The 144,179-nt window shown below is 43.6% G+C and overlaps 1 protein-coding gene across 1 annotated transcript; it reads right to left on the bottom strand.

Annotated features, from left to right (window-relative positions):
* Positions 1-86,419: 86,419 nt before the first annotated feature.
* PCSK1 (proprotein convertase subtilisin/kexin type 1) lies at positions 86,420-119,068 on the bottom strand. The gene is made up of 14 exons (XM_030005576.1): positions 118,633-119,068; positions 115,302-115,406; positions 111,758-111,868; positions 109,379-109,525; positions 108,842-108,918; positions 106,661-106,749; positions 102,514-102,686; positions 100,010-100,222; positions 98,725-98,825; positions 97,499-97,732; positions 95,834-95,991; positions 93,116-93,249; positions 91,119-91,280; positions 86,420-89,598 (listed from the first exon to the last, which is right to left on the bottom strand). The coding sequence occupies exons 1-14, from the start codon at positions 118,810-118,812 to the stop codon at positions 89,236-89,238; spliced, it is 2,247 nt and encodes a 748-aa protein (XP_029861436.1). The 5' UTR covers positions 118,813-119,068; the 3' UTR covers positions 86,420-89,235.
* Between the last annotated feature and the right edge of the window lie 25,111 nt (positions 119,069-144,179).

Below are 144,179 nucleotides of genomic sequence, written 5' to 3'. Positions count from 1 at the left end.
AAAGTTAAAGAAGGAATAAAAGGGAAGAAAAAGCTAAGGCAGAATTAATAAAAAAAAAGTAAACAGTTTTGGAGGGATGACAAGGCATTCTCTATTCAGGTATTACCTGTTCACGTGCAGCTTTGAACCTCTTCTGATGTACACATTTCAGAAACAATCATGCAATTATTTGGACAGCTCTTTATGGCAGCAGAAACCTCTCCTGCTGTCCTTTAATTAGTGTTTTTCCTTACACTGCTTCAGTTTCTCCTGGACTGCCTTCACAATAGACCTAACTTGGTGATAATAACATGTTCTTCTTATCCCAAAACAGTACTTACAACCTCAAGTGTTTTCCTTTACAAATATGCCATAGTTGGAGCGCCAGCTGCACCTTCACACCAGCTAAACCGCAGATGCGAGGCAGAGTGCAGAGCCCTTGGTCACCACTTGGTACGTTCCCTTAATTACCTGTAATCCTGGAGCCAGCAAGGCTTTTGTGCAGCAGGGCTACCGAAATGCAAGTGGGATAACGCGGTGCTGGTGACCAGCTCCTGTCTCTCTGCTTGGTTCCCATCAGGGCTGCCGCCCCTCTGTCTATTAAACACAAGATGGTCCATCAAATCCCCTCTCTTACACTGAGCTGCTGTACTAGCTACCGTGAGAGACACCTCTTTTATACCTTCCTTTTCCTGCTCGTTGCCGTGGTTAGAAAAGAAATGCCTATTTTCTTCTCTGTTCCTCTGCACCTGGCAGAGGGGAGAAATGCAATGTTTGCTAGGACAGCTGTTTCTTTCTGAAAATGTGAATGCCGCACGAGGATGGCAGGTTCTTGCTGGCTACTCTCGCAGGCACTTCCATTCTTTCAGTTTCCTTTAACTGAGCATAAGAATTAAGAGGAGAGCAGCTGAGCGGTATGTTTGTTCCTTGTCTTCCTCCAGAAATTCAGCTGTTGGCTTAGGGTTTTCTCCAAAAATGTATCTCAGCTTCTCGGTAACTCTGTGCCACACTGTGCATTTTTTTTCAGTGAGATTCCTGGATCATGTGTTTATCTGCTATTGCTCTCAGCCACTTTTCATCTCTGGACTGTTAAAAAAACCAAGAAAATCAAACAATTCCCATAAAAATGCCATTAAGATGGGAAGTACATGCATACATAAAATGTTGCAGAGAGGGCAGTGTGTGTTTTAATATTTTGCAACTGGCCATGAACACTTGACAAAGGCTGAACTGGCAGATTATGTGATTTGGTGGCACCAAACAAAACTCCACTTTGGGCTGACTTCCACAGGGCAGAATAAAGGAGCGTGCAAAAAAATTAGTAACATTCCACAAAATCTCACTTGCTTCTAGATGTTACTGATATGAATAAATAGCCTCCAAACAATATCACTTGTGAAATAATTATTCCAAACTTAATTATGGCGCATGCATCTCCTCGGTTGGTCCTTGCTCGGGACGCAAGTGGATCCAGCAAAGAAATGTCCCCCAGATTAAACCCTTTACTCTGCTGACCTGTCAAATTTAGTAAGAGCAGTCAACAAGTACCAGCACTTTCTCTGGCATTTCTTTAAATTTTTGAGGCTGGTAGCCTGCTTATAATGTGGGCACACTCTCCAAAACATTACTGAGAATAGTCCAAAGTTTGTGGCATTTTGCCACTTTTTTTTTTAAGAGAATGCGTTACTCCATGGCTCTTGACATTTCCCCCATAAAAATTGTTTGCCCACCGCCAGAGTGAAGCTGTGTGTGTCCAGATCTTGTCCTTTCATTAAATTTTCAATAGGAAAACCCTTATTCCTGACTTCTTGTGAAATGCTGCATCTGATTTAAAGCAGTGTGATCAGGAAACATGTCCTCCAGAAAGCTGCAGTGCAAGAAGCTGGGTCCTGCGTTTGTGCTGGGACCGTGAACTAACGTGCATCTTGAGTCTGAAAATGATGTCTTTCCCTGTAAAGTAACTGCATATCCTGGGCGCTCTGGATCTTCTGGAGAAGGTGGAGGACAGGTCACCTCTACGTCCCGTCCAGGGAACTCCCAGAAAGGAGGTGAGCCTCCATTACCACTCAGGGGATGTGCTTGTGGATGCTCTGACGGGAACACTGGAGCAAGCAGCCATCTGCAGGGGCAGGGGAAGGTGGCCTGCGCAACAGATGTGGTGGCTTTTCTGAACTTCATAGCCTTTTCTTCTTGGTTTCTGCTCAGGAGCAGGTATTTCCCCCTAAAAGCTCCCCACAGGCTTTGAAGGTGTCCCAAAGACTGGCCAACTTGGTTGTTTTCCTCAACACAGTTATTTTTCAATCTATTTTTTTAATACATTAAAAATGAGCTTATTTGAAAGTCTAAAGACTTGCAAGGAGATAGCAGTGATCATAATTTCAAATACAGGTTATCTAGTTAGTACATGTCAAAATATAGCTGACATCTAAACCTCACCAAATCTGGGGCTATTAATAGCTGATTCTGATAAAGCCTGGAGCTGGCGGAATGGCTCTACCTCTGTCTTGTACAGCAGTGGTAGTTTCCTCTGCCTAGCAAGTAATAAAATAAAATCTCTGGCAACTTTATACAAAGGGATACAAGCACAGTCAACCATCTTGCTGTAGTCTAGCAGCATTTTCTAGAAGTACCCACTTTAGGGTGCTTGCTAGGAGACAAAATACTGTTGTATCAGTTGAATATCATACATCACAAACACATGAAGAACAGGAACCAGGGAAGATTTAGCCTAGATGCACAGCTTTAACAAGAGCTAGCAGAAGAGAGTATCCTCACGAGTGGGGTTTTAGCTGGACACATAGCAGAACAAAAACCAACATAGTGTTTGGCACAAGGTCCGTCTTTTCTCAATTGTTTCTGGCAAGTTAATATTTGCATACGGCTGCCACCTCTGCGAGAGCGGCTGCTGAAGCATAAAGGAAAAAAAAAAAAAAAAAAAAAAATTCGAACTTGTTGGCGCCACGCTTCATGCTCTGCTTAACAGCCGTGAAATGCTGGTGAGCTGGAAATGACACACAGGGCAATCAAAGAGCTCTGCGGTTTTACAGCTGCTCGGAAAGGGTGAGGCGCGAGGTGCAGGTGTGCGAGCACGACACGTCTGCAGGTGCTCTTGGCCGCTCCGGGTTCGGGATCGCAGCCAGCGCTGCAGGAGCCCTCTGGAAAGTACGGGGCTTGCAAGGTGAACACCAAAACCGTCCTGCTGTTGGGGTGCCCGGGGCAGGAGACCCTGCGAGGAGCCGGGTCCCATCCGTCTTGCTGCTTCTGCAGGGCCACCTCCACCCTCAAGGGAGCATGTTCAAGCGTGTAGCACCAACCTTCCTCGCCCTTAGGAGATGCGAGGAATAGGTAGATGCTGGCTGTTGTAATAGCAGTCCTATGTTTGAGCTGCCGCAGATACACTGTTATTGCTGTGGCTCTCTGGGAAGCATCACTGACTTACGCATAAAGCAGCACTTCTTCAAGAAACGTGTCCTTGAACCCTCATGTTCGCTCCAGGGCTTTCCTTGGGTTTTTTTTTTGGCGTCCTGAGCAAAAAAGCCATTGGGAGAGCAAGGGCTGACTAGCTGGTGATGCATCTGTATGCAGTAGTAACACTTACGGGAAACAGAATGTACTTGCTAAATTGGGGAAAATGCTCAGGTAAAAAATAAACCTAAACAAGACGGGCTAAGCTGCATATTAGTATTCACCTGGCAAGAGCAAACTGCTCAGAAATCATCCCACAGTCTGCCTTGTCCTTTGTTTACTTATCACTACAGTTATGCTGATTGTTGCATTTGTTGTTGTTGCTGCGAAATAATGATCTGCGACTCTTAGATAATACCATTTCTTCCATTCTCAGAGAGCTTAAACCAGGGTTTAAATGGTGGTCTCCTAACTCTTGCATGAATATCGACTTGGCATCTGGCAAGGACTGCAGTTGCACCCAAAATCCTGGAGGCACTTTTTATCCAATAATACAAATATAGGCAATGAGTCTTCCCGGGAAAGACAGATATCACCGACTGCTCCTACTTTTCTTCGGTAAGTATTCTGCTCAAAATATTTATTAATTAACTTTATGGCCTGTTTTTTGAAGTCATATCTGTGTTAGTATTATGGCTGACACAATGTCTTGACTACAGCACCAGTTTTTTAAGCTGAGATGAATGTCCAAATAGACTGCTAATGCAGATTGATGTCCTGGAAGTGTTACAATGCTTAAAATAAAAATCCTTGCATTCACTTTCTAATTTCTTCTGTTGTCTTTTCCATTGTGTCCGCACAGGCTGATAGCAGAAGAACAAGGGCTGTAGCCAGGTTTAACAAGAGCATGAAGAACACTTCTGTGCTTATCAGAAGACATCTTGCACAGTGTGACAGTCTTGTCTCATCATCATCCTAGGCATGATAAACCAGAAAATAACCAGGGGGGCTGGGAGAGGTGATGAAGGGAGGCATCTCTGGGTCAGGACTCCTATAATTATGTGGCAGTGTGTTTCAGGATCTTGTTCTCCTAACAAGAAACTACAGGACATGCCCTCCTTCTCCTCCTTCATCCCTTAGTTTAGAGAGCAGAAGACACACACACACACACACATATATATATATGTACTTCCCCTTGCCCAAGCCCACTATCTCATTTTATCCCCTCTGCACATATATCTGTTGGTGTTTTCTTTCTTGCCTTTTCAGTGACAAATGGCAGCAGATGATGTTGAAGCCAAATGCTAATAAGGCCATATTAGGTACAGCTCCAGGCTTCTGTTGTACTGGTAGCCGTCAGCACGGACTTTATCAGCTGGAGGACCAGTGAGGTTGCTGAAATACCCTTGGGGATTGGAGTGGTGGTGGTCGGACTCGTGCTGCCGGTTAACGTGCTGCCTTGTGTGGCTGGACACTTACAACAAACTGCATAGGCTGAACTTTGTTTGACGTGTCTACAGATTGCCTGCAGAGAAGCAGAAGAACCACCAGGATGGATGAAAGAATAATCTGTTAAATTCAGTCTCCTGTCTCGGATTATGAGCTCGTGTCAGCTGCTTCGGAGGAAGGTGCAAGAAACCAGGTAGCAGGCGGTTGTAAGATGTGAGGTGATGACCTGCTTGTGAGTTGGTGCAGGACTGAAGTGGGGCTGAGTTGTCAGCAGGACCCGAGGGGCAGGAAAATGCAGAATTTTCAGATAGAAATCTCAGGTTTGCTTGAAAGCCAGGTAAGAACTTTCATTAACTTCTTTTTTCTCTGGGTTACAGAATAGAGCTGAGGAATTTCCCAGGAAATTTTGTCTTTTACAGATGAGCTGAGACATGTTTCTGACTTCTTTCTTGAACAGTTTAAATGAGATTTTTCTCTTCCTGCTTCAAATTTAGCCCCATCCAACTCTTACTGAGGTCACTGGAGAGAGTGGGAAGACTGCAGGAGAGGTTTCTGATCATCTTCTACCTCTGCTTCAGAAAGGGTGCATGCTTTGCTTCCAGTGGCAGAAAGAGGGGGCATTTGGTGTTGCTTCTCCCCACTGCATACGTCTGAGTACGTGTTTATAATTAGCAGCATCTCTAAAGGCTGCGACCTGCTGTGACCAGCCGATGGAAGTTTTGCAGAGGTGCAGCTGCCCACACGCTGCTCCCTGGAAAGAGTCCCCCTCTCCTCGGGATGGGTCCAGGTCTTGCTCGGGAGGAGAGATGAGAGCGGACCTCGTAGCTCAAGCACTACTTTGGATGCAGTGCATCGGCACATCGCTCCACGCTCAACTCCAGCCCTGACCCTGAACAAACATCCTCATCTCCTGTATTTTACCTGTCTGTGAAATACGGGTGTTGTTCTGCTGATTAAATTGATGAGTGGTTTGAGGCAAGGACACATACACACAGGGGCAGATACAGCTTCTAGCACAAGGTATTCCTGGTCTCAGCTTTACATGCTACAACAGTATGCGTACCAGCTGCTCCTGGGCTTTTTTTTTTTCCTCTGAGCTTCCTTATTTTGGAGAATTCAATGTCTTGAGGTAACACCTGCATTTTACTCATCTGTTTGGGAATAACAACTGAACAGATTTGGGGGGGGGGGGGGAGTTTCCCCCCGACTGCACCCCAACAGTCACGTACACCCACGGGGATACAGGAATCCCAGTGATGTGCACGGGCAGCCCAGTGCCGCACAGCTCAGGGCTGTACATCCCACGGCCAGCCCCCCTGCCATGAGGCTGTCCTGGGGGTCTGACCCTGACAGACCTGTGCATCTCCAGCGGTGTCTTCTTCGTGTTCCTCAGTCAACACGTTAGAAGACGTGAAGGCTGGGTAGGTTTTGCCCAAGTCCATGCATTCTGAGCGAGCAAGTGGTGCCGAGACAGATTTAATCCAGTAGTTTTGAACACTGGCCCTGCCACTTGGCTGCTAAAATATGCTTTATTTCTTGGGCATCCCAACTTGTCTGGAACTGGCAGCTGCTGGAAATTTGTTGAAGAACTTGTTCTCACAGGAGTTTCTGCTGTTTTTTTGATCTAAGTGGTGTTGCTAAATTTGGACACATTATTGATAAGCATCTGAGTTGGTAGATTTATCTGATCTGGACCTCTGAACCTGCTGAGTAGGTAGCACCTCTGCTGAGTTTTCATTGTAAAAATGAAATAGATCAGCAGATTTCCAGCCATAAAAAGAGACAGGTCATTATGTTACCACCAGCCTGCAAAGTTTTTGCTCTTTGTTTCAGAATGAAACGGCAAGGAGGCATCGCTTCATTCTTTTCCCTTAACCCTGTTACATGATTTGTATGTACGATGGGTCTTTTTTCCCATGAAGTCTCATAGTCAATGCTATAGACATTGTATTTTAGTGGAGATTAACAGCATTTGTATTAATAGTTTACCAGGACACCTTAGCAGGAGGAGAGACCAGGAGAGTTTAGATGTTTAGCCTAGGAAAAGGCAGACCGGGAGGACGTGCGCTTGCTTTCTGTAAATATACAGGGTTATACTCCAGGAGGACAGAAGATCTGGGTGAGCTGAAGGGACAGGTAGAGACAGCGGTGGCAGGAATCCCTTTGGGCTGGGGGGCAGAAGCAGCTCCCAAGCACCTGCCCATCGTGGCTGTGGGGCCGTGTCGCAGCCGGGATGCAGCGTAACGAGCTCAGAGAGGACGCAGAGGGTGTATGGATGTGGGCAGCCCGAGGTGGTGTCTGCTGGGGAGGGAAGAAACCTCTGCCGTCTCCGATAAAATATTTGGGGATGTTACGCTGCTCCTTACCACCGCTGCTGTTGCAGGTGGGAGTATCTGGGAGCTTGCTCAAGGAGATGTGAGATGGAGACAGGTAAAGCTGCCTGCAGATTTAACCAGGAAATTAATGAAATAAATCTTACACCAGAGTGGTATGCACCTTGCTAACCAGTTCGAGTGAAATATAGGCAGGGATTGGCAATTATTTGATATTTCTTCTTTCTCGGGCAGAAATTTGTACAAGTTTTTATTCTTTAATGACTTGAACTGATGTCTCAGGGGAAATCATGCAGCTACCACTTGATTATGCACCTCCTAGGCACTTCATTTGAGGAGGGGAAAAAAAAAAAAAGAAAGGTTGGAAGTGGAGTTGCCTGATGTGAGGTTTACCTCCAGCACCTGCAAATACTGACACTGTAGCAGAGCTGCCTGAGTCACTAAACCCACAAAATAAACAGCCAAAGGCAGGATTAATGAAAAAAAAAAAAAGTGTGTCATCATTCAGAAGAAATATCAAAGTATCTAATTTTAGTTCTCATTCATAAAACAATGCTTCTAAGACTGTAAAAGATCCAAGTCATATTAGTCATCATTTGTAATCCTAGCAGCCTTCTAAGGGATTAATAAAGTATATTTTGAGCATGACGGAGTCTCTCCCCTCCCCAGAAGAGCAGCAACCCTGGTGGTGTGGGATCTCCTCTGCTAACCCACTTGTCAAAACGACAAGTCATGGGGGAGCAAGCAAGTGACCGGCTGAGGTGGAGGACTCCCTGCCCGGGGAGCAGATGGGCAAAAAGCAAGCCGCTGTCGCCTGTCCCAAACTCCTTTCCCACGCGTGACGGCAGTTTTTGTGGAGGAGCCCTCCCGGCACGTAAGGGGCTTGAGCTGCACAAAAGTGGGCACCTCATGCTCTGGACATGCAGATGAGCCTGTATCAGAGGTTTTTGTGGCTCCAGCCCACACTGCACGGACACTCAGCTCCTGAACCCTGGCAGTTCAGCATCCCCTGGGTTTCTGGTTAAAGTTGGAGCCGCAAATTGTAGCTCATTTTTTCTCAGAAGCTGGGGCTGGGGGTTCAGCCAGGCAGGTCTGGATCAAAACTGGCAGTGCTCTAAGGGCTTGTTTCGTCCAGGCTCTGCCTATCTGCTCCTTGTGAAACTATGCTACAGTTTGCTTCAAAGTTAGCATTTTTAAGACAGCTGTTCTTGCAGGCCAGCACAGGGCTGAAGGAGATGTTGTACAGCTGTTCGTCTTCTCTGAGGACCTTGTGCAAAATCACTTTTCCCATGCGCTGTGTGTGGTTTGTGAGCATTTGTTTGACAATTTCTATTAAAAGCAAGAGGGGAAAGATGGTGCTGGAGGTTGTGAGCTGCAGGCTGGGAGACCCATGCCCTTGGCTCCACAGCAGACCTCTTCACAAATACGGACAAATTATTTAGACTGTAGGAGTACGTCTGTGCCATTTTTTTGACAGGGATGCAGAAGGTCCTTCAAGACCATATTCCCTATCTGTAAACAGTGAAATTAGGCTCCAGGTGTAGCTGGCCGGTACCTTACGGAGTGATGAGACCCTGCCTGCCCCAGGACAGCAGGAGTTTTATCACACCTCCGTGCAGCCCTGGACTAGTTGTCCGTGATGCAGCCCTGAGTGCCATGCCCTGCTGTACCCATAGTCACTTTTAGGTCTGCTGTTAAACACAGTCTTTTTATTCTTCATCTGCAAAGTGCAGATATAAGGACATCCATTTTTCACAACATGCAGCGAGGAAAAAGTGGAAGCACTTAACTAGCCGGCTAACGCGACTTTTGCGAGCACTGTGAAGGCTCTGTGATGTGGAGCTGGTCATGCTGTATTGCATCTGTTCCCTGTCTAGGTAGTGGGTAATTGTTCTAGTATGGATGTGTGAGTCTTTCAGGGTTGATAAACATGGCTATCCACCTAGCATTCAAAGAGAAATAACATAAACTCACAAATGGTACCTCGTATCCATTATTTTCTTTTTTTCACTATTCTGCAGGTTGTTTCATGGATACACTACAGACTCCTCACCCAGATTATGCTTTGCAAATCCTGATCTTAAACACTTTTAGAAATCGAGTGATGGTCTGTGTTGTTCCCACCTGTTGGCCATGGTACCAGTGAGAGGCGCGGAGCCTGCTCTGCTCTCTGCAGCCTGCCAGCACTCGCTGCAGAGGTGGAAGGCAGAGAGGTGCGTGCGGCATGCTCCAGCTTTTCCTGCAAATGTCCTGGATGGATTGTCTCTGACCTACCACTAAATATTCATCTTTCCTCATCATTAAATCTGGGTGTACTGGTTTTTCACCACTGTAAGCAAGTGCAAAAGCAGTTAAGCAAATCAGAAAACCCTTTAATCTGTGATACCTTAACATCTCTGTGCCTCCTTTTGATACTAAACTAAGTTTTAAATAACCATGGCTTGCATTTTGACTGTTTCAGTGAAAATATTTGCAAGGCTATATCACAGCAGGGACTGACTTTCTGTTCACAGCAGTCTGTTGTCTGCCTCCAAGTGAACCATCTGCATGTGCTTGTATAGCAAGTATGAAGATGAGAAGAAGAAATCCTCAGACAAAAACATTTTTCATACTACAGTGATGAAATCTTGTTGTTTCACCCTATCCTTGGCCTATGATAGATGTAAGCATCTAGCATGTCTTTTCAGTCCCCTGAAGTTTTGCATCTGCTCAGTTTCATAAAATCTGGTACTAGTAATCCTTCATTTTTCTGTTATCATTGTGCCATCCTATATGCAGGGAACTGGAATTGCAATAACATTTCCTTCTGAATGCAGCAAAGACTTTTCATAAGAAGAAAAGATAATTTTGCTATCTGACAGAAACATTTAAGGGAATATTATTTAAAGCTGCTTTGAACATAATTCATGCACTCAGAGTTGCCCTCCCAGCATCGTTCCACTTACTGTCGATTGAGTCTGAAGTCTTCTAAATGTAACCCAAATGAGATGGGCTAAACAAGTTGGAGGAAGGATCCTGTCATAAGAACAAACCGTGCTCTCCTGTCACTCATGTGGGTGAAGTCAACATTTTACCCTTAGTACAGGAGAGCAGGGAAACGGAGGAATCAGAGAAGCTGCAATGCTTTTTTATTCAGTTTCAATAAGGGTCTAAAGTTAAACTATAAGCTTTGAGAAAGCCCAGGCTTAAAAAGTAACTAAATTATTTTTTTGTGTTATTTCTGAAACACAAAAGTTCTCCTTTACCTGCCTGAAATACACTCAATAAGCACTGCACTAGATTTTGAAACTCTTTGGAAAAAAAACACTAAAATTCTTCTGAAGGACACAATTTTTTTCTCTTAGACTGATTTGAGCTGATAATTAAAGAGTGCATGAAACACAAACTGCTCTGCTATTCTGTTTTGGGGGCTGTTTGGGGGCTGGTTTTGACTTGCCTTTTATTGTCTTTGCTGTTCCTAATTTTTAGATCTCAAGATCATTCTCACAAGCATGAAATGAAGTCTGTCTCTTAAATTTATGATATGGAGAGCTGAAAGGAGGCACATGGGGTTAAGTATACACATTTGGAACTGAAACAGTTCCAGTACAATGCATATCCACCCTACTCTAAAACAGAAAAATGAACACAATTCTTAATGAATCACTTGACTGCTTGACACAAGAGACATCCCGTTCGGAAAATAACTCCTTACTCTCAGTCTGCGCTAACACTGTGTTATATTCCAGATCCACAGTTTATAACCTTTGGGAATGAGCAGGCTTTGCCAGGTTGTGAGCATCTGCGAGTCTGCACGCAGAGGAGACAGAAGGCAGGAGAAATTGAATTAAATTTCTTCTCCAATCCGGACACCACTGCAGAGGAGGGGGGAGGGGGGGGGATGAAGCATCCAGGGGTTCTGATCAAGGAAGACAAGGGTTACATCTTTGGTGATTGGACTACACTGGGGCAAAGTATTGTTTTAGGAAGACAGAGGATACCAGCCAGCCCTCCTGTACAGCTGGTGGGGAGAAGCGTGTTTCACACCTTGGAGCTGAACTCCTGCAGTATGCATCTCCTTACGTTTAAGGCTAGTAAAACAGAAGAGTCAGAGTTTTTTCAAATGTAAGATACAGTTTACACCTTAAAGATGCGAAAACATTTGCTGATGCTTCCTGTTGCCTACGTCAATCTTACAGGAGCCCACAGCAGCTGGAGCTGCTGATGGGATTATTTTACGTTGGAGCTGCCCAGCAGGATAGAGAAGGCTTCCCTCCAGACTGGGCAGGGGCAGGATCCTTGCCAGGATACCCTGGCTTGCCCAGCTTGGCCTTCAGGAGCATCTGCTTTTCTCAGCTGACAGTGTAGGGAATCACATATCTGGCAGCAGAGACCTTGCTCAAAAGAGCTGCACTTCACCTCACAGCACGGCAGTAGCATCTCAGGACAAGGGTGAACAAATGAAATTTCCTGGGGAAAAAGAACTGCAGAGCTCGGTGAGCACAGGTCCATGCTTATGGGTTGCATGAAGCAACTTGAGATCCAGAAGACACCAAACACAAACAGGAGGACTGAAGTTAGCCTTGCAGTAGGGCAGCTGCTTTCAGTAGTGTCCTAGGACCCAAGGAGGAGAGCACAGGAAAAGGAATTGCAGTAAGATGCTCGCATCTCGCATCTCTGTTGGGTCCTACACCTCTGCAAAGAAATCTGAATCTCTGCTTGCCTCTGTCCTGCTCTGCAGGTGGCCTCACCGAAGACCATGTATCATCTGAAGGACTGATGTGTGAGTTGGGAAGAAGTGGTGGAGAAGACGGTGCTTGGATGTCCCATCTCAGATACAGACCTGGTTCACGTGCATCTCTGGGAATTGGGAAGGAGCACATGAGAAAAGTCATTCATTACTTTCTGAGCTAGCGACCGTGTACCAAGTGCCATTCTACAAGCATAACAAAACAAAGAATTTGCAGAAGTTAATCTTTTTTTCTAAAGCAGGACTGTTCAGTGCCCAGTCTGCAGAATCCTGGGACCGATGGACTACTTTTAATGGATTCGTGAAATATGATTAAGTAAGAAAGGCTGTTGTCAGTTGGTTTAACTTGCTGTGCAAGGATCCATAGCACCAGCAGATTTTCAGGGATCTTCAGACTGAAAAAGGCTGAAAACCGCGGTCCTAAGGCAGTAGTGGCCAGAGCCAGCAGGGGCTCACTGTGAAACTTGCCACGCTGCTCACACTGTCCAGGATGGCTGCTGGTGGCCAGTGTTTGCAAGCAACAGTAACCGAGAGCCTTTGTGAATCTTTGCCACGACTAAACCTGCAACAGCAATCACTGAAGAAAGCATAGCATCATCTGAATAGGAACAAATTAATATCATTAACATAACATTGATTCGTTGTAATAATACATTTGTGGTAGATAATACTATATATATACACACAAGGTATGCACTCATATAAACAACTATGTGTATGGGTGTTACCTTCTTAATTTAAGCATAGCACTGGTTATGCCTGTGAATACGTAGTAATCTGCCAAATGTATAGCTGATGTTCCCCAGGTGCATATTGCCAGTAGCACAGTGGAGAGGTTTTGTGCCCGCAAGAGAGAATACGTGGGTGCGCTGCACAGCTCCTTAAACGGCGATGAGTCAGGGGTGCACAGCAATTTTGGTGGGCTGGGGAGCGTAGGAGTTCTCCAGTGCATGTAAGCTTGAAGTGGCAGCGATTGTCACAGGTTTGCAGCATATTTATCAGGAAGTACGAGTCCTCTTCACATCATACTTCCCAACAAGCCCTTTGTTAATCTCCCTCTCAAAGGCAAACTGTACCAAAAAAAGAAAAACAAATCAAGTGTTTGTGGCACTTCAAGATATTGTGCTGTAATATTTTTAACTTCTTCCCTTGATCAAGGTTTTTTTCTTCCACTTTCTCCGTCTTTTAGGGGATACTCAGCGAAGGGCTCATTGTAAAACCATTTTTTAGTAATAGCATGGAAGGAAATGTGCTGGAACATCCTTTACCATTGGGAAGTAATGTCATGTTCTTGACGGGAGGGCAAGGATCCACTAATACCTTTTATGGTTGTAACATCATTGCCGTAGCCTTAGTCCTGCAGTGATGGCATACTACCAAGATCCTAACCTCTGCTCCATGCCTACTTCTGATGCTGTGGGGTTGTTTTTTTTTTAATTTAGTACCCTGAGGTACAATTATTTAATTAGACTCCAATGCCTAAGTGTCAAAAGATTGACCTTGCACCTGGAAACATTGCAGTGTAATGTTTTCAGCAAAATCATGCATAACTTCAGACTTTGCTAATATTCTGTAAGTAACCCATAATTACTCCTACTTATAAAAAGATACTTAGTAGTAAGGCTAATTATAGTCTTTTAAATTAATTCAGGCTATGCAAAAAAGGCAATATTAAAACAGGCTCAGAATAATGGGAAGCCACCACTGTTAACATGAAAAGCAGCAGTTTCTGTGCTGTCCACAAAGCAGTGAAGTTTTCATAGCAAATATGAAACCCCCAGCCTTTGAGGAATGGCAATGGCTTACCTTAGGTGATAACTTAGCTTAATTAGTCTCTTTAGCTGTGTGCTTTCCTGGAACAGCACTGTGCAAAAAGTAAAACCAGAGAAGGCAGGCAACCCTGGGAAACCCTGGCAGAAAATCAAACTCAGACTTCTTTTCTCTCCATTTTTACCTACTGTTGCAAAGAATGAATGAATTTCCAATGGACGTTACAGAAGATCTTGGGTTTAGGAAGACAAAGCAATTTCATAATGAAGTAGGGTTGAGAAGATCCTCTAGGCAGATGAAGGTATCAGCAGTTTACTTTCAAGTGTAGCTTCAGTAGAATTATATCACCTTATCAGTTATGATTTATCTCAGGCTTTGTAACGTACATGCAGCAGTATCATGCACACTCCATCATCCCACAAAGGAATATTCAAAAGCTGATAGTAAAACACCATGCAACACGCAGGTATTTTGCTGTACATGCAGTTTGCCTATTACTCACTGACAATTATTTTATATGACATGCAAGCAATGTAAAATATTTTGCCTAAACATGGTACGTGGTTGGTGGGGCATACTTCAGACAGAAGACTTCCTCAGAGACAAGAATATCTTTATCACAGGAGGGAGGTGCTTTCTGGCACCTAGGCAGAAAATCATGCAATCAAAAGACCAGTTAAATAGACTGTTTTCTCGACAGATGAACTTTACTAATTATTGCCCCTCCTATCTTCCTGCACACATATATACAAGCAAAATTACGTGTCCTGTAGAAATGCCTTGCTTGACCATAATATAATGGTATCTCAGGCACTTTGAAATATGTTTAAAGAAAAATATTTGGGTATGTGAGTGAAAGGAGGAAATTTCTTTATGCTCTGTCATTCATATAAACACAAGCCAAGATTCCTTCATTTTTCAAGTGATGTAATTGACACACAAACATAGGTGAAAGGAATCACTGTCTGATTCACTGGCTGGATGCAGGAGTAGATGAGTCAAGGCAGACTCACCTGGGCTGCATGTCAGGGCTGCACCCAATGGAATGAACTCGATGAATGCATGGGATGGGCAATGAAGGGGATCATCACTGAGCTGGCTGGAACGGCAGAGCCTCTAATCTCAGTGTCTGACTTACAGCTCAGGCTGGGAGAGAAGAGCAGAGCAAGGAAGGACAAAGGCAGAAATCCCTTCCTGCCTTCCAGCATCTTCCACCTGCACTTCTGCAAATTCTATATGAACATGGCATATGAAAGTCAGTCTTGGGGTGCTCCAGGTCTGTCACCTTGTCCAAACTCCTTGGCACCCGTCTTCTTCAGAAATGGGGCAATGTTTGAACTGGGTTGGAAGGAGTCACATGGACTAAAGTTATGTTGAATGTAGCTCGTGCTCAGTGTAGATAGGAGCAACGTGAACACTGGAAGAGGTGTGACATCTACATGTCCTGTCTTTAGACACTTAGCTTCAGTTTGAGATGTCTACTCTGCAGCTGGTGAGTGGGGAAAGGCAGCCTTCCAACTGAACTGCTTTGGATCCCTTTACAGAGATTTCATGGTCTATAGGAGTCTAGCCTCCAAGTTCAGATACCTTATGTAGATAGCTGAGGCAATGGTCATGCATCTCTGTTCATAGTCTGATCACCCTATATTTTTATAGTACCCGTGTTTTGGGGTTTCTTTACTGAGGGGTACCTTGTGGCAGGAGATAGAGCAATTTCCCTATCCCTCTACAGGGTCTCTACACCGGCTCAGAATAAGTCAAATCAAACAGACTGTTGAGAGTAGTTGAGCCAGCGCATCAGAAATTTGCACATCGTGGACTCAGCAGCCATGTGAAGGACATGCAGGGCTACCACACCGGCTTTCTGGACTAGACCATGAGCTTCAGTGCTCAGCTGGATGCTGCCAATGTCCCCATTCACTTAACTGGGCTTCTGAAAGGAGGTATGTTATTTTCCTCAGATGGATGAACAACAGATCTCACTTTGGGAGCAGGCAGGTGTCATCTCCTCACAGAAAGTCATGGACACACAGACATGGGATTATAGAGACTTGCTAAGTGTCTCTAACCAATCTTTCTTGCAGACAGCGTGATGTTACCCAAAGGCACAAGCACCTGGGGTCTGCAATATGATGTCTTGCTGTGAGCACTACTGTCCAACCTGAGGTGTAGTTTTACTAATTCAGCTTTTTAAGAAAGTATTCTTCTCTTCTGGAAGCAAGTTAAGGTCCCACAAGATAAAGTCTACCAGGAGAGACAAGTAATGCAAGACTCCTCGTGTACTTCTCCAGGACGACAAAAATTGCCACATGAAATAATATTAGAAGAAACAGAAGAATTACAACTTGACACCAGTTCTTGGTCAGTAGGATGCACTACATCCTGGTTTCCATCCAAGGTTACAATGCTTGTCCCTAAAATCAGCCTTGGAAAGAATAACAACTGGTGGCCTAAATGGGGCAATAATAACTCATCATTGTTAAGTTGCTCAGGAGCAATGAGGGGATCCTGTAGGAAGCTGTAATCCAACAGTTTATACCATCTTTATGATAAAGTGTATAGCTGCTGACAGAAACCCTTGACTGCCCATGTAAAGGAGGATATTTGCTTCACCACTCCATATTTGTAGGGATTGCCCCAGGCAATCAACAGCACAATAAGAATTTTTTCACCCTTCAGGAAAAAAGTGAACACCTCTATGGTCTGAAGCACAGAACTGGAAACTGAGATTTTGTGGGGGTAGTCTTGGTGCTGCCCTTGAATGGCTTAGTACATTTTTTGCCTGATCCCTCTGTGTCTAAATTTGCTAATCTTTACATAGTTTTGATACTTCAGGACTGCACTATTTCATATTTCAAATTTATAAAGCACTTGAAGGTTTTCACATGAAAGATTTGGCAGAATCTTCAGTGAGGATACCTTAGCTTATATCACTTGAGGAACTGGTTAATACATCAATTTCTATTTATTACCTGTTCTCTGAAATGTCAGAGCTAATGGCTTGCCAGCATCCAGAAGAGAAGACTAAGAAGCAAACAAAGCATCTCCATCTGAGAAAACACTGCCACAACAAGAACAACATAGAGTGTGCATTTTCCAGATTCTCATTATCTTAGCTGGCCAATTAGGGAGCCAGGATACTTGTTGTGCACCATCACCTAACACTCTCATGCTGCTTTAAAGAAGATGTAAAGAGGTTAAAAGCCTATTCATCAGCCTCACAATGTCATCCCAATAGTCTTTATATAACTCTGTGTCTACTTCTAGCTTCCTTTAATCTGTCTCCAAGATAGCTATTGCTCTGCATGTATCAAAAGGTGTACCTCTGCTCATCAAGGTGAGGAGATTTTTAGTAGGCTGGCAGTATAGCCAGGGTACATGTAAACAAAACTAATGGATAATTTTTATTGGGTCAAGTGAAATAAATTGTTCTGTTGCTATGACAGCTCTGTTTTTGTTTGGTAAGCATTAGAACAGCAAACTGTGCTCACAATAGGAAAAGGTTAAGACTGGTGAAAAATTAGCCAAGATTTCTTGCCATTTGAGAAAACAACAGTAAAAATCTGGTGAAGCCAACCTGGCGAGTGCAAGTCACATTCTTTGGTATGACACAGCCTTCTGTTTCCCCAGCCTGAGACAGGGACAGAGACCGAAGGGACATTCCGCATCAGCAGGTCCAATCTCCCCTCTCACCGATGCCCAGGTTGCAGGTGCTCAGTTCAGATGGCAACTACTACCAAACAGCCCTGGTCGCTTGGCAAGAGGTGCTAACAGGGAGCATCACACCACCTTCCCTTGGAGGAGAAGCTGCTGCTCTTCAGAGGAAGACAAAGAAATCTTTAAGGAGAGGGAGAAATTAAATTATTTTCTGGCACCTGCAGAAGGCTTGAAAATCTGTTGGGAAAAAAAAAATATTATCATGTTTTCAACACATCTCCAGTAAACTCGATGTGCTTGACACAAAATGCATTCAATGGATTCAGAGGCAGACTCAGGAATGCTCTTGAAATGCAACACAAATGGATTTGGAGCAAGAAAGGTCTTCAGCTCTTGCCTCTTGACTTGTGACCTTCTACATGTGCACAGTGTAGATGGGCTTTTGTTATCAAAAAATAACTCCTGTCTGAATTCCCCTCCCTTCTGTGTCATTTCCTTTTTCTTTACTTTTTTTTTTTTTCGCATTTTAAACCTGAATACTGTGTTAAAATAGGGATTGCATTGCACATTGTAGTTTCTGAAGAAAATGATGTTCAGCTAAAGAAGAAAAATACAAAGAAATCTAATTGGCTTTTATAGATATATATATAGCAATTCTGGTATGCCTGGTCTGTAACAGTAGAAAAAGATTCCCATTTTTTTCTGTTGAAATTATTCCATATTGGGCACATTCTTTCATCAAGTTACTTTGTGCTTGTTTCTAAACTGTGTGTCCTTTACTCTCAGTGGTAATTACTTTTCCTCGTGAGAATCACAGAATCACAGAATGGTTTGGGTCAGAAGGGACCTTAAACACCATCTAGTCCCAACCCCCTGCCATGGGCAGGGACACCTTCCACTAGACCGGGTTGCTCAAAGCCCCATCCAACCTGGCCTTGAACACTGCCAGGGATGGGGCAGCCACAGCCTCTCTGGGCAACCACTGTTCCAGTGCCTCACCACCCTCACAGGGAAGAACTTTTTCCTTACATGTGATCTAGATCTGCTCTCTTTCAGTTTAAAGCCATGACCCCTTGTCCTATCACTACATGCCCTTGTAAAGAATCCCTCTCCAGCTTTCTTGCAGGCCCCCTTTTAGGTACTGGAAGGCTGCACTAAGGTCTCCCTGGAGCCTTCTCTTCTCCAGGCTGAACAACCCCAACTCTCTCAGCCTGACTTCATAGGAGAGGTGCTCCAGCCCCCTCATCATCTTCACAGCCCTCCTCTGGACCAACAGGTCCATGTCCTTCTTCTGGTGGGGGTCCCAGATCTGGACGCAGTACTGCAGGTGGGTCTCACCAGAGCGGAGCAGAGGGGCAGAATCCCCTCCCTCGACCTGCTGGCCACCCTGCTTTGGATGCAGCCCAGGATACGGTTGGCTTTCTGGGCTGCAAGTGCACATTGCCAGGTCATGTTGAACTTCTCATCAACCCACACCCCCCAAGTCATTCTCCTTAGGGCTGCTTTCAATCCACTCATCCCCCAGCCAGTATTGATTCCAGGGGTTGCCCTGACCCATGTGCAGGACCTTGCACTTGGCCTTGTTGAGCCTCATGAGGTTCACGTGGGCCCACTTCTGGAGCTTGTCCAGGTTCCTCTGGATGGCATACTGTCCCTCAAGTGTGTCAACTGCAGCACTCAGCTTGGTGTCATCTGCAAATTTGCTGAGGGTGAACTCAATCCCACTGTCCATGTCTCCGACAAAGATGTTAAACAGCACTGGTCCCAATACCAGCTTCTGAGGAACACCACTAGTCCCCCAGTTTCCTTTTAAATAGGGAGAATTCAGTGACCATATTTAAGTCTATGTGTTGAACATAGCTAGTGCTCACATAAAAGACACGTTCTGTGTCACACGTGCTCCTCAGGAATGACAACAAAGATTTATAAAAGCAACATAGGCTGATGGATGCTTTTGTAGATAGGGCTTTTTATTTAGTTTGATATACTGATATGTACCTGGATAGATATGATATTAAGAATTTGCTTTAAAACACTAGTGTTTGAAAATGAGGTTGATGCCGTAAAACATCTGTGCAAAAAGAAATACCTCCAATGCTGTTAGTAATGCATATGGATTACGCACCCACACAGGTGTTTTTCTCCTGGGCAAGCTGCTTAATTTTTATCATGCTATTAGGTAAATCCTGTTTTCAGTCTTTTCAGGAGCATCAGAAAGAGGCATTGCATGATGATACAATCTTTCATTGTGTGTTTTTCTAGCATTTTTTTTTTTACTTGACTTCTGTCTCATGCTTAAGTTGTTGAAGGTCATCCTTCAGAGGATAACACAAAAGCCTGGGAAAGATGTTTATTATTTATCTCAGTTTGGGCACCCAGAAGAAGGCAAACACACACTTAAGGACTTCTTCTAAAGTGTTTGGTGTCTCTGCCTTACCTGGAATCACAGACAAAATTTCCTCTTAATGAGGGAGAGTAGGCACTCAGACCTGGTCCCCCCACAGCACACATGACTGCCCTTCTAACAAGTTACTGGTAACTTCAGGGAGCCCCTTCTCTCTCCCTCTCTTCACCAAGTGTTCTGCTTGTATTGAATAACCTCTCCCAGAACACGTCTTGCTGAAGTTGTTAATTTCTGCAATTTTTTTAAAGAATCTGCACTTCCTTATGGGAAGGAAAATTCCCCACTAGCTTATAGAAAATAAAGTAAAATTCTCAGAGGGTAAAGCATATATATAGTGTGGATTGATAGTCATTGTGATGCAGATGGGAAAACAGCAATATGCTATTTTCTTGCTTAAACTATTTCAGTTATTAAATAAGAGAGCAGAAGCAATACAGTATATTGAATAACTCGCACTGATGAAACAGAAAATGCTTAAAATAACAGCTTGTAAGTAGCCCAGAAATAGAAATTTTTTTGTCCAAATTATTTCATGAAGTCCTATGACCAATGAGTGCAGGAAGTGAAATCATAGCACTTTTCTGAAGGACTTCAAAGTTTTTAAAAAATAATGACTAATGTTACTATTCCTGTTTGTCTCTGGCTTTCATCTGCACTTCTTTCAAATTAATAGCAAAGCAACCAGAAAACGCTTTGCACTCCTATATGTTCATCTGGCAGAGAGGTGTGACATGCACTCAAGCCCTTAACCAAACTAGCCATAGTTTGGTATGGGCTCCAAAGAAAGTAAAGGCCTGAGCCGTAGCCAGGCCAAGAACACCTCTAGTTTCAATCTGTTCTCTGAAAACCCACAAAGGAGCAGAGTGACCCAGTGAGCATCGATGCATATGAGCTTGGAACACCAACCATGCGATTAACACATGAATAGCAGGTGGCTTTCCAAGACTCATTTATCAAGGAGCAAAGAAAGTTGTGGGTACAAGGAGTCTCGTGCATACCTTTCCCATCGCATGTAATTTGACTGTGAGCCAACCACTTTATTCCGTAAATATGGCAGCCTAAGTGAGCCTTCTTTGAGCTCTCCCTGCCAGGCAGCGATCAGTGCATGTCAGTGATGTCCCCTCGAGCTGGGACGCCTCTCAAGGTTGCTCCTTGGGGCAGAGAGGCCCTTTTACCAACAACAGGTCTTTGGATGAGCCCAATTTGAGTTGTCCCTGAATTGCAGCTGATCTGCACAGCAGGTGACTCTTTCCTTGAGTAGGGACACCTCAAGGTTTGAAATTCCTTACCTGAGACTAAGAGATATTTCTTTGCCCAAGGCAGAGAGATCCCCTACCCACACAGATCTTGGTAAGTGACTGATAGCATGCTGAATTAATACTAATGAAACACTGCTAATCTATGTAGCTACTCAGTATTGTTATTAACTTTGTATAGATAATTCCATTAGACATAAACCATTGACCAAGTCTGAGACTAAGATTGGCCCTAGCTGCACCTAGGCTCCATAAGGAGTTTAGAAAGCAAGGGGATCTATTCTGAACCTCGTGACTTAACAGGAGGGTCTTCTTTACCCTTTTTCATCTCCGGTGTCTGTGTAAATAATTCTAAGTTGATTCTAACTCAATTTTCCTTTGTATGTTTCTTCCATGTAGTAAGTAATAAATTAAACCTTGACATAGAACTTTGTTAAATCGCATTTTTACAACATATTAAAAACACTTTTGCTAACACCTTTGACAGTGATTTTTTAAGCAATCTAAATCTCTTATCCACAACAAGAGGGAACATGATAAAAAAGTCAGGGGCCTGCTCTCCTGCTTTCCTCGTTACTCTGCCTTCTTGCCTCACAACCCTGGAACGACCAGGCTGCAGCAAATTGTGCCCAAAGTCGATCTACTGGCAGCACAGATTTTGCATTTCCAAATATATCCTGCTGACACCTGTATTGATGAAGTCAGCTCCTCTCAAGCCCGGAGACAGACCTGTGTCTACAGCACAATGGGGCAAGCGGAGCAATGCTCTTCAGGTATCCAGGGTTTGCCATTGAAAACACTCAGCCCTGCTGCATGATTCACCAAGAAAACTGTCTCGTCATTCAGCTGCAAAATGTAGGACGCCTTCTCATCAGTGCACATCTGATTATAAACATCTCATTTTAAATCCACTTAAAAAAGATCAACAACAACAAAAAATTGGAATTGGGCTCAGCTGCTTGTTTGTCATACTGAAACATGGAAATTTCCACATGGATTTTGGGCAGTGGCTGGTTGTGACTCCGTCTTGTGATGTATTTAAACTTAACAAAATGCAGGTACAAATCAGTAAATGTAGCAATCTCCTCCCAATCCAGCCATGAAACCTCCTCTGCACAGGAGAATACCTTCAACCTTGTCTTAATGATTTTGGACATAACCCATCTTGCATCAGCACAAAAATGACCAGCTCCCCCACTCTTCTCCTTGTCTCGTTGAAGTTAATTTGCTATGGAAGGGACATTACTCTGTTCAAAACAAGCTATGCTCCTGTAAGTTCTGTATGGGCTTTGAGGAACTGCACCATTTCTGGTGGTCAATCTCTTTGTCTTGGGTTGGCCTGTGTGGTTGCCTCAGGGCCTTCCCCTTCTGTGTGAAATCTCCTCTTGTTTGAAAGGTGGAGGAGAACCAAGGCTTGGTGTCCCTGTGGCTGTGAAGGACCTGGCCCTGGCACTTTGCCCCTTGTCTTTTCAGTCCAGAATGGAGACAGACACCAGGAGAGCCAGGGTTCCCTGGTGCTAGCAGGATAGATGCATGCTCAGTGTCCTCTTCCCAAAAGTCACTGGAATATCTATGTCCTTCAGTATAATGAAACGTGTGTAGCTACCAGCGAAGAGATTGACATCCAACAGAAGCATTTCACGTAGAAGAGGCCTGACTTGATGCTATGTGCTTAGCTGCCCGATCAGAAGAGATGCTCTTTTTTGAAATCTTCATGGCACCTAGTTATTCCCTAGACTCAAAAGTGATGTGAGGAAACTGAATGTGTTCCTTCCCCCAAGAGAGCCAGGAGGTCTAGGCTCTTCTCATGTGACCACACAAAAACATGGTTCAGTAACAGACTTGGTGTTTGTGATATGGGTACTCTGTTTCTCAAACAGTTGGATTCATTAAAAAATCTCTTCAGCACCCTAATTTGAAATTACTAGCACCGGAAAGAAAGACTGTATGTGTTATAATAAAAGTTGATGGGGCTTAAAAGAGAAATAAGTTGGTTAAAACAAGCAATGTTTTGGCTCGTTATGCCTTAGCAGGATTCAGAATGAAATAAGAATTTATGAAAAAATATATTTATACATTAATCAGGTTGATATAAAATATTAAAACCAGCAAGACAGAAGTGACTTTCACTTCAGGGTCACTGCAACCTCTTACACCTCACTTAGCTAGCTACTTAAATTAACCTTGCCAAGGTCAAAATAATCATGTGTTTTCACTGCTAGTGTTTTAGACAGAATAATTTTTGGGTTTCATTTCTTCTTGTGTGGATGGGTATCTCTTTGTTTTTACCTCTATTAAATAATGAGATTTACAAGTCTAGCACAGAGAAGGTTTCAACAAGTGCAAAGATGGCCCAGCTTTGGCCTGTAGAATGCTTTCCTAGATTCCCATAAAGTTTTAATGGGAGTGCTTTATTAAGTGTCGTAGGAAATAGCTTCATCTACAATACTATCTGAAGCTATGTTTGCATGGCAAATGGTGATGAAATTCCAGCAGTGAAATACAGAGGAACATTGTCATCAATATGGAGTAACAAGCAACACATCTGTCTGGGACACCCATACCAGCTATTTCTGCACTGCTTCCATTGCTATTATTTCCTTTGCTGGCAACATTAGACTTGACTTGGGTATGCTCACCTGGATGTCCATCACACCTACATTTGGAGAGCTCCTAAAAAATGTACTTTCATGTGTGACATAATTTACACTTCAATCATAAGTCAGGCAAAGTTATAGAAAGGTGGTGTTAAGATTTTTATCTGTGAACCTGTACAAATCTTTGGATATTTCTGAGAGATGCACAGAAGCTGACTAGGCAAAGTGAGTTAGAAAACAGTATGAAGATAACAGATGCCATTTAGCAACTTAAATATGCAAAATTGCACACTAACATTATGTAAGATTCAGCAGTCCCCCAACTGGAAGAGATTGATCCAGTCCCACATGCTGGTGAGAACACACTTGGTAATGAAGACAGCCCAAACTAGTAAACACAGAATAGCAAGACCTTAACTCTACACCTGCCACCTAAGGGTAGCCCCTTGGCTCCCCTGGGACACACTTACTAACAACTGAGAACTACCTCACACTGCTCTCGTAAATCTGTGTGACCAAGTGGCCTGTAGTTTTCTCAGGAATAATGACTGCAATTTGTAGCATTACAGGATACATGTATTTTTTATCTTCTGTTGTTAAAACATAGACTTACGTTTTATTTTACATCACAGAAGCTATTTTCTTGTTTGAAAAACAGACATCCTGAAGAGATCTTTCTCAGTTGCAACACTGTAGTTGCATAATAGTCAATGCAGAACTTATTTCTAGAAAACAGAAAATTTCTGGAAAAAATTCTGGTGTCATGCAGTAACAAGTATGTGATAAAGAGGCTAGGTTATTTTTAAGTGTCTGTGCACAATGGGAACTTGCTGTGCCAATAACCTGTTTTACCAACATGCAGCTTTCAAAACAGATTATTCACTTGAATTCTTTCACAATGTCTGTATTTGCCACACAAATTGTTCTGCTGTTTATTCTGCTTCTGTTGCTGTTGCCACCAGGTGCACAGAGGACTCCAATGTCTCCTTTTTCTGGAAAAGAGACAGCTTCTCTGCCAAATGTGCCAATGACAGCTTTGGGGATACAGGACAGCTGGTGGGAGGAGAGGAAGGAGAAAGGGCCCTTCAGTTCACCCAATTCCAGCATTTCTTCTTAAATCTCTACATGCTTTTCCTTTAGAGGGGACAAGATTCACGAGCTTACTTCTTAGACACTAAAACACCTTTTCCCCAGCCAGGCAGATGTAGAAGTGGTTTCACCTGCGGATATGGATGTGCAGAGCTCTGGACCCATTGCCCACCCTCCAAAACATGATGGCTTAAGGGTCCTCAGTAGTCACCGCTACAGGGCATCAAAGTCTACCACGACATCCATGTGGTGAGTAAAACATGGTGAGATGAGAATATTGCAGGAACCAGCATGCTCAGGAAAGTGTTGCTGAGTTGGAGTCACTCTGAGCTTGTGGAAAAAAACATTCTTTGTATATACTAGAAGAATACATTCCTTGAAATATTTAAGCTTTCCCTCCAATGAATGAATGTCTGGCTTCAGTTTTTATAGATTCATTAATCATGATTTAGTTCTGTAATTTAACCACCCAACAAATTTGTTGAACACCTTTGTCGTGGTTTAAGCCCAGCTGGTAACAAAGCACCATGAAGCTGCTCACTCACTCATCCCTCCCTGGCCCCACTGGGATGAGGAGGAGAAAATATAAAGAAACACTCGTGGGTTGAGACAAGGACATGGAGGGATCACTCACCACTTATGGTCATGGGCAAAAACCAGACTCAACTTGGGGAAAAAAAAAATCAGTTTAATTTACTACAAATCAAGTCCAAACAAGGATACTGAGGAGTAAAACCAAACTTCAGAACACCTTCCCCACACCCCTCCCTCCTTCCCAGCTCAACCCCACTCCGGATTTCTCCACCTCCTCCCTGCAGCGGCACAGGGGGATGGGGAATGGGGTTTGGGGTCAGTTCATCACACTTTGTCTCTGCCGCTCCTTCCTCCTCACGGGGAAGATGACTCACTCTTCCCCTGCTCCGGCGTGGGGTCCCTCCCATGGGAGGCAGTCCTCCATGAACTTCTCTGGTGTGGATCCTTCCCAAACTGCTCCAGCAGGGTCCCTTCCATGGGCTGCAGTCCTTCAGGAACAGGCTGCTCCAGCGTGGTGCTTTCCCATGGAGTCCCGGCCATCTTCAGGGGCATCTGACTGTTCTGGTGTGGGCTTCTCCACAGCCAGCAAGTGGGCTTCTGGTCCCCCGCTCCCGTCCGTGGGCTGGGGGGGGGACAGCCTGCCATCTCACCACGGGCTGCGGGGGCATCCCCTCATCCCCCGCTCCTCCTCCCTTTCCTTCGGTGACCTCAGTGTCTGCAGAGCTATTCCTCTCACATTCTACTCCCCTCCTCTGCTGCAGGTTCCCCTTCTTGAATCTTTTATCACAGAGGGCTACCACTATCGCTGATGGGGTCACCCTTGGCCAGCGGCGGGTCCAATTTGGAGCCAGGGAAGCTTCTAGCAGCTTCTTACAGGAGCCAGCCCTGCAGCCCCTCACCCGCTACCAACCCCCCCACACACAAACCCAACCCCCCCCCCCCGGGCCATATTGCGATGTCAGGACCAGCCAACATTGTGTTCTCGTTTTGGCTAGAAGTGCAGTGAGTTGGGACAATCTAGTACTTTCTTGTCCTGGCTACGGTACAGTGAGTTAGGACGATTAGGCACTCCCTAACTGTACCTGAAACTCCCACTGCCTGGATCATGGCCTGCCCTGGAAGGTGCCAGAATTACCTGACAAGAATTATGGCCAGAATGGAAATATACTGACCAAAGTCAATCATCTCATGATCCTATAAATAGTGATCCTAGGTGAGACCCTTTGAGCTCTCCAGGATCATAGCAGGCTGTGACCCAGTATCTCCCCCTGAGTTGGGATGCCTTTCAGAGAAGATTTCACAAGGATTTCAAAGGGTAGATTTCACAAGGATATTAAATATTACATTTTGTGAGGATTTCAAAGAGTAGATTTCATAAGGATTTCAAAGATAGTCTGCTGATAGACACTGATGAAGGAGAATAGTGAGTAGTTCACTAGAATTAGATTTTGTGAAGTTTCAAAGATTATTTGGTACCAATAATTTACTACAGTTGGCAAAAAGAGAAAAATCTTGATGATATGTTAACCTCTATATCTGTGTGCCTGTGTTTGTGTGTGTGAGATTTGATTTAAGAAACTTTGTAGTGTTGATTATAGCAAATTTTATTAAATCACTCTGGTAATTGGCTCATGACTAAGTATTGTTAAAAATCATATAACCTGATCTTGTGATTTACCATAACAGTGTTAATAAGTCTTAAAGTGCTGCTATCTCAAAGTTGTGTAGCATCCATAATCGCCCATTCCCTGACAAATTGTCAAAGTAATACAACAGGAGATTTTCCTTAACCTTTGTATCCCTTCCATTAGGCATAAACCATTGTCCAAGTCTGAGACTAAGTCTAGATCCAGCTGCACCTAGACTCCTCTCTGAGAAGGAGTTTAGAAAGCAAGGGGGTCCACACTCTGAACTTCATGGCTCAAAGGGAGGGTCTTCCTTACCCTTTTGCATTTCCAGTCTGTAAATCATTCTAAATTGATTCTAACTCGATTTTCCTATGTATATTTCTTCCATGTAGTACATAATAGGGTGAACCTTGCCATTGAACCTTGTTAAGTCGCACTTTTACAAATTCACATTAAAAATCACTTTTGCTAATACCTTTGACAGTGATTCTTTAGGTGATCTAAATCACTCATCCATGACAGCGGGGTGTCACCAGAGTCGAGTAGAGGGGCAGAATTGACTCCCTCGAGCTGCTGGCCACGCTTCTTTTGATGCAGCCCAGGATGAGATTGGCTTTCTGGGCTGCAAGCGCACATTGCCAGGTCATGTTGAACTTCTTGTCAACCAACACCCCCAAGTCCTTCTCCTCAGGGCTGCTCTCAATCCACTCATTGCCCAGCCTGTATTTGTGCTTGGGATTGCCCCGACCCATGTGCAGGACCTTGCACTTGGCCTTGTTGAACTTCATGAGGTTTGCACGAGCCCACCTCTCAAGCCTGTCAAGATCCCTCTGGATGACATACCTTCTCTCCAGCATGTCAACCACACCACACAGCTTGGTGTCCTCGGCAAACTTGGTGAGGGTGCACTCCATGCCACCAACCATGTCATCAACAAAGATGTTAAACAACGCCGGTCCCAATACCAACACCTGAGGAATGCTACTCGTCCACAGGGCAACCCAATATAGGCATCATTTTTTTGTTGCTTTCAATTTGCAATTCTGGCAACATTTTTTGCAGATCTGGAGTGAAAGTTATTGAAAATAATAATATTGAAAAATTCTAATTAAAATTGGGAAAAAAACCAGCATTGATGGTAGCCAAGAATGCAGCTGTGGACATGCTCAGACTCCCAGTGAAACAGCTGGCTCAGGTCAGGACATTGGCTGCTGAGCCCACCCCTCACCACAAGCCCACTCCTCACCATAGGCTGGAAGACCTTGGGGCTTATGGAAACAGCTGGGCAGCCCACCCATGGGGGATACTCCCTGGCTCAAACCAGCTAGCTTGAAACCAGTTTGGGTGCTTGTGTGAGCTGCAGGTATGCTTTGGATGTCAACAGAGGTCTGCCGAGCCTCCTGACCTGAGTCCTCCTCTTCGCTATAAAAGGTCATAAACTCCAGCAGGTATGTAAAATTAAGTTAGTCTATACAGTTTCCAAGAAAACATTTCTCCCTCACCCATTTCCTAGAAGTAATTCTCTGTGGCAGAGGTGATGTGACAACACAACCCCTCAAGCACCTCCAGGAAAAGAGAAGAATTTTATTTCTGAAAGCTCAGATGTGAAATGATTTTTACTGCTTCACTCATGGCATACATGAATCAAACCATGCGAAATGAAAGGGAGATGTTTTCAAATACAGCTGAAGGTAAACATGTTCTTTACAGTTCTTTTAGAAATAATGCTTGTATTAATATGGGGTTTTTACTGTTAATTATTTGGGGCAAGGGTTTAATGGTATTGTGGTCCTCAGTGTAAATCAATGTAACGTTCCATGTATTTGGGCTACTGTAGCAGAAATAGTACTTAATATCACATGCTATTAGTGAGCCAGATATGGCAACACTCCTATTCAAATTCTGGTAAACTGCTTTCAAGACTGCATGGCATGAGTGGCCATGTGTGTGTGAGTAAGTCCAGCCCACAGCTCATCTACAGAACCGTTCGGCCAAGTTCCAGGAAATTGCACAGATGTTGACAAGGCAACTCACGAAATTCAGCAGGCAGGCTATGCTGACCACTAAAAATTCCCCTTGACTGTGGTGAGATTTGAATGGGGCCATATCTCTGGCTTTTTTCGTCCTGTGATCTGAAGTTGGCAGTGAGTTGCCCATGAGCAAGTGAACTTGTTTCTTTTAACCATGCTGAATGCACCGCTGCAACAATTTGCAGTTACTCTATATGTACGTGTTTCTCTCCATTTGTGAAGTTTTGTGATCACATCCAGAATTCTGGTGCCTACAGATGGTATAAAAATCTGCTTGAGAGAGAAAATTACATTAAATATATTTCCTCTAGATTTTTCCTCTTTTTCATATATGCTGACATGCTCCCGTTTTATTTTTCTGTGCCACCAGAATCCAACATACCATTATGGGTAAGGAGGTTGTTGGCACCTGTGGTTTTGTTGGCACAATGCATCTATACAATATTTGCAGTCCCTTTTAAACTCCAATAAGGGGGGGCTAAAAGAATCCTCACTGTTTTAAAAAGCTGCTGTTTAATTTGATACTGCAAGGGATTAACAAGATCGAGTTGGGTATAGAAGACTGAGGGTGGCAAAGCCGCAGCCCATGAGGAGAGTGTGGACATCCCGAGGAGCCGAGTGGGTTAGACAGGGGCTGCGTCCTGCACCCTGCACCTGCAACGGCACCCACAAGTGCTCCAGAGACGATGCAGCATTCGTGCAAAGAGAGTTACGGAACAAATCACCCCTTAAATGGAGTGTCTTCCATACACTGTTTAATGTCTATTTCATGACGTGAGGAGTTATTTAATTTTGTGCATTATAACTATGGATTGGGTATACTCCCTTTACAAATTGCTTTAAAGCACTTCGCAGCATTATGTATTTTGAATGTACATATTAATACCGTACAGATATAGCAACATCACTGCTAGTGCACCAGCAAACTTCCATTACCCTTTATTGCCTTGAGGCAAAAGCAAGCTAGCAGGTGTCAGAGGGCTTTCTTTTCTGGAGAGAAAAGAGTTATTCTCTGAGCCCTAACAATCTGTAACGTTCTTTTTTTCCTTCCTTTTGAAGCCTCTGAATAACAATAATCCCACTTCTCCCTAAAGAGGACTGGATGTTCCCTGAGGAGTCTGAAACAAGATTACCCATGAATGATAGGGGGTGAGCAGCCAAACGCACTTCATACCCATAGCTGGGCTGAGAATCAGAGAAAAAGTCTGGGATTGTTCCTGGGATGGATCAAGCTACTTGGACTCTGTTGGAATAAATTCCCTGTTCCTTCCCAAGCAAGAGTGCTAAATACTGATACTGCACACACAATTCAAAATGTCTTCTTCATAATTAGCATTTTAATAACCACATTGCACTGTCAGAATTGTGTAATGTCAGGCACCAATCTACTTGTTAGCATAGTCTTATGTACAGAAGTGTGCATCTTTGCACAAAATAGATGGAATGCAATGAAATGTACTTATGCACTATTTTTCTGTGCAGGTGAATTTTAACAAGTTAATTAAGTAGGTGTATGCTCAAAAGATGGTTTACAATACTCTAATACATGAGAATTTATATGTGGAAGTTCAAGTATGCAAAGTTAGATCCCTGTTAGGCTTATAAATTCCTTATGAATGTGCATTCAGTTCAATATATTTTTAACTACCTGGGATAACAGCAATGTGCACATAATTTTTCATGATATACTGATCTAAATTTTTTTTTTTCCCCTTTTTTTTTTTTTTTTTGCATATGCAACAGATGGCAGAAAATTCTTTGTTCTGATTTCTGAAGTACACCTGCACCCATTTACAATGGTAGTCAAGCTGTGTTAGAACATTCCCCTTCTCCTTCGGTATGCCTTCTTGGCATTTATCTAGATTGTTGGCTGATAGAAAGGGAATACAATGGGTTTTCATTTTTGTGGTGCTCTTTGGTGGTTGTTTTTTAGGACACTGCGTGTCTGTGAATAGACTCACATATAGCTAATAAAAAGTGAAACCTCATAGAAAACTGGAAAACAGTTTTGAGTTCTGAGTTACTGTATTTCATTGACTCTTCAGTAAAACATGCAGAGAAAAAAGTTAATTTTCTCATATGCTTTCTTCCACTCACTTTGCTTTATAGAATGATAATAGAACATAAAGGTCTTAAAAGAAACATTAATCATCCTCCTTACTTGCTTTTAATGTATACCACACTGCATTTGACAGATAATGCATTAGACCAATAGTTTTCTAAAGAAGTCACCGCGTGAGCAGTGCTGAAGCATCTTCTGCAACAGTTGAAACAGGTTAATCCCTGATTTGAGAAAATTCATTCAGGACTATTCCAAATAGAAATGAAAATTATGCTGAGCAACTAAAAAGAATTATTACCCCGCTTTAAACAAACTCAGCAAAATCAGGAAAGCCCATCCCCCCTCACCGACGGCAATATTGATAGGTAATGCAGGAAAAGAGGTTGGGGCCAAGGCTTTCCTTGTCAGTGCCAGCGAAGGTGCAGTTGCTAGCAGCCTGGAGCGAGTTAAGGATGAGCCAGAGCGATGCTCCTGCCGCGGATGCTGCTGTGACCGCAGGGACGGCACACCGGGTTTGCCCTGGCAGCGTGCGTGGAGACGGGACAGCTTTGCGCAGCCCTCTGCCAGCGCAGTCGTCCCCGTGCCAGGGAGACGCACATCTGGTGGGTACCTCCACGTGCCCTAATTAATGTGGTATATCAGGCGTCCTGGGTGAAGAACGACTGGACAGATTTCCTCCTACAGCAGGGACCCTACCCGTCTGGGGACATGAGAGAGTGGCTCAGGCTGGAGGGGTCCAGCTTTCCCCTGGCTGGTGGGTGCAAGCGAAACAAGTTGGTCCTGTCTGACCTGCTGTTGAGTAAGTTTCACAGCACGCCTGGCCGCTAGAAAGCTGTTCCTAATGTTTAACCCGAATGTCCCTGCACCCTACATCCAATGCTTCTTACCCTGCCCACCACAGACAGACAAATCTCATTGCTGTCTTCTCCTTTGCAACAGTCTTGGAAGGTTTGGAAGCCTTTGACCATTTCTCCCTTCTCTTTTCTACAGGCTAGACCATCCCATTTCTTCCAGTCTTTCCTTCTAAGTCATGTTTTCTGTATTTCTGACTGGGCTTGTGGTTTTACTGTGGGACCTCTTCAGCTGGCCTGTGATTTCCTTGAGATGCAGAACATAAAACCGCAGAGGGTTCTCCAGGGGAGGAAGGATCACCCCAGGTACCTTGCAGGCTATGTCCCTATCTTTAGAGCTCAATGAGGACAGCCACAGTTTTTCATACCCTGTCAGGAAGCAGTCTTCAAATTGCCTGGTAGCTGCCATATCCACCTCCAAATAACCATATTCCTGCCAGGACAGAGGAACCCCTGCTGCCAGCTCTCCTGGGACTCGCTAGCAGTAAGAAAAGCCTAAATATTTGTGGTGGGCATCACCCTGGCTTACCCAGTGCTCTGGTCACTGACGGGCTCAGGGTCAGCTCCAGGCAGGTTGGGGCATCTCCACCTTTGGAGACATTCAAACTGTGATGGACACGGCCCTGAGCAACCCGCTGGAGGTGGCCCTGCCCTGAGCAGGGGTTGCCTGGGCCATGTCCACCAGTCCCTGCCAAAATAAGCACTGCGCAGTCCAGGATCTCAACAAACAGCATCTCGTCCGAGTGAGTTGACAGGGAAAGGAGGGAGCTGCCTCGCTTGGGTGACATGTGAAGCCACAACCCTTTTTGCTCATCTCAGGATGCTAGAGAAGACCAAAAAAAAGAGTATCTTCACTCAGGCAACACCCAGCATGTGCCACCACTTCACTGAACAACTGCAAAACGCGGTCCTGCAGCTCCGGCATGATGCAGCAGGTTTAAGAAGAAAAAGAGTAGGATTAGGGGGAGGCAACACAAAGAAATGTTTGCTAGACTTTTTTAAATTTTCTTTTTTATTTGTTTGTGGAAAAATAGATGTACAGGCATGGAGGATCTGAGCTATTGCTGGCTACGTAAAACGTTATCTTTATTTTTTCTGCTAGCACGCTACTTAAGCTGTTAGATATGACACCCCTACACATTTCTACGCAGCATGAGCTTTTGCCTGACTTCCCTCATGCATGACGTTAAACTTGTGCGTATTTGCAGATTCTGTACGTTAGCTTGTAAATTGCTCTGACATATGCTGAACTAAGGGACATAGGCTGAAAGTTGTAATGCATTATTCATCTAAGCAAAATAAACGGCATCTATGGTTGTGAAGGTAAAACCCAAAAGATGTGAAAACTTTTCGTTAGGTAGTTCAGTGCAAAAATATGGAAAGATCCGTGTAAGCTCTGTGGCAGCCTTCATTGAGTGAGTGTTTTATCAATGGACCACTTAAACATCTAGTTCATGACAGCTTTGAAAGTTAAAGTAACCACACTGGAAAAATAAATAAATATTCAAACCCAGCATTTCTGTACACAAGAATTTTTACTCTAAGAAGTTTTTGTAATATATTCTAAATAAACCACTTAATTTTCAAAGTTTTGCATAACCAGTGGGTTGCTAACACCACTGCTTACTGTCATCTTGTGAACATATTTGAGTCAGATTTTTGAAAAAATTCTAACTTACAATTTTTTGGGGTACATTTTATTCCTTTTATTTTCAGAATATGTAGAAGTGTCTAAAGCTGATACTAACATCAAAGGGCTGCAACTAAACGTAACTGAAATGAAGATGCAGGTCACAATTTCTTGATATATGCAAAATGACAAGGAAGTTTTGCTACAATTTCTGTGCACTCACAGAAAATGCTTGTGAAATATTTGGCTGGATGGGAATATGTAAGGCCTGTTATAATTGGTTTGAAAGTCCTGTTTTCTGTTTCTTTTCTGTACTTTGCACTAAAAAATCTAAATGGGCCTAATTCTGACATCCCTGTTGCAGCCAAACTGTGCTAAAAAACATTGTAAAAAAATTTTCCCATTGTCTCCCCCATAAAAGCAGATGTATAATGGCTGCAATTCAGGCGGGCTCACCCATTTAGTGAGGCATCTTTGTTTCTGACAGAAAACAGCAACCCATGATTTGCGCAGCAGGGTAGAAACCCAGCAGCAGAAGGATGTGACTAGCCTTGGGCAAATCAGGTCTTCTGCCTTAAATCTTCAGGATTTGTATGATCTGCATGTTTTTATCCTAATATAAGTGCTAATGTAATATTACGTATATAATATTTTCCTCCTTCTTGCAGGTTTTTTCTTGATTGATATCTTGTGGTAATGATCTTCATTGTTTATTTGTTGATTGCTTTAAAAGGTGTTTACTTCTGGCACTGTAAGCCATTTTTTTCTTTGCAATTTATTTGAAAACCTGTAGGTTATGAAATACAGGAAAACATAAATAAGATGACCTTATTTGCTTTTTCTTTGACATTTCGTACATTTTTCTATTCCCTATCCTGTCTGCCCAGTTTTTAACCAGTCATTTCTCAAAGAATACCTTTTGAATTAATTTCCACACAGAAATATGTAGCATATTATATGCTGAGTGTGTCTGAGGACAAAGACCATCCTGCTTCTCCACTTACTGAATAAAGATGTTTTTTCCTGTCTAGTTTACTTCAGCTTTGTGATTTGTTTCATTCTGAGTATATCTACCATTTTTTCCAATTATTTGCTATTAAAATGAAGATGGAGAAGCTTTGCAAGATCTGTCTTCTCAGAAACTTGTACTCCATTTTTGAGAAATGCTTGTATTTCATTTTCTTCCTGTGTCTGCAGCATTGTCAGATATAAGTACTACACCAAATAAAAAAGAAAGCAATCCAGGAAAAGGTTGGAAACATGTTTAGCATTGTGCAAGAGAGTATTAATTTCACGCTTCGGAATTAACCCTGACGAGTGGTTGTCCCTGTGAGAGCAGAGCGTTCATGCCCTTTGTGCACCATGCATGTCATTTCCATAGGCAGCTTTTTTCCATAGGCAGCTTTTTTCACTATGTTTCCCATGGCCGAACCCATAATCCTTCCAGAAATTCTCAGGTCCCTCCTGGCTGTTGGGTCTCTCACAACACACTTTGCTGAAGCTGCCATTGCTGTAGAAGGTAGGGTATGGTAACTGTATGGACAACATGCACTGTTGACTCCTGAATCGGTGATTTTGAATGATATTCAGATGCTATTGTTGCTGAGGCTTTCTTGATTTTTGGTAGAATAAATAAGGTGATGTGAGATGTACGGGAATGACAGTCAAGCCTTTATAGTGGAATGCATGAATAGATGTGTTTCCTGTAACATATGAAATGATTATTTCGTCTCATTGGGGCTGAAGTGCCATATTTCATGCAGCAAATGCAAGAAGGACATGGACCATATGAAGAGACTTTTCACAAAATCAATGAGGATGGTCGGAGGTTTGGAAAAGACGCACCTTTCCTGTGCTTGTCTTCAGAGCACCATGTCCACAGCAGTCCCAGGAGAGGCATCCTGCTGGGAACCCAAGTTTGGGAGACTTATCAAGGTTTCCCCTAACCATGTTCGCTAGTATTTCTCTGATACAAGTGATATTTCTTCGAAAAGATGAATTCACTCATTTAAAGGTTGACAGATATATCATTGTATAATTCATTACCTTCACGTAAATAGAGTGTGTTGAAGAGGTACTCTGACACTGAATTTTAACTTTGGGTGCCATGAAGGATCAGTCCTTGAATTGCAGCAGCCCCCAGGAAATAATTGTTTTTGTTATGGTTGCTATAGCATTAAAAATGTACTAAAGTACCTTTAGCCTGCTAAATACTAGTCTTACACAAGGTTATACAGTAAGAAAGATAAAAAATCCCAAAATTCTCTTCAAAAACTGTTGGGAGGTGGCACAGTTTTTTAAAAAAACAGTGTCATCCTTCCCAAATAATTCATGCTTCTGTGCATTAAAAACTTTTTTCTCCCAATGTTACCTATTTCTTCCAATGTGGTTATAGTTTGGGCTAAATCCAAGTGAGACAAGACCCAAAATAAGCAGAGAAATATCAGACTAAAATAATTCACAATCCATATCCCTTTACTCCCTCTTTATCAGAATTTCATGCTGGTTACAGACTGTACACTTCAGGGAGCCATCCCAATATGTTGTTTTCACAATTGAACAAGTCATTTTTCCCTGTGCAAAATGTGAGTTAATCTTTCAGAGGCAGGAGGTGCTCTCTGCCTTGTGGAGGATTGCACTTGCCTTTGCACACCTCTGACTTTGCAGACCCCTTGCGCTTGGATAACATGTCTGGCAGACACCTGCACTACAGGTTAGCTCCCGCATGATCACAAGTAATGAAATAAACCACCTAGGGACTTAAGCCATCCAATTATTGAAGTGGGAATAAAAATTAACTATTAAATCACTAAGACAGGTTGTCATTTTCATCCCTTGCTATTGACTTGAATTGCCTGAAATTGCCGCCTAAACTCCAAATAGATCTTCTGGGTACTTATTGGAAAAAAACCCGGGTTATTAAACACATTCTAATATTAACACTTTAAAATGTCACCCATTCCTCAGTTGGTAATGCCTAAGTAAGTATAGTGCTAATAATAAATAAAAAGGTGATTGGAAAAGTAAATTTTGGCCGAAATACACTACTAAATAGACACACCAAATTAATTTAAGTAAAGGTAGATCAGTATTACTACATATTTGACTCTCAGGGACTTTTCATCAGTTTATAGATACTGGTCTTTGAAAATTATCATGCAGATAACCCGTATCATCAGAAAACGCAGACCTGGGGAAAGAACTGTATTTTATCTTTTGCCAGCAGAACACCAGTTAACATTTGCAGGGAGCAACGGAGCGCTGCGCTGCGCAGTACATGTACATTGCACTAGGAGGTACACATGTGCCTTGCACATGTATGCATACTTGGGTGTCTGCTCATGCTGCTGTCAAGTTAAATGGGCTTTTTAAATGAATGAAGCATAGAATAGCCCTTTCCAAAAAGGAGAGCTGCCAGAAATTGGCAGAGGCCAACGTGCAGCAGAGTTTGCAACGACGGTAAAGCAGAGTGGCTTGCACCATTTGCATTCTGTGGCTTTGTGGGTTTACAGCTCCCTTCTAACACTTGTGTTGGCTTCAGGCCCAAATAACATTAATTATGTTAAACACCACCATTTATTCATTCATTCCTGAGGCAAAAATGACCTTGAAGTTCCTCAAAATTCTCGTCGGTACTTAAAGAGAGGCAAATTCTGCTGCAAACGGGCAGCTAGGGTAGCCGGACCGGGGAGGAGGAGGAGCGCTCTCAGGGGTGATGGCTGCGGCGGTGGGTCGCAGGCTGCCCGTCCCGCGGGACGCTGTGCCGACACGGACCTCGAGCAGTGCTGCCGCACCACGATGCCAGTGCGACCACAGACCCCATTTGGGCAGGCGAGTTGTAGAGTACAAGAAGCTGTCCCAGCCTTTGGCAGAAACACTTCCAGCATCAATTCGTAATGGATTTTTCACTAGATTCAGTATGCAGGAATTGCCGTTCCTAAACTTGGGTCTTAAGAACTTTTCTCGTTCCCATGGCTTCGTGCCTTTGCGTTGAAACGCATCACCCCGACACCGCGGTGTGACTCACTACAAGAAGCCACAAGCGGTACTGTGGCTTTTCTTCTTTTCCTCTTTGCTGCCCATCACGAAGTCTCGGCTCAGGGGCAGTCCAGGGTGTCCCGAGGGAGAAGGGGAAGGCAGATGGGCAGTGCCCGCGCCATGGTGGCCAGATGGCTCCTCAGAGCCCGCGTGGCCACCGTCACACCGCTCCACAGTCCGCACAGCACCACGTCCTGGGGCACGATACCGTCGCCGGAGCAGAGGACTCGCAGCACACCTAGAGCTGGTTTGTGCCATCCCTCACAGGCTTCCCAAGCCTGGGAACAGACGGCAATTTACACAAAAGCACAGCCAAAACATTGCCTCCCTCCAACACCAGCACTAGCCGAGAAAAGAGGGACGGGTTCACTAGCAGGTGTGTGTTTGCCAATACAGCTCTGGTAGCACGAGCCGTGAGCAACCCACAGAGGCAACTCACAGGAAAAGCAGATTAATGCCTGACCGTCAGCACTGCCCGGGAAAAGTGCAGCAGCGAGTCACTGCCAAGATGTGTCCAGAGGGGATGGCAAGGGCTGTGGGGGGGGTACGGCATGTGTCCCCACGCTCAGCCAGCTGTGCCTCCCTGCACGAGTAGAGGGAGGTTACCTGGCTAATTTCAGGAATATCTTCTAATATCACATGCAGTCAGACTGCTTTTGATTGAGCATATCAGTTACCACTCACGAAACAGAAATAACCGTACCAAGAACCGGCACAGGTTAATTCCAAAGAGCCTGTACAATCTGCTCGCATCCTCCGGTGGGGTCCCCCCACCCTTCCAGTTGCCTGTCATTACACAAAGATATCACCATCCCACACGGAATATGTGGCTACCTGGCTCATGCTAAGATCCTTGAACAACAGGGTGACTCATTTGTGCAATACATTTTAAAAGTATTTGCCAATCTCTATCTCCCTCTTTCGGGAGAATTTGGTGCAAGAAATAAGCACTGAAGATGACCAGAGTTGCTAGAAATCTGACCAGTGAGAGATGAAGCTTCAAATAAACGTCAGGCAAAAAATCAGCTGTGAAACATGAGGAAGCAAAGCTGCAGACCCACCCTCCTGTACAGGACTTTCTGATATACTGGATTTTCTGTGTTTGGGAAAGGTGCAGTGCATCTACAGCTGGCTGGCATGAAGCAGGAGAGGCTCTGGGAGTATTTGCACCCATCCAGATGTTGCAGCACCCGCAGAGACCAAAGCCTGCCATTCACAAAACTGTCTGTGGACTGGATGGAAAAGGGGGTATCTCCTGCTGTGCCTGTTAAAGGACTGGCCATTTATAGCTTAATATGCTCTGCATATAAGGTGTAGGTATTTCTGTTCAGCTGGGAGTTTGCTTCAAGGTTTCTCATGTTGCTGTTTTTTCTTCATTATGCCTATAACGACATCATGCCTATGTCATCTTAAGCTGGTATTTAAAGGATTACTTGTTTCCACTGTACTCCCTCACTTGGGGCATGTGGAAGAGAAATAAAGCAGCTCAGCACTCTAACTCCTGGATCCATAAGAGCACTGTTTGTTCAGCACATAGGGAAGAAATTGTATGCGTACTCAAAGGTATCAGCATTTACTTTACATGTCATGGAAAAAACAGGCAGCTAAAGAATGAGTGCTGCAACAGCTGGTATTTCATACCAGGAAGAGGACAAACCACTTCATGCATGGCTCAGTTTGAGAGAGGTTAGCGTGACCAGTTTGGCTAATGAAAGTCCTAACAAAGGCAAAAATGTGCAAAATTGTATCATCTTTGAACAAAAAAACCATGTGATGCTTAATATTGATTTGAAATTAGTGAAAGTTAATCTTGCTTAGGGAATGTAGCACTTAGCCTTAAGTGACCCAACTGCTTCAAAAGCTCTGACTGTGGAATAAATTGTTTGGGACCTAACATAATGGCAATTTTTTCCTGGTCCGTGTGGTTGAAGCGCTCAGTAAAGAAGATGCTGCCTTTCAGAAGGGTTTTGTCAGACTGCAGCATATGCTGCATAGCTTAGGAAGTTTTCATGTACAAATGCTCAATAACAGTAATCAGCTGGAGACTACCTGCCATTTATGGTTTATGAAAACAGACACCAATGCACAAAATTAATAGAAAGAACAAATGGTGTTCCCTAACCTCAGCTGCTGGCAAACATACCTTGCTTTTAGCAGAGGAAAGCATATTCAAACAGAAAGATCTTAAGCAAACTCAGAACAAAGTTAAATCCTTGGCAGCTTTTACTTTAAGGATGTTTGCTTTAATAATCAAGCAATTAGTCTAATTTAGTGATCCGCTATCTATACTAAAGCACCAAAGCTGTAGTTGTTAACAGGGAAGCCGAGGCACACTAAGCCACGTTAATGGTAGCTTTAATCAGCCAACAAAAATGCAAAGTCCAGGGCTGGTACAAAAATGAAATATGGACTCCTTCACACAGAAGATTTCCAAGTGTATATGGATGATAGCCTGAATTTCACTGTTCAGGTGCCACTTTTCTGCTGTGAAGGACAGGGTCTGATCCCAAAAGATTTTGTGTCTCCCTGCACCCACAGTCAGCAGGGGAAGCCTCAGATGCAGAGCATCCAGGCAAGGACAAAGCTCCTGAAAAGGAGAAGTTGCAGTTCTGTTTGCTAAAGGCAAGTGCTTATTTTCTTTTGGAAAACAAATCTGCCTGTAAGCACTTATTTCTGGAGATACTCCTCTAAACGTCATATAAGCAACTCCCTGCCAGCAATAGGATTTTCTAGCATTACCCAACGCCTTTTTCTCCCCATTGCCTATTGTTATTCTGACATACTGGCATGATCTGACAGCCACTGATGGAGCAGTTGGTGAATACCCATTGTCTCAAGGAGATGGGAATGAAAGTGCTGCGCTGCAGAGGTGCACGCTGTTGATAATGCGGGAAGCTGGAAAAAGGTCAAACAAGTATCTTTGTGGAGCCACTGTGTGAATTATGGTTCTGGTTATATCAGACTGGTTGTGGTTTTAAAAGGAGAAAGCACCCCTTATCTTGGGCCAGCTGTTCTACATTTGATAAAGATGTATTATGGGTGGGGGCTATGGTCTGCAAGTAGGCAAGTTTTGGTTACTGCTTTATTTTTTGAAGTTTTTACTGAAACTATCAGATCAGAGAAGTAGAGGATTTTAGATACACAATAGAAGAAGAGATGATTTCCGAAGAGGTGATTTCCAAAGAGCTGGCATTACCAGTAAGTGTTTAAAAATACCTGCCTGGCAAGCAGTAGAAAAAAATTAAAGCGGCAAAGGAACCAGACCTGAAGACGACATCCATACTTACACAATAAAACCCCACAGGTCAGTTCCCAGCCCATGACACTGGCTGGAGCAGAACAGCCACCCCCGTTCTTCCCGAAACGGGCTGACACCCCATGCTGGGAACCAGACCAGCCAGGATGCTCCGGACCTGCCTGGGGGCAGCCGTTTGCCACGGGTCGAGCAGCTTCACGGTGTTGGCCCCGGAGCTCCAGCACATGGAAATATTTGTTGGCACTCTTTAGCTGGCAGGTGCAATTGCAGGTCAACTGTCAGAGATGTGGTGAGGGACCAAGCGGTGGGGTCTGTGTCCCCATCCATGGGGTGTCTGTTGGATGGGGCCAGCTGTCAACATGCACCAGCCTGCAGGAGGCACGAGGAAGGCTCAAGCTCTCCTGGTTTTATCCTCAGACCAGGGGTCTCCAGCTGCAATGTCTCATACACTTACATTTCACATAAGCTAGCAGTGCTGCATAAAGAAATTCTGCTGCCTGGTTCCCCATCCCGTACCTCCTGCACTGACACCAGGATTGCTGTGGCCATCAAGCAAACCACACAAAGAACCGTTACAGGTTAAAATGGACCCTTTTGCTGGTTTGTTTTCTGCTTGATCAGTCCCTTTGCCTGGTTGACTGCATGGCCAGAGGCTGGAGGGAGGGCAGGAGTGTGTCTTTTGATGGAAATGCTGGCATGTTGGCTTCAAGTGTGCAGATAAGGACGGAGTGACCTGAGCCACAGACAAGGCTTTGCTGAGCTACCATGGAAGTGGAGGGAACCAGGAATCCTCTATTTACAGTTTTTTCTCATGCCCTCCCAGTTCCAGCCCCGGAGGACACATCCAAGATCTCTCAGAGATGTGGCAGTAGACAGCATCCTTCTATTCAAAGGAGGATTTGGCCCTAGATTTCCCCCTTCCCCTCCTTTGCTATCCTGCTGTGTCAGTTTAATATGAACACACTTGGCAGATGTGGAAAAGCACTTCTTCCCCTTAGCTCTTCCAGCTGCAGCTTTCTTCCATTTGCCACCAATTCATGTTACAGCTTTGAACTTGTTTTCTGGTGCTGGTTATGTACCTCCTACAAACCACCACCAGCGTTGTGGGATACCCAGCCAGCTCTTTTCAAAAAGACTTTTAAAAATGGGCTAGGCTCATAAATATTGGTACCTGAAGGACCAGCACAGCTTAAATGCTCAGACAGGGTTAGTCCAGGTTGGCTACAGGGACTGACAGTAGGGTGCAGGCACCTTTCACATGTGGGTCACCACCTCAGAAACGAATGCCTTGCCTGCAAATCCAAATCAGATGATGCACATTTACTCACAAATAATAAGTAAATTTGACTGCTACAGCCATGCAAAGCAGCTGGAGCATCACTAAAAACATGAAACGCCATTTTATGTACTGTACTACTAACTTTGTTTCAACGCTTGCACAATTAAACTTCAGTTTGCCTGCTGTATGGAAACAGAAGTGCTTCAGCTGCCTCCATGAATGGCCATTCCATACTGTTTATTAAGAGAAGGACTCCTGGGAATTAAAGGTCACTTTTCTGGATGGGTTATATGTTTTGCTGCAATGCTACAGTTGCCACGGTGAATCTGATCACCGACAGCCCTCCCTGCCTTCAGCAGTGCCAGTGCCTCATGGAAAGGCAGAAGGGTGCAGCCCTCCCTGATGCAGCCTGGACGCTTGCTTGGTGCTCCAGGCAAGGGGAGACCACATCTGATTCTCTAATGCAGTAACTCTGATCATGGATGGCTGATGCTAGAGAACTTGTTTGCTTTTGTGAAGCCTCAAGCTGGAAAACATTTACGTATTAAACTGACTAATTCCCCTCTTTGAAGTCACCCTCACTAATGAAGAGGCATGAGCCCCAATGCCTCTTCGCTGACCTTGTGCTGTGCTGTACACAGTGTTCGCTGAACATTTCAAATGCACAGTGTGACACAAGACCCAGTTCTTTCCTTCTTTGGCAATTTTCTGCAGCTAATTCTTTGGTAAACAACCTACAGGAAAGATTCAACAAGGCCATGTGATGCTGGTGCAATATTCAGTGTTTTGCTTCCGGAAGATTGCTAGACTTTGGAGAAAAAGTGGGAGGGGAAAAAAAAAAAAATTGGAGGCAGAGCCCTATGTAATTAAATTGCTGGGGCACAGCAGGAACAAGCGCTGTGTAAACCATGACTCAGCAAACCCTCCCTCGGCAGAGCATGACTCAGCAACCCCCACCCAGGGAGCAGACCCACGGTGGGCTTGTCCTGCAGATAATTGCTCTCTGTCTTCAGTTTCCAACCCCGGTCTCAGCAGATGACTTGAGTCCCACTTGTGGTCACCAGCCTTTGTAGCTGATACGGTTTTGCCTGCCATAGCAGCAGACTTATTTCCCCATTCCCCCATTTCAGCTCTCCTGTACACAGATTTTTTGGTGCTGATGTCACCTACAGCACACAGGCTACTTTCTGCCAATGCTTTCTGACACCTCTGCTTGATAATGGCAAAGCAGACACAAGTGCTCAGAAATGGTCGCTGTGTATGTATGCCTTGCGAAGACAAATAAATCTTTCTTCTGGTTGTTTGCTCATCCTTATTTAAAGGCAAAGAGAAGAGCTCCACATAAGAACAGCATCTCAATACATCTTAGAGTAATTGTTCACCACTGCAACAAGAACTCCAGAAATAGGAAGCTGGAGATGTTTATCACCCTGCAGAGTTGGGGAAAAAAAAACATAAGTAAACCTCAGGGAGACAGCTAGCCTCTTCTCTTTTCTAAATAAAAACCAAAGGTCTCTTTGATGAAGGGCAATGTGGTGATCTGCTTGTGGTGCGGTGGGAAGGCAGGGGCCTGGGTGTCTGGATATTTGGCTTCTTTTTCCATCTTCTTGTTGAGCTGCTGAGAGGCTTCAGCAAAGTCACTTTTCATCTTTCCTCTCTGTTATTTGCCTGCAAATAATATTTGGAACAGAGTCTCTGTTAATATGTTGTGGTTTGCTCTGTGTCAGGATGAAGGCACCGTAATGGCAGGGACCTTATAAAACCAAGGCTGTCATCAACTCTGCCAGTTTTATCTCTAAGCTCATAATATTCTTTTTTTTCTGGAGGAATGTGATTAGATTAAAAAAAAATTCTAACTTGAATTTGTTTTATTTGACCTCGTAGTTACAAGTAAGGAGGCCAGAAAAAGCGATGTCAGGAGATGCACAAAAGAAGGAAAGAAAAGAAGGAAAGAAAAGGACTTTCAAAGAAGGAAAGAAAGGGACTTTCAAAGAAGGAAAGAAAAGCAGAGAGGGGGAAATACTGATTTTTCGCACAGCATTTTGACAGCGGCATCCGGCTCTTTCTGTCTAGCACTTGGGGATGACGACGTTTGGGGGGGGGAGCAGGGTGCAGCAGAGAGCCCTTCTCCCGTGGGCTCCCCAGCGCTGCCGCAGAGCCACTGCTGGAGCTGCCGGGCAGACCTGCGGGGCTGAGACCCCAGCCGGAGAGCCGGTGGGAGCAGGCACGGGAGGCTTCTCTTTTCAAGCTGCAGGAGACCAAGCTCCAAACACCGGAGACAGCAGCCTCCCATGGGGTGCTCCAGCGGATCGCTTCTGTCTGGGGCTCAGCATCACACAACCCCCTGAAGAAAAAAAGAGGAAAAATAAAAAGTTAACCAGATTATTCCAAACCTTAAAGGTTTGATCTTTGCTTGAGCTCGAGTGTGAAGAGGGAAGGGGAATATAGTTATTTATCCGGACCATTTTTCCCATCGCTTTCTGACCAGGTATGCTGAGGTGCACAGCTCAGCACTGCCCCGTGCAATGCCCGGCTGCCAGGATCAGATCATCTCCCGTGGCTGGGATGGGGATGGGGGCCGGGAGCTGTGCAGGGCAAGGAGACCGGCAGGGAACAGCACAAGCCTGCACCAGCAATTGCATCAACCGGCAGGAGCTCCTGGGCTGGAAATGCCCGGCTGCTGTCCCCCAGGGGCTCCGGCAGCTTTTCCCACAGCCGGGGTACCGCTGCGGCACGGCTCAGCCCTGCAGCTGCGCGGATCCTCCGGGAGCAATGGAGACCTTCCAGCTAAGGCAAGAGCTTTACCTGCAGCTCAAGCCGCAGCTCTAAACTCTTAACACACAAGTGTCTGTGCTTTTTGCTACAATCTTGCTTTTTAGAGTTGAAAAACACCTCTCAGCGACAACTTCATCCCTGCGCACTTGGCCTGGGTGAGGATGGCCAGCTACAACCTGATCTCCAGGTCATTGCCCAAGGGAGGACCTTCCTACAGGAATAGTATCTTCATGCTGAATTCAGCATATAGAAAGTCAAAGCTGTAAGTAAAGAATTAAAAATCCAAGTCTTGGCTGGGAGGTGGAAAAGCTTTACACTTACACAAACGCATACAAAGTGGAGGTGGACACACGGACACACACACACACACCCCCCCCACTTTGGTAAAATAATTGGGAACCACTCTCTCCCCACACTAATAAGTTTGACAAACCCATCGTAACGAGGCAGAGGTTACGACGACCCACGCTCCACACACTGCACTGAGCTGTGCTGCTGCAGCCCTGAAATATTCCAGCACTGGTGGCCACTTAAGTCTGTCCTTACAAACTGCTTTTGGGCATCTTCTCAGAGTACAAACCCTCTAACTTGGGGCTTTGAGAACTTCATGCATTTCTGACACAGGACTGGCGCCAAACACAGTTACAGCATCACTCCAGGTCCCGATTCAGGGAAGCATCCCTCCATGCACTTAAATCTCACCCTGTGCAGAGTAACACTCCAGCATCACCTTAAGTGCAATCCCAAACTCAGATGTTTTCCTGACTCAGTGCCAAGAGATTATTAATATATTGCTGGGTTGAAGCATGGAGAAACTACTTTTTTGAATCAAAGACTCAAAATGCCAGTGTTTATTTTAATTTTATTATTCTTATTCTGTTATTCTTATGATATTTTGGTGTGATTTTTTTTCCTGGTTTTAGTGGTCTCTTCAGGCAGTATATTTTGATGTCTGTGCCATATTCAATACAGATTCATGATGTTTTCATTTTGTACCTTCCGTTTATAAATAACTTACACATGGTGGTATGCAGGTGTTCCTTAAAAGGGTAGTAAATAGACATGCAATTTCAAAACCTTTAAAACGATGGAGAAAGGCACACTGAATCTACCTTAATAACTCCAATTTCAAAATGTTTAAAAGAATGGAAAAAGCTGGACCGAATCTGCTTTAATAACTCATTGAATGTATTGGACTATCATTATACAATCATTCTAGGAACAGTTTGGTATGTACAGTCCTTGTGTGTCTCTGCTCAGGTACAGGCTGTTACTGCTGCAGAGAGCACTCCTCGCCTGCTTTAGTGGAAAGTCTCCAGGCTGGGGCATGCTTGCCTGTTCCTGGTAGCAGGACCCGGCTCAGCAAGTACTGTCCTTTTCTATCCCCCAGCTGCTTGTTTCTGCCTTGGTGTCTTCCCCTCTCTTCTGACAGTGCTAATGTTTTAGGGGGCAGCTGGCCGAATAACAGCTTAGCCATAACAAAAATAATTTTTTAAAAGTTGGTTTTCAGACAAAGAAAACTGCATGCAACTCTGTTCTTGGTTTAAAATGCTTTGGCAATAACCCCAGCTGAATTCATATTGAAGCAGATTATTGAAACTGGTCCCACAGTTGTGAGTGGCATCCTCCAGGCTTTTGAGTGGCAACTTTTTACACCACTCCGGCTTCATGTAGGAGTATTGTGGCTCAGGAAATCAAAATAAAAGCCTATCTAGCAGGAGTACAACAAATAGGCATGCCAGGTTGTTGCCTGCATGTGTAACAACCACAGTTTCTTCTGCAGATTTCATTTTGGCAAGCCAGGAAGAGATAGAAATCAGTGGCAATTCTGCATTTTAGACAGTTAGAGCACAAGACTCACATCCACTCCATTTTCTGCTGGCAGCAACTCATAACTACTCTGGGGGGAACAAAAAGGATAATTGGGATAACTGGGTCAGTGCCCTTCTCTTTATAAAGGGAACCTGTCTGTTTTCCTTTTTAAGTTAGAAATACAGGCTGTTCTAGGCTATAATTTCCTGTACTACCTTCAGCAGCATTGCAACTGTGATGGTGCAAGAGATAAGAGAGTCAAAAGACTTAGAAAAGAAAGGATTTCTAGTTACCAGTTCAGCTTTGTATCTGATTTCCTTTCCTAAAATATCTGTTCAAAATGTACACTGACAAGTGGTGTTGCATAAAGGATTTCTTTGTCAGAGACACAATTCTGCTGTCTCTTGCTGAAGTGTTAACAATAATTACCCCTTATTCTTCCCCAATGTTGCTGCAACTAAGGGAGGCCGAGGCTTCAAGTTTTTAGTACTTCTATGTTGAAAAAGGAAAAACTAAACAATAAAACAACTCCAGCCATATAATCAGTCTTTTTCTTTAACCAAATTACAAAAAAAAAAAAAAAAAAAAAAGAAAGAAAGAAAGGAGGAAAAACAGTATTTTAAGATGTGCCCTAATCACAGGTTTCCTTTGAAAGGCATAATCATATGAGATATCCAATTCCTCAGCAATGAATCTTGCAAGGAAATGAATATGTTTCTATGCAGTTTCATTTCCTATACTTCCAATACACACACTGAAGCTGCATGTATGGGAAAGACATCATTAGATTCCAGAGCTTTTCAGTTTGCATGAAAGGTTTTAGTATTCTAGAAACAGTACATTTCCGGTTCATTTCCATCTGAAATGTTTAAATCTGCCAACAGGGGCAGTGCAAGATACTCATCTAGCCATAAGGCGAGGCCTGAATTAATTCTAAGATCTCAGATGTCCACTTATGTCCATCTCCCCTACTGACAACATACATTCCTGTATGGGAAGAGTAAGGGCAGAAGGCAAAACTGATCTGTGTGAAAATGACACATACTGCACCAAAACATTTTCTGACATTTTAATTTCATAGGTTAAAGGCAGGTTATGCTGATCTACCACCGTTCTTAATCCCCTCCTGATCCTGTTGTGTCTACCTGGAACAGTGTTGGCAGCCCCAGCAATAAGCAACTCCCCCAATAAAGCATGTTCCCACAAGCCACCGACCAGTTCATTCCTGAAGCAGATGTTGCTGCCTGGAAAACATTCTCAGCTTTGTTTTTAAGGAACCAGATCACTACACTTGCAAAGAAATTTGCAAGAGATAATTCATGGGATAATAGAGGTAATTGATGACTGTTCTGGGACCATTAAACCCTTTTCATTTACTACACTATAGGCAAGATTTTAACTCCTCTTCAGATGTACAAAGCCTATTCACTGACACACTGAGTCACTAATTGCCTTTAAAGTTTCATTAAAAACAGATGCCTTGCTAAAGAGCAAATATTAGTCACACTCTGATCAAGGTGCAGCTAGACATTTTGAGCATGAACTGATAGCACAGCTAATGATGTGGAAAACAGCTGCTAATGCCGGGATTGCATTCTCCTCTGTGCAGTTACAATTAATATTGATAAATGTAAAGTGCCTCGTGGAAATGCATCCTCTTGGCTGGGTAATCAGAATACTGATGGGGAGGAAAGGAAGGATGGGTCCAAACATGAACCATTGCCATTGAGCTCATTTTCTTCTTTCCTGCTTCTAATACGCGGTGATGAGACGGGCATCTGCCAGAGACACATTCATGTGTGCATGCTATTTAAAATTTGCAAAATATTTTAGGTTAAGCAGTATTCTGCACAGACTAATAATCCTAAGTAACAGGATGGAAGACCTGGCATAATCAAGGCTTCTGTTGTTACACTATCGTGTACTTTGCTTTATCTATCGGAGTTTGTGCAATTAAGTACTTCAAGCAATACATTTCCAGTAGTCTAATTTCTTCCACTGGACACAGGCTTTCTAGAATGATTTTATGCAGGAATACTTATGGCCTTAACCCATTTGTCACAGCGTTATTTCTGACTGATATGTACTGGTGCGGCTAGTTAATTCAGCTGGTAACCGCAAGTTACATGCAGACAAGAAGAGCATCACATCAGATACCACAAAGGATGAGCAAGGTACCGGTCCTCTGGAGGTCAGGAACAGTGTCCTGGGAACACACCTTGGGGCAGGTGAGGTCTAAGTATGTGTCTATACTTGAAAAAAGACACAACTGCTACTCCCAGATAATTTCTTCTTAATCTTCTGCCTTCTTCCCATTTTATTCAATCTGCTTTGCAACGGGTTTAAGCTAAACTGGAATAATCCAAAGTCAAGGCAAGTTAATTGCTGATGGGTAGTGTAAAACATAACTTCCCAGGATACCAGCTACCCTGCAGTAACTACCTGTGCTCTTCACCTGTGAGAAGCACCAGGAAACTTTCCCCATTATATTCCATTTACTGAATAGTAAAATCACATGCACAACAGATTTTAGAGAAGGGGAGATATACTGGAAAGCGTCACTCCAGTTTATCCAAGGACGGCATATCTGAAGAAAACTTGTGACCAGAATAATTCAGGAGTGATTTGGGTATAGGCAGCATAGACAAGCTGCTAGAGAAAGACCATGCAAGTGTGAGCCTCTTCTCTGTCCCCTCAACTATTTAATTTTACTTCTTTTAGACCGTATAGAGAACAAACTGTTGTTTCTAAAATTGCTTGGTGAACCATAGGGCAGAACGTGTGAAGCATCACTGATGACCACTTAGAACAATGTCTGCCTTATTTTATGTGATCTGCCCAAAATGTAACATTATGTCAAGTGTAGTGCAATGTGTGGCCCTGGGGAAAAACCCTAATTTGGTTTCAAAAGAAAAACTGTTTTAGCATGAATTCTAGGCCTGTGGAAATGCACAAATTTCTTAAATGTTGTTCCTAAGTCTTAGATGACATTCTAGAAATAGGATTCAGGAGAGCATATTTGGAGATGTTCTTGCGGGAAAACCCTCCAATGGCAGCTCTCTAGATCTCAAAGGAATTACTGGTAGCCCACCAGCTTTCTGAGATCTCTTCTACCCTCCTTTTCATGATGGAAATACTCTACACAAGGCTGTCGGTCAGTGGCCCCTGCTGTGTTTGTCTTCACATTGCTTTCTATGCAGATATAAATTTCAGTGCAGCTGAGTAAGACCCAGCCTTTTCACTTGTCCTTGTCCACACCAGCCAGCACAGAGTCACCTGGCTGATGGGACTCTCATCTTTTTAAATCAATGTGTGGATGACAGGGAAAGAAAAGAGAAACCTCAATAACACCATTTAAACAAAAATGACCTTTATTTTTTCATATAGAAAAACCTCATGTTCAGCTGACCTGTGAACATTTATGAATGTACAAAGTCAGGGTAAATTATTTCCAATGCAAAAGTTATTACCAAAAATATCAATTTCTTTTAAGCAATGCTTAAAAAACTGGTGAGAAGGCAAAATTTACCACTGCCTTATTCCGCACTCATCACTTGAACAGAACCAAGGGAGGCTTCATCCTCAGAGACACGGGGGACACAGCGCTACCTGTATCAGTTATTTGAATTGCTTCACTTAAGACGTGCAGCAGAACGGGATCATTGGTTTGCTCTGTTACCAGCACTCCTACGTGTGTCAATGAGAGTAATGAGCCCTTTGTGAAGGTCTCAGCTCCCGCAGTGGTGCTTCCCCAGAAGTGGCCATGGCCACCTACCAACCCTTGCATGGTTTGGTGGCTCTCCATTTCAGACTCAGGGACCTGGATGGTGCAAGAAACATCCTGGCTCATCTGAACCCCAAGCAGAGCTGGAAGTTCATCACCAGCCTTCCCACACCTTGGAGTGTGGGCTCTGAGAGTTATTGGTGGAGTGTTAGAGGCTGAGCAGCCCCTCATGGTCCAGCTGGCAGAGGGCATCCCCCCTGTGCATCTCAATGCCTGGCACAAAGCTCTTCTTACTTCCCCCTCTCCAGGGCTGTGTCTGGCTCCCTGCTCTCCTCCTGTGTTCATAACTGAAACGTCCCCTGTTTTGTCCAGTGTAAGCACAACCCCTTTAAACTTCATGGTGCGATACACATAATTTTTATATCTTAGCGCCAGAACACAGGCAGCAGCAGATATGTTCTTTTAATCAGTATGTGTTTTCTCTATATGAAATGGCCACCTCTGTTGTTCCATGGAAACTCACCAAAAAAGCTGCCTGATGGTAAATATAATTTATCATCATGGACAGAAAAAAACCCATGTCCTCAAGAAGTCAATATTCGTTTAAATTTCTGAAAATACAAAACTAACACAGTCTCTACAGCTACTGCCTCGTGGCTCTGTACTTTGTTGCACTATTCCTTGTGCAAGTGGCTGGTACAAGAATGTGCACAGAAATAAAGTCACATCGGCAGTTGGAAATCAGTGTATGAACTCATGGCTACAAGCATGATTTCTGGTGAATGGGACAAAAGAATAGCTTAGAATTTCTTAGTCTTGGGCATTCACACTGAAGTGTATCTCAAAACCAGGACACAGCTGGATGAGAAATTTCTGCTCTGGGAGGAAAGTACTCTAAACTGACTACTTTGATGGAGAAATTTTATCCAATTTTGCACTTAGCTTTATCTTTAAAAAAATATACATCTGGGTTTTTTTACATCACTGTTCTATAGCTGCCCAGGTCAAAATTCTGCAATTCAGTGCAAAATTCAGTACAATTCAGATCCAAAAATGTTAAGATGTTTCAAAAACAGACTACATCGACCTGTGATGCTGTAGGGCTCCCGAGAGGCATAACTGATGGATTCTTTGTCTTACCTCTTCTTGCACTTTGACTAACAGGACTTGCATACCTCTTCTGGGTGCCATGGGAGAAGTAATTAACTTGGGAATTAATTTGGTAGAAAGAAACGCAGGTGATAGTGAAACAAATACTGCAGCTCTCAAGAGGGAGGCAGAGGGAAAGGCAAACTAATAGTGATTTGATAGAAATTAAGTATCTCAGTGCAGTTCATTATCCTATCAAATGAAAGTCAAAATTATTATCATTTCTTTATTACATCTTTTCACTGAAGTCAAGAGGAACATAAAAGTTAAAATACAGAATCTCCATAGGGTGGTAATGTCAAGTGTCATTCAGCATCTTTCTAAATTCAATCACCTATATTTGGAAGAAATATCCAATTGCCATTTTTGACAGAATTAGCATTAGGTAGGTTCAGGAGATCAACAAAAAGTACTTTAAGAAATAACACCTATCTTTTAGACCTGTATGACAAGGAATTGTCTGAAATCAGCAAGTTTTTCTGTAAAAACAAAAATGTTGCATTGTACACCCAATTCACTGCTCATATCTTGACAATCTCTTGGAGGCATCATGCTGAGCATTTATTTAAGAATTTGAGCCTTTTAATTGAACAGTTTTTTAAAGATATCCTTCCTTCATTATGCTCAGTGATCACTGGAGCTAAATAGAGGCTGGAAACATTTCCACACAAGAAATGGCTCTATTTTGGTTTGTGCGTTTGGGTTTTTTTTTTCACAATCTCTCAGCTTTCAGCCTCTTAGTTCTAATTATTCTCATCGCTCACCGCTCTTCAAGACAGAAAATCTGAATATCCACATATACACAGGAAATATAATATCCATTTACTCCATATTTATGCCTTAAGTCCCACACTGCTCAACTCAGCCTTAAAAAACACTGGAGCAGACTATTCTTAGGAGATGTGCTTGAAAGTCTCTTCCTGAAACGCAATCCTTCCCAGATATTCCATGCCTTTTCTTTACACCTTTAGGTAAGAAGAATGTGGGGAGAAGAGGGAGAAGGAGAAGAAAACATCTCCAGAACAGATTATTCTGTCACCAAAACATTTATATAAAATGCCAGCAAAAGAAAACCACAAAGAAAAAATCTATCTCATTTAATTATAAGGTATTTCCTGGTCTTGCTGGAGAGAGCTTGAGCGCCCACAAAAATAAAACTTATTAAAATCTGTTTTTCTCATGCTGATTATTCAAGCTAGTGGATGGATACTGTAGCTCGCATTCCTTAATAAATCTCTTAATGGTGTAATGAATCAAGCAGACCGAAAGAAAAGATTTGCCATTGACAAGCACTATTGTAGGTGCCCTAGATACAAGGATGCTGCTTTTCATCGAGACCTCATAGAATCACTCCAAGCTGAGTTCCAGCTTTTCTGAAGGAAGATGTATGTAGGTGTCTCTCTGATTATACAGCAACAACAGAAAAAACCCAAACCCAAAGAATTTCTCAGAATTCCTTGATGCAAGTGCACCAGCTGGGCATTCACTTGGAGGCATAATTTTTTCTGAATAGTGAGATCTCAGTGGAGGCTATGCTGATAGATGAGGAAGGCTGCGCTCTCACTGCGTACCTTACAGTTTGGAAACACAAATGCCCCTATTTCCAGGTGGCTGGAAAGAAATATTGCACCAATAAGGCACCACGTCCAAATTCTAAAAAACAGAAGAATCTTCTGTAAGAAGCACCGCCTGTCCCATGGCCCTCACAGAGGTGGCTTCCACAGAGATGGCATTGGGGCTGAACATCCCTTACTCAGGAGGTCAAGGCTCAAGATGATCAGTGACTTTGTGATAGGGGTAAGGGAAATGGAAGCTCTGCAGTCGGACCAGACACACACATCACACGCCCAGGACCCTTATATTACTTACTCTTTTGCTCACTCAGCTTCCCTGTCTATGCATCAAGATATTTCTGATTGCCTCCTGCATATTTGCTGTTGGACTAGATGCTTGTTGTAGGTTCCTTCCAACTGTAATTATTCTATTCTATTCTATTCTATTCTATTCTATTCTATTCTATTCTATTCTATTCCACTCTAATCTATTCTACTCTATTCCACTAGATTCTGTTCTACTCTATTCTATTCTACTCTATTCCATTCCACTCTATTCCATTCCATTCTATTCCATTCCACTCTATTCCATTCCATTCCATTCCACTGTGTATTGCTGAACTGAGGTGAAATTTATTGGTATTTCTCAAGAGTTCAGATACTTTGGTGAGACACATCATTTGGAAGATACATGGGTTGGGATCACCAAGTTCTGCACAGCTACCATCTGTTATTTATCCCTGGTTTGAGTTATATTCCAATGAGAAGAGGCACGAGAAGCTTCCTCCATCATAGGACCCTTTAGGAGAAAGGGCCACTACAGCAGTCTGTCTCGTTTCCCCGGGATGTAGTCAGCATCCTTTTGTTCCCTACAGCAGAAAAAGCATGCGCTGATTAATTTTTTTTAATATGAAGGGGTGCAAGATGGTTCTTTGGGCTATTTGCATAGTAAACAATTTAATCATACTTGAAGGATTTATTACTGCACAAAGGGAGAGCAAAAGTGAGACCCACCCAGAAGTGACGTGTCTAATTTAATGAGTTTCTGCTCACTTTGTGCACCAGCAACAGGCACTGTATCAACTAAACACAGTGCATCACCAAGGACCAAACCCAGAGCTGAAACGCTCCCAGCTACTTTTAAAGGCACATATTGTGTGCCGAAAGGTCTACAGAGGCTTGTCAGAAAGCCCTGCCAGAAGTGTATAAGGCTATTCTGTTAACCCCCAAAGAATTCAACCAAGTTGTATTTAAATGTATAGCGTGTACATCGTTTCCATGGACTGTAAAGGCAGGCATGAGGGACCGAGGACAGCAGAGCTGTGCTTGGGTCTCTGCCCGGGCCATTTTCTGGTGCAGAGCTACCGCCGGGCACAGGCAGAGCCATGGGGTGTTTGGGAGGCGAGCGGCTGCGTCAGCCGCTGCTTTGCAGTTGCAACTCCCTGCAGGCGCAGCATCGTCCTCTGCACCGAGCTCCCAAGCTCTTGCCTTTTCTTCCCTCCAGTGACGGATTTGACCCACAACTCAACTTCTTAATTACATCAAAGCATGTTGGCAGACCCCTCCACACACACTTGAAGCAGTGAAGATCCACAGAGGGAACTGCTTTCTCCTCGCCCCCCACCATCCCACTTCCAGCGGACTTCACTCCAGAAATTAAAAAAATCTGTGAAGATCATAACCAGATCAAGCTGGCTGACAGATACATGGATAGGTCCCTCAGGCATAAGTAGTATTGAAAAAACATTTTTGGTGGGGATAAGAGCAAGCCAGCACAAGTGCCTGACCTACAACCACGACCAGCAGAACTACATTTGCATGAGTGCAGTCTTTCAGGTTATCGTTTTGCATGTTGGGAACAGACCCATTAAATCCTTTAGATACTCTCGGACATGAAAGGCCAGTAGAGCTATAGGGTATGTCACTGGGAGACAAGTATATGAAGACTCATGTGCAGAATTAAATATTTCCCCTCTTTGCTCTTCTGTGGAGCCTTTCATTATAAACAGTAATTATAGTAATGAATGTTTGCAAGCCAAGAAGGAGACAGTAATTTTTTCATCCACTTGGGGAAACTGAGGCACTGAAGGTCAAACACACTATTCATTTCATGGGACCGCAGAATGAATAAGTTCAGCATACAGTCACAATTAGGCCAGCGTTGTGCTCAAGTCATGGGGCAAGCAAGAAGTAGAAATTAGAGTGTCACCTCTGTGCCTCACGGTTCAGTCCTGGTCTCTGAAACAAGAACTGTCCTGGGTTTGCAGAGGAAACCCTCTTCCCAAGGGACTTTCAGGAAGAGCCTCAAAATCTTAGAGCTGGTCCTGCCTGGCTCGTATCATACTCTGATGCAGGGATTCAGACCCAAGAATACACTATCTGAAGAGAAAGTGGTATACAAACAATTTCACATTTAGAGAGAGATGCTAATGAACCAATGACATCACTTGTTAGAAATACTTTACAAAAATTCAGTGGGTCCAATGGCTGTTGTAAGATCTTGGCATAAGCAAAATGCAATAATTTGGGATGAGCCTCACCTTCCTAAATGTCATCTAAAGCTTAAAGGAACCCGGAGTTTTGAGGTTTGGAAGCTCAGATGAAACCTTTTTATTAATTCATATGATTTTATCTTTATTCCATCTTCTTCCATGCTGGAAAGAACATTAAAGTTAGCAAGATAACTTCACCTGCTACAAGTCTAGTGCAGCTGAGCCAAAACGTGCCCAGCATCTCCATAAGATCAGGTTTCTACGCCACAGAAAGAAATCTGGGTAAGCACGTGTGTTGATCATTATCAGCTGCTATCTCCTTTCTTATGACAACAGTAGTTTATGATAATATGGAACAGAACATGTAGAGCAACTCACAGGAAACATGAATGATGTATACATTACCCTATAGATCTAGGTGGATCACTGCTAGCTAAACCCTATCTGCAGTGAGAAGAAACTGCCCTTTTTAGCACTACTCACTTCATCTCTGCACAGCATCATGCTCACAGTTTTCATCCCTGTATGTGGCCAAGTACACACCACGTACACTGTGCTGGGCAGTGATGAAAGTCATCGGTTGTCCTACCATAATAGTTGTTATTCCTTAAATGCAGTCTGCCTTCTATTATTTTGGGAAAGTCTGGGTCTGTAATCTTGATATAGGGAGGTGACACAGTCTCTTGCATGACTGCCGAGGAATTAATGTTGATGAAGTTAATTAGTAAATATGATAACCTGTACTTTGCTGTGCACATTCTTTGATTTTACCTTTTTGCATTTCTATCCAGTTTGCTGGGTAAACCTATCGAAAAATTGGCAAATACCTTTGTAATTATACACAACTGAAGGCAGAGATTTGGGGTCATCCACCACATAAATCAAACGATGAATTACTATATGCAACCAAAAAGTGCTCTAATTGCCAGGAATTGGACATAAAGTTCCTGCTTGTTATTAAAAATCAAAGTTAAGGAAAGAGAAAATGAGGCTGAAAGTTAAGCTTTTAACAAGCAACAGTACTCATTAACTAACACACACAAAAACCCATTTGTTTCCCAGTACTTAAAAGACATCTCTAAACTGAATTTCAACTTCTGCAATAGCCTATACATTCTGTAACAACCTACAGATATTGACAAACATGAGCTGAGTATTAAAAGGTGCTCTCATTTTTTTAGAGATGGTGAAAACTGAGGTACGGAGGTTCCCAGTTTGCTAAAGGTCATCAAGGAAATTTCTGTCCAAGATGGAAAGGGCACCCACTCATGTCTCCACCTGAAGGACCTGAATATCTGAGCTTTGCCCAGGTCTCGTGGGCATGACCTGTACTGGGCCATGCCAGGACAAGATGTTGTGCTTTGAGGAATACAAAGATTTGGGTATTTTGGGACATTCTGGGACCATAAGGGTATCTGACCTTACACCCAAGGGTCCAGCACCATTTCTTCTCCCATCATGCATCCAGTTTTACTCCCCACATCATGGTAACTTATGACTGAACTGAAGTTCTGTGTTTGTTCAATCTTTGCATTTATGAGACTGAATTTTGAAACTACAGCTCACTGCTCTGCAGGGGAAGAGACCTTGCCCTTTAAAGCCCATGCACAGATCAGCTGTAGCCTGGTGTTTCTGCACAAAAAGCATGTTTATACATAGCTTTTCAACTGGTTTAGCCACAAACTTTGGATCCCATGAATTGTTATATATTACTGTTCCACAGACCACCTGGGTAGGAGAAAGCAATGTAGCTACTTTGTAGTTTTGGAATGACTGAAAATTACTTTGGAAGGAGCTATTCAAAGCTGGGTTGACTTTTCAATCCTCTGCCTGGGGACATAAGAACATTTCTGTACTTTTTTTTTTTTGACCGCCTCTAAGGAACTTCGTCTTTAAACACCCCAATGAGGAGGATTCCTGCTGACAGCTCTTTTTTTTTTTTTAACTAGACTTAATTTCCTGCCCTTCTCTCCCTGGGCTGCCATGGGGGAGGGCTGCTGGTGCTTTATAGGAGTCACCAGTAACAAAGAGAGACATGAATGCTAATTTTGCCAGTTCTCAGAGTTGGTCAAAGAAGGTGTTTTAAATAGGCTGGGTGTCACTCTCATGCTGCTACTCAAAGGAACTAATGGTTGGATTAGGTCTGCGAATATAAATTACAGGATTTCTAGCTTCACTTCCCCACCATCCCTATCAAATTGCTTTAGGTGCGGACTCAATGCCAGATGGCTCCTCACATGTGTCAGATGTCCCTGCAGAAAATTCATTTCAGGGTCACTTCTTTGTTTTGTTTCCCTGAAGACCCTATTGATTCCTGCTCCCCATGGAGAAGGATTTTATTGAGCTCTTGGGAAAGGGAATGCTGTTTAAATGAAGCTGCTGAAAGATCGAATCCCTGAAGAGCAAGCAGCAAACTCAGCTAAACCAGACATGCAACATGCAAGGGGGGGGGAAGTATTCCAATTTACATTCCTTTAAATTGGTTTAATGTTAATGAAACTCAATCGAGACTTAAGAACTTGATCCTAACTTGCACTAAAGTTCTTTTGCCATTGCCAGAAATGTTTAAAAGGGTCACGAGGCTTTATTGTGGTGTTAAAATTGAAGTTGATTTAGTTAAACCAGCATAAACTTCTGTGTGAATATTTACATGTGCTGGCTGAAATTGGCCATAGGAGTTTGGCTTGTACTTGTAAAAAGAAAGCAATAATGTAAGCTAAACCAATATAAGAGGTTTAAACTCCATAAAGCATGTTCACTCAGGGATTTCTATGGTTCAACTAAATCATTTAAAATTAACAAACTGTGTTTATAGGTCAAACATTAGCATTAGGGAAAACCTGGCTATAAAAATAATATTGACCTTTCGGATGATGGGGCTACCCTCTAAAAGCAAATAGAAAAGGTACTTTCCAAAACTCTCTAATGCAGCGATCTGCAAATATTGGCTGTCTACCCTTGAGTGACTGACACGAGCATGGACGTGGCACTTCCCTGTCCCGCACTGTGGTGGCTTCAGCTCTTCATCGTCACGGCAGCATCTTCCTCTGCCTGTGAGTATTCACATGCAAGGGCCTGCCAAAACACACTCGTCATTGCGGGATCGTTAGATCAAGAACCCAGAACCTGGAAGCTGCCTGGAGCAGGCAGATTCAAATACAGCTGCAGAAGATTAAAGGATCCTGGAGTCATTCCATGCAATAAATCTTTTCTCTGCACATCCCGTAGCAAGTTTGGTGCTGTCTGGAGCGCACTGCAGGTCAACGCGCCGGTGTTAGAGCGCGGGATTAGAGTTGGATGACAGGTTGGAAACGATCCTTTGAAATCTGCTTTCGTACCAAATTGGATTTACACCTACTAAGTCCACTGAAATCAGAAGGATCTCCAGATGATCAGCATTGCTACCAATTTTGAAAGGCACAGTGAAATAAGTTCTAACTGCTTCCTGCTTTATTTAATTTTTTTATTTTTTTTACAAAAGTTGATGCAGACTAACTTGTGAAAACAAATTGTATTTGTATTTGCCATGGGATATGGTTATTATTAAAGAATGTGGCAATAATATCTCAGAAAAAACACACAATTATATACCCATATGCCTGTGTGCCTATGTATCTCTATATCTCTGTACCTATCTATATATCTATCTGTATATCAATACCTATACCTGTATCTATCTATATGCAGATAGATACATTTAGATATACATATATATATGTGAATAACAAAGAATATTACCAGTTTTCTACTTGTATTACCCTAGAATTAGCTGTGTCAACAACTGCCTTGGCATTACATTAATTTTACTTTTGGTTTATGTATTAGAATAATAAATGGGCTGTACTGAAACTCCTCCACCAATTATTTAATTATCTGCTACTGTTTTTTAAAAACTAGAACTTTTGCTTAAATAAGAAACTTTAAAAAAAATTGTTAGTAACATCATTCCTAATAGGTAAAATTATTTATTCCGATGAGATGATGGAGTATATATGCCGTATTAGGAATAACAGTGCATCAAGGATGCAGGGACCATGTCTACAGAAGGGATATTAAAAACGAAAATGCTGCTGTCAGCAACTTTAGGGGCCCTGATACATGCAGGATGCTGTGACACCATTTTAAGCACTGTCTAATTAGGCTTGTCCTCAGCAGGATTCAATCAAGCCGACACTTCCAGCCTGCCGGCTGTTGCTCTGCCTTCTAATATTAACACTAAAAGAAATGAACTGGTTCGAGCCATGTGAGGCAGGCATAGGGATTAAGTCAGGTCTTTCTCCCTGCGCTCCTCTCCCTCTCAAAGAGCCTTTGCTCTGACCAACAGAGGCATGAAAATACGCTGCAAAATAATGGAAATTCATTATAATTAGGAACTATTACACATACATATAGAGCTTTGTGGATACTTGTGCAATGGCTGCATTATTCTTCATAGGCAGTACATAGTGTAATGCCTCTTCTGGAACTAGTGTTTTGTGCTGTGAAAGCAGACTAGCAATAACGCCGACTGTGCTACAGACCTATAAATCCGATTGCAAAGCAAAAATCCTCCAGAAAAGTAGCCAGAGAGCACACAGTTAATGCGATTAATCACAGCTGCTTGCCATACAGGCTTTTGAGTTATAAAAGTGCAGTCTTTAAAAACAACAATTGCAAGGCCACTAACTTTTAAATTTCTCTTCATTTTCTTTCTCCTTTAAATTCTTTTATATGATTTTAGCTGAAGACTGAGGTATATGTGATCAAGTGCTGGGCACCGATGAAGTCACCATGTATTTGGATTTCTATCTATAGATGGAAGGGGGTGTTCTCCTTACACCACAGCTCCTAAAAGGGATACTGTCTGGATTTGAACCAAATGGGACATGTCACACTCTCAGTGCAGTGTTTGAAGCTGGTTAGAGTCCAGCTTCTTGAGGGTTTCGGTTGTTTATTTTTCATAGCTAATTTCAGAAAGGCTGCTGGCACAGTCTGGAACTAAAGTAATCAAGTTAGGTAAATTAAAGGGGAGTGGGAGACCTGAAATAAGAGATGGAGCACACTGTGCAGAGGTTACAGCTCAGCAGCCTCATTTTGTCAGCACCCAGTCACCCCCAAACCGAATGCCAAATTATTCCGAGAGCGTGAGCGAGTCGAGCATCGGAAATCACACGGGGTGAGAAGGATGCAGGGGGATGCCGGGCGGGATGCAGGCAAGCGCAGCTGGAGAAGGTCTTTTGGCAGACCCACGCCGGCCGGGCTGGCGTCACCCGGGGTGTTGCGTGTAACACCGCAGGGTGGAATCTGGTTGATTCTGCCAGCTCTGCACAGAGACCTCCGACATCTTCCTCCTCCTCCTCCTCCTCCTCGCTGCCCACAGCTGCTCCCGCTCCCCTGCCCGGCCATCAGCAGCCTTTGCCGGTGGGCTCCCTGTTCCCCCCCCCAGCTCCCCTCGGGCAGGAGGAGCTGCCAAGACTCGCACGGCTGCTGGCCCAGCGAGCAGGAGGAGGAGAGGAGCGGGAGCATCAAGAAATAAGGAGAGGGTCCTGCCCTGCCCCAGCCTCCATCCTGCTGCAGGGGAGAGAGGTGGCAGCGGCAGACCCCTCCCGGCACTCCGTCTCTAACTCTTTTCCCATTAGAAGCTACTGCTCTGCTTTTAAACACCCACTGAGATCAGACCATGTTAAGAAGTCAGGATTTGTTTGTCTCTTATGCTATAGTTTGTAAAGTGGCTGTAAAAAACCTCAGAAATTCACGGACTACAAAACTACCACAATACTCCACTATGTTTTTCGCCTCTCCTCAAGAAGCCAGTCATGCACTGCCTCACCATCTATAGCGGAGAAGCACTTAAGTGAAGGACCTTTTTCCTGAATCAATCCAGATAAGAGTAAGATAAGGCCGTCTGAAAGCTCCTTAATAGCAGAGATGAGTACTGACTAGGCTCGGAACCTGTCCTCCAGCAGCTGAGCATATGGCTCTCCACTGCCCACAGCCATCACTCTATACAAACATTCCCAAAATGCAAAGAAACAAGACTTTTTACTGCCCGCAGCAAACCAGCCTTTGCCCTTGTGGAGAGCAGTTAGTTCAAATCAAATGAAGGCAGGACAGGGGCCCCATATGGTTCCCTGAAGAAAATTATGGACAAAGCTAGAAGGTCTGTGGCCAGCTCTAGCTCTGTCTAGTTGTGTTCCTAGTTACTTTTAAAGGTATCCACAGGGAGGATAAACAAATAAACACTGCCACCAAAGCTTGCACAGCTTTGGCTGGAAGAAGTAGCGTTCTGGAAAGTTTTTGTACAAGATGACTTCTCAGAGAAAGGCACACACAAAAGCAGGCATAATTCCGATGTAAGACCCCAAATACAGTCAAAAGAGGATAGCCCCAAAGAAAAGGCATGGGCTTCACACTGCACTGGTGTTCCTGTGAACAGTTTGCTCTTGGGCTGGTGAGAAGGAGAAGAGGATGGTCTCAGGCATCAGGCACAAGTATCAGAGCCAACAGACTGAATTCATCCCATGAAACACCCATTTAACCTTGCTTGGGATGAACCAGACCTCAGTTCCGCAGTTGTAAAATGAAGAAAACACTTCCCAAATGGGTTAATGACTCCATGAGATGCAGTGGGCGTGGACACACTGCTTGGAAATAGGAGAAAGTCAGACTCCAGTTGTATACAACTGAATGCAGAGTCAAAAGAGTTATTGCTGGTACTAAGGGGGAGGTAGGAGCTAAGATTAAGCATGAAAATGAACTGATAGAGATGATAGGGTGGATCACCAAAAAGTACCTAAATCACTTTTGAAATTATAACCTGAAGCTCCTGGAAATGTTCACTTCAGGCTTTGGCATGTTGGAGGTTTCCTTGTCCACAAAACCCTCAGAAACCACCTCTCAGTCACTGTAAGTGCCCAGGCAGCCCTCTCAGCCTGGACCCTGGGTATGACCCACTATATTTGCCAGACGCATATGAGTCTGCATCAATTCTGAACCCTGATCACTAATTTTAGTCCTGTGCTTCAAGGTGTAGATGTTCCCTAAGTACTTGTCGAGCCAAGACTTCTGTTGGGCCGTTTTGTGTTAAGAAGAAGCATCTGCTCACAAATGGCTGTAGAGAACTGCTCATGTAGCAGGATGGATCTACCAAAGCAGATCTCTCACACAAACCTACCTGTGTTAAAACCCTAATTAAAAACCCAGTGGAAAGTCTCAGCTCAAATTATTTTTTCTAAGTGGATAAGGGATTTGCTGTAGGGTATCCCTAAACACAGAATACATTGCATAGCCCAAGAAGATGCTTCATTTAAAGAAAAAGAGTGGTTTCATGAGCACCAGAACTAACAAGGCCAGGTTCCCTGCAGATTTGCGTCTCTTGCATGATTGACTTTCATGTCAAAAGGAAGCAAGAGCTCCATTTGAAATTTGCTGTGTCATTAGAGAATTTATAATGTCTCTTTTTAGCATGACTTCTCCAGGATATTAGAAAATACCATTTGATATTATATCTTCTGTAGCAACTGCAGCTCTGAAAGGCTTTTCTGCTTGACTGTCTCTTTCATGCACCCTGTAGGAACTTTGCAAGATCTACACTTCTGTAATTGAAGCTGGCTAAAGGAGATGAACATTGTATTGAGGTCTTGATGTGTATGATCACTCTGTGTCCACACATAAGCTCTGGTTCTTGTTGGATGGTTCAGCACCTGTAACTTTCAGTATCAGCCTTTTCTGCATTCCTTTACAGATACAAGGAAGATCGCTATCTCCCAAGAAGCTCTTCATACACCTGCCTATTACCTGACCTATGGCGTGACTTTCCAGTAGAACAGGCTTAGTGCTTCTGTATGTTGTTTGCTGGAGAATGGGACAATGAAAGGAAAACTGCAGGTTAACTTCTCAAATTCTGTCTTGCCAGGGTTAGGTTTTCCTTTCCTGGGGTTTCTGACTTTATTTGGATTACTGCTGGATTAATGCATTCATCCAACTCAAAGCCAAAGGAGACTGAGAATATCTAGTCTAACCTCCAGGCTGATCCATTTCATCCAGTTACTCCTCTGCTGAGGGAGATAATTACATTTGTAATGAGTTACCTGTGTTCCGAAAAAGTGATCCCATATTTACTTGAGGACTTCAGGGGAATATCCCATTTTCTGGATGTTTTACTTCAGTGATTCTTTGCTTCACTATTTATCCATATATGACATACAGCTTCATTTTATGTTTCTGCTCATGACATTAACAAATCCTTCAGGATGCCTATTTTCCTCCCCCATCAGTACTTTTTGATTATAATCAAGTTGCCTCTTAATCTTCTCTTTGACAGACCATTAATGCATTGAGCAGTACTCAGGCACGCTACTCAGCTGCTCGGACAAGCAAATTATCTCTTCCTTTAAAGCTTTGGCCGACATTTGGCTGAGCTATGAGCACATACTTGGGATTCAGGCAGAGACCCTCGCCTGCCTGCGGCTGCCCAAGGAGGTTATCCCCTTCCAGCAGCTGCTGGCTGCATCACCACGCTTTGTCAGTCACTGCCAGAGTTAACCACGTTAATGTCAGTAATTTAAATGGTGCTTCTGCTTTAACCTGCCATGGGTTAGGGAAGGTGCAGCCGGGGAAGCATCACCAGAGTCCTCTGGAGGTTGCTGTTGCTGATGATGAGCTCTCACCCTGCAGAAGCTCAGCCAGTTCCCACCTCATCAATCACCTACTTCCACCAGTCCACAAAACAGTTTTGATGACTTTTGTGTCTGCATGCAAACCCGACTGCTGCTGAATCCGGCATATACCACTTACAGGAGAAAAATCACTTCTCTACTGTTTTTTATCATTCTTTGGTCTGTAACTCTAACATTGTCCCTCTACAGCACTGTCCTGCGGTGCCTCCACCATAACCCCTAAACTCTGCTCTGTCGCTGCTGGCACGCTGCAGTCAGCATCTCCCTAGCACTGCCTGTGCAGCACTGCCTGCCCTGGGGGTACAGCTGACTTGGGATTTCATATTTCATGTTCTCTCACTGTCCAGAAAATTTTTAGTTATGGGTCATTGCTTAGCTTCTGTTCTGCTCTTCCAAGAAAACTTCAAAGTCACTGTTACAGCTTTATCCTGTCCAGCAAATGATATGGATTCATCCCTGCAGATTGGTTTTAAAGACAACAGGATTATGGGCTCTAGATCCACTGTATTTATAGAGACTGTTGAAATTTTAAGTGATAAGCTTTGAGACTAAACCTGTACTTTGCGGATGCATGGTCAAGCTCATGTTTGCCTCAGTTACTCATTTCACTTGGCTTTGTGTAGAGACCTCATCTCATTCAGACAAGTGCCAGCAAACATCCAGCTATCACTTAATTAGGAGTAATAAAGCCATCTCTTACACAAAGCTGCTGGTACTCCACTGACCAGACTAAGCCAGAAAGCCTCTCTGCCAGGCGTGGAGCTATGGGATGGCCAAAAACAGTTTTCCTGCATTATTTCCCTTGGCGTTGCCCATGCTTTCATAGGACCGAGGCCAAACAAAGCGATACCTGCGCAGGGCAGTCAGCACATCGCAGGGGAAGGAAGCATCGTCCCAGGGCCAGGACAGGGGACGCGCAGCCGGGTGGCTGTCCTCCTGCTGGGACGGGCTCCCTGCCAGACTACGGACAACCCCGCCAGCCTTTGTTTCCCATCTTTGTAAAAAATCCTTCTTTGAAGACCTAAATTTAGCAAGTGTTTATTTGGAGCGCAGTCACTAATGATGGCGGTTGGGCAATGGTGCGTGTTATGGCAACTCATTCAAATCTCTTGTGCACGGCAGTCACCCGGCACGGGGGGGGGTGCAGGGGGCCAGGCAAGGGCTGCAAGGGCCATTGCTGATGAGAGAGGAACCATGCCTGCAGCGTGGGCTCTGGCTGTGCCCGTCTCGGGGCCAACATCTTCCCAGAAAAACCCACAGCGCTGTACGGTCAGTGCGAGGTCCCTGCAGGGCCATTTACTGTCCATGATGTCCTTTCAGAAGCTGCTTTTAAAAGAAAAGGATGTATTTCATCGCAAATAAATTATTATCACAAATACAAATCTTGCTATGGCACATCACAGAGATGCACTGGCTTTTCTGCGATCTCTTCTTTCATTTCTTCTTGCTGCTGCTCCCCTTTCAAGCATTGCCATTCTCCGTAACCAGCTTTTCAATTCCTGGTAGAGGAGGAGAAAAAGAGATTTTCAACTTGCATCTTTTCTCTATAAAACTAGGAAGTTTACCAGGATTTTCCGAGACATAAAGCCTCCATCCAAAGCTCCATTCCTCTTCCTGTCCTAAGAAGGTCTCACATGGGGTAGGTAGGTAGTCTATCACCTCCCACAACACAGAGAGTTTCACCTGCCATTCAATTTACCTGGCACTATGTCTAACCAATCTACCTGTTAAAATTAGCTTCCAGCTAATTATTGTCATTTCAGATGTTGCCAGAGAAAGAAATAGGCTCTTCAGGGAATAAATGAGGAGAACTGAAGAGAAAATTCAGCCCAAGGTACTCCCTCCAGCACTCCAGATCGCACTGAAGCCAAGCAAGACAGCTTTAATTGTGTCAGAACATAGCTATCACAAACAAAGCACCTACCGTTACTGAATCAATTGGAAATGACAGCTCTTACGAGTCAATAGTTCAACTATGGGCCAAATGACAGAAAATTATGTGGACTTTAATAATGTCAGAGCCGTTTTTGTAACATGTTCCTTCTTCAACCCATAATTCCAATCCCAAATGAACTTTCAAAGCAACCAATTGACTTTAGACCCTTGTCTAAATAAATCTGGTGGCAACTGGAAACTTGCTTTACTGCCTGGACCTCCATCTCCTGAGATTTAGAAACAAAATCCCACTGCTTCACCTGCTTGTTGCCTTCTGCCAGCTGTGGAGCAAAAAACTCACATCTGTATCACAGAGAAACAGCGCAGAATACTTTTAATGAAATTATTTGTCTTTTTTCTGTGCCAAAGTCAGGACTGTGTCTAGAAACAGAGATATGGCATGAAGATACTGTTTGAAGCCTTCTTGATAGCGCTTCTCCCCAGCTACAAGTTGGAAGCAGCAATGGGGGGTGTGAACAGAGGAAGGTCTGTTAAAAAGAAGAGGCCAACAATTCATTTTCCATAGAACTTAGATAAACCCTGCTCAGGCAGGAGTCTCTTCTTTAATGATATTCTAGAAGTAACTGCTGGCAGTTTGAATTGAGGGCCTGGGTACTTATATATAAAGAAAACAATACAAAAGAGGAATGGTTCCCCTCCAGCAGATTCCAGATGCAACTTTCTTTGGAGCTGGTCCTGCCTACACCCAGCTCAAGAGGCATCTCCTCTTCTGCTGGCCAAGACATAGACGTCTGGCATGTGCTGCGTGAGAGGGCAAAGGGGTGGGAGGGCACACATGGAGGTGGATGGTGTCTCAGCTATGGGCAGCCGTCCACCCTAAAGACCGCTCCTGCAGCTGATCACTTTTCCTTCGTTAGCACACATCTCCACTAATGCAAAACCGGTTTTAGTCACAAAAGTCGTAACTGCAAATACAGCTTTTGCTGTACTTTCGACGACGCTGGGTGCCCACGGGGAGCTGAAGTCTTTCAGGAGAAAGGACTAACGCTGCCTCAGCAGTGGAGAATCTCCCCAGACATCCCAGATGGAGAAGTGCAGTTTTAAACGACAAGTTTCGCAGCCAAGGAGTTCTCTGCACCAATGTGGACAAACGTGGCGGTACTCTAGGAGCACGGTGCCCTCTAGAGCATTTGGGCTGAAATAATAGGTGTTTAGTTCGGATCAAGGGTTTGTGTCTGGCAGGCACCCCTCACTGACCACGTTCACACCGAGTGTGTGATTGAAGGTAAAAAGTAATTTACCTGTTGGAAATGTATCTGAGGCTTCTGCACATCAATCACACCGGCCTGCCACGCCAGTTCGTTTTGGAGCTTGCACATTGGCACTGGGTTTTGTGTGGGTCTCTGTTAAAACCGGCTGTCAGGTGCAGATACTTGCGCTCTGGGGCTGGCTTGATGGAGTTGAAGCAGGGATTGCATCCAGCCTGTGAAAACCTGACAGACAGCAGAGAGGTCGCCTGGCTTGTCAGCTCCCTGCAAGGTCAGCCAGCTTGCCCACCACCTCTTGTGGCTGAGAAAGTGGCTATTAAGAATTTGCCCCTCCACAGAGGATTTTGTACACCAGTTCTGCTGTGTCAGCTGATCATTAAGAACATCTTGGAAAGGGTCCAGCTGGCTGTTCAGTGAGGGCTTAATTTAGTGCTTGGTCTGTAGCCATACACATCTATATGGCATGGCAAAATGAGAGCTTTGCTTTCAGAGAGCTCGTGAGCTTTGGTGTGTGAACTTTGTTCCAGCATCTCCTCCAAAATCTGTGTTCTCAAAGGCCCTCGTACCCAGGGAACTGCAGCCAGATGCTGCCAGCTAGATCTATCCTATGCATTTGCCATGAATCCATTTTTTTCATTTATAACCCTGGCTTCTGCATCCTTGTCAGTGCTGTAGAGGGATGGCTTGCTTTTTTTTTTTTTTTTTTTTTTTTTTTTGTAAATAGTTTAGTATGGATTCGTTTAAAGGTTCCATAAAAGAACTACAACCTTTTTAGCTTGACTGTGCTTTAACAATAGGTACTCACCTTGAGATATTGTCTGTCCAGAGGATTAAATTACATATTTTTTTGCAGCACAGATTTTCTTTACTGTGGCAATAATGTCCCCAGGTCAGCATTACTCACCACTAGTTTTGTGTTTCTGTCTTGAATATCAACTCAGTTATTTACATCTCTTTTCATCAAAAGATTACTTATTTCTAGAGTGGGAAGAATTAAGAGACAAACTTCCAGCACATGAAGGTATGTCTATCAGTAACTCCAATGTGGACATTTAAGATCGATTCAATAGCACCTGCACTGCATTTATCAAAGCGTTAAAAAGTAATAGTACTAAAAAGTGTGACCACTAAAAAGTGTGTCCGCGCCTCTGACAGCCTGGTTCAGCCCCAGATGCCGGAGGGGTTTGATGGACCTCCGTCAGCATCCCTGGCCAGTGGCTGCTGTTGGTGGCCAGCATCCACGAGGTGGAGCTCCAAACGTTACGATGAGCCCTGTAAGGACACTTCATCTCTCCCGTTACACTCGGATTTTCCCTCTTCCCTCCCGCAGAACTGCAGAGCTGTGGGTGTGTAATCCATTTTCTTATTAAACGAGTGCTTATTTTAAAAGTAAGCTTGAGGGTTTTCTTTTCCGTCTGACTTCACCTAATACCGGTTCGCTCTCTTGTTCAATCACAGGACCTCTCAGATGCCAAATACAAAACCAAGTATCTCATTAGAAAATGGGGCATAGTTGTGAACAAACAGCATTAGGCCAGCTTCACTTTCCTCTCACGTTGAAAGCTCCAGAAGGCAGAGATCATCAGTAAATTCAGGTGGTAGATAATGACGGTTAATGGTAATTGACACAGGCAGAACCATGTTCAAGAATTTCAAGTGTTTTGCTGAAAATTTTTAAGTAGTCTCACCTAGCCAATTACTGTAACTGTGGCAGGAATGTAAATGTCTTTCCTGCAGCCCTGGCACAAACAGGTCATGGTGACTTTAGAGGATTGGAAATAAAATTAGTAATTAGGGTAATCTTTCCCACCTTTAAAAGGGACGGTTTGTTCAGGAGATTTTTACTTGTTTTTGTCATAAGGTTGAGAGTGGCAGTGCTGATGTCACCTGAGGCAAGCCAGAAAGTTTTCTTTCTTACTGCAGATTACTGAAAAATTCCAGTGTTTCCATGAGAAATATTATGTGTGCTCTCTGTCCCTGTCTAACCTTTGAGATTCAGCCCTGTGAGCACGTGGCAGATGTGCTACGTTTATTTTATCAGTGCCTTCTGGGTGGGCTTTGCACCCAGTGCCCCAGCCCTTCGGCATCAGTTCGGAGAGGGGATGCGGGTCTGTGTCAACACATTGAGCCTGGACCCTGGTGGGTTTTGGGTCAGAAGCTACCGACTCCAGCTGGCTCTACCCCAAATGTCAGCATTTTAGCAGCATTCTATTGCTCGGTCAAACACCACTGAGCCAAAATCGTCAACTCTTAGCATGTTGCTTTTCCTGACAACTATAATTAAGCAAAATAGGAGCCAGTGTGATTAGAGGTTGTTTGAAATCTGGTGGGTAACCACCCATCCTGCTCAGCTCCATCACTCCTTGGACACCCATACTAAAAGCAGGTGGTTTGAAGGAAGCCCCTTGCCGGCTGCTGGGCTGTGGATGCGGGGATGTTCAGTGCCAGCCCGACACCCTGGGGTGCTGGCAGGGACTTGCCCCCCCCCCGGGGGGGCCAAAGCAGGAGCAAGACCCCTGCGTCTTGCAACAGCCCCGCACGCTGGCGTACCGCCCCACCAGACGTGCCTAAATTCCTCCGCTGCTGTTCGGACAGAGATGATGTTCTTCCTATCACTTTTTGATGAGTTGACTCCTTCAGCTGGAACAGCCGCTGCGTTTCTGTCACCCAGCTTTGACCTCCTGTTATGGGAGCAGTGACTCACCGAAGGACAGCAATGCGGTAACACGTGAGACCGCAGCGTTACCAGCAGGGTAATGTCCCCATCAGGGCTCATCAATTAGGGTGCTAATTCACTTCCATTTTCAACTGCTTGAAAACATGAAAATTTATTTCAGCCTGCGCAGGAGGGCAGGTTTTTCCCTCTGGACAAGACCTGTTGCCTCTCATGCCCTGGCTCCTCGTCATACCTAATGACCTCTGCTCCTCCGCTGGTGTTTCAGCTCTCACCCGACTCCTGCCACGTGGTCCAGACCACCTCGGTGGCCACTATTTCACCCCGACCCCCATCATCACTCACAGTAGACCTTTGACATCTCCTGTGCCCACTCCCCGGTGCTTTGCTCTCAAGGGTTGGTTTCTGGCCAGAGAATAATAACTCGCACCTCAACGGCTCCTGCTGAAGCCCTCCAGCTAAGCCAGTCCTCAGGGACCCAATTCACTCACTGCTGGAGCCTAGCTTCTGGTGTGCTTTTTGGACCCTGGCTAGATGTACTCAGCAGGAGGTGTTCAGGCACCTCAGTAGTGCAAGCTCACCCATACAGGTGCAGGACAAGGTGGAGCATTTCGGGAAGGAAAGCACTGGAGACTTGTGCCTCTGACCTACCAAAGCGGCTCAGAGCATGACTACAAAACTAAGGAAAGGACTGAAAAAGCCTCCACTGAAACCCAAAATAAAATCGGCTAGATGGGACATTAGAGAAGGAAGGCAAAAACTAAAAGTGTGGGCATAAGAGATACCCATGTCTCTCACACCTGTATTTTTAATCCTACATCTTATAAGACACATATGATGAAAGAGATGAAATATTTTCTAAATAAGGAGTTACACTATGTGCTTACGTCTGAAAAAAAGCTTCCTTGAATTTCAGTAGTGGTCAGTGACATTTAAGCAATGCTACTGAAAAGTTGCCACTGGCTGCTGTGACCAAATCTGATAGCACCTTCCCCTCCCATACTGGTACCCGCGATGTTGATGAGGGCAGGCGGGCAGGCAGGGCATGTTTTAGCACGGAAAACAGCTCTTTTCCCCACACGCACCAGGGATATTGAAGTTGGGGTTAAATGCTCCTACGACCTATGGTTGCAGCCGAGGTTTAATTGCCACGAGCACAATCGAAGTGCACATGGACAAGCCGGGGGGCAGGGTCCCTAAGGGGGCCAGGACAGAATAAGGTTTTTTTTCCCCCACCCCAGGCACACACCTCTGCTCTGTACCTCAGGCTGGACCAAGCTGATCCCGCCCCAATCTGATTCACCTGCAATAGTGACAGCAATATTTGGAGCTGTCCCCCACACCAGGCAAGGGTCTCAGAGAGGAGGGAGGGAGGGACGAGAGTTTGGATGGTTGAATGGAGACATCTTCCTTTCTCACAGCTGAAGCTACGCCACCTCGGAGGAGTCACTATTGCTGTTTTTAAGTTCAAGTTGCGGTGTCTCAGCCCCAGGGTTGAGAGGAGGAGGGCAGCTCTGGCTCGACCCCTCGAGAGCTGAGCTGCCGAAGAGACGGACAGCCTGCTCTGCCTCCAAAGGACCAGCCTGTGCCCCTCGCTGTGACTCCCAGCAGCAGCTCCCTGAGCTACAATTTCGGGCCTGGCTCAACCCATTTGCCGTGCGCAACAGCATCTGTCTGTGCACAGGAGCCGGTGCTGGTGCAGCTCTTCCCACACCCAAAATTTGCTCAGGTGACGTTAAAAGCACGGCAGGAACAGCAGCAGTTCCTGGCTTTGAGCATAAATACAGAGCGAGGGGTTGTCAGCTCTTCGGGGGATATTTGCTTATTGCTTTGTGTTAACGTGTGTTTTGCGAGGAGGATTCACGCTCTGGTGTGGGAACTTCTCAGTGCCAAGTCCCAGAGTTTCTGACCAGCACCAGGCACCTTCCTCTAGATCAGGATTAAGCGGCTTTGCTCCCTGGCAGCAGGATTTAAGGCTAAACCCTCCCCACGACTTTCTGCTCGGTGTCACAACCCCAAGACGTCCATCCTCTCTGCCCTGATTCTCCTCCCGTCTCTAATCTGACGCTGTGGTTTTTGCCTCAGGAGCTGCCTGGTGGAGAGTAAGCTGCTGAGCATTTCAATGTGCAGATTCCTGGGATCCAGCTCTAATTTGTCCAATTTATAACTGCCTTGTTTTCATGAGGATTTCTCCTCCCACCAGCTAACTAAGAACAAAACAAATCATTATTTTTCCTACAGAATTCAGAGCAGCACAGCCCTCTGGAAGAAGATGGTTTTTTCTGGCATGGTTTTTTTGAAGGGTGTATTCAGTGTGATAGTCAGGGCATGTCATTGCTGAGCTCCAGCATAAAGGTGAACCACCACAAACAGAACTATTAACTTTCAAATTCTCAATAACTGGGTCTTGCTATGGAAACAAAATCTCATGCATTTTGTAGGCAACAGTGGCTATCAATTTTCTGTTTGTTTTGTTCCTGGTTGTTTGCAGTTGTGCTGCAAAATACCAGCATTTTTTACCTAACTCCACGTATAGAAAACTTCCATAAAATTCTAATTCTCCTTACTTATGAACCTATTTTTGATATACCAAGATGAAGTTTTGAAAGGATAATCTAATAATAGTTGAAGAGATCACTTGTTTAGGAAGAACAGGTTACAGGGCAGAGATAAAAAGTTATTAGTACTGTCTTCATACCTGCCATATTAGTCAGTAAAACAAAGGTTTGATCCAATAAAAGTATGTTAATACATGCAGGGACAAATTTTTTTGCACTCAGAAAATCCTGCTCCAAGGATGAGCACACTTTGTGTGCAAAATATACACACAATAGTTCCTTCATAGCCCATTATCCAACCAAATTTTTCCTCTCTCTCATGCAAATAGGGTTTCATTTTAACTGCGGTCTGATTAGTTAAAGCATTTGAGAGTTTAGGACATACACAACCAAATAATTGCAAATAAATACGGACTTATGGTATTGATTCAAATGTACTTTCACACTTTCTTTCACAGTAATGCTAAGAAAAAAGCACCCCTAAGTCCCTATCCCGCAAGTTTTGTATCAATTTTACTATTATGTGACAAGGAAGCTTTAAATAGCATGGTTTTAGGAATGGGGCACCACAACCCAAGGTAAAGGGAAAAATGTTCCAGCTGGTGGGACACTTGTTGTCTATAGAGAAATATGGGAGGATTGAATAAATCATGGTATTTATGCACCTAAGGAAGTCAGGAGGAACAGTTATTGCAGCTAATGACAAGGTGGCAGTCATCCTCATTGCGAGGTCATGCTTTAATGAGAAACAAAACATACGGTCTTGGAGAGCGAAAGAAAAATGTGAAATGTTACACAGCAATTCTTTCCAAATGTCACAAGGTGATATGAAAATTAAAAAATAATTTTGAAATTCTTCACAGTAATACTGGGTTTTTTCCTCCATTTAACTGATGGCAAAATGGAGACTACTGTTGAACTTGTATGCTGTAATTATTACATCAATAGATAAGATGATTTAGTAAATAAAAAGAGCAAGAGGTTTTCAGGCTATTAGTACTTTATCATTGACTATTTCAAGCTTTTATCAAGTAGTGGTAATCAACCTTTATTTGCTTAATAAATTCTTATCCCAAAGTGTTGATTTTATCAAAATTACCTTCTCGGTAAAGGGTGTAATTTTCCGGTGGTAAAATGAAGGATGTTCTCAATACTGGTAATTGTCCAATTATTTTGTACAATTTTTATGTTTTAACAAGCTCAGTGAGTTTCAAGGCAGCCTGAACACTATGCATGGTTTGTAAGCATGCTAAATAGGAAAGCACCTGGCAGCGTTTTAATTATACACGGCCTTCCTGCTAACTAGGAAAATAAGATCTGAGCATGTTTTTTTCTTGCTGAGTGTGAAAAAGACATCCCATTTTCACACACCAGAACACAAAACAAACATTATTCAATTCACTTTCCCCTCCAAAAACCATGTTATTTATTAGTGCCTACCAGAGCACAAAATGAAACACAGTGAAAAGAGCTCCACGTAGTTCAGTGGGGACACCAAAAATACGATGATGCAGGGTGCAAAGTTAAAACTGGATGCATGGTACCCCTTATATGTCATATACATGTGTATCCACAAATATATGCTCTGCTGATGGAGACGTCTGCCCCTGGGAAGGCTGGTGTTCCCCTGGAGCGGGAGGAAGAAGACTCATACCTTGCTTACAGCATGGTCACTCCCATCAGATTAGCTGCTGGCAAGTACAGCAGCAAAAGGAGGAGAAGGGAAAGGGTTGGTTACAGCGAGCTGCGATGCACAAGGCAACACGTAACACCAGCAGCACTAGCAAAAGCTTCACAAAACCTGAGCTGTGAGCACTGGGGTGTCCAGTTGCAGAGATAAAAACCTTCCTGCATTTATCTGCTCATTCCCAGTCACATTTCCAGCCTTCCTTTCTCCATTCCCGCCCCAGCTTTTTTTGCATTGTTACCTGGAACATGGGTAAGGGTTTGCAGCACAACATGATGAAAAATGAACAGCCGTACAAAACCCACGTTGTCCTCTACCCCTATGCTTCTGTGAAATTATTACGTCGGCAGTAGGTTGTGCGTAAGAAACAATACACTGTACCAGATAATCGTACCAGATGATCTTTGTCACTGGAAAGACTAGCTGAATCTTAGCACAGAAGTGTAACACAGATTACGCACAGTGATTTGTACTGCCAGTAATTTAGATGGCCAAAAAGCCCTGAGCAAGGAGAAACAAGCATTGCCTGACAATATTATTGATTTTCTTATTTTGAAAGATTCACCAAATTAGCACTAGAGGGCAAGGTTGAAGGAGAGCAAAAAACAACTAGATTTGGACTGCAGTGAAACACTTGACACACTAATGAAATTTCCTTCTGATAAATTGATGTAAATCGGGCTTGGAAGGAACACTCTCATTTTAAAGTTGGCTGAAAGACCATAAACTAAATGCTAAGTGACAACATAGCAAACTGGGAAGGGTTTGTTTAATACGATGGAAAAGGGATAGGTGTCAAGGCTCATTCTATTTAACATCCTCATTAATGATCCAGAAGAAGAAACAAGCAGCATGTAATGAGCTTTGACACTTGGGAGGATTAGTTAGCACTGGTGAGAGCTGCAAATTAATGCAAAGCAACAGACACCAGAATCATGGGCAGAGAACAACAAAAGGCAGAAAGCATGTGGGTGGAAAAAAATTTTAATAAAGAGAAACCTGAGGAAATTGGAGCCAGAGGAAACATCGGTTCAGTAAGAGGAAACCTAGGAAGCAGTAACATGGGTAGCAATTTCAGCAGGAGAGCAGATGAGTTATCACGCACCAGGCTGCGCGGCGAAGGTGCTGCAGCGACAGCCAGGGACCTGTAAGGCTTCATCGCCTGGCGGGGAGCTCAGCCGCCTCCACATCTTGGCACCGTTTTGGAGAGCACCGTCATGCTCAGCTGCTCCATCCTGCACATCTCTGCCACTGCTAGACTTCAGAAAAGAGCAATAAAATTGGTGGAGAAGGACCTGGGCAGCTCGATGACGGGGAAAAGCCTGGAGGTGCTGCAGCGTTGCTGCTGTATCACAGCTTGGAAAGGACGAGGGGCACAGCCGTCACCTACATCTGAGGAGGCATGGGAAGACAAAATGCAGCTCAGAGCACTGAAACCACAGCTTTGCCTATCAAGCAAGGAAGATGCAACTCCTTCCAAATTATTTGGGCTGTAACATATATGGAAATTCCCACATCTGAGAATATAAGAGCAATCTGATTAACTTCTAATGAAGGTGAAAACCTATGAAATCTTACATAGTTAGCAAGATGGCAATGATGCAACATTAATACCTGCTTGAAAAAAATCAGCCTTACCCAAATAAGGCTTCTAATTCATTGGGACTCGGACAGGCAGAAAGATAGCATGGAAAGAATATTTCTAAGGTGGTTACAGACTCTCGTCATATAGCTCAAGTAATGCAAGAGGCATAGTTAATGCCTTCAGATGCCTCGGAGGCAGACTGCAGCCTCCTGCCACACCAGATGAGCAGCTTTTCATTAGCCAGCACTTGCTGAATCCCCTGGAAAACCTGAATCCTCCAGAAAACCTACAAAGGGAGCAGCCCCCTGTAACATGGGTGCTGTTCTTCAGCTTGTCTGCCACCATCTTTTGCAGGGTCAGACCATACTTATCTGCAGGTGATGGCATCCCTCAATGCAGTCTTGTGCTTTGCATGCTGGTTTTCACAGGCGCACGGCTAGCACAGACAGCAGCAGAGCTTTAACGAGCAGTAAAAGGAAGGGCATTTGGCATCCAAGACCTCATGGGCAGTTTGCTGGTTCAGCATTTGAGCCGAAGCAAGAATTAGGTGTTGTTTTCCCATTTTATTAGCCCTAGCCCCTCGTGAAGAACTTTAAAAAAAGTCCTGGACAAATTCAGTAACTTCTTCTTGACAGCGCTGTCAGATAATTCAGGTGTATCACAAATTCATTTCCAGTACACCCACCTCTACTTACCCTGCTCTGAATTCCTGCAGGGCCATAGCAGTACAGCAGCATGAAGGGAGTGTCTTTCCAGGTACCCCACGTGTCCATGCAGCTGCAGCAAGACTTTTAAAATTCTTAAAAACTCAGAAAAGAAGGCAGAAAGCCCACAGGGTATTTTTTTATCTCAACGGAGCCACATAGAATGGGAAGTGAAGCCCATAAGAAGTAATCCGGTCAAGTTCACAGGAAAAATTAGGTACCGCAAAGAGTTAATTCCTCCACATACTATGGGCAAGGAGGAATCCTCTGGTGCTGTAGGCTATCTGTAATGTCAGAAATACATGTCTGACAGTTGCCTGTCCTGAGGCTCAGCTCCCACCAGGACCAACTGGGAAGCTTGGGAGTGATGCCAGTGTGCAGCCTTGACCCTCTCCCAGGCTGGATCAGGCTGAGCTCCGTCAGGAGGCAGAGCTGCTGCAGCAGAAGCCCAGGTAGCTCAGCAGACCTAATGGGTGCTCACCCATCCCTCTACTTCTCGGTCCAAACTCCTTCCCTTGCTTTCCAGAAGGGAGCAGGAGGCTTGCTGCCTGGGGCAATGCACGTTGGCCCTGCAGAGGCGGCACTTTGGGGAGGTGAGCTGTTGCCTGTCTGACAACAGTTGTAGGGAGGCTCCTGGGTCTTCTCCAGCTTTGCCACAAGGACTAGGGCTCAACGCAAGCCAGGTCCTCATGGTCACCCAGCTGTGGGCAAAACCACTGCTCTGGTGGGCTCTGGGGAAGCAAACACTGCGCTACCATCTTCTTCTTCCCCACTTTACTCTCTCTGTGGGACACGCTGGAATCCCTTTGTCCATAAGAGGTGCTGCACAGTGTTGGCAAGAAGTGCTTCCTACAGGTCGTCAGAAACCTTCAGCTGTTTCCACGTGTCCTTTTTCAGAGGATGTCTGGAAGTGAAGAAGGGACTCAGGCAGACCTGCTGGCAGAGGGAGCTGCCCATCCAGAACTGCCAACCCTGCAAGGCAGACCCTGCCCTAGCAGAGGAGCAGCAAAGGTAGTGAGGATCTCTCTGTGCCTGGACGTCGGTGGGATATGGGTTTCTCTGCATGTCCTGAGCAGAAAGCAGAGCTGTATTGAGGAAGGGACTGAGCAGCATCCAGGGACCGGGAGCTCTGGAAGCTGGCAGCTCCCTGCAAAGCTTGCAGTCCTTCTGTTTGCAGCAGAAGCAAGCAAGTCATTCTTGCCAAGAAAATTCCCAAGGCTGATTGTGATTCTTCAGAAAAGAAAAACATTCTCTTTGCATGGGAAGGATCACAACAAGTGTCAAACATGAATGCCATAATCACAGGCATGGTCTTTGCCACTCCAAACCATAAAGAACAGCTGTTGGGTAACCAGAGACGAGGAGTTGTGATTAATACAATTACTGTCAGACTGGCTGGATCTATATGCACAGAGAAGTCTCTGCCAAAGCATCCCACTGTTGTCTGACACCCATATCCTGCCTTCACCCTTCATTTCACTCCATTCTGCTCCATCTCCAATCTGCTTGGAGTAGGGACTGTCCTACACAGCCTGTCTGGTAGCTGTCTCATACAGCAGAGCTTCATCTTGGTCAGGTTGTGTTTGTCTTGATGAAGCCAGAGTATTATTAAGCACAGAAAAGCATTGCTGTGGATTCATATATTACCTAAACCTAAAAATAGCATAAATAACATTTTAATCTGGCTGAGGGGCTTCCGAGCAACCTATTTGTCAGTGGCAGTAGTTAGGGCATGCCAAGAATAACCCCAAATCGGAAGGTTTTTGAACAGCAGTCACACAGATGGCACAGCAAGCTACTAAACATGCGACGTGTCTGAAGATGACTCAGCCTTCCCCTCTTTCAGGGTAAACAAAAGGTGATCTTGCCTCTCCTGCGTTACTTTTCCGGTTAGCTGAAGTGCTAGTGCTCATCTTTCTCCTGGCCATCTGCAGGCTGGAAAAAATTAAAACCTAGGAGAGCTGGTGGAACAAGAGAGCTGTGGCACTCTGCTCTCCAGTTGCTGTCTACAAAGGAGCGTGAAACATTGTCACTGAAGGAAAACTGATGCTACCCAAGAGAGGAGTTAGCGATGCTTATCTTTATAAGGTTTATAGTGTTTCATATAGAGAGATACATGCATACTTGTGTGTGTATGTTGTCAGTAATTCTAGAGGAGAATGACCATTATCTTCAGGCTGGGTAGTTCTGTTTCACATCTCACAGCTCTTGGCTAATTTACAGCTCCCTAGTCCTGAAGATGCCCTTATTTCACGTTGGTTACAATCTGGAGTCTGCTTTGTTACCTATGAAGGAACCAATAAATTCCCACATATTACTGGACCTGCAAAGCTTGCGCACTGTGTAGATCCTATTGATGGTAACGAGAATTAAATGCATGAGATATTGTGTTTTGTCGTTAATTTCACTCCACCGAAAATGCACTGGAATCCAAACCACATTTTAAAAATGCACTGGAATCCAAACCACATTTTTTTATGTTTTAAATGTAAAAGACAAGAAATGTTTGGACTGCTAGAATGTCTTGGTGAAAGCATACTAGAAAAACAAGTGCTTTTCTGGTATAATTTTTTCTGTTTGGAGAATCAATATGAACTACACTGGCAGCATCATTGTTTTGCTGATAATAACTGCACCTGGACAAGCCATACCAGAAAACACTGCCCAGCACAGATGAAATCTTGGCTAACTGTAGGTAGGGTGGAGATCAGCAGACAGAAATGACCTTTTATTTGGGCATTTTGGCAGGAGACTTTAGGCTGGGCAGGGCTGAGATGGACCCAGTTGAAATACCAGCCTGCTTCTGTCAACAATGTGAGAATTACTCTGGGTTTCACAGGTTATTCAAGCTTTCCCAGGTTAGGGAAAAAGATGCATTTTTGCTAAGTTTTTGTACATCATGTGATCAGTTCTGTGCAAGTAGCCTCTCATGGAAAATCACCTTCAGCCATTCCCTCAGGGTCGAGGGCAAGGACGATGCATGCTTGAAGCAAAAAGGTCATTCTTTTTTAATTGTATAAAGCCTTTGAGGCTGTTAACTCTTTTTTGTGATTTGGTTCTTTGAACAGACTGAGTGACAGCAGTACTGCCTGATGAACATGAGCAGATCAGTTCCATTTGTGCCTCAGGAAAGGACAAGATGATCAGACCCTGTAAGAAGACAAGGTGAGCTAGACATTGGCCTTTTTTAAGTGCAAGGTGCAATGCAGTACATTAAATTTCTTCCTCTTCAACCGTTACTTCCACCCGTGCAAAGAAACTAATTGTATGACCGCACACTGCAGATGCAGGCGAACAGAAGACATTTGCAGGCTGAGCCTTGGCTTTGTGTTAACAGAAAATGATTACACTCAGTTTAGTGCATCAACCCCCAGCTACACTTCACCATCCATGCAGGCATATTTAGTTCCAGAGAGATGCATTATGTGCTGTGTAATGAACGGGTTAACTTTGTTCATGAAATCGCATGTGGAGGTAGGGATATTCTTCACTTATCTAAGACCATGAGTACCGATGATTAGCATATGTAGAGAAACGTTTACAGAGCATGAATGGGACTTGAGTCACCTAAAGAACAGCTGAGGAAGACTTCGGCCTTCATCCCAACAACCACCAGAAGGCAAATTACGACCACTTAACACCTGATGGCACAAGATACCAAAGATACCAGCCAGCCTTCACGTATCAGGGACTAAAAAGACTGTATAAATAAAGAGGCTCTTCCCCTGTTTGGGTGCGAGCTTGTGGCGGAGCACTGTCTCCCCTGCCGCCCAGCGCTGTTTTGCTCTTTTATCGCTTGCTAATAAATTCGATCTTTTATTTAATACAAATTGGCTCCTCCAATTTGTCACGAGCGTCTATAACATGCTGGGGTTTAAAAATATCCTAAGGCATTTAGGTTCTCTGATGCCATTGAAAGGTAAAGGAAGTTGGGCCTCTACTTCTTTCTGTTTCCTTTTAAAATTTCAGCAATGACATGCCCCTTCATCAACAAGCCTTTGCAAGAATAATGTGTTGTCGTCATGCTTCAAATAGGTGTGTGTAGGCTTTTTGAGTAGGGCAACAACCTGAGCTGACACAACTGCCATTAGCTTTGCTGAGAAAAGTAAACACCGAGCATCTCTAAAGGTAAGCACATGTTGATGAATGTTCCTAAAAATGGATCATGGCTTATACTCTCAGTTTTTAAAATTACAGGGGCAAAGTCAAGAACTGAGCTGATTAACACAAACTGCAGAGCTGATGAACCTTGAATATCTGGAAATGCTGGGCTTTGGATTTTATAATTAGAATTCTGGAAGGAAAGGGAGACATGAGAGATCAAGAAAGCAATGAATTTTGTTACAAAACAAACCATATCTGACTCATCAGCATGAGCAGCAGAAAGATCTTTAAAATTTGTCCTTTGAAGCCAGGGTAATGCAACTGAGAACTGCTTGAATAAAGAGAATGGAAAAGCACAAAGTTCACTCTTTCTTGTCTGGGTCTGTTTCCAATCTGCCATCTCTTTCTTTTCCTTTCCACTGCTATAGAATAACACCCAACTCAAGTTATTTTCAGCTAGTTTCATTTCTCAGGTACGTGAGAACATTCAGAGTGAGCCTATAAGGACAGCAGAGTTAGGCAAGATTTATGTCAAAGCAAGTAACAGCACATCTGTCTTCAGACTGTTCTTCAATCCCAATGCATTTCTACAGCACCGCAATATGAAACTAAATTAATTATTGTATTGTGCTATGGTCTAGCTTCTTATTAAAGGGATAGCATTCTCTGAATTTCATAAGAAGACTAATGTCACAATGGTTCCAAATGTCCGAACATCTGAAATGTTCAGTAAGAACGTGAAGTTAACCTGTATGGAAGTAAGGTCTCCCAAAGTACAGGGCTTGCCTGGGGCTCTTAACTGTTGTTTCCCTGATGAAGAAGGGCTTGTATGCGCTTCCCCGAGGGAAAGTGATTCACCCTACCAGGTTGAGACCCAGTACACTGCAATGTAAGCAACTCATGAAACTCAGTTACACAGTGTATGGAAATCCAGGCATGACTCACGACACTTAATACAGAACTGCAAGCAGAGGTTTGTAGTAACTGTGCAGAACTTCTTTAACATCACATCCCCTTACTCAGGTGCAGAGGTACCCTGGAGGAGCAATCCTTTCGGGTTCAGTCAAGTCCTCAGTCAGGTACTTGATTCCATACATATGCTTGGACAGGACAGGAGACTGATTTAAGCAAGGGGGTAAGATTAAGCACACCTTTAACGGTTTTACATCACCTGCAGCATGTGCTTAAATGACTTGCTGAACTGAAGAATGCCCATTGCTTTCTGAGCTGGTTTTCCTCAAGCCTGGGGGGTTATACATGGTCTTTATAGAGAACAATTCTGGACAGAAATGGGATACCCTGGTAAATTTTCTGCAGAGAACACTGGCCTGGAGAGCCCCATTGTCTGAACCGATGCTTAACAGCTTCAGCCTCACTTTTCAAAAGCACTGAGCAGCTGCACCCAGGTGTGCTCAGCACAGCTTAGCACCAGACTGGAGCAAGAGGGGGAAAGAGATGAGGACAACATTCACACTAACTTTAGACATGTAAATTAAGCACCTGAATTAGATGTGTGATTCAGAAGTGAGCTGCTATGTACCCATAGTGTGATTCCGAATAATCTCTGAATCCTATTGATGCTCTGAAGGAGACTATTTCTATTAATTTTAAAGGAAGTCTAAAGAAATATTCAGAGTACTATGAATACCCTTCCCTAAAGAATTTCAAATTCGATGCTCAAAGCCGTAAAGGAATTTTGACTGCAGTGTTTTCACAAGAGACCCAAGATAAAGCATTTACAGAGCCTGATACAATACTTGCCTGTTGTCTTACAAAGCCAGCATTACTTAACTGTCTAAACCATTCAAAGCTCCCTACAGAGTTATGGCTATTTTTTGGATAATAAGAGTAGCATTATTTTTCTATTAGTGCTACTGCGGAAATACAGAATTCTTTGGCAAAATGTACCTCAGCTTTTAAAAGGACTGTCAAATGAACAAATGTCCCTTCCCCCTCTACTGCCCACCAAAACCACCTGCATTATCAATACTACTTTGATGCAAAATCTGAGCTGAAATTTACCTTCAAACTCTGTTCCAGCAAATTAGTGCTGCAGCTCCTTCTTTCTTGCTGTTCCTGCTAAGAGTTGCTATGTTCTGCCATCAAAGAGAGCTTACATGGAGCCATGTAAACATGTATCTACATTTTTCTAATGTAAAAGCATAAACAGTGAATTGCATTGACTTCAGACAGCCTGATGTAAGCCTCTGTTTAAGCCGTGTGTTTAATATCTACAGGTATTTTCAGAAAAGTTTCATTCAAGTATGGTGCACCACTCTAAAGTGGGGTAACTGAAACACAGTGTAAAAGAGGAGAAACTCATGGCTACAAGTTTTTTCTAAATCCTCAGTTTTTAATATGTCCCTCACAAACTGTGAATTAGCATGAAGGTAACCGAGTTCCCTGTTGAACCGTGGTACTGAGCATTGCCTTGACTTCCTGGATGTTTATGATGCTCTGCACCACACCATCGCTATTCTTAAGCCCAGGACTAATTTGCTAGGTCTAATGGAGCTGGCATATGGGTCTCTTCTTTGCCTAACCTTTATAGGTCCGTTTCACGTGAGCACTTTGTGCATCAGCGTATGCAAAGCTGCACGTCCTTAGTTCTAAGTGCATTTCCTTATCAGAATACATGGCACTGCATTATGCTGCATGTTTATGATGTGAAACACCAACTGATAATGCAGGCATAGTCAAACAAAATGGTACATGTAACAGCAACTAATTCATTTGTTTTAGGGAAAGAATATGACATCAGAAAGAAAGAGATATATGCTCAGCTACATTTGATTGGAGGTAGTCAAATAGCTGAAATGATATAACCATTAAGATATATTTTCCTGATAACTACCCATATTCACATATTATCTATTTATTTTTTTCTGGTATCTTAGTGGAACTTGGAACATATTGGACCTATTTTTTTCCAGTGGGCATTTACTGCATTGCTGGAAGCAAAATTTCTCATTCTTTTTGGTTACATTATCATCATAAATTGCAATAAGAGAAGCGATATTTTTAATGAGTACTTGTGTCATTAAATGGAAAAATGTTTACAGAAATTATCTCTATTAGTGCCTAGTAAGGTTGGAGTTTGAACCTTTTCAGTCTGCAGTCAGAAATATTAGCTAGCCAAGTAATTGATTCAGAGCAAAATACACGTTTCTAGAGTTGTCCCGTTCTAAAATGCTGTTGTGAATGGCATGGTTCCTAGGAGCTCTGGAAATGGACTTCCTGAAGGGAAAGATTTGATCGAAGTGAAAGGTTTTCGGCTGTGCAGATATTCTGTATCTGTACAAACGCAAATGTGGTGTTGCATAATAATGACCATTTTTTTCCTGTAATTTTTAAACTATAATTATTTTCAGAGCTTTCGTGGTTAATCCCGGCCAGCAACTAAGCACCACACAGCCACTCTATCACTCCCCCTCCTCAACTGGACAGGGGAGAGAAAATATAACAAAGGGCTTGTGGGTCGAGATAAGGACAGGGAGAGATCACTCACCAATTACCATCACAGGCAAAACAGACTTGACTTAGGGAAAATTAACTTAATTTTTTGCCAATCAACCAGAGTAGGGTAATAAGAAGTAAAACCAAATGTTAAAACACCTTCCCCCCACCCCTCCCTTCTTCCTGGGCACAGCTTCACTCCCGGATTCTGTACCTACCCCCCCAGCAGCACAGGGGGACAGGGAATGGGGGTTGCTCTCAGTTCATCACACGTTGCCTCTGCTGCTCCGTCCCCCTCACTCTTTTCCTCTGCTCCGGCATGGGATATCTGCTCCAGGTGGATATCTGCTCCACCGTGGACCTCCCTGGGCTGCAGGGGGACAGCCTGCCTCACCATGGTCTTCCCCACGGGCTGCAGGGGAATCTCTGCTGCGGTGCCTGGAGCATCTCCCCCCCCCTCCTTCTTCACTGACCTTGGTGTCTGCAGAGTTGTTTCTTACATGTTCTCACTCCTCTCTCTGCAGTTTCTGTGCCCCAGCAACTTTTTTCCCTTCTTAAATCTGTTATCCCAGAGGCACTACCACTGTCACTGATGGGCTCAGCGTTGGCCAGCGGCGGGTCCGTCTTGGAGCTGGCTGGCGTTGGCTCCACTGGACATGGGGGAAGCTTCTAGCAGCTTCTCACAGAAGCCACCCCTGCAGCCCCCCCCCCCACTACCCAAACCTTGCCACGCAAACCCAATACAAGAGCAGAACTCATTATTTTCAGAGCTGAACTTCCCTTAGGTTTGTAATGTTTGGAGAATTGCAGTGGTAGACATTGGTTTGCTGTTGCAGAAGGAGTCTCTCAGGGACAGCGCTGCTCCTCCTGTTGCTCTGGTGCACATGGCGTTAAGCGTGTGATCTGCATGTAAGATAATTGTAAGGGCTCATAAGCAACACTCAGATGTTTCCCCTTCCCGTGAATGTGCTCTTTTCATAAATAGATCAGATCCACTCCTAATTTCAAGGAGATAATTCTAAAGCCAGTATTGTATTTGTAAAGTTCCCTGTTCTCTCTTAAAATAGCTTTCTTTTTACTGAAAATGCTTATGATTGTTTTCAGATTGAAGTGACTTTGGGAGAGATAAGAAAGAGGACACTTCTTTTGAAAACTAAATTTCCAAACTTGGAGCTACAAGATATGACTGATTAGAAACTCCGCTTGGGTAACTCAAAACAGTTAAAGCTAGAAAGTTCAAATGCAGCATGACATTTAAAAACCCAGCCAACTTGAGAGAAAATCCATTGTTTAGTGTGGAAGATAGTCAATATTGCTCAAATGTAGACTTAGAATTCTTTCCTTTTTTATGCTACTTCAGAAATCTGTTTTCTATGCACATTTACTACAAGTGTTTCTGCTATGGAAATGTAGCTTATTGAAAGCACAGAAAATGTTTTCATTAACGTTAGAACATCTGACAATGCAGGTTTTGTTAATTGAGCAGTAGTTAGTTGAGACTTGAGAAGCAAACTAAACCTAAGTATGATCCATAAGTCCTCAAGAAGTTAAAGCTTTGGAGAGCAGACTTGTTCACCTCTGCACAACGTTTGCTCAAACATGATGTCCTTTCAGACTAACAGTGGGAGAAGAGGGTTCCACAGAGACAGCTGCATCTTTCTGTCACATCTGGGCATCAGCGTAGGTTAGAGCAGCCCAGGGAACACCCCAAATTGTGCGCATGGCTACATGGTCCCCACAGAGCCCGCTCCTCAGTACCAAAAAGCAAACAGCTACCCCTAAAAAGCAGTTCTACACAACCACTTCCAGTATATAGGGTGGTGTATGTAATGTGTGTGTGTGTGTATATATATATATATATATATATATATATATTCCAGGGTATATAAGGGCTTGTTTCTCTCCTGGCTTGAAATGTGAGTAGTGTGTGAGGAGGGGGGAAACAATAAATATTTTAACTGTTTGCATGCAAGGAAGGGAAGACCTGCATATTTATTTGCCCCCCTGACTCATTCAGCTGTATTATTTCATCATAGTGCTTCTGACACACATGTCTGTATATGAAATGGGCAGAATTTTGTAATTCAGAGCCACTGGCTCTGACACTGATGTCCACAGCAAATCTTACTGCAGCTGCAGCTGTGAAAAGTAAGCACTCCAGTGTTCCTGGTGAAGAAATCCTCTGCAAGTCTTCATTTTCAATAAATTACACATTTTCTCCACCCAACCCCTGGTTATTTTCTCAAGCCATTATTTTTAATTCTAAACTGTTTTTCCCGGTCCTTTTAAGTCAAAAGCTTGACTTTATCTTACTGTTTTCTTTACAAATGTTAAGACCACACACTGAGCTCTGCTAACACACTGTATTATGCTACTAGTAGACAAATTTTAACATCACATCACATACATGTTGTGGTTGCTGTTGGAACATGCCTTTTAAAAAATACCTTTATTGGATGAAATTGTCTCTTTCCCAAGAAAATTCTGGTTCTTCAATATAATTTATTATGCCTTTTAAAATTCTGTCTGTTCAATAAAATCTTTGCTATATTATAAATACCTGTAACGAAAATATAATTTAAAATTCTGAGAGAAAACTTTTTTTTTTTCCTTTTACATTTTTCACAAAACCCACACAGGCACCAAGGCAAGACTAACAATAAAAATAATTTACTCCTGTACAATCTACTCTGGGTTGGAAACATTCAAAAGAGAGATTTTAAACTTGTCCTCTGAGGAAACTTTGGCTACAACATGGGAACTGATCTTAAAACAAAGGAGGGTCCTATGTTTTCCACCCGTTTAGTCTGACAACTTCTTTCAAGGGCTGATTGAGTGTTGCTAGTGTTACTTTCCTTGCTGTAACATACCTGAATGAGGACTGGTTAAAATCGCTGTTATCTGAGGGAACCAGCCTCTAAGCTTCATCGCACAGGACTAAAAGTGGTCCTACCTCACCAGATAGGAATATTTGTTGTGGAGATTAACTCCCAGTTCTGAAAATTAAACATTAGTGGAAATAAGTTAGTGCTCTCACTCTGCAATAGCAGCCATCAGAAACTTTTACGTTTTGCTTGTTCAGTAGTGATATATCGCCAGACAGCTTGTGTGTTGAAGGGACAGCACAGGAAAGCTTTGATTTGGACCACTTGAAGGGATTTTTTTAACCACTTCTTATTCTAAGCAAATTTATTAGTAAAGAGGGAGTGATTCAGTATAAGAGACATTCAATGGTGGAGTTGTTATCTTTGAAGTATGGACTAGAAATATGGAAGAATTCTTCAAATCAACTAAGCCCAATCTATTTAAAGCTGGCAAAAAAGCAGACTAAGCCCAAGATAGACATGAAACCATCACAAAGAATGAATAAGCAGAGATTTTTAAATTTTAAGTTTGGTAAGACAATTTTCAAAGCTGCCTTTAAGCAGTCCTTTTTTCCATCAGTGAAGACTTAAGTATTGTTACAGAAAATAGATTTACCTTTAAATTACAGAATTTAGTGTGCAGTTTGAAAAATATCTATCCAAACTGATGAATTATGAGCAAAATGGTGAATTCCTGCCTTAGAGACACTTGCATAATTTTAAGGAATAGACAGTGAAGGAGAATAAAATATTTCTAGAATGTCTGGAAAACACATTTCAATAGTAGATGAGAGAGAAAAAGTAAAAGCCAGTCAGCATTTGTTTGGAATATCTTTAGCACTGCAATGAGATAACTATCCCCTGGGAATCTTCATTCCCTTGTTCTAGATCCCCTTCAATTTCTGAGCATCCAACACTGCATTATTTTTTTTAAATTATGAAATAATATGTTGGTCTTGGCTCTGACTTTAAAGATGTATGTGTGGAAAACTGTCTAGTACACTGCTAATGTTAGGGAGCCACCCACCCTTGCTGCTTTCTGACAGCCACCTCAGTTTCCCCCTCTTCCACCTTCTCCTTCCTTCTATTCCTCTCCCTCCTTGACATTCCACGCGCTCTTTCCCTCCATTTCTGAGTCCCTTCTCACGGTATTTTTTTTATCTCACACCTCTTCCCATCCAGTTTGCCTTAACTTCCTAGGTATTTGGGAAACGTTACAATCTACCACAGACACGCCACAATCCAGTCTTTAAGTGGACTTTTCTGGCACAGTTATCCTTTCTTTTCCACTTTGGTCACAGTCAAGGAAAAGACAAATTGATCCCAGCTTTGTTGTCCTGACTACTGCAGATGTAGGGATCTCAGAAGGCATTTATACTACTTAACTTTAGAAATCACACTGAGGCTCCATAGGTTGGAGATTGGTCCCCCAAGCTCATAGAGTCAATACAAATAGATCAGGACTCCATCAGGTAATTCAGAACCAAGGACTAGCCAATTGCTCTGAAGTACTATGTGTAGGAGACTCTGTCTTCATTAACTACATATAGCCTAGAAAGACTAGGCTCATAATTCAGGCACTTCACTTAGGTAGTTAAAGTTAGGTGGCGAGAATGCCATCCCATGGTCTGGGATGCCTCATTTGGGGCTCTTTTACGTTAGTGTATGTCTGTCTGCAGCCTAAGTTGTGAATAACTTCATCAGTGTTCACTGATGCTCCAGTCCAACTCCAGCCTCCCAGCTGCTCCTTTACAGGAGAACAGAAGGGTAAGGTAGCATTGTTGTTTGGAGAAGGAACAAAAAACCTATGACAGAAGCAGTACTGGCTGCAAGTGTTAAATCTGGAATAAATGCCAAATACAAGACTGCAATATTCATTACAAATCCGGGGATGAGAGTATCTCCCCATAGCTTTGGCAGTTTGGTTCAAAACTGCTTGGTAATTCAGGTTTTGATTCCTACTGCATGCTAAGTGAATAGGGTGGAAGAGTAAGTAACGTGAGAATTGTTTAAAATAGAGCATTAGGTTTTTCAGGGGAATACTATTGCATTTCACGCCTGAGGGGGCAAAACTACTCTGGTGGTAATGAAGGAAGGCTTTGAAAAAAGCTATTACTAAAAAGCATCAGTTTACTGCCTTATCCTCCCACACCTGTTTTTTCCCTTCCTTGATATTTGTATTAAATATGAAGCAATCAAAGCAGCAATCACACAACTACAGCATACAACAGACTTCTGAAAAAAACCTACAGGTGGGGTGGGGAGAATGAATATTTCCAACTCAGTGCAATACCCTATAGTTTAGTTTCCTTCATTTATAATATCAACCAAGGCTTGCAGCAGTCTATCATCTCTATGCTTGTATGGTTTGGCATTGTAAAAAAGATCAACGTAGTCACTGTACAGACTTTCTTCTGAGTCTCTCAACTGGGAGGGCTTGTTTAATTTTTCGAGGGCTTGATAGAAGTGTTCATATGGAATATTTAACTTCTCACTTGCAGTCTTCTTTGGCAGTTGCTTCTGAGCCATCTGTCTGCTAAAAGCACTTTGCAGTAAATGTAGCATAGCCTCTGATGGGATTTTATCTTCTGCTTTGTCACTGCTACTACTGGTACCTTCTGTGACTTTGGGTTTTTCACTCAGGTTCTCCTGTGTGGTATGGTCCTAGAATACAGATTAGCATAAAAAAGGTTAGGTGTCAATGAAAAACTGACTGGATTAAGATTTGCTCTGATTAGTGATTTCCATCTATGTGTGGGTAGATGCTATTTTTTCATTCAGGAGCCACTTAGCATCTAGAAAAGAATTGGACCATTACACACCAAAACAGACTATCGTCAAAAGGACTGTGTTGTATAAAATATCAAATCCACCCACAATGTAGGAAGTTATAAATTCAGATTCCACATTGGCAGGATACAACATGTCATTTTATAGCAGGATTTCTCCCAGTCTTAAGAGATATTTCTTCTTGTACTATGGGAGACAACTCCACAGCAGTCTAACTGAAGGAAGTATATGCAGTGGTGATGGCAGCTCTAGTTGTGCCATACACCCTTGTGAAAAGGACTGAACCACTGCTTCCATATAACCTTCTCTGTAGATGCTCTCACCTGAGAAAAGATGGTGAAGTATGGCTAATGGGTGGCCATGACATGTATCTTGGAAACTTTGGAAGACTAATGCCAGATACAGAAGTACAGAGAAGTCAGTGAGAAGCATGACCTTGTTTCAGCAGTGTCTATTATGCCTCCCATACTGACACATAGCTTCCTCATTTACACTAGGATTGTCTTTCTAACTGAATACTCATTTTATCTTCATCTGGTTTTTACTATGTCCACCAATCTTCTCCCACAGTACCTCCTGAACCCACTTTTACTTTCTTCCAATTTATTTTCTTGCACGTGCTGCCACACCTGCAGACACTTATCCAATGTATTTAAAGACTATAACCATGTCTCCCTCACTCTTATCCTTCATAACTTGGCTGAGGAAGGTTAATCTCTCTATACTTTATGGATGTCCCAATTACTTAATTGGAGACAAATTGATGTGATGTGATTAATAAAGTATTCCAAAGACGTTGACATAATCAAGCACTGTGCAAATGTACAATACTACCATCCCATGCACCCAGAAAACCACTGTCACTCTCAGAAGTCTGGAGTATGTTTAGAGCACTCTACCTGAAAGGTAAAGAAGGGGTGACAAACGAGGTAGCAGCAACAGATCCACCTAACCAAACCTTTTCAATCAGTCAGTCCCTGACTTTTGTCATGTCTTTCATTACTAACTTCCTTCCAAACTCCCTGGAAGCATTCCAGCAAGCAAAGCTCCTTTTGGATGCGACACTTGTTCTCACTAGAATTACATAAATTTAATGTCTCTGTCAGAGGTGTCTTCCTCTCTCCTTGTACTACTCAACTGCATTAGCTATTGAGTTCACTGCTTTAGTAGCAATATCCTCTTATCATCCCAATACCCTTAGATGTTGGCATATGAAAACAGAGACTAATAAAAATATAAGTTGTTGACATGGACAAAATTACAATACCCAACTCAAAAGTGGTCAGAGGCTAGATGTAATTAATACAGAATGAATATGTGTCTTCTTCCTAGGAAAAATATCATTTTCTTATGAACTGAAAAATAGGCAAGGAAAAAAATTAATGTAACACTACCTCTACAAAGTCCGTCATTTTCTCCACTCCTCTTCTGTCATTTTGCACAGCATTGTAGGATGTGTATACACGTGGCTGCTTCATATGTTCAGGCTGTGTAGCAGTCCCATGCAAAATCAATTTCCAATTTACAATCCTTCCTTCATTTTGTATTCTTCTGGACTAAAAGATAAGCATGGCACTAGCTTAGGTTCTCAGGACATAAGAAGAGGAAACAGGACACTTGATTGTAAAGTCAACAGAAGTGACTAAAATAAATTATAAGGCTTTCAGTATCTAAATTTAGACAATGATTTATAAGCACAAACAGACCTATATATTAGAGACAGGATATATCAGAAAGTGGGATTTGATATAATGGCTTAACTACTCCAAATATTCACATTTTGATGCAACATAACTATTAATTAATCATGTAAGCATCAATGGAATTTTGTGATAACACAGAATGCTAAAAATAACAGAAGTAGTATTTTGTGTTATTTGTATTTCTTCACTAAGCCATTCCTTGGCAATTTCCTCACAAAAGTTACCAGTGGAATAGTAATTTGGAATAATATTCTATGGTGGTGCACAACAGCAATCTGAAACACAGCACGTGGAAGTGAGCAACAAATGCTTTGTCCATTAGTTTTGGTGGTAGTATTTAAAGAGTAGAAAGTGGAAGAGATAAGTACAGACAACATTGAAACTTTATTTTACCAAACCTTTTTTCAGAATTTTTTACTCAGTCATTTAGTGACTGAAGATAGCTGCTGAAGCTCTTCTTTTCTAACAGAAGCCTACACCAAAGTTTACATACACAACTTACAGGACAACTAAATTATGAGTAACTGTACACGGGAATCTGTGATTTCAGTCAGGGTCATTAATATGAAAACTTATTTCAGGAATCACAAAACCCTACAAGCTGAGGAAAGAGTGCATCACCTCTTGAGGACAAAAAGCTTGGTTTATTGTAAGTTTCAGGAACCTCTCACTTGAAAATGGAAAATGAGAGATAATTACAAAGAAAATGCTGCTCTTAACTTTATTCCAAAAAATGCATTATATTAATTACAAAGAGCAGGCTATCTGTAGCCATGGGGTTATCTATAAGCCTGCAGTATTAATACTGCACTGTTGATAATAATATTTACTTCTACTGCCTTGTCCATCTGCTTAGTACTTGACATTATCCTCCTGTTTACAATTTGAGGCCCATAGGGTTGCAGGCTCAGTGTCTGAGAGGAAGCATTCCATTTCTAGCAGGATCTGACCCCTAATGACAAGCTTATTAACAGACAACTTCAATTAAATTCTCTAGAGATGAGTGTGCTTGATCACTCTCTCTTTGAAGAGAATGATTTCTCAGTTGCCTATCAAGCAGCTATATTCTGGTGTCTCACTGTTGTAATCCATATCCCCAGGTGGTTTCAGTAAACTTATTTCATATCTGTAGATTTCTTGGCTTTAATCCTTAAACATTGCTCAGCAGTAATTACTCTAAGAAAGAAGTTAGGGAAAGGCATACATCAGAATAGCTCTCTGATGTCACCAGAAATTCATTAATTCAAAAGGTTTTGAGTTAATGAAATTATGCACATGCACCAAGAGAAGACTAGATCTCTCCTGTGTTCTTTTCTGCAAAAAAACCTAATTTGCAGTTAAACATCTGTTAATTCGATTACATATTTCACTCCATGAATCTCAGAAAACTGTATTAAGTGATTTCTTTCAGTGGCGTATAATGTGTGGGAAACACAGGCATGAAATTTTTTGACAGGTACATGTCAGTGAAATAAGGATGGTGCTTTGCATTTATGTAAAAAACAAGAAAATCTGACCCTATCTTTCTTCTTTACGCTTTAATCCAGATGCATATTTAGTTTGAATAAAGTCTTCTTGAGGCCTGCTTGATGAGAAGACTCGCTATTCAACATGCTTGGTAGTGGTTAGTGAACATTTTATCTGCATTAGCTTCCAAACATAGCTAGTTAACATACAGACATACTTACCACATCAGTAATTCTTAAAACCCAGGTGCCTGTTGGATTCTCTCCCCATGTGTGAACAGACATGAAGTCCCAGTTCTTAAAGCCATTGGGAGATTTATCTCTCTCTCTCTCAGCCAGTAAGACAGTGCTGGTCCCTGTGTTGGTGCAAGATCAACAGTAGTGATTGTTCACACACGCCCACTTTTACTTTTCACACTGCTCTGCTTGCACACTACCTAGTGCATAGGTAACCTGGAAAATACACTATTTAACAGTAGCTTGTGGAACAGGAGACATGATATTTCTGATCAGTGTTCCTTTAATTCTTTTCACAGCAGTATTTAAGAGCAGAAAAACTATCACATTAGGTCACGCTAAAAAGGTACATCTTGCTTAGTATTCAATCTCTAACACAAAAAAGTAGTGGATGCACACAAAGAAGCACAAGAAGCAGAGGTCAGACACAACCAGTCTTTTCCACTGATGAACAGTTCAGGAAACTTCTGAGATGGAAGTTTTGAAGGCAAACCAGCTCACGCACTATTGCGAAACCAAAGCCTTATCCTGCATTCATCACTGTATTTTTTTTCTTTTCATGAGTGGATGTAAATTGTTACAGCCTGGAACTCCAACAGGGTGAAAAGCATTTGCATTGTTATTATTATTACAAAAATGTTGCAGTTCACGAAGTATTTCTGCAGCCTCAGAGATTCTACTGCACAGTAGGAAATTTGTTGTGCTTGTTTGCATATAAGGAGAGAGCAAGGGAGCTATATTTACATAATAAGGAGCAGAGAAGCCCCAGGGAGCCTGATCACAAGCTATAAATATATTTAAAGGTAACACCATAAATATAGAAAAGGAATGACATACATTTGGTATGGCATATACATATACATTCCTGTTTTGAAGGAAAGTGGAAAACCAGCAAGAACCAAGGGAAAAACCGTTTAACCATGAAGGCAAAATGATACTATTGTGGAGGCAGCAGCGCTTGACTATTGCTACTTCAGTTAAACCCTACATACGAAGATGAAGAACGTATTACTGTTGTCAGTCTTTCAAAAAGCAGTGTTTTTCTAAGATGAAGCCATGCTTCCTACATATTAGCAGCAGAGCAGCTTCTTGGGAGGGAAATACCTCTATAAAAGTAGAATGAGAGCTACTTTTGCTGTCATCTCCATGATGTACCTAGAGAGAGTCCATATATTTACTCCCAAACTAAAACTTAGCTAAGACAAAATTAAATTTGAAAATACCACCAAGAGTCAAGGGTAAAACATCTCACAGCAACATTGCTCCCATAAGACAAAAGGTAAACTCAGAAAAGGAAGAATTAAAGTTAGGCTTAAAAGGAAACCCAGGCAAAGCAGGCTTTGGAAATATACTACATGTACAGTATCTTAACCCTCCTCTCTAGTGAGGTTCTGCAATAATAATATGAAAAAGGCTCTAGTGGTTTATTATCTGTGAATTACTAGATTAGCCTATATTAAAGGCTTAATCCCAGCCAGCAACTAAGCACCACACAGCCACTCGCTCACTTCCCCCCCACCCAGTGGGATGGGGAGGAGAACTGGGAAAAAAAAGTAAAACTCGTGGGTTGAGATAAAGACATTTTAATAGGACAGAAAGGAGGATGATAATAACAACAACAACAACAACAATAATAAAAGGATTGAAATATACAAAACAAGCGATGCACAATGCAATTGCTCACCACTCACCAAACAATGCCCAGTTAGTTCCTGAGCAGCGATCTGTGCCCCCTCGGCCAACTCCCCCCAGTTTATATACTGGGCATGACGTCACACGGTATGGAATACCCCTTTGGCCAGTTTGGGCCAGCTGCCCTGGCTGTGTCCCCCCCCCAACTTCTTGTGCCCCTCCAGCCTTTTCGCTGGCTGGGCAAGAGAAGCTCAAAAGTCCTTGACTTAGTATAAACACTACCTAGCAACAACTGAAAACATCAGTGTACTATCAACATTATTCTCATAATGAATCCAAGACATAACACTATACCAGCTACTAGAAAGAAAATTAACTCCATCCCAGCCAAAACCAGGACAATCAGCCTGATGTTTAAACTCATACCTGAGAGCTTGTCTGTTTTTTTCTAATAATGCAGTTGACCTAACAGATCTTACTCTTTACAAAGTTGTTTGTCATTCTCCTTTCTTTTTTTTTCTCCTTACGGTGTTATTTCAGGGCATTGTCAAGATAGCTTGCCATATTCTAGCACATTTAGTATAGTTGTACTAAGGTGCCTAACAGAGACACTGTGTTTTTAAATACACCAATGGGGAGTAGACACAGTTACATGAAATCTAGGGAGTCAGATTTCCTCAGTTTTCCATTAGTTTGTCAAATCACAGTAAGTCTGATAAGCACTATTGAACTGTAATTTGTTGTCTGCCAGGAACTCTCAGTTTTTATAGGTCCTGTTGCCAGAATGAAAATGTATTAGAAACGGTGCCTTCATTTTCTGAAGTATGATTTTCAAACCTCTTCTCACAAAAATAACCCATAACACATGAAGGCTGAAAAGGGGTTTCAGAGAACCAGTTCTCTAGTACACAGGATGCTTTGTCCTCACATTCTCCTGTTGGAGGTCACTAGATTTGTCTAATAATATATTTAGCTCTTTTTAAACCACTAAAGAACACAGAGGTGGTTTTTAATGAAATAAATGTTACATGCTACAGCAACACAAACAAAGCATGTCTTTGCCTCCTGTACCTGATGGAGATACCAGAGTGACATGAAGATCACCTCTACGGGAATACTCAATCGTTGCCTCAAGCTGCACATGCTCCAGAGATGCAATGGAGTTTTCTTGACCCTTGCAGGCTTTTGTGGGAATTTCAACGATGACTTCCTCATTTGCTCTTAATAATCTGGCAAAATTACAGGAGTTCTTTGATTACTCACAGAAACTTTTGATTCTGGATCATTAAGTGAAGTGCAAATGACACATTTAACACCCATTTCAGAATTATGAGAAAGGAAGGAGTAAAGACAAATTCTACATTCATTGTTTTTTTGAATGCTCCAGTAAATACCATGGGAAATTCTGGAAGCACAGATGATACTGAATTGGACCAAGTGATAGGCACTGTGTAAGAGAGACTTGTGCAACACACCCTGGAAGCAAGCAAGCAAGTTTGATAATCAAGGGTTTCTGTCAACACTTCGTTGTCCCACAGAGACTACAGAAAAGCAGGCTTTGTAGGCAGCTACATCACACAACTGTGTCATACTTACACTTAACTGCCTCATTCAAATATCCAGAAGAGCTGTTATCATGGAGTTAAAATACTGCAGCAGGCACAGCCGGTTTAACCCTTTGTAGTCAATGCCGTTGCAAGAAAAAAAAGCTAACATCTGTGTGTTCTCTGTACAGAGAGCTACTGTGCCTAGCTTTCTCTGCACAATTTCCATTACTTCTAATGAGAATGAGGTATCTAAATCTCCACTTAAATAATTCTAAACTCAGAATCATGGGGTCTTTGTTTTTTATAATGTAACACAGAGGACTGCAATAAAAATACATAAACAGCATCTACTACATACATCAGTACTGGATCAACACTGTGTAGAAAGGAAACAGCTCATAAAAGCAAATTGATAGTAAAATGGCATAAATAATAAGGTTATCAAGCAATGACACTCCAAAACACTGTAACATGTTTCCACAGGCAGATTTTTGGTGCACTCACACAGTATAATTTTGATCTTTGAAACAGCTGTATTTTTTTCTAGACAACAAATCCGTAAGTGAACAAGTAGAGAAAAAATGGTCTAGATATCCTTGTTGATTAACCAGCTTAGTGACTAATTACAACTTACCTGTACATTGAGCTCAGTTTAGGCTCACTATGCTGGGAGCACCCGTGAATGTGGCTCCTCAGTCTTTTCAGTGAGCCTTTGAGACACTTGTGTTTTGTAACAGACACGCTATGGATTTGACTAAAGCTCAATATATCACCTTGATTTCAACATATTTAGTCTGTCACAGGAGAAGAATTGCTAAGACTGATTACAGATTTTTTTTAAAAAAATCCCTGGGAGACTTTGGTATCTTTTTATTCATCTTCTGATAGCTGTCTAAATATTCATATCTTATCTGATCTGGTTCAGTCTCATCCATCCCTATGCTGGCTGCACAAGCAGACATAATAATCTTATTCTTTGTTAAGGCTTCATGCTAGTAATTTCCATCAGTCTTACAATAAAAAAAGCAAGGAAACACTCTTTGCCTGCCCCCAAGGAATACAGTAAGGCAAAACCAAATGAATCAGAAGAAATCTCTTAGTCTGGTTAAGAGCAGTGTGTGCAGAATACTACCCTTCAGGCTTTACTAAGATAGACATAAGCTTAGTTACTGCTAATGGAAATTCTTACCTTGGTTCAAAGCTTTTGTCTTTGACAATACACTGTCTCTTTTCCGGTACACCTTTCCATCTTTTGGGATCAGCTAAATCTACCAACGCATTGGCATTGAGCAGTCCAAACCCAAATCGGCTGTTGACCATCAGTCCCGCTCCATTCTTTTTCCAACCTGGATTTCCAGCGAGTGGATCGTATTCTGAGGTCCACACTACCAAGTGCTGCATATCCCTCCATGTTAGATTTGGGCTGTTGAGAAAATGTTCCTGGTTAATTGTTTCAGGGCTATCTATCATTTTTCTCTCAATTATTAGTCTGCAACAGAACATGCTTTGAAAGCATATGGCATCCCATTATTTTAAAATATATGGCATGTGGCATGCTTATCCTCACAATACTTCTCCAGGTAGACAAGACTTCTGTGTAAATGAAGAATGGGTATCTATCTAGCAAGATTAGCGTCCAGTTCTTCAAAATTATTCAGGCTTTTAAAGTTAATTAGCAAAACTAGTATTTCCCACCCATCTTTATGGGACCTGGGCTTTGAAAATTCACTAGGTATTTGATTCTATCTGTGATTAACTCTACCTTTTAAAATATGGCCCTAAGTGTCTTGGCTTATGTCATCAAAGGAGTATGTAGTAGAAAATGGAGGTGAACCTACACCATTCAAATACTAAGCCCATGCCCTAATGCCTGAAATGTTTTCTGGGAAAAAGCCATTGCCCTGTCCTGTCCTGTTCTTTCTTACCCTAAGTCATACATTCTGACTACCAGCCTTACAGGACCTGAACCTCCCTGCTCCCTACCTGCTCTGACAGTGAAGCTTGGGTACCGTCCATTTTATATATCTCATCATTGGCAGAAAAGGTTCTATAAATTGACTAAAGACTTAATTTAAACTCCTGCAACCTATTGTCTTCACATTATGTCCTCCTGATACATGTGCAGCCTCACTGCTTTTAAGTGCAACTGACCAAACTCGGTAAACGATTATTGCCAATGCACAAAATGGGCTAAAATTCCTTGGTCATCACATTTTACTTATGCTGGTTCTGCTTTGCTAGGAAGGTGTTGAGGCAAGTAGCTGCTTATTTTTGTCATCAGGCTGAGCAAGTCTGACTGACAAAAAAGTGGAGCTGCAGCATGAGATGGTGTCACTTCAAAGAGACAACATTTCGGGGAAGATGGTGGGGTGACTGAGAGAGAGGAGTTTCAAAGGTAATTCTGTGACATCTTACTTTGCTTCCAGTGCTAGAGCAAAAATTCCTGCTGCCAGTGGTGCAGATGCAGAGGTCCCAGTGTGAGTCTCTGTACATTCATTGTGAAGATCAGCACTTGTCTGACAGAAAAAAAACAAAAAACAAAAAAAAAGCAGATTGCATGAATAAGCAGTTGTAAACACAGTCATATCCACACTCACAAACATAACCATGTATCCTTTACTTGGTGTGTATTAATGCATTCCTCACCAGCAGAAAAAGTGACGGATGTTTAAATCTGTTCATATTTCAATCCACTCTTTTTACTTCAACTATAATTTTTGTATCAAAACGCTTTGTGTTGGAACAAAATACTCCCACACTGAATATCTTATTTTATTCTAAGGTTTCACAATAAGTGTTTCAGGCTTACTGGTGAATCATAAAAACAGATCATTGTGTTGGGCCTAGAACATTTAAAATTACTGCTTGCTAGAAAATTACTCATAGGATTAGTATTGGTGTTCTGCTCCCTCTTCAGCAGAAGAACTATAATTTGCAATGAAACATGTGCTTTATTTGGAAATTAAATACCAAACTCATCTGCCCATGTATCTAGATCTCAGCTATGAAGAGAAGCCACTTACTTAGGAAGTACTGATCTGCTGGCTAACTTGGAATGATGTTGTTTAATCCCCGTCAATGCAGTTTATTGTAAAATTTGCATGCACCAGGGCTGAACAGAAATTATAGGTACTTCAACATTATTTTATCACAGCAATTTTCTTCAGTACAAGTTATTTCTTGCACAGTTAATGAAGGCACACAGACTAATATGCCTGCTTGCTGAGTACCTTTTACAGGTTTGGAAGCCCTGTTGTTGCTGTCATAAGTGGGAACTCAGGGGCTGACAATCTTACAAAAGCTAATGGCAAGGTACTGACTCATATGCTACACTAACTTCACAGGTTCTTTCTCCTTTTACTCTAAATCTCTCTTCATCCGCCCTTTCTGAAGAATGGGACCACATCAAACTTCATGCAGAGACCTCTCTCATACACAAAGAGCAGACAAATTCAGCATGCTGATTTAACTGCACTTACACAATGATTTTGTTTAGCCATTGCTTTACAGTAGAAGATGTTCCAGGAATACAATCACTTTTTGGATTACAAACCCCTCAGTGTTTCAAGGCAAAAGGACTAAGCATGTAACACATAACGCAAAGCAGGCACTTGAAACCAAGCATTTAAGTGCCTGCACTTGTTATTTGCATATATAATACATTTCTATGTTTGTTCTGAATCTGGTAAAAACAACCTACAATTCTTTGGTCAGTATAATCCCCACTGCTGTATGCTGTGGCCAGAGTTGAAGAGCACTTCTCTGCATACCAGGGAGAAAGGCCTTGCTGAGAAGCACTGCTAATGGAGATAGTGTAGATACTGTCAGTGTAACCGTCACAGTCACAGTTGTCACCCTGACGGCCTCCATTCCCAGAAGCCCATACGAAAATGGAACCTTTCCCATTTCGACCCTAGAGAAAATGGAAATGAGTGGTTATCAAAGAGATTTCAGTCTGTATAATGTATTCTTGACAACTGCTTCCCCCCAAAAAGCTTAATATATCAAACATTTTCTGGTAGAAAAAGACAGTGTTCCATAAGCGCTGTGGAAGACAGACAGAAGAAACCAGGTACTTGAGGTATCCTACTTCACACCCTACACTATATCTCTTAGTTTGACTGTTCCAGGTACAGCACCTTTCTGCAGAATAGGTTTTTAACAACAGAGTCTGTGTTCAACAGGTAAGTTTTCCCACGTGCTGATGTTTTGGTACTGAACAATTCTAGGAAAAATGTCCATTTTTTTAAAAGAAATGGCAAGTTTATCAGGGGTTAGTTCACTTGCCTTTCCTGTAATCACAGAAGTATGGGTAAGCAGTATTTATGATGTACGTGATATGACTTTTCCACCAATTTATTTTTTGTAAGGAAGCCTTTCACAATTGGCATTCACTTGTTGAAACACGGTGACCCAGCAAGCACATCTGACTGAAAACCCTCCCTTCTCCCACAGATCTGTGGGCCAGCATCACCAGACTCCAGACTCCAGACACAACCACGTTCATTCCCTGCTCTGGTCTCCAGTGTACAATGCAGGAGCCGCAGCTAATAACTGATTCTGGCAACTGACAGCATGTAAACCATCATAGCTATCACAGAGAAAACACATATCACCCTATCCAGTCTTAAGTTGTGCTAGACCTTCAGAAGAAAAAAAGCACATTTCATGTGAAGTGCAAAAGTTCATATGTTGTCCATTATTAATATATGTACAGTCACTGGAAACAGCAGTTGAAATACTGATTTTTATCACCCACTCAGAGGAGATTTCAAGTTATTCATGCAAGCACTAAGACATTTGCAGCACTTAAAATAAAGCACTTTTTAAAAAAATAAAGAAAAGTAAGCTGTACTCTTTGTGATACAACTGTCAAAATGGCAAGGACAAGCCACATCAACTACAGAAAATGAGATAGTATCTTCCCTTGAGAGTAAAGGCTGCAGTCCAGAAAACCACTGATATCTGTAAACACCTGCTTTGATTTCACTTAGAGTGCTGCCAACGCCTCTGAGATGCTTAAGGCTGAGCATACACTTAAGTGCTTTGCCAGGCCAGCAATGAAGGTGCCAGGGATGAAAGTTGTTGGCAACCCCAGCTCTGGCTGACTTTAAGCAGAATGGAGACCATCCAGATCCTTCCAAAAAGAAGGCTGATGAATGCGTAAATTTTCTCCCCTTGAGAAATAAAACAAATTGTAATAAAAGATACATTCTTCACCAAAGAACCTGCTTTTACAGAGTTAGACCACTGAACATTGGCTCCCTAATTATTGCCTTTAATTGTCCCTCTTCTCTTGCTGCCTACCTATGGACTTAGATCTTTTTACCACCAGCCCACTCCTCTTGGTCTCCGTTCTTCCCTCAGAGTATGTTTGTCAGCTGTCAGACTCTTCTTCTTCTCTCCTTCTGTCTGCTAATGTTAACTGCCCTTTTCCCAAAATCCTTTCTCTTTGCTTCTGTCCTCCAAGCTGTCCTCCACTTGTCTCCTCTCCCATCTCTGATTCAGTCTTCCTCTCTGTATTAGTACCTGTCCGTCATTAGATATCTTTTCGCCTCACTGGCAAGAGCAAGAGTAGGTTATTAATACATCCCTGGTAGCTCTCAGTTTGCCCCCTACTTATCATCCAACCAGATCTAAAGAGGATAACATAAAAAAAAAAAACTGTAAAAACATCGTTTCCATTACTCTTCATCATGTATTTTTACTATCTTCATTTTAATTGGATCATGATATGCACCAATTTATAAACTAATGCAATTAACAGAATACAAGCCCATCCACAGGGTGTTAAAATGCATCACTATTTCACACAGCAAAATATTCACAAAGCAGAAATATTGTATTAAATTTTATAGGCTTTCAGTGCAGAAATCCAATTACTGTTCAGTGCAAAATAAGCAGCAGAGAAGGGTGGGGGTAGGGCAAGACAAAGGCAGCAAAATTAAGGAAAGAAAAAGAAAGCTTACCTGTGGAGAACAGCAGCTTAAAACCAGCTTAGAAAGCTCTAATGGTGCTTTTTTAAAAGTCCTGTTCCAGCTGGTAATTTCTCTGACCTGTACTATTAAAATCTATCATCTCCTCCTTTTCAAATATGTTTCAGCAAAGACAGCACAAACCATTTTCATTTCTTTCCTGATATCAACCATTTTAAAATTCTGTTCTCTGCCACATTTTATTGTATCATTCTCTTAAGTATCGTACCTGTTTTATCCCATACTCAAAAGCCTTCTGTGCCAGTCTCCCAGGTCCCTCCACAGTTTTACCATCATCATTAGGGCCCCAGCTTGCGCTGTAAATATCCACATGTTCTGGATTGAAACCAATTGAACTGGCTTCAATAGCATCGGTGACTATTCCATCCAGCATTCGTATACCTTAACAGAAAAAAAGAAGACGACTGCATTTACTTTCCATTCCCTCCTCTTCGTCTTTGTTAACTGTTTGTAAAGTTTCCAGCAAAATTAATCCATAACTATTGCAACCACAGCCTACTGCTGTTCATGTAAGTAATACTGCGGGCAGTTCATGTCAGTGTGATACAGTACACTTACCCTTTATTTGCAGAGCTCAGTGCTCTCTACAAACTTTTAAAAAAACCTTCTTAAAATCTTGGTTGCCTCTTATTTACTTTTTTCTACAGAGAGCCAAGAAGATGATGTTTTTCTTACTGTTCCTGCTTTTTCTTATTGCATTGAGCTTTTTCTTGACTCTTTATTCGTCTCTGTTAAATCTGTAACAAAGACTTCTCAAACTGCTAGCATGTCACTAGAATTAAATGGGTTTTATCAACATTACTTTTATCTTTAAGAGTTGTAAGAGTTTTAGTTCAAAGATGTAGTTCTGAATGTTCTGACTAAAACTTTGTCCTCACAGTCATTAAGGTTTTACTGTCTTGTGACGCTGCTATTTCACTAGCTCTTCAATCTTCACCACAAAAAATTCTCGCTGTTTTTTTACTGCCACTTTTTTTCTACTATGAGCAATCCAGAGATGCTAGAGATTTCTAGCCATTAACATTTTATTAGGAACTGCATGATCTAATCTTCTTCAGAGCAAGCCTGATCTCAGTGGTACTTAAAATTCAGTGGCAGACAGCGGTTCATCTGCACTGGATCTCTCACTCTGCAGAGCCATAGCTCTGCAGTAGGACTGCTACCACTGTCCAGTGCTGGAGGAGGATAGAAATAGCAGAAGTCTGGCAAAATTCCCACTATGGCATGGCTCTCTCAGCAACAGCAGCAATATAAGAGCCACAGCAGTCAGGATTCTGCCTGTGTTTTCAAGCAATAAAAATGTCTGGGTTCTCTTGAACTTGGCAAGTTAGTACTACAGCAGCTGCACCATTACGGGCAGTTGGTGAATTATGAGTACTCATTTTCTAGTATTTTCCACAAAATGGGGATTTTTCCAAAGCACAGCGGGCAAAATGTGTTCATTCTATTAAAAAAAAAAAAGAAGAAGAAAAAAAAAGGTCAACCTCGCATTTGCAGCTCGGTGTCTTGTTCTTTTTTTATACTATCAAGCAGGAAAAAAAAGACTGGAAGCATAATTCTTCTCCCAAATGGCTGGCGTCTAAGACTCATAATACCTCCGAGATAAAGCTGGGCTTTATTATTTCATCTTAATTAGTGGCAAAAACAGACAAAGGAGTTAATCCACTCAACCACCCCTACTCTACTATCACTCACAAAGCTGGGAAAAGAATCAAGGTATATCCTGTGCTTCAGGTACTAAAACCACCACTTACCCTGGATAGGCTTATACTCGTAACATTTGGAATACTCATTTTTCAGTTGGCTCAGACTTGTCAGATTGTCTCATACCAGTGCGCTGTGAGCAAAGATCTGCCTGTGTGGAAATGACTGCAAGCTCCGGGTGCGAGCTTGCAACACATAATGAGATACTGGGAATGCAGAGAGTAGCGTACAGATATTTCCCACAGAAGAAGACAAAGCCAACTCTGCAAATAAATAATGTAATCAAGGAAAAAAACAAGAACACTGACAACACACTGATGAAAACAGTTCAAGAAAAAAACCCACTGTCTAGTCTTTGTGATCACCAAAAATCCTGCTTCTTTAAGTCAACTCAGAGATTTTATGACTGCAGTGATATTTCCCTAAGCAGATTCCAATTATGTCCTCTTGCATAAACTCTTTCCTATTCTTGCACATGCTTGCTCCCATCATCAGTCCCACAAAATCAAAAGCAGGCAAAGCCCAAGGTAATTTCAGACACATACATGTATCTGCCTGGCAGAAGACTATTTTTAGCAACACGTCACTGTGCGGGAACTCTCAGCCCAGTCCTTTGTAAAATGGAGCTTCTTAATCATTTGATTTCCATGGCAGCACCAGAGAAATATCGTAGCACGGTGCTATGGTTAGGTATGTGTGAAAATATATACACCCTGCTTTACTTCAAAGGTGATCAATACACACACATTTCTTAGCTCTCTACAGAACAAGAGGTGAACGTTAAAGGACACTGAAAGGTGCCACTTTGAAAACTGGCATTAAGAAGTTTTTTTTTTTCACACAGCACACAGAAAAGCCTATGGGATTCACAGCCACAAAGTACTGAAGAGACTAATCAATGTTTCAGAATAGGGTCAGGCATTGATGTGACTAGTGATAACACTCAGGATTATTAAAGTCAGTATTTGCATGGAAAACAAAAATTTTTAATGGAATGTTTTGTTTCACTCTTCAAGGCAAAGTTAAACCAACCTCTGATGCTGAAGGTTAGAGAACAAGGTATTCCAAATGTCAGAATTTCTTTCTCTAACACAGCTATTGCTAACTATCAGAGAGAAGGCATTGGCTGTGGACCACTGGATTTATCCAGTATGGCAATTGCTACAAGCAAACAGCCGCTTGAAGAAGTCATCCTGAACTAATGTCAAATAGAAGTGTGTAATGTGTCATTTCATGGATTTAAAAAAAAAAAAAGAAGGAAAAAAGCCTGTGAAGAAATGAATCCTGTATAGTTTGGAACATCAAAAAAGCCTTCCAGTGTTTAGCCACTCCAAATTTATCTGAATCTTTTGAAGACTTCTATCTTCCACTGCTCTTTGAACATATTTTTGTTATGACCCTATCTTAATCAGGTTACAATTTCTTTCAACTTTTCCATTCTTTCTCCTCCCCCACCCAGGTATAAGCAGCTTTCTGGGTAATTTGGATTGCTGGACTGCTTTTCCTCCTGTTATTTTCCTTTTCTAGACAAATCACCCCACACAGATCTGTAGTTTGCATTTGCAAATGAACACAGAGCATATGCAAATAACTGTGGAAGAATTTTCTCTGTACATGCAAGTGCCTTAAAATATGGGCACAGCGGGAGTTCAGACATCTTTGCAGCTTCATCCATTTTGCCCTGCTTTGAAAATTTGGCATCTTTGTCTTATGAGTGAGGTATTTTATTTAAACAGAGCATGACAGCATAATGCATTATGGCAAAGGCAGACTGCAAAGCTGACATCTGTGACAGTTCAGTAGAGTAAATGGGAACCCAGAAACATAAGACTGAAATGGTGGGAATGGCAGTTATGGGTGTCAATTGCCACTCATCATCCCTTTGTTTAAAAGGAAAAAAGGGAGTAATGGAAAAACTAGGACTGTACAAGTATCTTCCTCTGAGCTAAATAACCATTTGCAACTGATACTTTGATCATGACTATTTCATAAACCTCTAATGGATTAAACTTTTAGTCACCACTTCAAAAAAAATGGCAGTATTGATTGATGGGCAAGCAAGACTCTACTTATTTTCAAAATTAACTTATGATGATAGTAGAGAAGTATGCTGTTGAAATAAAAACCACAGCACTTTGAATATCTTGACTGACATGACCTTTCGAATGCAATTGTGTAGATGGAAATAATCTGCCATAAGCAAGGGTGGGTATAAATTTGTATATTCTTACTTTCACTCAACTCAATCCCTCTCCTCCACCATGCCGCCTCCTTCCACGATAACCAATTATTAGAAGTGAGTCCATCATTCCTTAAAAGATACAGCTTATCTCTGGGTACAATATAGGTTGTTGCTATTTATTATTATCATCATCAACATCACCACCACCTATATTGTTGTTATATATTCTACATATATTCAACTGATAACCAAAGAGTATGTTGACATTCAAGAAATGCTGTCATACAGATGTAACACTCTGCACTATGGCCAGACAGGATTTTGTAGCCTAATACTGAAAGATTGATGTTTTCTGAGAAGGACGAATCATTCATATTTCAGATTAATGGTAGCTGAAAACAGTCAGCACTTCGCAGGATCTGTCTGGTTTCCATTCATATCAGACATCTAATTATTTTCGTTTTCTTACCTCCAACTTTGGAATTGTAGGCTACTCCAACTCCACATTTTTTGTTGTTGGCTTGCATGGCAATTTCTCCTGCACACCGTGTCCCATGTCTGAATAAATATAGCAAGAATAAACATCTCATAACTCCTTTGTGTAACATACACAAAGACTGATCACTGACCTTCTTGATTTGGTCAAGTCTTCCTTTAAATGAATGCAATGCAACTATTGAATAGCTTTTGAGTTGTATCTACATGATACAAAAATACTTGTTTCTCTTAGGCTTCGAGCAACATAATTTTACCTACTTAATGATCAAAGGATCATAGCAATGAGATGATAAATACCTAACCTAAGTCACGCTGAAGTCCATAGACCTATTAGATACCAGTGTTTTAGTAGAGTGCAAAGATAGCATAAAATTATGGGGCTAAGAAGCTGCTAAACTTCTTCAGACAAAAATACAATACAAGTCTTTTTTAATCACACATTTAGATACTCTTTTTTTAATGGCTGCATTTATTTAGTATTTCAGAAAGTGAGCCTTAAAATTATCCTCAACATTGCTAAATTTTTCTTGCAACCAACTATTTCCTATGCAATGCTTTTTTGCCATAGGTGATTCTTATTCCACAATACAGAAAACTTTCATATAAATGTAATTGTAAAAGAGTTGTATTATTTAATACTACAGATTGTTATTCAATGAAGTGCTTGAATGCTTCTGGGCTGAATTCCATTTGCTTATTAATAAAGATTAGAGGTAATACAGGTAGATTTAAGAGATAATGTCGTTGGAACAAGAGGATAATGTCTTCTTGCTCTTAATTCTGTAACAAAGTAGAAATGTCATTTTTCAAATGCCTTACTCATGGAACATTTATACTATCATTGATTGTTTTTTTTTCCCCCCATACACTGATTTATGTCGTGGATGTTATTGTATTGTCTGATAGACAATAGGGAACCAGTGCATCAGTTTCTTACTTTATTGAGTAGCGGCATCCTAATTGGTTTAAGGAATTGACTTCTTCTGTATACCAGCTTTTAAAGAGGTCCATTCTCTTCCTGATTGACAAAATTCCTCCCTGAACTACCATGGATACACCCATCAAGATGTTCCACAGATTATCAAAGAGGTAGCTCTAAAGAGGGCATCAGAGAAAATTCCTCTCTCCTTCCAAGACACACAAGTCCACTAAGTGAACTGGCTGGCTGTCTTGTGTCCAAGCCTTTTGAAACTTCCTAGGATATTACCTTGAGGGCATTTAGGCCAAATCTGGTCTAAATAAAGCTTCCATATGCCTCAGAAGGGACAGAAAGACTGTCACAGGAGTGAATGTAACCTCCTCCAGCGTCTAACTGTGTGTCATACCTGTATGAGAGGAGGTCCGAAGCATGACTTCACCTGTGATTGCATGCACTGAGCTAGAACCTATGCTATTGGTCCAAAAGGTACTGCCAGAACTGGAAAAGAGTGACCTTAGCTACAAAAGCTGACCAGAAGGGATGGGTTTCTTGGTAAGTTCCTCTAAGACACAGTCTGTTCCAGAGCCCTTCCTAGGAGATATCTTCTTTTAAAATTCCCAGTGCAAAGCAGAGAACTGAAGTCAAAATCTGCTTAGGGAGGTATCATTCTAGACACACACATGGTGACATGAACAGACCGTTCCCTTCAGCTTACAGAAACATATCAGTACCTTACTTATACAAAGATACGAAGAAATTCAGGACGTTATAGGGGGATTACAATTATGAAGCTCTTCATCTGGGAATTTAATTTCCTTAGTTTCCAGTGTTTGTGCCAATGTTATGTGCAAATGTTTGTGCAAACTGAAACACAAGAGGTTCCTTCCGAACATCAAAAACCACTTTTTTACTGTGAGGGTGACCGAGCACTGGCACAGGTTGCCCAGGGAGGTTGTGGAGTCTTCCCCTTGGAAATATTTAAAAGCCGTCTGGATGTGCTCCTGGGCAACTGGTTCTAGGTGTCCCTGCCTGAGCAGAGGCTCGGACCAGATGACCTCCAGAGGTCCCTTCCAACCTCAACCACCCTGCGATTCCATTATACAAATACTTCCTTTTAGTATATAATTGTCATGGGGGACATACATACATAGACATTTCTGCATTCCCATGTTGTAACACACAAATTAATAACGTACTGTTTTGTTCTCTTCACACAACTGGGAGGCTACTCACTTGTTTTCATTTGTTGGGTCATATCTAGGAAAGGGATCATGGTCGTTGTCATTGAAATCATAACTTGCCTTTGGATCCTACATTAAAAAAAACCAAAAACCAGAATTAATTCAGACAACTAGAAAATGCATTTTTAAATGTGTAACAAAATGGGTTCTAGAGTCTGCATTTATTTATTTGGTGTGCCTTATGTTGACAGCAATCAAGTTTGTAGAATTTGATGGACATTAAGAATTCCATAAATTTTTCACAGAGCTTTAATAATTCAGCATTAAACCACTGTATACACACATGCCTGGGAACTAAATCCACTGAGCGAAAAAAAAAACCAACAAAAAAACCACCCCACTATCATTGCTAAGTAACATTCAGCTTCCTGTGACACAGACCAGGTTCCAAATTACGCCTAAGGCAAATATTTCAGTCTCTGTACTGTAGCAGCTGACTTACAGAACAGACAGCAAGCCAGAGAAGTGTCTGTATATCAAATTTACAATTGATTAATTTATTCAGTAGCATTCTAATGCCCAAACTTACATAGTTGGCGTAGATGTCAGTGTGATTCCACTCCAAGCCATCATCTAGTACTGTGATGACAACACCCTTGCCTGTAATCCCTTTTTGCCATACAGGAATAACATGGAGATCCAGTTTGGGCAGGGATGGAGTTATTCTTGTATCTTGCTGGAGGACAGAAAAGATTAAAATATGTCAACATTTTTATCCATTTATACTTCACAGACACAAAGTAATATTTTAAAGGTGCTCTAAACCATCCCAGCCTGAACTTGTATACTTTGCTCAAATTTTGCAAAGATAAAACAAAAATTAGTTTCTTCAAATATTTGTAGCACTGAAAGATTTACCCCATTAGTTGAATATCCCTGAAGACCACCTCTGAACAAAGAGCGTCTTGTATTTATTGGAGGTAAGCAGCAGAAACATGGGAATGGTAGGGAAGTACCAATGAACCTTGGAACGTTGAGTTAATAATCAGACCTGCTAATGTTTGTTCTTTTCACTTGATGAGAAGCTGAGACAGTACCCCACAGTACAGTGAGCTGCGTTTTCTCCAAATGTGTTTTCTCCTTTGACATTCAAGTTAGCCAGAACAAAAAAATTAATGGATAAAACAATTAGGGTAGTCGTTTGGTTAGGAGCAACTGTGCTGAATCACAACTTTCTGTTTACTACCCTCATTACTGTTCCTGTGGTAAATCAACTGGAAGCATGAATCATCTATAGCCTTCTCTTCCACAGCAAGTTCTTTGAAGAGTAGCTCCTAAATGGGTCATTCTTCCTCTCTAATATTAAATGTGCAGTACATACATCTAATTTAGAAAACTTGCTTATAATCCCCATAAAAACATAGATGTAAAAAAAGCATTTTCTTTCTGCTTCTCTGTGTATAATTACATTAGTTGATCCCAGGTTATTCATTTCGTTTCCAAAGGAATGCTGCATAAAATATGAGGCTTAGAAAAAGAAATTTGTTATGGGAATGACCTTTCTTTCATTTTATGCTTCCTTTTCTGACTGCTGCCGTTCAGGGAGTTATTTGAGGTTCCAAGTTTTGTTCTCTAGAATCCATCAAATAATCATTTTTTCTGGTGATGTTTGAAGGTATACTGAATAGAGCTAAAAGCTGTTGCCATCAAATCGTAATAATAAGTTTTTTACTACAAGGCAAGGAACATATTTTGGAAGAAAATATTTAGCACATTTACGCATTTAATCAGAAAAAATTCAATGTGCACTGCAAACAAGGGTAAGCATCATGTTTCTGTTTCTCATGTGGGAAAACTAGAGGGAAAAGAAGTGAAAACCATAGAAAGGTGGAAAAAGGAACTATGTCTCCTGGAGAGCAGGACACTGCTTTTTTCACAAAACTGCTTTTTTGAATTCTGTGTGTGTTTGTGTACTTGTCCAATACAGACATCTCAGAAATTTCTGGCTTCCTATTGGAAACCGCCAAAGGACCAAACAGGTATTCAGCTTCAAAGAAAAGTTAAATTCTTAAAGATAACATTTTTTATGTTGAAAAGAACTCTGCAGAACTCTTAATGGAAATATTTTATGCTATGCCATTTATAATTTATTTTCCTAGCTCAAACAAAGGCAAGAGACGGCAAAGCATTATACAAACAGCCTAGAGTTTGTTCTGTTTTCTCTAAGCTGAATGGAAGAAGAGAAAGGTATTTCCAGCCACTTGGGCCACACTTGTGCTTGACATTCCTTCCTGATTTGTTATATCCATCTTTAATGCTCCCCCTGTGCTAAGTGAAAGCAATGAAGCCTAGACTGAAGGTACAGCTAGATGCATAGTGGAAATACAGACTCTCAAAAGAGACCATATAAAACATAAATGATCAACTGTATTTCTCAGTTGTCACATGCAGACAGAAACTATAGAGCTCAGGAAATTTCTTTTCCTTGAGGTTTTGAACATATGAGCTGTAAAGACCCTCTTCTATTTAAATCCTAGTTCAAGAGGCTGAAGGTGCTTGTCACACACACATATGCTTTTTTTTTTTGTCTGGAGTATGCACTCTGCACTACCAATTTTAATAAAGAAATACATGGCCAGCTTCAGACATGATAAGGGACTTCTTATATGCCAACAGCAAATATTTTGAAGGTAGCTTTTAAGTGTTATACTTTCTAACATCAACCCCCATTCTAAGCAGCAGCCTGAATTGGCTTTTAGAATGTTTGCACAAACGACACTTCAGAGAAAATAGAAGGTTGCCTGGAAATATTATGCACAAAGATCTCTCATTTTTATAGCATATGGTAATGAGAGGGGCTCATCATTTACTCCCTTCAGTCCAATTGCTCTGATACTAGTAAAATAACGCAGCTGAAAGCACAACTGAAATTCACCATCCCCAGTTCCCCAGTGAAACAACTTCTTACCAGATACCACTGCTGATTCCACATAGGATCATTGAAAAGATTTTCTGCTGAGTCTCTCACGGTGGCACGCTTAGTTCTCTTTTTTTCATATTGCTGCTCTGCCCATGACACCTACAATCATTTGTATAAATATGACAAGTAAGCCTCTACAAGTTAGGACTTTCTTAACCTAGAGGATAAGGGGTTTCCTCACACAGCAAAATTTTGATGCAGAGAGGAGGATTACTTATACTGTAGTACAGTGTACTTTGGGGAAGAGGACTTGGTGAAATCACGATACTATAGAATCAGTTCATAGAAAATCATTAAGTACAAGTTAACAGTAGAACTCCTGTGAATGTCACAAAATGCAGGCTTTTATACCAAATGTGCAGTATGTTTAGAAGGTTATCTAAGCAGTGGTGGTTACCGAAACAAGCAGAACCACAGCCTACTTCTTTCTCCTACCTACGTTTTAACCCCCATCTATTTCTACTGGGAGTTAAAAGGAAAGAAGAAAGATTATCTCTGGCTTTAGTCTAGCAATCATAATGACACTGTTACTTATAGCCCAGCTGGACATTCAAGTCTCCTTCCCAGTGGTGTTTTGAAGTGTGATCAATTAGTAAGCTATGAATATTGGACTAACTTCATCACTGGCATAATTCTATTTGAGGCAACTGAAAGACAAAATGCTTCAGCATGTTTTGCTAAAGCATCAATACAATGAGTTGCATAGCATTTGTGCATGGACACAGCAAGCTCTAAGTCACTAGGCTGCATTTTAAAAGTGTATCCCACTTAGTTCCCTTGAATGTATTACTAAACCCAGTTCAAATCAAATCCTGATTCTGATACCACTCTGGGCTGTGTGCTCGTTTTGGAAGTGGGGATAAAATGTTATTCGTTGCTAGTACCTGGGCGGTCACTTTGATACAGATCGAGTTGGTCCTTTTCATTCCAATTTCCCAATAAGCAAAGCAAACTCAGGTTCAGTAGATTGCCAAGATCCTACTATAAGCCTCAAGTGGAGGATACCTTGGACCTAACCTTTTGCTTTAAACATCTGAATAGATTTAATTATTTTTCTCTACTGTCATCCAGTGGATTTATGGTCCTTATAGCTATCATCATATATCAAACAATAAGAAGAGTGACTCAGAAATTATAGTGATAAAAAAGTACTGATTTGATTAAAATATGATTTCCTAGGGAGAGCCTAATGAAAATTCACTACAGGAACATAAACCCTTAAAAATGGTAGCTACACCAGGCACGTTTTCTGAAAGCTCTCTAATACTATTCCCTTTGCTCTATGTTTAGTGCTAAAAATCCTACAAACCATAGTTACTCACAGAAGATGAATATACCCATGCAAGTGTAAGTATTTTAAACTGCCCTACTGATATCCAGGGCCATACATACTTATGCACAGGTTAGAGCAATTACCTTTATCTCTCTTCCCGGCCCACAGCAAAGCTCGGCCTTTTCATCACACAACAGTAATTAACAATTGACAACTTCCATGCTTGTTATTTTTTTCGATGTGGACAACTGCACTGAGGGAAATGAGCTGAAACTACCAAGCACATGTGTCAGACAAACAAGCCAAATGTTTGTCACTCAGCAGCTGGGTGAGGTTCCAACCATCCATCTACGGCAAAAGCTGGAGGCCCTGTGCCAAGTCTCCAGTCACTGATATATAAAGCAGTGAAAATAATCTTGATTCAGGTCTGTTGTAAGAAGGTAGATTTGGAAACTAGTGCAAATACTGGAAGAAGTTAAGGAACCAGATAATTATATCCCTTCAATATATTCACAGCCTTTATCTGTTTTACAACAAACACCAAGACATCTATAGGAAGGAGATAAATACTCAGATTAGAGCCAAGTTTTACTCCAGCTTTCATATTTAACATACTGTAAAATTCATGAAGGCGTTATACAAACAAAAACAGGATTCCCTTCTCTCTCCCTTTTTAAAGATTGAATTAAAATCTTTTTAAATACGCTGTTGCTGAACAAGAGTAGCTCTTCGGAGCAAAGGTCCATGTATAACTACACAGCATTACATGATTGCTTTGTGTTTATATACTTACATAATGACATAATTACATCTCATTCATTCACATAGTTAATTTGCATACTAGATGGTAAATAAAAGGGAAATTGGAATAAATTTAGCAAATCACCTGCAGCATTTTGAAGCTTTGGTTTTGGATCTAAGTATGTAAGTCTGCAATAATGTTTGGCAGTAATGTGTGTAACACAATTGCTTCCACTCTCCTTATGACATTAGAATTTGTTATATTGAACACGGTCATGCTTCCCCGTGTAAGAGATGCATTCGATGTAATAAGTCCAAAAAAGGAAGGAACTCCAACCAAACCTCTGTTCCTGAACATCATGCTATGATGGCATTGAACATCTGATCATAGGTATGTATATAAATTAGAACACTAATTTGCACTAAAGCTGTGGTCTTGAACTTCCCAAGTTTAAAATAATTTCACCCAGAAGACTTTAACTGTTAAAACCAATGTTTGCAAGGAGATAGATGGGAGTGTACAGTTTTGAAACAGAACAGACAAAACAAATACCCTTGTCTCACCCCCTTCTTTATTTCTTCTAGCCACATATAGAATATTTCCTCCTAGATGACTTTTGCATCTAAACCCTCCAGATAACCAATTGCTCATTCTCAAGTGATTCGTCCTTATATCATAAAGTGCTGGTTTTCACAACTAGGTTACTTCATGTTTTGGACTGCTCATATTTTTACAATGATTGCTGCAATAATACTGATTTGAAATTCAAATTTCATTGTTCTGAAATTTGCCAGAAATTGGTTTTAAGAGGGGCTGACAGCATTCTGGTCTGTTCCTTAAATCCACCACCCACACCAGTTTTTCAGTGTGTTTACAAACAGATATGCTTCTCTCTTCAATAAAGTCAAATAAATGGGGAGTCTGCTTCACCAGTGGATCGTACCGTAGATCCCTGGCTGTCCAGTGTGCTTGTTGTCTGACTGCAGTGGGATTCCAGTGTACCAAAAGACTGCAAGTCTAGAACATGTGATGGATCTTTTGAGAAGGGCTTTCAGCTTGTCATTGAAAAAGTGAATCCAGCGAAACCTCAGCCCTTTTCCCCTACTTTTTTTTTTTTTATATTCAGTCACTTTAAATCAAACCTAATTCCCATGGTAATTGCACAGACATGGCCTGATTAAACTTACTGTATCTAGGGATTTTTACTTTGAGTCGAGTCTTGTGGTTCCTCATTCATATTTTCATCAGAGACATATCGACATCTAAAATTCCAAGCCTCTGCAATGCTGCATATCTTAAATCTTAATTTGGAAAGCACTTGCAAAAAATATGGTAAGAGAGGGTCAGATTCTGCCTGTTAATGACAGAATAATAAAGTATTATTCAGCATGAGTGTGGATGGCTGAATATATTAGACTTGCAAAATGAGGAAAGCCTGCCTGTGACCTCATTACAAAGCTAGCAATAAGGAGACAGAATAAACAGAGAGCATGAAAAAGAATAAATGTAACACTCACCCGCTCATCATCAGAAAGTCTTTTAGTGATATGAATGGCACTTCTTCGAGACCGTCTTGGATGACTTTTATGTCTGAATAGGTAGTGATTTTTGAGTGATCCAATCTGTAAGACAGAGTCGTACTTTAACTATCGAGAGGTATTTCCCCACTGCAAACAAATATCAACACTCACAACCTGACCGAATTCAGTCTGTTTAAAAGACAAAAGAAAAGAGCAAGAAACTAGCCTTTCAATATTTTAATCTCAACTAAAAAACACTCTTCAAGTAACAAGTGCTTATCACAGCCTGTGTGCTGCTAGAAGGAATTGGGGGAATAATTTCACTTAAGCTAGTGAAGTAGCAGTCGTTACTACTACAGTAGTCAGTAACACAGTGCTTGTAGTAGTGACCAGTATACTCATGGACACCTGGACACGGGCACAATTCGAAGGACGGGTTTTATGTATGGCCACACGCCGGTTTTATCTGCTCTTCCCAGGGTTCAGCCCAACAGGTGTAAAAAGCTTCGTGTGGCTTCAGAAACCTCACCGCGGAGTTTGTTTGTACAGGGCACCCACCGAACTGGCATCTTCACTTGCGCAGTGGCTGGTCACCCCGAGAGCTGGGTGCATCCCCCCAGCTTTAAACATCCCTCTTCCCTAAGGAGGGGCGGGGGGGGGGAAGCGGCTCTGCGGCAGAAGTGCGGGCTCCCCGGCGCTGCCAGACGCCCTGCCTGGCACAGGACCCCCGTCTGGAGGTGGGACGAGGCTGTTACCTCAAGGCGGTTACTCATCCCTGACAACGCTGACGTCACGGCATCCCAAAAAAGCGCCAGGAGGCCCTGCTGGAGAGAAGCCCCGCGGTGGCGACGGAGCCTCCGGGGCGGGGGGGGGGGGGGGGGGGTCTGGGGGAGGCGGCGGGATGCCGGGGGGGCAGGTCGGGGGCGGAGCGGGGCCGGAGCCAGGGCTGCCCGCATCCCCCTCCTGCCCGGTCCCCTCAGGGAGAGCGGGGTACCCTGCCCGACCCTGCCCGGTCCCCCTCAGGGAAACCGGGGTGCCCCGCCCGACCCTGCCCGGTCCCCTCAGGGAAAAAGGGGTGCCCTGCCCGACCCTGCCCGGTGCCCCTCAGGGAAAGAGGGGTGACCTGCCCGGTCCCCTCAGGGAGAGCAGAGTACGCTGCCCGACCCTGCCTGGTCCCCCTCAGGGAAAGCGGGGTGCCCTGCCCGACTCTGCCCAGTCTCCTCAGGGAGAGCGGGGTGCCCTGCCGACCCTGCCCGGTTCCCCTCAGGGACAGAGGGGTGACCTGCCCAGTCCCCCTCAGGGAAAGCGGGGTACGCCGCCCGACCCTGACCGGTCCCCTCAGGGAAAGCGGGGTACCCTGCCCGACCCTGCCCGGTTCCCCTCAGGGAAAGAGGGGTGCCCTGCCCGACCCTGCCCGGTTCCCCTCAGGGACAGAGGGGTTCCCTGCCCAGTCCCCCTCAGGGACAGAGGGGTGCCCTGCCGACCCTGCCCGGTTCCCCTCAGGGACAGAGGGGTGCCCTGCCGACCCTGCCCGGTTCCCCTCAGGGACAGAGGGGTGACCTGCCCAGTCCCCCTCAGGGAAAGCGGGGTACGCCGCCCGACCCTGACCGGTCCCCTCAGGGAAAGCGGGGTACCCTGCCCGACCCTGCCCGGTTCCCCTCAGGGACAGAGGGGTGCCCTGCCCGACCCTGCCCGGTTCCCCTCAGGGACAGAGGGGTGACCTGCCCAGTCCCCCTCAGGGAAAGCGGGGTACGCCGCCCGACCCTGACCGGTTCCCCTCAGGGACAGAGGGGTGACCTGCCCAGTCCCCCTCAGGGAAAGCGGGGTACGCCGCCCGACCCTGACCGGTTCCCCTCAGGGACAGAGGGGTTCCCTGCCCAGTCCCCCTCAGGGAAAGCGGGGTGCCCTGCCGACCCTGCCCGGTTCCCCTCAGGGACAGAGGGGTGCCCTGCCCGACCCTGACCGGTCCCCTCAGGGAAAGCGGGGTACCCTGCCCGACCCTGCCTGGTCCCCCTCAGGGAAAGAGGGGTGCCCTGCCCGACCCTGCCCGGTTCCCCTCAGGGACAGAGGGGTTCCCTGCCCAGTCCCCCTCAGGGACAGAGGGGTGCCCTGCCGACCCTGCCCGGTTCCCCTCAGGGACAGAGGGGTGCCCTGCCGACCCTGCCCGGTTCCCCTCAGGGACAGAGGGGTGACCTGCCCAGTCCCCCTCAGGGAAAGCGGGGTACGCCGCCCGACCCTGACCGGTCCCCTCAGGGAAAGCGGGGTACCCTGCCCGACCCTGCCCGGTTCCCCTCAGGGACAGAGGGGTGCCCTGCCCGACCCTGCCCGGTTCCCCTCAGGGACAGAGGGGTGACCTGCCCAGTCCCCCTCAGGGAAAGCGGGGTACGCCGCCCGACCCTGACCGGTTCCCCTCAGGGACAGAGGGGTGACCTGCCCAGTCCCCCTCAGGGAAAGCGGGGTACGCCGCCCGACCCTGACCGGTTCCCCTCAGGGACAGAGGGGTTCCCTGCCCAGTCCCCCTCAGGGAAAGCGGGGTGCCCTGCCGACCCTGCCCGGTTCCCCTCAGGGACAGAGGGGTGCCCTGCCCGACCCTGACCGGTCCCCTCAGGGAAAGCGGGGTGACCTGCCCAGTCCCCCTCAGGGAAAGCGGGGTACGCCGCCCGACCCTGACCGGTCCCCTCAGGGAAAGCGGGGTACGATGCCCGACCCTGCCTGGTCCCCCTCAGGGAAAGCGGGGTACGATGCCCGACCCTGCCTGGTCCCCCTCAGGGAAAGAGGGGTGCCCTGCCCGACCCTGCCCGGTTCCCCTCAGGCAGAGCGGGGTGCCCTGCCCGACACTGCCCGGTCCCCACAAGGAAAGCGGGGTGCCCTGCCGACCCTGACCGGTCCCCTCAGACAGAGGTGGAGCGCCCTGCCTGATCCCTGCCCGGTCTCCTGAGGGAAAGCCAGATGCCCTGCCTGGACCTCCTCAGGGAAAGCGGGGTGCCCTGCCCGACCCTGCCCGACGGCCTCGGGGAGAGCGGGAGCGCCCTTGCCTGGTCCCTGCCCGGTCCCCGCAGCAAAGAGCCGTCCCCGGCCGGGCACCGCGTTGGCGGGGTTCGCCGCCGGGTGGGGAGCCCTGGCCGGGGGTTGCGGGGGGTCGGGGGGTGTCGGCGGGTGGAGAAGGCGTTCCAAACTCCCCGGAGCCCCGCCAGCGGCAGCCGGGCACAAGTTTCGGGGCAGCCCCGAGGAAGGAGGGATGGAGGGAGGGAAAGGAGCCCCGGCGGGGGTCAGCTCCCCCCCACCCCGCCCCGGGCCGCGCTGCGTTCCGCCCCACGCCCGTCCGTACCTGCCCCACGAGGTCGTAGTCCAGCTCCTCCGCGATGGCTCTGGCGGCGTCGGGGCCCGCGGGGATCTCCGCCGCCCACTCGTTGAGGAACTGCCGCTCGGCGCTGCCGCCGGGGGCCAGGCAGCAGGCGGCCAGCAGCGTTAGGGCCGCGCACCGGCCGGCCCAGCGGTGACCGTCCATGGCCGGGGAGGGGGTAGAGGCGGCCGGGCGGAGAGGCTGGCGGCGGGCCGGCGGGGCTCCGCGTTGCTAGGCGAGCGCGGAGGAACGGGCGGCGGCGGCGGCCCGGCGCGGGTCCCTGCCTTGCGGCGAGGACGCGGCTGCCCGGGGCTGCGCGGCTCACCAGACCCTCCGGAGCCGGAATGGAAATGAGTGTTTACACGTCAAAACGACGACAGCCATCCCTGACGTCAAAGTGTACCTGGCCCCCGAGCCGGGGAGAGGGTGGGGTGGTAATTCCCCGGGGCGGGCGGCGTGAAGTGGAAAGGAGAGGGAGGGAAGCGGGGCGGCGGGGGCGAAGCCCGGCTCGGCTGCGGGAGGGTCCCGGGGGACGGGGGCGGCCCTTCCCCGCGGCGGCAACTTCGTGGACTCCTCGACCCCCCCCCCCCACATACACACACCCTCCACACTCCGCCCCGGGACGGGGGTCGTGGGGGGGGGGGGGGTGGCGGACAGCGAGCGGACGGCGGCGCGGGGCTTGGCTTTGTGATAGTTACCGTCATTACCGATAATCGGTAGGATTCGCCCCGAGCCGAAGGTAGAGGCAGGAGCCCCGACCTCGCCCCCCCACCGCTCCCCGCCGCCGAAGACCCCTCGGCGGGTGGGTTTCCTCCCGCCAGCCCCGCGATGTCGCCGGCAGGAGCAGCAGCGAGGGGAGAGCTGGGCGAATGAAACATTCTTTTCAATTAAGCTAATAACCCGGGACCTACTGCGCGGTAATGCTTGATTAATGCACATCATCCCCCGATACTTCCGACACACCATAGGTATGCTGCGTTAATCGGCACCGCGACCCGGTCTGATTACATAACAAATATCTTTATCCTGAAGTACAGTTATTCATTTTAAAATAATTTTAAATCACATCCAGTGGTCTGCAGGTTGCACTTTCTCAGCAAATACTGCGATTTGTTAAATACTCACTCATTTCCATATTTTCATTTTGCCTCTGCGTTTCCCCGGCTCCTTCTGTTCTCCTTAGCTTTGCTACTACCATTTCGTTGTCTTTCCTCACATGTCAGATAACGCCTCTAAAAATTTCCTAATGCTCCCTCAACGCTCTTGCCTCCACCTCTGAAACTGAACCTTTGCGCAGCTTCAGTTTATAGTTACCTATATTTTCACTGCTTGATTCTTCCAACTTTTAAACTGGAAATTTTAGTGAGTTGCTCTTAGGTATCAGAGCTGTGCTGCAATACTGCTTTCCTTCTTCTGTTTATTATGGAGTGACAGATATGCCTGCCCTACTCTTCGTTGGCTTCTAAAATAGGAAGATAGTGGAAAACATAAAAACAAAACAGTGAGGACTGGAGAATACTGTAAAAGACCAGTGTTTCAGCGTCTGAAATCTCAGCCTCAGACATCATTGTGCCAGGATGGGTACGGTTCTGAGAGCCTCCCGGGGACCCGTGTGTTCCCATAGGGATCGGGGGATTGTAACCACTGCAGCAGAAGTACTGGCCATGACATGTACAGGAGCCCAAAATAATAGGAATGTGAATGGATCAGGGTAGGGGAAAAAGCATAAGAATGTAATAAGGATACCAGAAACCTCAACAGAATATCAATAAATACCCACAGAGAGTAGAATACCAATAAAATGACACTACAGCACCATCCTGGTATTCACCCATACTCACTTTCTGCAGCATGGTATAACAACAGGACAGGGTTTGTCAAAGTCAAGCCTGCAACTAGGACATGTGTTTTCTGTTCATTTTAATTTATTGTATTCGCTGCATGATTTTCTCAGTGTTCGCTGCCAAAAATGTATTTTCTTCACTTTCCTGGACAGATGCCTTAAAGATCCCTTTGTTCCATTTTTAGCAATGTTTCTAAGGCTTTCTTTAAATGTGGTTGTCTTGCCAAGCAATTGCTGGGTCCACACGGGTTTGTCCTGTGTCGGTTTTACCACTACTGCTCTACTCAGAACACGAAGGGCTTTTTACCTCTCATTTCTCATCACTGAGACTGCCACTTGGCTTGAATTTTACATTTTGTATTAAGCAACTGTGCAGAAACATTATCTGCATACAGAAATGAAATGAGAGCCATATGTATGGATAATGACAATTTATATTCCCAAGACTTAAGTAGTGGTTAGAACATCTGCATCCCTAAGAGTGATTTGAAAATCTCAGTACTCTTTTCTAAATGATTAATTCATTCACATGTGCTTATTTATTGGGATATCCTTCTGGGCAGGACTTCAGTTAGATGGGCTGTGTACAGAGTCTTGAGCTGTGTTAGAGAATGAGCTGTGTGCTACACAAACTTGGTTATCCCATCCATTAATGAAGGATGCTGTCCAACCCACTACATTCCCATCTAATAATAGCACAACAAAAAGGAACAGCTTGCTCAGCAGCATCAGGTGGAGTCAACAATAATTGTTTCATGCTCCATAAACAATTTGGGTTTGTTGTTTATCAGTGAAACATTTATTTAGTCCCTAGTGCACTCCATGGTATTCCGCCTGAGTGTAAAATCAGCAACAAATACAAGACCAATTATAAAAATATTCTTTCTAGTGTATGGCTTCGGTTTAACGTAATATTCAAGATAGACATGTTTCTAGGGGATCTAAATTCTGATAAGGACCTCTTTGCATCTGGTGGAGAACTGTTAGTAAAGCAGCTCTTGAGGGTTTTTTTTAGTGTGTGGTAGCTGAGTGGGAATCATTACATTTCCCAAGCTGAAGTGTCTTCTTGTAGAGGAAGTGCAGAATGTTTTTTGGCACATTGGTAAGATGTCCGTCAATACAGTGTGTGGTACCAGGTATGAAATCCTAACCCTCAAAGGACTGTGGCCACAGTTGCGGGAGAGCTGTGAATGAAACCCCTTAGTCCTGATTTTGACCTAACAAGGGTGTAAATCAGCAGTAATTCTACTAAAATATTTTTTATTAAGAAAAGTATATTACAGCAGCATAAGTGAACTCAAAATCAGAACCCCTGGGGCAGGAGTCTCTTCTCAAATCTCGTATTGCTTCAGCAAGTATAAATACATCTCTTCACCTGTTTATGTTCTGGATGCCTCCCCTCTAGCACACTTAGTTCACAGGGGGACACTGAAGAACTTCGTGTTAATGTTCGGTAACTTGCTCCAGGACTTCTGGATGAAAATCCTACTAGAAAAGTCCTTGCCCAGCCCATGTGAAAACTTACCCCCATTATAGCCAAAGGCAATGTTCCAGCTCTCTCATGCCTAGGATTTCAACTGATTGGCTTTTTCTTCCTCGTTGTCAAAAGGCATGTAAAGGTTTCAGGCCATAGCTGTGTTTTTGTATCTGCATTTCTGATCCTTCAAAGAGATGTCCATGAAAAAGTGAGACGGACTGGTTTTGAAGAGCCAAGCAGTTACACACAACACCCTATTTCCATGCTCGTTAGTAAGGCTAACACATTGAAACCTAGCAATTCTTATTCAAGGCTCAAGCCTGTATTTTTGAGCCTAATTCTCTGATTAACTGCTGTGGCATCGCTCCTGACACCCGGTCCTGACTGCTGGGGGCTGTACGGGAAACAGGGGCCCTGGAGGAGCAGCGGGGGCTGAGGCTGGCATGGGAATTGCTCTCTGCAGCTGGTACCCTGTAGCTTCACCACGTCCACACTGACCACAAACCCATCCCGTCGGTCAGAACCATGCAGTCTGGCAAAATCTGCCGTGCGGGGGAAAGCTGGGGAGTTCAAAAGCTTCGCTGCTTTTGCATGGCAGTCGGTATCCTGAGAAATACATTGATTGCAAGGTGGGAAGCACAGGCATGAAACCCTGCAACTCGTGAAGTGAGAAAGCTGTCACTGAAATGAAAACACCCCAGGAAGCTATAAAGATCTAAAGTCGCATTCCTTCATCTTCGTGCACCTTGTAGAAGAGGAGCAATTGTCTTTCTTGCTGAGGCAAATAATGACAGAGCAGAGATAAACAGGAACAGAGCATAAGGAAAACGAAAGGCAGGTAAAAGAATTAAGTTTATCTGCAGAAAAAATCAAAAGGTTTCAGGGGAATGCCATCATTTTATCATAGTATGTTGAAATAATATTTTTGATGAAGGCGGCGGTTGTGTAATGACATTTCATTTTGAATCAGTCACAAGGTAAAAGCCAGAAAGCAAATTCATCTCTGACGTCACTTCATGAAGTCAACCCATTTGATTTTGCAAAATGAAACTAAGCATTTTTTCTCTACCCACAGAGCTTTCTTTTAAAACGTAAACTGAATTAAGTTAGAAGATTGGTTGTTCTTGATGGGTAAATGATAAACGCTCTCTGTGGGAAGCCAGAAGAGGCAGCTCACGAAGCAGGAGGAACACATCCTGAACGTGTTACTGTGTCCATCCACTCTGCCGCTGAATTGACAGAGAAAGATGAGACCAGGTCTCGGTGCCAGGCATCTTCTGCCACCACAGACGGCTGAAGCAGAGACCCGTCCACCGCAAGCCTTGCTCTGAAAGAAATAGTGATGCAAAGACAGAGACACGTGTTTGGGGGAAGAGATCAATGCACAGGGATCAAAGATCAACCCGATCCTAGACTAAGTGTTTTGGCTACTGCATATCACCAGCGTTCACGATGGGAGGGTGGCTCTCGGGCTGCTCTGCCAGCTGAGTGTGCTTGGAGCAGCTCCTGGGCCAGGCTCGCTGCCAGTTTTGCAGAATACCTTTGACTTTCACCCTGACTGCTGAGGAGCTGCTCTGTGCTATCATCTGTGAGGAACAATGCCTTCTTCCTTCTTTTATTTCTCCTCCAAGTGCATTCACCTAGAAGAACAATGCGTTGTAGAAAACTTGTTATATAAAGTCACCGCTGATATTTCTGCCTGCATCTCATTATAAAATCTACCCGTTATTAACACTGCAAGATCAGTAGCTCTTACACAACTGTTGGGAGCTAAATGCTTTTGCAGGATAAAACTTCAGGTCGTAAAGTATAAAACCAACCGGTTACACAGGTGACGATATTTTACTGATTCTATTTGAAAGGTCCAATTTGAGAATGTTAACACCATTCAAATGGGAATTTGTGTTACATGTAGCTTTAATTTGCTAAGTCAGAGCACCACATTATAAAATGAGAGTAGCTGGAAACACAGTTTGATGGCTAAAGTGGATGTGGTAGCTGCTGTAGTTGAATTATTTAAATACTAAAAAGGGCTGTGCTGCTTATATTTAATTTGGCTGTGGACCAAAGAACACTCTTGAAACCCACTCTTTTTTGGTAACATTATTTCTTTTTCTGCAGGAGCCAACACTACAAAGTAATTGAAGGGTAGTATAAAAGAAGCCATATGTGTAGGCAATCACACAGAATATGGGAAACACCTGTTTTTCCGTCAATTACTGCCTGCAAACCAGTGGGGCATGTTTGTTTTGGGGGCATTACATTTGCTTGGGTAATAGCGCATGACACATTTTCAGTTTTACGGCAGACGAACACTGAGAACAGCTAATCATATCTGTATAAATGAAACACAAACATGCCCTCCCAGCCATACGTGCGGTTAAATAGGGGCCTAATGACACCAGGCATTACCCGCTGCACGCTCTCAGGCAAGCAGGAAGCAGTTGGTGAACAATCGTCCATTTGTAGCAACCTGGCTAATTCTGTTTACTCTATGGCTCAAACTAATTCAAGCAAAAAGCCTGGAAAATGCATAGGCAGGACTGTAGGAGAGGTGGAAAACCCCAGAAAAACAGCAATAATATCATTACTGGGAAGAGACAAAGTCCCCCCGAAGTATTTTACTGCTGGCAATAGAAAGAGGCACAGTTGCAAGTTCATATCCTGTTTGTTCGTAGTCCGGGTAATAGAGGTCATCAAAGAAAGGAAACATTTTAGGGCAACATTTTATCAACTTCAGCTACATACATATAAAACCCAACATTTTAAAATTCTATGTCTTTGGGTTATACTTTTAATAATATTTTACTTACAGTAAAGGACCTTGTTGTCCTCTTTATTGCAAGCTCTTCAATAAATTCCTAAGTGAGGACCAATAAATTCATAAATTGTTGACGTATTTTAATAGCAGCATGAATTATATTTAGCATTGATGAAAACACTGCTGAGAATTCAAAGTTGCTATTTTCATTACACGTTTAATTTAAAGGGGGCAGTTTTGTAGAAGTCTTTTTAGAAGACTAAGTACATTGATTAATTATTTTCAAATGGCTCTTACACAGTGTTCTTCCTCTTCATGTTCCATTTCAAGTGTGATGAAAAAGAGAAAAGACCAGAAAGAACAGAGAGCATGAATACATGAGAGGAGAGTAAAAATACATGGGTAAACATATTAAACCCCACTCAGAGCTATATAAAAAAAATTGTCTATTCCTCCTCTCTTTCTTACTTTTTGGAACTTCTGAGTAAGCAACAAAAAGTGACAATAAATAATGATTTTAGGTTAAAATTTCAGGAAAGTTTTCTTGTGTGAGGAAAGGGCAGTGTCACTGAAGAAAACTGAGAAACTAAACTACAAGCGCTTCCTACCAAAGTCAGTGCTGAGCCCATAAGGTACACATGTAAGGGGAAAAAATCGTAGAACAGAATAAAATCATAGGATCCTTTTGGTGCTTACCCCAAGCGCAGGTGAACACGGGGTGAGTGGAAGCGTGTGGCTTTCACCTCCATCTTCCCAGGGCATTTCTTTGTGTTCCACCTGACTGGGTGGGATGGTACCCGACTGCCCTTCTGAGGCCACGTCAGTGTCCAAGGTCACCTTGCCAGGAGATGCACCTACTCTCTGTATAACTTGCCTGAGATCAGGCTGGTTTGTTCAAACAGAAGAAAATTCCTCTCATCCTTTTTTCAGCTTAAAACACTTAACTTCGGCTTGCATTAGGTCAATGAAGAATAAATTTAAGTCTAACCGGTCTTAAACTGAAATTAAAATGTCCCCATGTTGGTTTGACCAATACAGCCAAAGCAGCATCAGGCTGTGGATAGGCAAGGCTTCTGCCTCTGCTTTGCTCCTCCTTGGGTCAGTATTTCAGGTGTCTGTGCTATACATCCTGCACTGCTGAGTGATACTCAGCCACACGTTGTGCTTTTGGATGCTTTCGAGGGCTACCTGTGCACTTTCATCCTATAACTCAAGTGCTGATTTATATCAAATGACTAAAATCCAGCTTGAAAGTTGCAAGTGTTTGAGCTACTGGAGCACCACTGACAGTTGGAAAAGAGTTTTTAAATATTCTTCGAGCTGAAGTTCAGCTATAGTAAAGGAATGGCATTTCAAAGGAAATCACTCGCCCCTGACCGAAGCCGCTGTTTAAATACAGAGCCAGCCCTTCTGCTCATGCATGTCATGCATGTTATTGGAAGCACTTTTGCTGGTGCTGAGCTGTGTGGTAGCCAAAGCAAATACAATTTTTAGGGATAGGGTGTGCATTTCAGAAAATGCTTTAACGACTCAGTAATAAAATCAGAGGATTTCCACAGTGGATTCGCATAGGCGTACACCCCCTCCATCTAACACTGTCCAATAACGGGTCAGTCTGCCTACCCCAGTGCTGCGTGGGACGGCACTGTCTGCTCGTTAGAGACTTTTCTGGGTCCCAGAAGGGAAGGCTGAGTAACATGTTTCTCTTATCTCATATACATACTCAGCCAGCTAAAGATGCCTGGATCTTGCTATGCTAGGCTCTGCATCTGTTGTACTGATGAATTCGTTCTCCAGAGGATTTTTAGTGGGGTTTTCAAAAACCTTCTGCAGTTCAGAAGATATAATTCCAAAATAACAAAACCAAGATGTCACCCTAAATAAAAAGAGTATGAAGTATTAAGGGTGAAGGTTATTAAGTATCTTCGTATGTGTGTCTTTATATTGACCCATGAGCTTTTCCGTCTCATTTCTCCCCTGCCCCATTGAAGAAAGGGAGCGAGAGGGTGGCTGGGTTGGCATCTGGCAGTGAACCGAGGTCAACCCACCACAGTCCTTTTCGGTGCCAGTACTGGGTCTGGCTGGGGTGGAGGTCGCTTTCCTCATAGCACCCTGTATGGTGCTGTGCTTCGTGTTTGTGGCTAAACCAGTGTTGGTAACACACTGGTGTTTTGGCTGTCGCCAGTCAGTGCTCACATGGCGTCAAGGTTTTCCCTGTCTCTTCCAGCCTGCCCCAAAGAAAGGAGGCTGGGAGTGGGGTGGAGGTTGGGAGGGGACATGGAGATGTTCCAGCTGACCAAAGGGATATCCCATGCCGTGCGACGTCATGCTCAGCGGTAAGAGCTCAGGGAATGGAGGAGGAAGGGGGGACATTAGTGATTATGGCATTTGTCTTCGCAGGTAGCCATTAACTGAGCTGAGGCTTCACTTCCCAGGAAGCAGCTGGACGTCTGCCTGCCGATGGGATGTAGTGAATGAATTCTTTGTTTTGCTTTGCTTACGTGTGCAGCTTTTGCTTTCCTTATTAAATTCCATTATCTCAACCCACGAGTCTTTTCGCCTTCCTTTGATTTTTTTCTCCCCATCCGCCATTAAAGGGGAGCAAGCGAAAGGCAGGGTGGATGCATGGCTGCTGGCCGAGGACAGCCCACTACAATATGCCATTGACATACATAAATTATTGCAAAGGTATTGTACATGTTGAGATTTGGGACTTTTAACATTTGCAGTTAAAGACAGGGGAGCCAAGAAGAGATGCAAGGCCCCTTCCCCACTTTTACTGTCTCAGCACTGGATGCTGGCATATGAGAGAGCTGATCTCTGCAAGCAGTGCAGAACCATTAGTCATCCAAGGAGCCATGAGCTGGGCTGGCGGGGCACCGAGGCTACATTCTATAAATGGGCAGAAAACTACCCGTAGGCACACATGTCAGGATTACTGAACTGAGCATGTAACCTGAGCCCAGCTCTGTAACTTATTTCTAAGATCAAATGCCATAAGGTGACTGCCGGTTCTTTGAAGAACTATTTCCTTTACAATTTATAAAAATACCAGCTTCAAATGTCACTGGATGATTTATTCTCACCCTGTATTTGGGGGAAGCCACAAAAGAAGAAGGGTGTATGTCTTAAAAGCGATCTGCCCTAAATCACCTTTCTCATGCCAAACAGAGAAATTTCTTGCTCCTGCTTACAAAAGCCATATTGTGATTTCCCTAGCTACCACTGCTGGGTCCAGGGAAAAGCAATCTTCCAGCCTCTTCTCTAAGAAAAGATAATTCAGGCAGAGCGCAGTGCCATGGGATGGGGGACACAGGAGAGAGGACCATGCAGGGCAAATGAGGCTGATCATGTAAGCAAAGAAAATTCAGCTCCCAACAAGATAAACTTAATTTCAGTGACAGTTAAAAACATTAAGCGTCTTCCAGGATGATAGTGTCTAGCCACAGGCAAAAATGTGCTTTCTGAGGAATACACTCAATCGAGTATCATTAGAAAGGAGACATAAAAGGTTAGCAAAATCAAAGCAAATGCATTTGAAACTTCAGGCCAATAGTCTTGAATAAATGTTTCAGTAGTCCTGCAACAGCCATCAGATTGGGTGTTATTTATAATCAGAATAACCTAGGCCAAAAGGTATGCTACCATAACATTGCTGGGAAGTTGCATGGAACTACATAAACAGAAATATTTGTTTTGCCTTGAAATTTTATATAATGCTTAATAAACCCTCTTCTCTGAAATACGCCATTACAGACAGCCTGCTTTTCTAAGCTGCTTTCCATCAACCCGTCTTCTTTGTCTTCTGTCTTCTGTTGTCTGTGATATGTTTGAACAGGACTCCATATAAAGATTTATTTAATCAAATTAAAGACAAAGCCTTTTTCAGATACAAGCAAGTGCTTCCAGTTAGTTCCCCACAGATCAAATACTTTGGCTTTGTATTTTTTTGTTCGAATCTTCCAAGTTAATAACAATTCCATCTAAGATTAATACCAACAACATTTCTAGATCAGGTTATCCTAAATAATTTTGTTGGGTGTTTTTGCAACAGCAAGAGAATATTTGCAGGTTTCTCTGCATTTTTATACAACCAGCATGAAATCCTGTTGCTAAGCAGAAAGCAAAATCAATATAGAAGGCAAGCCATACCAGCTGATCTTTGAATTGCTGTAGACATTTCACTTTCTTGGAACCTCTTCTCTTTTAACGGTTTTCTTCTGTAAAAATCTGACATGACTTTGTGACTAGTATTTTGTATTTCACCATATTCTAGAATAAATCACATGAAAAGTTGTGGTATTTGACTAAAAGGTACCATTTTGATGAAACTGCTAAGACAGCCTCCACTATTAAATGACCACCTTTGAATAATGAGTGAAACGGGCTGAATTTTAAGTAGAGATTCCTTCCACTAATCTGCCAACAGTTGTACGGCTCTTTCTTTTCCAGTCAAATCACAGCAAATGAAACATTTGCTGAAATGCTATATTGTAAAAAATTCCTTCTGTTCACTGTTGCAAGAACAGCTTAAAAGCTTACTCTTCTTGTAAGGAAAAAAAAAAAGAAATAAAATATCCTTTTACTTGCACTTAATTTCATTTTATTTAGTAGGAAGGACTCGGTGAACCATCAGTCTCCTGCCTCGTAGCTGCAAGAGACCGGGAGGGCTCACGATGCCTGGCACGTGCCTGGGAAGGGTCGTGCAGAGGCGTGGGGCTCTTCCTCGGTGGCTCATCCTTTCTCCTTGCGGCAGGTCTGGCAGAGGTGCCCTGTTCGGGTCAGCTCAGCATGCACATCAGGTGTATTTGCCAATACCCCCAGTACCTTTAGCGGCGTCTCCTTTAGTGGCAAAGCTGTATTTCTTACAAGCCGCTGCACTTCTGGAATTGGATATTTTTTGTATGCCTTTTTCCTCTCATCCCAGGCAGACCAGTCATGTGAACCTATGTCCATGTCAGTGGGCTGAGATATACACCCCTGTTTCCCACGATGGGCTTGGAGGTCCCCTGACATTTGCGCATCAGCCAGACGGCATCGCTGACTTTCCTCTGGCAATTTCCCTGCTGCCCGAGCGCAGTTCGGGAACAGGAACCAAACTGGCACGTTTACCCAGCGCTCAGAAACCCTGTTGAGAAGGTGCACGCCAACCGTTTATGGCGATGGACGGGGACGTTCAGATGGCACTGGCTATGCCACGTGCACCTGCCTGACTCATCCTTCCCCACGGCTCTCTGCACTGCACTCTGCGTTATAGACCTGTCTTAAACGGCCTGCCAAAATTCATACCAGCACGGCCCGGCATGGCCAACAGCATGACCAAAACGGTCAACGGCAGCCCAGCACCGGGGCTGGTGCCGGCAAGGCCGTGCTGCTCACTCTCAGCCACACCAAGAAGGAGATGCGATGGAGTAAAGGTCTTGACCATCTGGTGTGTGCATCCAAACTCTGAGCTGCAGGTCACTTGTGCTGTTGTACTTGCGTGCTTCGATGTTGGGTGAAGCACTGGACTAACCCCACCAAACAGAAAGAGCCCCAGTCTACCCTCTCCTGAGGATAACCATTCTGCTAAAACTTCTCTCCACTGCTGACTGCCAATCTGTGCAAAAATCAACTGCTTTACTTCTTTAAGCTGGAAATTCCTCTTGGCACTTGTGGAAAAAAGAAAATATAAAAATATTCCATCCTGAATACCCAGGACAGAAATAAATATCTCGTGATTGAGCAGATATAGCACAGCTTTTGCTGGATTAAAAGGATGATTAATTCATACACTTTATACTTATAAAAGTTATTTTGGAAAGAGCGTGAGCAATATATGCCTGGAAATTCCCAATTAGATTCAAGAGCATGTTGGAGTGAGTAAGCTCACACCCACTGGAGCAGATGTTTGTTTGCACTATCACGGTGCGTGTATCACCTACCCGACTGACTTCAGAGGCAGGAGGGGGTGGTTAAAAGATGCTGCTGAATTCAAAGTGACCATGTCATTCATTTCATTATCGCACTCCTCAGAATGAAAAATTCTTGGAGGAAATTTCGGAACAGAAGGCAGATGAGAGAGAGAAGACGGCTCTAAAACCATTTCCCTGAGCAGGGATTTCTGGGCTGGTGCCTTCCTCTGAGCTAAAAAAAAAGGAAAAAAAAAAAAGGAAAGGAAACAGCCCTGGACGCACAGCAGCAGGGTAAGGTGTCAGAGACATTCAAGCAATCAAGCAGGGTGTCATCCATCTGACATTTTTCTAATTATTTCTGTGGGATTCTCTGTGCCGTTGCTTTAGCAGGTCAGAGATGGTGTCTGCTGCAATTCCCCAGCCTTGCACCCAGTTCCCCTTCTGGATTTTGGGGCACTTGTTTGGCTGCTCCTTGGTCTGTGCATTGCTTCGTGCCTTGCCTTGCCTTGCCTTGCCTTCCCTGCCCTTCCCTCCCCACCTTTTACTGATGAAATTTAAGAGATTTTTAATCAGAATCTTGATATTTTATCAGGTTGCTTCCTTCAACGATAAATCCACCCTGTTCCCAGAGTAATAAATGTTTCCAGACAGGCAGCTTAGGATCTCGTTTGTCTGTGCCATGCTCATCAGGTGCTCGTGTGCCCACGCCGTGGACACCGTGCCCCACCAGTGTCCCTCTGCCTGGGTGCCTCATCGGCTGCAGATCCAGGGCAGCTGATGGTCTTCAGAAAGGCAGAGGAGGGAGAGGTTGTCAGCCTCCATTTCTACCTCTCCTTTTGGCTTGTGCAAACAATGAAACGGGACTAAGCACAGTAAAACACAAAGCTGCCACGCGGAAGTCTTACACTGGTGTTCAAGTTAAAAGAAAAAAACAAAAAGCCGTAAATCTATTCAGAAGAGGTTCCACCACCATTTCTAACACTAGCTTGTCAGCTCTTAGTTTGGAAAGACAGCCAAAAATCGTAGATCTGTTTCAGCTGAAGGCAATAATGACGTGTTTGGATTTTACCGATGCAAAGAAAATCATGAGAAGAAATCCCAATTTTTTTTTTTTAATATGCACTCTGACTCTCTCACATAATTTCCTTTGGGAGAATGGTAAGTTAACAGATCTAGCACTAATACAGCATGATTCATCAGCTTACGCTTTACAATGAGGAACAGAATTGTTATTTCTTTTTTATGCAGAGGGAAACTGGAGGAGCAGGGAGATGCAGTGACTTACCAGGGACCATGCAGCAAGGCAGACAAAACCTAGGCATCTGAAGTGCCAGGCCAGTGCTCTATATAAACAGTGAGTTAACAAAAAATCCAGAGTACTTTTGATTCCTCATATCCACTGGAAGTTAGTTTTCAAGCACTGAAATAGTTTACTTAGAAAGTTCTTAATTTTTCCTCTTGGAGAAAATTACCTTTGCCCTTCAAAGGGAGGAGAAGGTGGGTAAGATATTTACTGATAAACAGCAATCACCATTGTTCACAGGGTTTAAATCCCATTCTCTACAGTGCACATTGCTGATATACCAAACAAAAGTGAACATATGTCCACAGAACAGCAGCAACAAATTCTACTTTGGGCAAAAAAAGCATTAGTACCTACTGAATGTGTTAAGAGATAACTTAATTTGCAGAAAGACACAACATTTGTTATGATATACAGAAAGTTTATACATAACCTGAATTTGTTCTTATTACACCACGTCCTCAGCATAAATTGCACTGACGCCATTGCATTTATGCTGAGCTTTACTTGCGACTGAGGTGAATAATGGACGGGGACCTTGCAAACCGTGCCGCCGCGGTGGTAGGCATCATGGCTCGGCTAGACGCCTGCCCCAGCCCCGTGGTGGAGTTTATCTCTCCTGGCGCTGGGGAATGTGCATTCCTGCCCCACTTCAGGGCAAAGCTGAATTAAAGCCTCGGATTAAACTCCTGGTCAGACTGTGTCCAAAGGGAACGCCAGACTTCATATTTACATGGGCAAGGAGCATTTGTAAGTTCCCCCCACTGTTCATGCAGGCAAAGTGGCAGAGGAGGGGGATGATAATGTATTATACAGCTGTTATATTATAGCTTGATGCTACAGCTCCTTGCCAAGGGAAAGCAAGTCAGAGGTCTGAGTCAGCTCACGCTTGAGACGACCACGATCGCCCAGGTCACTAAAACACCCTCTTCCCTGTGCCGCAGTGAACAAACGTACACGGGAACCACAGACGCTACCCTGGCTGGGGACATACGTCGGGTATGAATATGGGGATTCACTTGCCAAACATAAATTCAGTTTTGATTCCTGTTTTAAGTACATCTGCATCCTAATTTCTATGATTCCTTAAAAATATTCTTTAAGCTTTATTGAGGGGAAGAGATAAAATATTGTAGATATGTCAAGCCCCATCTCTGTCTACAATCATGCTGGCATCATTTCAGGGAAAAAAGCAACACTGGATTTGATTTACCCCTCCAAATGTGTATGTCTCTTAAACAAAAGAAAGCATGAAAATTCATGGCTCTGTCACTTCAACAGGAATCCTGCCTGGTTTTTTCTTGTGTGGCCCCAGGAGCTGCCCACGTGTGTGGGTCTGTGCTCCAAGGAGAGCACAGAAACCCCCTTCCCCATCCCCTGGGGACATAGCAGCAAGAATGCAGGGAGGTTTTTGGGAATGTATGGCCCCTCACCTGCCTGCGGTACCCGGGCATCCCCTCCCCGGGGTCTGCCACAGGGGCTGCCATAGTGGTCGTTCCCTGCATGCGACAAGGGGCCAGGACAATGCTGGGTTGGGGTCTCTGCTTGGGGTAGCTGCGTAATTGTGAGCCCACTTTCTATCTGCTGCTCTGCTCTGACATGAAGAGGTGCTTGATCCTGGCTTTTTTTTTTAAAGGACCTTTTGTGCTCCATGCAGGCACTGCTGTTAAGTCTTCTTTTTCTCTTCCCTTTGATCTGAAATAGATGAGAATCAAGACTGCTCGCTGGCTCCTTGTCTGTGAGAGGACCCAGTGCTGCTGTATGAATAAGGGCTGGAGAACAAGGCACGAGTAGAAAGGAAATTAAAAAAAAAATTGCATGTGAAAAAGCAGAAGCCCTGAAGGCAAGTTTTTCTTGTCAAAACACTTGTTGGCTGCTTGTTTTGAGGGTTCCAATTTAAACAATATATGAAAGGCATCGGCCTGAATCCTTCCACTTGGAGCTTTGGGGACATCAAGGAAAGTGCCACAGCTGCTGCTGCACTGTGCTACTAAGATGCTCTCACGATGCTCTTGTTTGAATTTATTTTTAGAGATGGAAACCTCTGCTTTTCTACGATACTCAGCATTGCTGCACCAGGAAGGCTGTCAGAAGGAATTCAGCTTCTGTGCTCCCTTTTCCTGTGACCTTAACATCTACAGCTCTGAGCTCTGCTCGGCATTTCCAGCAAAACCTTCTTCTCCAGATTGTCTGGATTTTTTTTAAGCATTGACGCCACTCATAAAATTTCAGAAAAATAAGATAATTAGTGCTGCTTGTAAGTAACTTTTAGGGAAATGTCAGCTGCTCTGCATTCAGCATATGCTGAAGCAGTATTCTTCAAATACTTGAAATTTCATCTCCAGCTTCCTGTAGATGAACAGGTCACATCCAAGCTGTGTTACAACTGAAGTGGCATCAGAAAATTATAGATATCAGGAACCTGCAGACTGTGTTATATATGGAAGATTAAAATTACCATTGAAGGAAATAAGAAGGTGAAGTGAGATTTCTGATGAGAGCTTTGTACTAGCAGAGGATGCCTTCTGTCGCTGATTTTGGGAAGAGTTTATTTATGAGAAATTTTGGCAATAGCCCTGATCTCAGTTGTCATCTGCCATGACTAAACAGTTAACACTTGTCCTCCTCCCCCATTCCTAGGTGTGAGCACTGGGTGAGCAGCACCTCTGAGACTTTTTCATTTCCAAGCTGGTTGACCACTCTTTGAGAGGAAAGGTGCAGGTGAAGGAAGCAAGCCAGGGATGGCAGCCATCCGCATGGCGTGGGGTCACCGCCAGCACCTCCACCACCCCACTGGGACTGCTGGCCTGCGAGAGCGTCTGCCCAACAGACCATTAACTTCCACTGCTGGGTTCCTAAATATTGTCTCATCCCTCTCAAATGTTGCAGTGGCCGCATGGTCCTCCAAGAACCTTTGAAAATTATAGAAGCAGTTAAAATTTATGTTCCCAACATGAAAGTAAGAGAAAAATAACAGTTGTTTATTGCTAAGCAAGATGCCAGATTAATCATATTAATTTATTTTTTTCAGTGAGCCCTGATTCCATTGAAATCAGTTGCAAGCTAGAAGGAGGAGATTTCTGTCTGTATATTGAGTTTTCTGTTTAACTGATAACAGCTAGCCCATTTCAAGCAGGCTACCTTTCCCACCCTGCATGCTTCGCTTGAGAGAAGCACCAGCTTGTTCTTATGAAAAAGCATTTCTCTTGATCTTTGTAGTACCTCTCATCCTAATTGCTGCTATCTTGTTTTAAATGTCTCATTGTCTTCCCAATTAGAAATCAGCCCCAGGGTTTGATTTCCATCCTCCTTGCTCCTCGGCAGGAGCTGGAGGCTTGCAATCATGGTTTGAGCCTTGTTCCCTGTCTCCCGAGCCGCCAGGCTGGTTCAGAGGGTCTGATGAAGGCGGAAGATATTCTTTGTGCAAGGTTCCTATCAGCAAACCCAAGACGCAACCGGCAGACACCCGCCTGTCAGCACTACAGCTGACAGGCTGTGGCATAATAGCTGCTCAGTGTTACAGTGCTCTCCGGCTTTCTAATTAAAAAAAAAAAAAAAAGGGAAAAAAAAAAAAGAAAAAGAAGGGACGCTTTCTGCATACTAAACACCCTCCATTTCTCAGCGTGGATGCAAACGTGTTCCTAGCTGTTCCCCAGGGATGGGGAGCAGAAGTGTTGCCAGACACGGCCGTGGGAGTGGAGCTTTTCCAAAGTCACGGGGAGATCACGCCTTGGACATCTGCGGGGTGAAGGGTTTGCCCGTCGGTTTCGCCCAGCAGAGCTGGTGGTACCCACAGTGAGAAGTGCTTCCCCAAGCAGGGGCATCCTCGGAGGGGGCTGAGCCACAGTGTAAATCCAAGGGGAATGATCCCAGAGTGCAATCAGAGAGAGGGTAAGCTAACATAAAGTTCAAGGCTCTTGTAAAAAGTGTGCTGGCTTGGTTCTTGTACTCTTTTCTAACTCTCGGTTCATTCTGTGGATTTGCTTCTGATACACGGTGGTGCAAATGAAAGGAGCCCTGGGCACTCTCATGCTAATGCCAATGCCACTGATACAGGTTAAGAGAACTGGATCTGAGTGATAGAGATTCAGCACTGCCTTCCAGGAGGTGAAAAAAGCTTGAACGTTCTTGCTCCAAGGGCTGGTGGGACAGACCACACTTCTCTGAGCCTTTAGGCAAGAGGTTACACATCCATTTCAGCCCAGAGCTGCCTTTTCTCTTCCTCCCAATTTCCCCCTGGAGTCTGACTCGCCAGGCCAGTTGTCTCATTGCAAGTCTGGCTAGATGATTTCTTTTTTTAAAAAAAAAACAGAGCAATTTATTTGAAACATATACGCAAGTGCAAGATTTACATATAACCCCAACTGCCAAGAAAAAGAAAAAAAAAGCATTTAAAATCAGCCCTTTTCATTGATGAGAACACGGTGCTTAGTATTCAGGACACCGCATCTGAATACATTGAGTAAATTATATGTGCCAAACTATTCACGCATCGCCTGACTACAAGATTTACTCACACAAACAGCCACAGAAACGACATAATAAGAAACCTTCAGCGTATTTCCAGAATACAGATATCCTAGCTGTGGAGGGAGCCTGACAAGAGGGTTTGTGTTCCAGGAGAGGAGGGATCCACTTCTCCTTTAGGTGCTTAATGGGACTCCAAAATCTGGAGTCCAAGGCAGCTCTGGTGTGTCCTGCCTATATGACCCAGGCAACCCAGCTCGCTCTGCCTTCAGAATTACCACTTTTTCCTTTCTCCCACCCTTTTTTCTACCCAAACAGGCTCCAGAGGATTAACTTGGATCTGCAGGGGAGGTCTGAGTATGCATACCATTTTCCACAGAGCTGGTATAGGTAAGCTGGGGTGATTGGATGCCTGTACAAACCCCCCGTTGGTGCGCTTCAGGTCCATGGTCATGTAAATAAAATATTCCTTGCAGTGGGTACTAAAGGAAGCTAAGGAAGAGCAGAGTTTTCAAGTAGCTTTCACAAAAATAGCCAGCAAAACCCTACCTGAAATATTCAGGTTATTTATGGTTAGAGTTTGTACTCTGCATTGAAGTGTTTTTCTAGCTCATGGGCTTGCAGGAGCGCCTGCAGGTTTGCTCTCTCTGGTAAGTGTCCGACACAAGTGACCCCAAACAGAGATTGAAGCTTCCTTTGAAGTTGTAAGTCTCTTTAAACTGAAATCAGACTGAATGAGGGACTGAATCTCTTTCTGCTCTGGTTCATGGTGGTGATGACCTGAACCAGCCTCTACATGCACATTGCCTACCAGAGGTGCAATGTGGAAGAGGTGGGTTTATCAGAAGCTCTTCAGGGATGGCAGCTCTGTTTTAATACTAACCCATGTTCCACATATTCTGATAAACCACATTTTCCCTTCTGTACCATTACGCCGGTATGTAGCTTTGGAGAAGGCTCAAAACCTGGATTGAAGCAGACTGGCCACCCAAGTCCTTGCCCGCGTCCTACCATTGAGCTTGTTGCCTTCTGCCACTCATCCATCTGGCACCAGGAAGCTTGAGAGGAGCCCACCATCAGTGGGCAGATGGGAGATGGATGCCACCAAGATCAAGAGCAAGCAGAGGGGGTATCCCAGTGAGTTATGGTTCAGAGGGAAGGTCCAGGCAGAGGCAGCTGGTCAGGACCAAGGGTGCGTGCAGCACCACATCTTTGCTGCAAAAAGTGGCACAACAGGGAGGACTTGAGAGCATTGGGTTGCGAGTCCATTGTGTGGTGTGGCCCACAGCACCCAGGAAGCATCATCTCACCCATATGAGAAATGTACGAAGGTTGGATAGTGGAAAAGAGCTGGTGAAGGCGGCATGGAAATGGGGATGAATGCCCCTGGGGAAAGCAGAGCAGGGTTTGTATCACAGGTGGTGGCAAGTCTGCATCACTACTTCAGGCTAGTGAAGCTACAGAGCATTCAGTCCAGTCTCAGATAACGGGGAAGAAGAATAAGAACCTTATTTCTATACATACACTCTGCATAGGCTGCGTATCACACTTTTTGCATTTATTGAAGCACGATTTTGGTGAAATTTGCTGCCCTGCAGGGAAGCAGAGACTAAAGCTCAGATCATTAATCCTTAATACTGAGTAGATGCAGCTTGTTAGTTTGCATTTCACCATGTAATTATCGCTGCTGTGAAACGTTCTCAGAAATGCTGGGCTGCGATTCTTCTGCACATCCAAACCAGAAGGTCTGCAAGAGGATGTCTAGAGGGGACAGAGGCCACTGGCATGGTGCTGGGAGCAATGCTGTCTGGTTTGCAGGGTGAAAGCTCACCCATAGACATTTCCTGCAGAAGCCTCCTTCGTGTCTCTGTCCAGGAGGATGAAGATGCACTGTCAGCAGCTCTGAAAACCAACAGCAGATTGGGGCAATTAGTTTGAATTTAAATATAATGTGTTCAAGGATTTCATAAGTAATTTACGATCCTAAATCTAATCTTCCCAAATGAAGTCCCAGTCAATCCCTTTGGGATGCCCAGCCATAACATCCCTTTGGTGGGTCCATGGCTGTAGCACCTGGGTTTGACTCTTTTGATCTTTTTCTACAGACCCATTTGCTCATGGATTCATCACACCCACCCCAGGAACTCTCGTGAAGCGTATGACACTTAACATGATATGCAGGCTTCCCTCCCCCACTTCATCTTCTTAATTGCTGTATTTAAAGCAGTAATTCAGTTTAGTGTTAAAATGCTTTGTGCAGATATTTATTAAAATCTGTCTCTGAAAGACAGTGACAGTTCCACCCCGGAGGATGGATCCCCCCACCGAACAGACACAACCCAGGCAACTTGCGCTGTCTGCTTATGGAAGCGTGAAGATGTGTTCACACTCGTTGGAAAGTGACGGTCACCTGGCTGGGTGGGCGAACAGCCCTTGTGCCATTAACTGCTCACCAACCAAAATTGTCTTTAGCCACAAAGGTCTTTGCTAAACTAGCACAGGGCTCTGCAGGACATCAGTGAACATCTTCAGAAAAACGAGTCTCTGCTCAGTCCCCAGCCAGAAACCGTGAAAAGAGCCATGCTGGCGCAGGGATAAATGCTGGAGTAGTCACCGGTGGGTGCAGGGGTAGGAAGGTGGCTGGACAGAGTTGCAGACAGTTTTGGAAAGAGATAATACACGAGATGGGAGTGCAGAGGATTGCAGAGACAAACGCAAAGACTGGCAGGACCATCGGTTTGGGCCAGCCAGACCGCGGGTGACCAAACCCCACCGCCGGTGGCTGCGGAGCTGTTTGCTTTGGTCTCTGTCTGCGGGCGCTTCCCAAGGAGCAGCCAGCCCTCGGCCAGGACCCCCGCCTAAGGGGAGATGAAAAACCCAAACTGGAGCCTGCCACCAGCTGTCCCGCCAAAGTAAGGTGCAGGAGGCAGTGACAGGGCGGCAGAGGGAAGATAAGTTAATCATGAGCAGCTTGAAAGCTGGGTGTGCTACCGCTGAGTGAACGCGAGAAAGCTGTGGTATGAAAACACGCGTGGATTTGGTCACCTTTTGTGAACTGCGCACAGGCTGTGTGACACCGTCACACCGGAGGGGGAAAATGCCGTCTCAATGTTTATTCAGAGCATCCTCAGTTTTTTTCAAAAGCTGGGTTAGCAGCACACTGTCCGTAAGTGCAGGCTTGCTGATGGTTGTGACGAACAGGCATCACCCAGCACACCTCCATTTATTGGCACGTTCTGCTGCTGCAGAACGTATACAAAGCTGCACTTAGTTAACAGGAAATGTAATGAAAAGAGGGTGAAAACGATCTCTTTTTAAGAGATCTGTCTGCTTGCCCTGCTTTGTGAAATGAAAACATCAAAGAAAGGAATCTTCTGCTGAATGACTCACGGGCGATCTGTCCATCTCTGCCAGCCGCGCTCGTAGCAGCCCTCTCACAAAGGCTACCTGCTGCAGGCTGCCGTGTGATGTTCTGGCGAGCTTGCTGGTCACCATCGTGATATAATCTCCTTCCACAGCAATTTAATTAGCACAGTGAAAGAACTGACCTTTCTCAAGATTTTATTTTTCCGCTATGCTAAAAATATCCTGCTGAATATGTCAATAGTATCCTTGATGCACACAGCTATCTAATACCCTGTTGTAAGGAAAGAAGCATTTTAAAAAGACAATTCTATGAAGAATGAGAAAAAGAAGCTTTTAAATGTCCTTTAAAATAGGCAGCCTTCTTTGGAATGCAAAATTATTCCAAATGTCCTAGGTAAAAAAATGACCACTGATAACAATACACTATGCTTCTCACAGAGCACTTTGTAGTAATAGGTATTACTAGTAATGGATATTACAAGGCATTTTACAAAATAATTATATTTTTTTATCTATCATTCATGTATAAAAAGGCAGAGAAAATTGAACTGATTTGCCAAAGCCCATCCCCCAAGCTGTCCATCTTGCAGATTCTGCCCAACAGGACATACCTGAAATCTGCTTCTTCGTAATTTATTAATGTCATCTTTGCCTGGACTGCAAAAGCATCAGCTGATACCGTGCAGCGTGCTCGGTGTCTTTGCAGAGCAGCTATAACACACAGCACAGCACTCGCCAGCTTCTTGCTAAAGCCATCAGTGCTCCCCATTCTTCCTGCTCACCCACTCCCACAGAAAAATAAAACACAGGGCTGTCCCTGCTGCTGCTGAATGGTGGTGCGGGACAAAGATGATCCACACCAGCAGCTGGAAAGGAATGACTCTCCTGTCTGTGCCTATCCTCCCAGTCCACGCCTGAGCACAGGGAGAAGTCAGGCTCACAAGCAGAAGGAAAGAAAGCTTCATCGGTTGCTGCACAGGATGTGATTCTCTCAGAAAGAATGCCCCTTCCTAAAATAATTTTGAAAAATGAGAGGCGAGCAATTGTTTTAAAGCAATATACAATCCAGGCATGGGCTACCTTCCATGCGATTTGTTGGTAATCAAGCGCTGCCCCACGACCAGTGATATTTTCTTGTTGGAAAGCTTAGTCTTCAAGGCTGACAAGGTAAGTGAAATATTCTGTATTTCCACGTGCAGTAAAAAACTGCTATCCTCTTCAGTTGCCTCTTTCCACTATTTCTTTGTGAAAGAAAGTAGGAGCTGGGTGCTCTGGCTGGGCCAAGACCCTCTTCTGCCCACAAACCAAATAGCAGGAAGGTAATTCTGAGCTCACAAAGCTCAAATCTTCATCTCTTTGATACTAAGTAAACACCTCTCTGGTAAAGTAAATACACTGACAAATGGGGGAAATACATTTCTTGTAGGGATGTAAGGGTCCTCAAAGGTCATGAGAACCCAGCCCATAGTCCCAAGCCTGTAAAACCCTCCCCAAGCTGGTTCATACAGTGGCACGGTGCTCCGCTGAAACCAGGGGGTTACATGTCCAGGGGTTTTTGTTCCCAACGCCTTAGCGTTACTTGTCACCCCGATTTTACTGTCCCTTGTTTCTGCGCAGCTGGCAGTGGCAGCCCAAGGACGCTTGGGGCCATACAGGCGCAACGGAGCTGGGAGCAGGCAGTGCCGTGGGCTTCGCGTGCCGAGGACGTCGCTTCGTGGCACCGGGAGTGCTTCGGTACGAGTGTCGGCGTCAGGTCGGAAGACCCGGGCCGTGCCTGCGAGGGGTGGGAGAGGACGAAGCCCCGGCGTGCGTTCCGATGCCGTTCTGCATCCCTCCTGCTCCCATCCTCCTCCCCAGGACACCTCTGCCTCCGTGCGGTACAGCAGCTTTGCTGGAAGAGGAGCCCAAGTTTTAGCTCCCCACACATCCTACCAGTCTCTATGTACTGCCAAGACTCATCTGCCAAATGTTGTCCACCGTACGTCTGCACATCTGTACACTTTTACGTACCACTGTAAAAATATATATGTTTGTGTGTGCGTGCACATGCATGCATGGGTATGCATGTACACTCAAAGAAAGAAATAAAAAATACCCTAGCAAGTATCTTTTTTGTAAGGGTTTGTATAAAAAGAAGGATGAGGTTAAAAAAAAAATAAAGGAAGAATGAGAAATATTTTTCCTTGCTTGTGCTTCAGTTTGTTTGAACTGGCCATTATAATAAAATCAGGCAGTGCTATTTTTAAGACATGACACTACGCTTAGAAAAGTTAGCAAGCCATAGGGACAGGATGGGGTCTGCTTTATGGGTGAAATAAGCCCAGCATTTCTCTCCCACCCTGTTTTGGAGATCTCTGAAATATCAGTTCTTTCAAGCAATCTGGGTTAAAAAGGAAGTTGAGCTTAAGCTCAGGCTTGATCCTGCTGCTGAAATACAACATACACCTACAATGACCCTACCGGTGGTTGTGCCGTACAATGTCTGAGTGACTGTGACCTGGTGCATTGACTCCCTGGGTCTCTAATTGCCAAGGACAACGTGAGATACAGACTGAACAAAATCAATAAATCCTGCGAGCACTCAGCTAGTAGAGCAGTAAGGGCCAGAAAAGTGCCCAGATGGACTACACGCATTGGAAGAAAGGCGAAGTGCCAAACATAAAGGGACTAAATGGTAGGAAAAGAAAGAGGATCCAAGCTTTTAAGGGGTAATTATAACTTTTGGTAAGTGAAAAAGAAAATACTGAATGTCAGAAGTCTGTGTCATGCCCATGTAAGTTATAGGAGTGACTCATACCAGCTTCACCTCGGCATCGTAAAACTGGTGTTGAGCACAACAGCCTTCTCCTCTGCCTGAAGCTATTTATAACGTCTTTTTTTTCCCCTTTGGCATGACTCGGGGAATAAAACAGCAGTATCTTAACTTTATACCTTGCTTTCTTGCTTCAGATCTTGCAGAGCTTTGGAAAACTGAATATGTGTGAGACAGAGACACGGACAGCACTGTTTACTGATGGACAATAAAAGCAATTTCTGTCTCTTGGACAGCAGCGAGACCACAGGCACCTGGGCAGGCAGGGAGCTGTCACTGGGCTGCTCTGGGAACGCTTTTCCTTGGAGGCTTCAGGCCACGTGGGAGCAAAGTCACCGGTCCAAACCCACCTCCTTCTCAGGGTTTGCATTTTCCTGAGCCAAACGGGAGTTTTACAAATTGGATGCAAAGTTTCTGCCTGCTTGGTCCTGCTGTCAGCGGTCGTCCCTTGGGGTGGCACAGCCTTTCAGAAGGTTATACACTGATCTGCCACCAAAGTTGCCACCCTCTCGGCTGGTAAAACAGCCCAGGCAATTATGCTTTTTTTGCTGCTCAGGCTCCTCTGCCTCCTGAAGTGTTAAAAGAAAAGGAAATGTTTGTATTTTCAGTGCATCCAAAATAGATAACGTTCTTTTGATTTTTGTGGCCATTTCATCAAGGTTACATAGCAGTATATAGCAAGGTTATACAGCAGTATATAATGAGCCCTGGTAAAATTACAGCAACAAAATAAATAAGGATCTTAGCAGATAGAAAACAAATGAAGGATTAATTTGCATGTGAAAGATTAATCCACACTGAAGGGTTTGCACTTCTCTTTGTGCAACCATCTGAGTTGTTATGGTGGCCTGAAGACACACTAGGCATAAGTGTTAATGACAGGGTCATAAAATATTAGTTACATACATAAACCATAGCATCACATTTTTTGATATGTTTTGGAGGGGATGTGGAAGAGTCAATTTCTGAAGGTACTCCCATTTTTCCTTGTTGACTGATACCTCCTTAGTAGCCCAGTGGAGCTATAAAAAAAAATGAAAGGGCCTACGGCTGAGCCCACCTCAACGGGAGCACTGTACACCAAAAATAAGACGCTTCCTCGGTAAAGCGCCGGAGGATTTGCAGATAGTGGCTGCCGCAGAGGTGCCGAGCCACAGCGTTACCAGAAGTGCCCGGCGAGGTTCTCGGGGCTGACGGGGTGCATCAGCCGGGATGAGGGACCCGGCAGCGGAGCCGTGCCAGAGCCGTGGGCAAGGGTCTCTTCGCTCGGGTGAGGAGTTGCGTGCTCCGTCTGCCCTGTAGCCAAGGGCATCCCTGTGCTCAATACTCCCATCACACCGCGTGGCATGTGGCAGGGACCCTGGGTCAACTCTTTGGCACTGACCGTGGCCAGCTTTTGGTGCAGGTGCAGGACAAATGATGGTAGGACCACCAAGAAATGGAAACAACAGGGTATCTTACATGAAGCTGTGGAAGCTCATTTGGTGTGCAGTTCCACGCAATGAAGGTACTTTTAATTTAAAATTAAAATGGGAACTGATTTTGAATTTACCCTTCAGCACTTTCCCTGAGGATTGATAACGTCCTGCAGGCTCGAAAGACCTGCAAA

The sequence above is a fragment of the Aquila chrysaetos genome, chromosome Z (assembly GCF_900496995.4).
Source record: "Aquila chrysaetos chrysaetos chromosome Z, bAquChr1.4, whole genome shotgun sequence".
Lineage (NCBI taxonomy): Eukaryota > Metazoa > Chordata > Aves > Accipitriformes > Accipitridae > Aquila > Aquila chrysaetos.
Note: the sequence above shows the minus strand (reverse complement) of the source record. Positions and strands in the feature narration are given on the sequence as shown.

Coding starts and splice junctions, on each gene's coding strand:
- PCSK1 (XM_030005576.1), bottom strand. CDS start 118,812: ATGGACGGTCACCGCTGGGCCGGCCGGTGCGCGGCCCTAACGCTGCTG. Junction 111,869..115,301: donor GACTTTCTGATGATGAGCGG/GTGAGTGTTACA, acceptor AAATGATTGTAG/GTGTCATGGGCAGAGCAGCA. Junction 97,733..98,724: donor GCTCTAGCACTGGAAGCAAA/GTAAGATGTCAC, acceptor TTTTCTCAACAG/CCCAAATCTAACATGGAGGG.